Source organism: Lissotriton helveticus, chromosome 8 (assembly GCF_964261635.1).
Source record: "Lissotriton helveticus chromosome 8, aLisHel1.1, whole genome shotgun sequence".
In the NCBI taxonomy this organism is placed as follows: domain Eukaryota; kingdom Metazoa; phylum Chordata; class Amphibia; order Caudata; family Salamandridae; genus Lissotriton; species Lissotriton helveticus.
Window position 1 is genome coordinate 1,194,202,041 of NC_136069.1, and position 144,179 is coordinate 1,194,346,219.

The 144,179-nt window shown below is 43.3% G+C and overlaps 1 protein-coding gene across 1 annotated transcript; it reads left to right on the top strand.

Annotated features, from left to right (window-relative positions):
* The first annotated feature begins 9,312 nt into the window (after positions 1-9,312).
* LOC144771919 (otospiralin-like) lies at positions 9,313-109,060 on the top strand. The gene is made up of 3 exons (XM_078656155.1): positions 9,313-9,424; positions 60,068-60,094; positions 108,670-109,060. Exons 1-3 carry the CDS (start codon positions 9,364-9,366, stop codon positions 108,852-108,854), a joined length of 273 nt encoding a protein of 90 aa, XP_078512281.1. The 5' UTR covers positions 9,313-9,363; the 3' UTR covers positions 108,855-109,060.
* The last annotated feature ends 35,119 nt before the right edge of the window (positions 109,061-144,179 follow it).

The window sequence follows — 144,179 nt, forward strand, 5'->3', positions numbered from 1 at the left end:
TATGGGCCAATCATTCCGATGCCGCCACGGAAAGACATGCTGTCTTCACTCTGGGGGGCCCCTGCGGGCCCCCAGAGTGAAGGAGGGGTAGGAATTGCACATGGGGGGGGGTACCTGTGGTAACCCCCCTTCATTTGCATTAACAAAGCGGCAGGCACCGCGCGGTGCCTGCCGCTTTGTTTATGCAAATGCTGAAAAGCATTTCTAGCATTGTGGCGGGCGGTGCAGAGAGCACTGCCCGCCACAATGCTAGAAATGCAGGATGTGCCTGCCACAGTGGCGGGCACATCCTAGTGCCACCCTATGCCACATCCTAGTGCCACCACTTATGGCGGGCGGTCCCAAACCCCGCTAGGATGACGGGCGGACAAAGTCCACCCGTCATCCTAATGACCCCCTTTGTTTGGCTTCAAGGTGCCGATTTCGTGGCAAACCACAAAATAGCGAACTCCGGGAGAGTTTGACTGAGATGTAGCATTGGTACTACTGATCGCAACGCATAAAGTGTTTGAAGGAAGTCCTAAAGTTCCTATGAAAGTAACTCCTCTCTTGCTCTTTCTCTCTCTCTCTCTCGCTTTTCCTCCCCCCCCTCCCTCCCACCCCCCAGCCTTCTGCCTCAGGTTGAGGGCCTTCTGGTGCTGACATAATTTTCTTGGTCCTCAAGTCAACAAATATTTATGTGTCCAACTGGGGGTGGAGTCTGTGTTTCCTATTACGTTGCAGGTATATATCAGTGGCTCAAAGTGCTAGCGTTCAGTCAGGTATAGTTGCATTGTTGTCCATTTTCAAAACGCATTTGGCACCAGTCTGTGTAAGCAGCATTTCATGCACCGATTTTTAAATACACGTAAGAAACACACTGTGAGGTAGTAGTATTCAGGGGGCCGGCATTTAAAGCATATCTTTACTTGGCAGCATGCAGGATTAACATTTGTTATCAGGGCTGGCTTTAGGGTAGTGCGGCCAGTGCCAACGCACTTGGGGCCCGATGGAGGTTGCCAATTACCGGTCGGTAACGGCCGATTTCGGCCGTTACAGACCGGTATTTGGGAATTGACATGTAGGTTGCATTTTATTTACAGAATCGGTAATTTTACAGATTCTGTAATTTTATCGAATCGGTAAAATACCGAATTGGTAAAATTACCGATTCTGTCATTTTAGATGTAGGTAGCACTGTTTTCAGTGCTACAAGGGTTTCAGAATTCGTTATTTACCACCAACTAGAAGTTGGTGGTAAATAATGAAAACCCTTTAAAAAGCATTTTTTTTGCTTATTAACCGCATGCGTGCGGCGGCTTTTTTCGCGCTGCGCTGTTTTTTTAAAAAGCCGCGTTACATGACGAGCTGAGCTCGTCATCAGTGTGCGAGCGGCACAACTCATGACGAGCTGAGCTCGTCATGAGCAGGGAAGGGGTTAAACAGTGCCATGTTGCAGACATACATGCCCTACGGGTATGTATGTCTGCAACATGTGCACCCATGCACAATTGAGGGGTGCAACAGAGTGTCAAAGTGACACCCTGCCACCCTTCAATGTTTCCCCCAATTACCGAATCGGTATTTACCGATTCGGTAATTGCCATTCATTCCTATGGGCCTACAGGCCCATAGGAATGAATGGCAATTACCGAATTGGTAAATATCGATTCGGTAATTACCGAATTTTACCGATTCTGTAATGAAATCGGTCAAATTACCTAAATCCTGATTGCCAGTTCTTAAATACCGAATCGGTATGATTCGGTATTTAAGAATCGATAATCTGGGATTACCTACATTGGGCCCTTGGTGAGAAGCTCAGGCGGTGCACTGACTTGAAATATTTTATGTTGTGTATTAAAGGCTGGGATTCATTCGCATATCATTTTGTGAGTTGGTATGTGGACTCAGATAGCACACCATACATTTTAGGCCACACACACACTGCACCGGTACAGATAATGATCTTTAGGAGTCAGACAGAATAAAACACCTCTCGTTCCCTGCTGGCATACTGAATTTAGTTCTGAGGCTAAATGCCTTTCAGTAGAAATAGCACCTGGTTTCTCTATCTGAGCCCGAAGGTCCATCTTTTTGCTCTTTAATGCTCATAGGCATGCCAAAATTACACAGTGGGATTATAAAGTCATGTGCCTGAGACACGTTTTTAGCTAAATGGTTTTTAAAAGATTTTATTTTTGCTCATTTGGTGCTCTTTTTAGATCTAGCCTTGACACAGCTGTAGCTAATAAGACTCATGTTTAAATAAAAAAAAAATCGTAATAGAAATAAATACATATATACCCAAAGAGTTACTTTCAGGCCGTCTCCATCTAGTGATCTTTTCAAATGTCATTCACCTTTCGCCCCCGCCCACCTATAGAATATGGCATGACACACTGCCCTTTTAACCATTGCCTAACTGCGTTATCAGTGATGGCATTTTGCTCCAACACTAGCAACAACAAAACACTTATCTGCCACATTATTTACCACCCCCCAGGCAACAACACCACATTCATTGAACACCTGTCCGACCTGATTGCCCACTGCTCCCTCCGAGACACGAACAACCTTATTTTGGGCGACCTCAATCTACACTGGAATGACGAAAACAACCTGCAAATCCAGAACCTGAAGGAGCTGCTTCACAGCAACAACCTTACCCAACACTGCTTAGAGGAAACCCACAACAAAGGAGCATTCATAGACGCCATCATCGCCCAGCACAACACTGTCACAATAGACCGCACCCTACCCGTGGACCTCACTCAGCCGATCACACTTAAGTCCCCCACCCTAGACCCTCCGAAATGGATTGGAAACTTCACTCAGATTAACATGACTGACCTAGAGGGAACTCTCTCCTTATGGCCTCCATGGATGACATATCCACAACAGAACTCAACTCCAACTACAACACAAACATGACATCCATTCTAGATCAAGTAGCTCCCTTGAAACTAAAAGAAACCCAGAAACATCCCATCCAGATCTTGGTTCAACACGGACATTAACAACGAAAGAAGACAGTTAAAAGCTACAGAAAGACTATGGAGGAGCAACCTATCCTAAAGCCTACTCGAACAACTCAAAGCAGTCCAAAGGAAATACAAAAAACAGCATCAACAGCAAAAAATCCTCCTTCTTCTGCATCGCCCTGGACAACGCAAAAAACAGGTCCAACGAACTGTTCAAAATCATAAGGCAACAAACCTCCAAGCCCCTGGAATCCTCCCTACAGGCCTCCAAGGACTTGTGTGAAAACTTTGCCAACTCCTTTGAAGAAAAAAATCACCAAGTTTGAGCTCTCACTGGACGTCAACCCAGTCTGCAAAAGCCTGCCCTCAGTGACAGTAGACAGCACGCCCTGGCACCCAAAAAAATCCTGGAAGTCCTTCAACCCCATCCTGGAAACCGAGATCCTCAAACTGATCTCCTCCTCTAAACCAGCCTCTAACGTCCCGATACCCACCCAGTTGACCACAAAACTGAAACTCTCCTTGGCACCATTCTGTGGAAAGATCATAAACAGCTCCCTGAGAACCGGCAGCATACCTGAATGCCTCAAAGTTGACCAAGTCATGCCACTAATAAAAAAAACAGGCGTTGACTCCAAGGAACTGAATAACTTCTGACCCGTCTCCAATCTCCCCCTCCTATCCAAAATCCTCGAAAAATGCGTCCTCCAACAACTGACTCAGCACATGGATAGCATCAACCTTCTTGACCCCCACCAATCGGGTTGCAGAAAAGGCTATAGCACCGAGACTGAGATCCTTAACATCACTGATGACAGCCACAAATCCCTTGATTCCAACCAAGGTTGCCTCCTCATTCTCCTAGACCTATTAGCAGCCTTTGACATGGTTGATCACCAACTTCTCATCAAGGCTTTGGAAGAAAGGGTAGGTTCTGAGGAAGTGGTCCTACGCTGGTTCTCCTCCTTCTTACACAGCAGCTCACGAAGGATAACAATAAAAAACTTCACCTCCGACCTACACCCCGTCAACAGAGGCGTCCCCCAAGGTTCAGTGCTCTGACCTCAACTGTTCAACATGTACATGGAACCCCTCCGCAGCCTACTCAAAAAATGCTAACATCCCTTTCCACCTTTATGCAGATGACACCCAGATCTATCTAGAAACCTCCTCCATAGATGACATTCACAAACTAAATATCACTCTAAAAGAAATTCAACATTGGCTATCGCGTAACCACCTAAAACTCAACCAAGATAAAACTGAAATTCTCCTCGTTCCCAACAAAGAAGAGAACCTTCATATTTCGGAATGGCTAAAAGCTCTGGATGCTCTTAACAGCAATCACACCCTGACCCACTCCGCTGAATCATTAGGAATCACCCTAGACTCAAAACTCAACATGGCCAAACACATCAAGAACCCCGCAATGAGTGCCTTCATCAACTTGAAGCTACTTAACAAAATAAAACCATTCATCCCGACCAACGACCTCAAACAAGCCGTACAATCACTGGTGCTATCCAGACTCAACTATGGAAGTGCCACCCTCACTGGTACAACTAAATCTCACCTAGCTCCCCTCAAAACAACTCTCAAAGCAGCAGCTAGAATGGTCACTGGAATCAGGAAATATGACCACATTTCACCAGCACTCAGAGAACTAAAATGGCTCCCAGTTGAATTGCGTGCCAATTTCAGAACTGCCTGCCTCACACACAAAGCCCTGCACACAGGAAAACCTGAGTATTTGGCTGCTAAGCTCAAGAGGGCTGGTCAGACAAGGAACCTCAGGAGCTCCAGCACCCTACTATTTATCCCTATGAAAACAGGCAAACAAAAAACAGCCACACGGTCCTTCGCTGGAAATGTGCCCAAAATCTGGAACGCTATCCCAGTCGGTATCAGGACTATCTCATCCTTCCCAAAATTCAAAAACCTCCTAAAAGTCCTTTTCCTCAACCGCTCTCTCCAGAATGGATAGCTGCCATCCAAACGCAAATCCCTGCTTGTTGCCTCTCCCAGACATTGCTGCTATAAGACTTACCTCCTCCTTGCTATTGGACCCCTACCTGCGCCCCCCCCCCACCTAAGTGGTTGAACCCCAAGTTAACATGCTCTCTATGAGGTTATCTCAGAACTCATGGACTATCTCAATGCTGCTCAGCACACTTGGATTTCCGAACCTATATGTAGAATACTGTTTTATTGTATTCACCCCAAGACAACGTCCACTCAATGAGGTTATCTCAGGACTCAAATACTACCTCAACGCTGCTCAGCACACGTGGACTTTCCGAACCTATGTATGTAGAATACGGCTTTATTGTATGAATCTTACTCAAAAACTGCTGTGAAGCATACTCTAAAACTGCTGTGAAGCGCTCCGATACCCTCAGGTCAGGCTAGCGCTATATAAAACTCCTTAATAAATAAATGAATCCAGTACTTAGTGATCAAGCTGCACAGTTCATGGGTGAATTTTTCTTAACACGAAAGACAATAGATATAGCAGAAGCACATAAGAATAACTTAACTTGCTCATTCAAAGAAGAAGAAAAAATAATTTTGAATTTAGTAGAAGAAAGGAGACAGGACTTTCAGAAGATAGCTACTGAACAGAAAAGCCATATTCCATTATGGGCTGAGAAGGAAGGAATTTATACACCTGGCAAGACTCATGCTGCAATGTCTCTAGATTTCAAAAAGAAAGGGAAGTTCTGTCTCCATAGATTAAAGACTGACTATAACAACGTATTTATTGGTTCCAGTGAAGGTAAACATAAAATTTTGATTCTCAAGGGTTGGGAACTAAAAGGGCTAACTGATCTAGTATTTCCTGGAGTTTATCATGTATGTGGGAATAAAGCTTATTTTAAGCTACCTGCACAATGGTACGGGAGTTGCTATTTTAGAATAGTATTCCCTAAAGTTTACCATGTGAAAAGAATCACTGGAAGCAATAAAAACGATAAAGAACGAATCCGTAATAAAAGAGCTTGTTTTTCAGAAATAGTAGGTGTCATATTTAGTGCATTGATACCCTCAGTGGGAATAATTCTGAATTCACGTAGAATTTGTCAATTATCCACAGTAGTTGATCGCTTATCGACTGATACTGCTGGAGGTTTCTTAATGATCAATACAGAAATGCTTGCAATCAGATTAATGGTTTTACAAAATCGACTTGCTCTTGATATATTAGCAAAAGAGGGAGGAGTCTGTAAAATGCTGAAAGCGCAGCATTGTTGCACTTATATTCCGGATAACAGTGTTGAAATTGGAGGGTACATTAAAAATATCTCAAAATTGCAAGAAGATTTGAAACCACTGAAAGTTGATAATGTATGGAAGAAATTAACAAATAGCATAACATCAATAGGGTCTTGGTTTGCTGATATAGGTAAAAGTGTGTAGGCCAAATATTACTACCTATACTTGGAATAACAATGATATCTTTAGTAATATTGACATGGTGCAAATGTTGTAAAAAGAGAAGATATGAAATAAATAAAAAGGGAACCAAAAGGAAACATGAAGAGATTCAGCTAGAAGACATGAAAAATTTGAAAGATAAAAATGTAGAGGGAAATGAAAAGAAAGGAGAGGAAATTGAGATGTGTTAAAGTTGGCATCTAGTTAGGTATGGGTTGTTTTGTGATGGCACAAATGCTTGCATATGTGTTTTACTAACATGTAACCCGAGTAGAACTTAAAATGGCTGCTAACGTGGGAAACTGTTCTGCGCATGCGTCAACTGCATCTATGCAGAATGACGTCTTTACGCTTGGAAGGAAAATTCTGCTTCTACGCAAATGCATCCAAAAGGGCCGTTTGGAAGCTCACATGCTAAGCATCTGCTTTGCTGAAATTAAAATAAGCTCTTTACTAAATGCTAATGCGGGGTGAGTCTTTATAAGTAAATGGGATTAGAGTAGAGATAGGTGGTATATAGTGAAATCATTTTAGTTTGAAATTAATACGTTTTCTTTTGACCTCTCTATTAGTTCGTATTTGGGCCTCTAAACGATGTTAAAGTCTACACTACAAGTGAGTCCCCCCGCAGGCACAGTGATGTCAAGCCGGACTCCATGATGTCAAATCTTGAAACCCGTCCAAGGCCGTCCTGGGTATATGTCCTGGGAACCTGCTGGACATCCTGCAAACTCAATTTACAACAGTAATATGTATACATTGTTGTTGATAAAAATGTGAATACAGGTGGGAAATAAAGCTTGGGAAAACAAATTGATGGGCGGGAACATAAAACAAAGAACTAAAGAAAATTATTAAAAATTAGCATGGTGTGATGATCATTCCCCTCAGCTTGTCCAATCAGAAGTAGGAGTTTTATAAAGGTGAAACATTTAGGGGTGGTACATGCCATTATAAAGGTATAATTGAGGTAGGATAGTTAGAGCAAAAAGGCATTGCTGCAAGACTAGACTGCTGAGAGACCGGGATGCTGTCCGAGTTCTAATCGAATATTGAAGAAGCAGACTTAGAATTTTTAAGCCTAATAGTTAGAAGAAGATCGCTGAAGAATCGAGGAGGAAGTTGGTGTCAGAGAGGCGTTGAATCCAGAAGAGGTCACCTATCCTGTCCTGAATCCTGGGCTGAAGTCTTAGTCACCTGATCTATCCCAGGGGACCCATCAATTTCTTGGCCAATGGGCTGATTTCCACACGATCCTAGGTAAATATAATTCTGTGTAGTATGTCAATGTGCTGCTTTCTCCATCATCTTTTTCCTGAGGTACTGTTATTGTGATAATCTCATTTAAATAGATAACTAAATATTGAGTAGAGATGGAGTTCGTACTGTATTTTGTTTGGCTCATATGATTTTAAATATATAAAACATTTAAACTTTTACCGAGTCTGTGGTTATTTAATGGAATAGAAGATAAAATAAATCTATGTCATTGCACCATCAACTAGTTCCAACTAATGGATCCATTGACCAGAGAAAAGAACTTTTTGATCAGTGAGAAGATTAATTAATGAAACAGGTAACTGATCTTATTAAAGCACTTATAAAAATGGACCGCCGGCGGTGATAACTAGCCTATGTGAGTGAGTGTGTGTTTATGGGCCCAGGTGAATATATGGTGATAGAGTTCCTGAGGTTGGTAACCCGCTGTATCAATAGTACACCACTTTCCTCACACCCACTCAATGGCTTTTCTAGCCGGCTTCAAGGAGGCTGCTCACACAGCGCAACCAGCAGCTTTTCTTCCTTGCTGCCCAGATGCAGTTCATCATAAGCTTTCCTTCTGCAAGTGGGCCACTGCTGCTGGGAAGTATACCTGCGAACTTCCACAGGCTGCACACCCAGTGGGAAAGCCAATGGGTGCTACTTTAAATCAGAATGTGAGCCAGGTTTTGCTTATGCTTGTGTAGATTGGTGGACAAAACAAATATGGGTCCTAACTTCAGACCATTCAGTCATGCCAAATAGTCTGGAGGAACAATTATGTTCTTTTTGGCCTTTATCTCTCTCTCTCTCGGTCAATATCTGATGGTGAAAAATAAGTCCTGGTCTGCAAAAGTATTTACTGGCGCCTTCCCCCTGCAACCATTAGCACCAATTAAGCACTTAATTGACCTCTTTAAATTAGGGGTGAGAAATCTAGGGCCGAAAGGGGCCGCTCCCAGGTAAATTTTCAGAATAGCCATTAACCATTTAGATGAATACAACCACAAAGATTAATTTCAAGTAAATGTATCTAGTGCATCATTAAGAGTTTCGGACCGTGAACTGTGTAATCAAATGGTAATAGCACGTTTTGCTCCATTCCTTTGTATGCAAACTTGGAACGTGTACAGTTTGCACGATTTTCATGAAGTTTTATTTAGTGAAAATCATGATTCGGATGCAAATTTCAATTTATGCTCAATCAATGTTTGCATCGGTCCTGAAATGAGTCCCTGCATACGATCATTGATCAAGAAATTCCCTTAGCATCTTACAATTGTACACTGTTTCCAAAAGTAAGGAAAACATGGAAAAACTAACAACAGCAAGACAGTGCGAGATTGTGATTTTTCCTACAATTCTTTCGTGGATCACAGGCATCTGTGCTGCTGCATTTTTGCCACGGTTCGGTCATGTCTCACTTCCTGTCCACATGCCTCACGTCCATGCACAGTGTAAACACAGCAGGGCCCATCTACTATTATTTATCACCTCTGCAAACCTGAGAGTCAAGCAGGACACCCGGGAAACTGACAGAGGAGTCCGACTGCTTTTATGGCCGTGCATACAGTATGGGAAGAAAGTCTCCCTTGTTCCTGGACGGTTGTTAAATTACTCTATGGTATAAAGGTGCTTGAGAACTTCGAGGTCCCATACGCCTAGCTGAGGAGACGGTTGTTTGGAAGAAGACCCCGGAGTCATCATGTGTCGGCCACAAGTCCTTCTGCTCGCGTGCTTGTGGGTGGTCTGCCTGACATACTTTGGTTCGTATTTTCTTTAAACTCTATTTTAAAATGCATGTCTTCCGTATCCGTGAGCATTCAGAAAAGTCCTACTCACTGCACGCCGCCACGTGGCCTTCTATTGTCAAAACTAGTCACTCGAAATCCATGTGACAAAATGGAGTCAGTGCCTTGTGGGTGGAGCTGGAATCTAACTTTTAACAAGTCTTCCCATCAACTTTCGGCAAATTGATGACTAGAGTTAACGAGTAACCTATACACCATTTAGTGAGTGACTAGTTATACGGCAGGTAAATTGAAATTCTATATAGCTGTTAAAATGCCTACTCATCTAGTTAAGGATATGTAACAGGTATCGATCGCAATGAAGGCCACTGAAGACAGCTGTGGCTAAGATTTCCTGATCGCTCCTAATGGTGCAAAACAAGCGTGCTTGTATCAAATGTTCATTTGATGAAGCAATTTTAATGAATAACTCTTGGGAAATGGCATGTTTAATATGTTAAATTCCTCGGAGTTTTTGGGGGGATTTTTTCAGCCCGTTAGCACTTATCCATGCTGATGTATTTGCCTTCTGCTGTGTGCAGTGTCTCTTGAAGTGAAATGTAAGGAGTCACGCATTGGACCCCAGATGAAAGTGACGAGACCACTTATAAAGGTCTCTCTCACTCACACACTCTCCCTCTCTCTCTGTCTCTCTCTTAGACACCCTCTTAATCTGACTGTTTACGTGTTAATAGCAATATTACATGCATATAAATATATATATATATATATATATATATATATATATATATATATATATATATATATATATATATACACACACACACACACACACACACACACACACACACACACATGCAGACAGATTTAAATTTTTTAGCAAACAATACTGCTTTGTGGTGAAGGTATTTAGATAAATGAATGTGTGTGTGGCAAAGTGCAGTGTGTGATGTTCTGTGGTGCCTCCATGCACATTCATTAGCTGTGGTGGAGCTGCCTTACACATGAGTCGCACTTTCCTTCATTGTGTCAGACGCACCTTTAAAAAGATGTGACTGGTGGAATGAAGGAAAATGTGCCTCATTATGATGAATGCGCTGCCCCCAGGGCAGCGGCGAACTCACGCTGCCCTGCGGGCAGCGCATTCACTTGAAACAGGGAGCTGCTATTGACAGCCGCTCTGTGTTTCACAGTGCAGCCAGCAACCCTCCTGTACTTTTAAAGGGGATTAGAGATCCACTTGCAGGCAGGTGCAGTAACTGACTGCACTGGCCTGCAAGTGGGATGTCTGGGGAAGTCCTTAGGACCCCCTTCCCCCTGCCAGAGGGCTGCCATCAGGGGGTGCACTGATAGTGCGCCACGTTTTATGTGGCGCACTGTCAGTGCGCTCCCGAGGGCTTCTTTGCCTCTGCGCCCGCATCGGTAATACTGCGTGAGCACAGAGACAAAGGGATTCCCTCATTTGCATGGGGCAAACCCCCATGCAAACCAGGGAATGTCCCCTTGAAGATAGCTCTGGCACTTTATGTGCACCAGCGCTATCGGTATTAAAGAAGGGGGAGCACAAGCATCTGCGGCCCCCTTCCGTAATACCAAAGTGCCCCGGGGGCACGCGAAGGGGGCGCGAATGCCGGTTGCGCCCCAGGGCACTTTATGTAATACGGCCTCTAATTCGTGAAAGGGAGCCACCTTTAATTTGGTGCCCGAGCCTATTTTCTTGCCCAGCCCGACCCTGTTCATCACGTAGAGTAACTCAAAAATTCATCAAGTAAGTGCATGGACGGCAAGCAGCAGACCTCGGAAGCACTGGGCAGTAATTGCCCCTAAGTGTTTCCGAGCTGTGCTGTCAGCAGCACATGCACTAAATTGGAGATTTTCAAAGTTGCTCTATAAGTTGTGGACAGGAAACAAATTTACAGGCCCCCTCGACAACAGTTCAGCTCAAAGACTGGTATCATGCTACAGCACCCATTGTTCTGTGTTTGTACTGTCTAAAGTGCATACATTGACTAGGAATGTTACAAAGTTACACAGGCTCGGACTGGGAGAGAAAACAGACCCCGGTAACAAAACAAAAGGGGCTCCTATTAGTGAATTAGATAGCTAAAAATGTCGCTCACATTTGCAAACTGGGGGAGTTTTAAACTTGTAAAGACATGCTATACAAGTGTTTTTCAAAGTATGGGAAGACTGCATTAATGTGAGCTGGCTGCAGGCAAAGTTTGTGTTGATATCAGTCAAATAAACAGTAACTAGTATTGGTAAATGCTTTAGGTTTTGCCAATGGGAATAATAATAAGCTGTTTTTTGTAGTACATTGTAGGTTGCTGTGTAGTTGTACAATATAAGTAACAGAAAGTCTGTTAAAGTGTTATGACTTGTTTATGTACAAAAAGTCAATATATTGTGCTGTTACTAGTGGTATAGTGCGGGTAAGTAATAGCAACATTTTGAAAAATGAAATGAAAGAGGGAAATACTAGAATTAATTGATGTAACAGCAATGTTATGTGTTTAGAGGAGTTCTGACAACTTTTGGGCCCAGTGCCACTGCACCTGCTACACCATTCAAATCATGCTCCTAGTGCCTGCAAGATAACTACATGTGTGACTGCCTGTTTAGTAGTAAAATATAGCAATATTTGATGCTTCAAGGAGTTAAGTCAACTTTTGGCCCCGGTGCCACTGCACCTGCTGCACCATTCAAAACATGACCCTATTGCCTGTAAGTTAACTGCACTTGTGACTGCCTGTTTAGAAGTAAAATATTAGAATATAGTTTGTGCTTAGTGGGGTGCCTAGAGCTTTTGGTCCTGGTGCCACTGCACCTGCTGTGCTATTCAAATCATGACCCTATTGCCTGCTAGATAACTGCACTAGTGGCTGCTTATTGAGTAGTTAAATATAGCAATATTCGGTGTTTAGAGGAGTTCTGACAACATTTAGCCCTGGTACCACAGCATCTGCAGCACCATTGAAATCATGGCCTTATGCCTGTTAGATTACTGGACTTGTGACTGCCTGTTTAAAAGTAAAATATAGCAGTATTAGGCGTTTAGTGTGGTGGCTAGATCTTTTGGCCCTGGTGCTACTGCACCTGCTGCACTATTCGAATCATGAACGTATTGCCTTCTAGAAAAATGCACTTGTTTAGTTGTAACATTTTGAAATAATGTGGGTTTAGAGGGATCCCTAGAGCTTTTAGCCCCAGTGCCACTGCACCTACTGCACCATTCAAATCAACTCCATTTTAACTGCAAGGTAACCATAATTGTGACTGTATGTTTAGTAGTAAAATATAGCAATATGGTCAGTTTAGAGGAGTTCCAACATATTTGGGCACTGTGCTCTTGCCCCTGCTGCAATAGTCAAATCATTACCCTGTTGTCTGCAAGGTAACTGCACTTGTGATTGCCTATTTAGGAATACAATATAGCAATATTTGATGTTTACTGGGATGCCTGGAGCTTACAGTCCTGGTGTAACTGCACCAGCTTCTATTGAAATCATGACTCTAGTGCTTGCTAGATAACTGTGCTTATGACTGCCTGTTTAGTTTAAAAGTAAAATATAGCACTATTGAGTGCTTAGTGTGGTGCCTAGAGCTTTTGGCCCTGGTGCTATTGCACCTGCTGCACCATTCAAATCATGAACCTATTGCCTTGTAGAAAAATTCACTTGTTTAGTAGTAACATTTTGAAATAATGTGGGTTTAGTGGGATCCCTGGAGTTTTTTGCCCCAGTGTCACTGCACCTACTGCACCATTCAAATCAAGTCCATTTTATCTGCAAGATAACCACAATTGTGACTGCCTGTTTAGTAGTGAAATATAGCAATATGGTGTGTTTAGAGGAGTTCTGACATATTTGGGCACTGTGCTACTGCTCCTGCTGCAATAGTCAAATCATTCCCCTGTTGTCTGCAAGGTAACTGCACTTGTGATTGCCTGTTTAGGAATACAATATAGCAATATTTGATGTTTAGTGGGATGCCTGGAGCTTACAGTCCTGGTGCCACTGCACCTGCTGCACCATTGAAATCATGACTCTAGTGCTTGCTAGATAACTGTGCTTTTGACTGCCTGTTTAGTTGTAAAATATAGCAATATTAGGTGTTTAGAGGAGTTCTGACAACTGTTGGGCCCGGTGCCACTGCGCCTGTGCACCATTCAAATAATGACCCTGTTGCCTGCAAGATAACTGCACTTGTGATTGCCTATTTAGTAGTAAAATATAGCAATATCTGGTGTTTAGCGGAGCTATGAGAACTGTTGGCCCCATTGCCACTGCACCTGCTGCACCAATTAAATCAAGCCCCTTTCAACTGCAAGGTAACTGCAATTGTGACTGCCTGTTTATTAGTAAAATATAGCTATATTAGGTGTTTAGAGGAGTTCTGACAAATAATGTGGCCGGTGCTACTGCACCTGCTGAACCATTCAAACCATAACCCTAGTGCCTGAAAGATAACTTGCTACATAACTGCACTTGAGACTGCCTGTTTAGTTGTAAAATATAGCCATATTAGGTGTTTAGAGGAGTTCTGATAACTTTTGGTCTTGGTGCCACTGGACCTTCTGCACCATTCAAAAAATGACCCTGCTGCCTGAAAGATAGCTGCACTTGTGACTGCCTAATTAGTAGTAAAATATAGCAATATTTGGTGTTTAGTGGAGTTATGAGAACTGTTGGCCCAGGTTGCACTGCACCTGATGCACCATTCAAATCATGACCCTGTTGTCTGCACGATATTTGCACTAGTGACTGCCTGTTTAGTAGTAAAACATAGCAATTTTAGGTGTTTAGTGGGGTGCCTAAAGCTTTTGGTCCTGGTGGTACTGCACCTGCTTCTCTATTGAAATCCCAACCCTAGTGCCTTCAAGATAACTGCACTTGTGACTGCTTGTTTACTATAAAATGTCAGCAATAATCTGGGTTTAGTGGTATCCCTAGAGACTTTGGCCCCGGTGCCACTGCACCTGCTGCACCATTTGAAGCAATTGTTACTGCCTGTTTACTAGTCAAATATAACAATAGTATATGTTTAGAAGAGCTCTGACAACTTTTGGGCCCAGTGCTACTGCACCTAATGCACCGTTCAAATTATGACCCTTTTTCTGCAAGGTAACTGCACTTTTTGCTGCCTGTTTAGTAGGAAAATATAGCATAGCTCTTCTATATTAACTTTACTTTTAACATGGAATGTTTATTACAACATTTAGAATTTGATCATAATGACCAAATACAATATGTTGAAAAAATCTAACTAATAATGCCTACAAAGTGCAAAGAAAGGTACTGAGGGATGAATAGGAAATGCCACAAACGTTCAAAAGCTCAAGCGTCTGCTTTACACAACTATGTAATAAAAAGCAAGCATTCCAGCATATTTTTAGAAGCAGTTTTCCGTTTCCATGGGAAGAGATCTTATCTTAAAAGTGAATTGGGCTTAAACAGTGTGAACAGACTTAGTAGAAGTATCATAAATGCTTGCAGCAAGGGGAAGTTAACAAAAAAAAAGTTCCACAGAAAAGAGTATGAACACAGTAGTTCAACCAAGGAAACTGATAAGAGACCCCTTTTAAGTTATATTAAATACAAGAGCTTTCTCTGTGCAGGTGAAACCTAACACCAGTCCCATATATGCCCCGAAAACCGCAACATCTTATTCTTATAGCAAAGGACCCTTCAACAGTAAATAACGCTAAATTTACTCGGACTCTGGTGGCAGATTGAGTCCTTCTGCAAAAGAGGCGTGGCTGCATGTTTCATAATCTCCTATTTCAAACCCACCTGCTACTCATTTTCTACAATGTTTGCAAATGACTCTCAACTGAGGGTAAGGTCCCTCACATAACGTGTGACACTGGCCGCCAACCATGTAGATATTTAACATACTGGCCGTACCAAATGAACTTCCAGAAAGCACATACCTCTCTATTGTTGTATGAAGTGCAGCTTGGCTTCTGAGTTGTTTGGGTACCCAAGACACTTCCGATTAAAAACAAATATTAGGTCTGGCTATTTTAAAAATTAACATTTTTCATAGATTGGCACGTTTATTTGTGTATTGAAAAGTGCCTGGAAAGGTGATAGGGTGAGTGTGAGATTGAGTCAATGGTTTGATGCATAAACAAGTGAATTGATAGTTTGAGTGAGTGCATTGATAATTATGTGAATGAGTGTAACGAAAGATGATCCTAATTTAGAGAAGTAGATTTCCCGAGTAGTGCGGGCTGGATTTTGTGTAAGTGATGAGTCCTTTAATCTACACTTGTCTCTTTAAAGTCACAGGATAGTAGGATAGCCATCTTGTAAGCATGAGCACTAGAGATACCCTTATGCTGGAATACTATCCTATGGTTCAGGCGCTGGGGAATTTTATCATCCACAAAGGTCACCCTTGTAAATTCTTTCTGTAGACCCAAACTAGATGGGACACATTTGATGTCATCTATTTGTTTAGAGGTAATATGTGGCAGACTCTGGATACCGGAGAACATTTTTAGGGACTTTGTTTGAAGAGTTAAAATGACCCTGTAGGACAAATAAAGGAGCAAATTCAAGAGTTGCATAAGTGTCTGCCGCTAAAGTAACAATAGAGATGAAATCAATATTGCCCCAATCTGTACTATATTTTATCCATTATCCAGCCTTATAAGGGCAGTTTATGGAAATAAATGAAGTAAACAAAACATGTGAATTAATTACAGCGGGACACAAGCCTGTATCCATGAACTCACATAACAAGGGAAAACGAAAAAAGGCTCAGGCAGCATGCAGTTGTCTGTACCAGGTAATCACAATAAAACAAAAAACAATTGCAGAAGGGTCACCTTTACACATAATATAACACACAAATCACTCTGTATAAGGTTGACAACTTTGTCGACGGCGTTTCGATCCTTAACCAAGAGATATAGGATCATCATCAGGACTTTCAAGATATAGTGCCTGAAAACAATTGCCTGTAGTTACTAAATCTAGAGAAGGGACAATACAGAATTTGGAAAAAGAAGAGGGAGAAAAATAAAAGGTAGGACAGTGAGTAGGGCTATAATCTGTAGCATTGCATAGTAAAAAGAAATCTAAGAAGGGGCCAGTTAGATTTTACGCAGGGATTCAATGCCATTTATCCAGGTAGATATATCATACCGCGAATAAACGAGGCTCTGCTATTGGTGAGTGCACAGAAATAAACCACAGTAATGTGGGTGCGAGGCAATGTCTATCAAAAGTGAGTGAAAAAAGGTTTCCGGACATGATTAAAGTATGAGTAATTGCCTTTTGTAGCTAGCAAGTGAAGGTAGGGACAGTTAGATTGAAAACATTTTCAATACCTTGGGGTCCATTAGGATGGCGGGCGGACTTTGCCCGCCCGCCATCCCATCGGTAAACGGGACCGCCCTCCATAAGGTCCCGTGGGGGGAATTAGGATGTGCCCGCCACAGTGGCGGGCCCATCCTGTATTTTCTGTATTGTGGCGGGCGGAGCCCTCTGCACCGCCCGCCACAATACAAAAATTGCTTTGCAGCATTTACGTAAACAAAGCGGCAGGCACCGCGCGGTGCCTGCCGCTTTGTATATGCAAATGTGGGGGGTATCACAGGTACCCCCCCGTGTGCATGCCCCTACCCACCTTCACTCTGGGGGCCCACAGGGGGCCCCCAGAGTGAAGACCGCCTGCCTTTCCGTGGCGGCATTGCCGCCAGGGAAAGGCTTGCCAAAATGCCTATCATAATATGGTTGGCGGTGTCTGCTTGACACCGCCACCATATTAATCATTTTCCGCCCCGGCCGCAATGCGACCGGGCGGAAAAGTGGCGGGCGGTGTTTTGCTCCGCCGTGGTCCCCCCGCCATTCTAATATGGAGGGGGAGAATACAGGGAAGGATGGCGGGCGGATTGCCCCCGCCAGGCTGGCGGTGGCTACCGTCAGCCTGGCAGGGGCAATCCTCCCGCCATCCTAATGGACCCCCTTGTGTCAAGCCAGGGGAAAGAAGCAGTGCTGGATGGAGTGGTACAATGAGCACCAGAGGCAGTTGTCTGACCTAATGGTAAAGGAGGGAGTTAAGGAGGAAGCTGATAAAAAGTAGCAGCCACAAAGCGGTGCAAGTAGGAGGGCTTACCTATTTGGATATCATAATTGCAATAAAGTAGAAGATTGTGCCCTAGGCGATAATGGACAGCCTGCTGCGAGGGTGACCTGACCACGGGGAGTCCAGTGGGGTTGTAGAGGTCCGTGTGGCGGGTTACTGCGTGGGCTGCATCCAACAGTGGATTTGGTATCATAAAAGCCGAGGCAAAGGGAATCTCTAAGCTTAATGGGTGTGGAGAAAGCGGTACTAAAATAGAGTCGGCGATCGAGATATGGGCTTACCGGTCAATAGGTGGCTTGCGGATACTGGCGTCTGCTTCCCCCAGAAGTAGGGAAGCCGGGCTGGGTCAATGCTAAGTAATGTGTCATGCGGTTATGTGACCGGGGTAACGTGGTGGCCATATTGAAGTGGGAAAGGCGCCTGTGTTGCGCTGTGCGTCAAGAAGTGAGTGTGTATTTAGAAAAAAGAGAATAAACTGGTGATAGAGAATAGAATACAAATAAAAATGAAAGTAATAAATTCAGAAGCGACGTAATAATATCAGTATTACGGAGAGCATCGACGGGTCAGATTACAAAATGACATTTCAAAATGGGAGCATGGTGATTGAGCCTCTATGAAATGAAGAGCTGCACAATCAGAGGATTAAAAGCATTAGAAAGCATTAGTGGCAAGATCAACGGATACAGAATTATGAATGACCATTTACCAACAGAATTTTAAGCAGATGTGTTGTGGCACAGAAAGAGTGAAATAGTATATATACAGAGGCAAGCTCTCACATTAGTGGGGAGGATGCCAAACTGATGTAAATGCTTCAATTGTCTTAGTGAGGACTTGTAGGGGCCAGAAAGAGCCTGAAGTAACAGTAGCCCATTATAATAATGTTGTCCAATCCTCCAGGTGGTTCAAGCCTGTGTGGATACGGCCAGTGCGCAGGATCCATTTGAGTTCCTCTTTGTTCAGCAATTGTGAGAGATTAGCTCCGTGTGGTGGCAGTTTGATGATGCTTATTATTGTCCACCATATATCGTCCTCGGTATGGCCCATGGTTTGGAAATGTTCAACCAGAGGGGCATTTGGTGTGCTGCATCATAGCCTGCTCCTGTGTTTACAAATCCTGATCCTGACTTTTTGTGTTGTCTGGCTGATGTAGATCTTGTTGCAAGGGCATAGGATGGCATAGCTCACGTTGCAGGTGTTGCAATTGGAAAATTCTTTCAGTACAAATGTAATATTTCCAAATACAAATTCTTTACACCCAGTTGTGAATTTCCAAACTGTACAAATTCCACATTTGGCATGCCTTGTCAGCAGTGGTAGCCCCCAATGATCATGACGTGTAACTGGGCAAGTGGCGCTTGGTAGCAGGGCCCTGATAAGATGGTCCTTAATGAGGGCGATCCAAGTTTAGGATGCCAGCGTTGATGACATTCCAATGCTTGAGTATCCTCTTGCGTAACTTGTATGATGCTTGGGAGAAAGTGGTTACGCATACTATGCGGTTTTGTGGCTTTTTGGTTTTGGGTTCAAGGAGGCAATCTCTAGGACAATACCATGCTCTCTTTAGAGCATTCAGTACTAATCTACTGGGGTATCCCCTGGCGGTGAGTTTAGTGCTGAGGATCTTTGGTTCAGAGAATTAGTCATCCTTTAATGTGCAATTCTGTCTGATACAGAGACATTTGGAGTAGGGGAGTGAATCCCTAAGTGCTTGTGGATGACTACTGTCGTATTTCAGCAGTGTGTTGCGCACTGTGGGCTTCCTAAAGAGACTAACAATCAGGGCACCCTCTCACTCAGCAACATCTTAGCCCATTGTCTAGAATACTCCTAAAATAAATATAATTGGATTCACAAGCTGCTAAAGATACAGTACAGATCAGCTATTGTGGTTCTGCCTTTGAGCACCTCAAAGTCGCTAGAGCGCCTGTAAGGCAATTTCAAAGTAAAAACACTAGGATGTGGGTGGGGAATTCCATTGAAGTCCAGCTACTACCTAGTTACAAAACGTGTTGCCAAAAGAGTGGAGTAAATACTCACCAGAAGTAAGGTGCAATGTGCTTTATTGTGCAACCGCTATACATTTCACTGCACTGTCTCCTCTACTAAATCTCTCTTTTTGACTGGATGTTTTGTTTTCTCATGGCATCTTAGCATTCCACATTTTACTGTCTGCTACTGTATAACCCACCCACATTACTAATACTAGACTGTATCTCCAGTGAAGAAATAAACATTTCATCTTTGGTGAAATCTTAAATTTTGGCAGCTGTCACCTATCTTGTACTTGTGGTATTTGTGGGTACAGTTACACAGGCGTCATTTTATGCACCAGTGTCATCAATAGAAGTATTTTGAGGGGAAGTAAAATTAATGCAACTGCTAAAATTGATTGGGCTATCTATAACGGGAAAGAGTGTGTGTCTGCATGTGCATATATATATTACACAATGGATAACCATGTTATATGGACCTAAATTGCCATTGGAGGTGCAAGTGCAGGTTGAAGGCAGAGGGCTTTGTAAATATCAGCAGAATGACAAGATTTAGGACCAAATCACACAGGTCGCTGGCTGTTAGAAATTGGGTTTCTGGTTGGCAGAGTTATGCACCCTGTCCAAGCGGAACTACAATCCTAGTCAGGATACGTTGTAGTGTAGTTCCTATTATCCCAATAGGCTCTGCGCATTGGAATAATACCTTCAATAGTATAGACCTAGGACGGAGGTTAACTAGGTCTTCTACTGACTTAAAGTTTTGTGTTTGCCAGCTAGCTCAGAGTTCACTAGAGAATTTCTCGAATAGGCAAGGAGGATTTTAACCTCCCTGGATAGACAAGAAGGGATTTAGTTTCTGACAACCATAGAACATGACAACTTTGCTCTCCCCTAATCAAGAGTGTATCTCTAGAGTCGTGTGAAAACAAAAGACAACTTATTTTACTCAGTCAGTTCAGTGCATTCTTAGTTTCACCAGATTGTAGAGAAAAGGAAGAGACGGGCGTGTTCAATAAAAGATGTTATTTATTGATCAGTCTCTTTTCTCGTACAAGAGAAATGAATCGATATTATTGCAATACTTATGGTTAAGTAAAGTGCATACAATAAAAACAGAAGTATAAAATAATACTGTAAAAGCATTGATATGGTTTTTTAAGCCATAAGATATTTAAAATGGATAAAATAGATACATACATATATACATTTGACTAATCGTACTCAACTGGTGCTTCTAACTACGCCTACCCCGGTGTACCTGACCTAAGCCTAATACGTGGGCGGGAGTAGATAAGTAGCAGTTTAAGTTAAGTTTGTTTTGCCAAGTGACTGACTCAAGAATTCTCTGTAAGGGGTTATTCAGTTCTGTACCTGAGATCTAGAATGGTTGAGGGCTGGTATCTCTCGTCTTTGGTCTTGATATTCCAGCTGCCTGCAAGGGCTGCTTGGAAGCGCCGGAGCTGGATTTCTCGGCAGGAGAAAGGCAGCGTTTCCTTCTCAGCGCGTCAGGAAGGTGGGGCAGCGCCAGTGGGCTTCGCTCTCTGCTGGGCTCCTCGGCAAGTCTCGCTGCTCCGATCTCGTCACCACCGCGTGTGTTTGCTTAAGGCAATGTCGGTAATATTTATACCTGTGAGGTGCCGAGATTGACGTAAGGATGGACATATATACGTCAATAAGGATGTCATACGAACTGGTCGTTAGCACATTCTTTACTGAAGTTCTCGGTGAAATCAAAACAATGGCTGTAGGGATTTTCCCAGGTGGTCATAGGTTTGATTTGTTTTGAGAACTCCGTATGCCTTATCAGGGGCTGGAGGAATAGTGCTTGCCTAATTAGATGGCAAGCGTTATGACCTAATCAGATAATGCGTTCCTGTGCCGTGGTGTGACTTAATCAGATAACGGTTTTTGCACCGTGGGATGGCTGCTAGTTAATTATTAACCAGACCAGGGTCAGGAATAGGGGGATCGATACAGAACCTATAGGAATACATCACACCCACTCCACGCAGACTATGTCCATAATTACAAATCTAGGCATAATAAATATACTAGTAGAGCACATGTATACCGTACCACCCCAAAATACATTCATATGCATTTTGAAATCATAAAATATACGAAAAGATAATTATATGCACCATATGCAATCAAGCAGTATAGTAATGCTAAATCAATTACGCATATTCATACATCATTATTAATAAGATATGAAAATAACACATGAAATGGCTCTTAATACAGAAGAAAAGGTGCGAGTCCATTTCATCACAAAAAATAAAATATTTATGAACATGCCAGAGGGCAGCTAATGTCTCTAAAATACCTAAAATAGAATTTTAGTTCTCTCAGAATAGTTTCTACTTTAAGCAGAAGATAAGTGTCCCGAAAAATTGCAAATTATTTTGGGGCCGCTGAAAAAATTATGTTTCGCTGTCCGTAAACTGGAGAAAAAATTGTTCATGATACTTTATTATCAAAGCTGAAGGCCAAATTCAGGGTGTTGGGAACGCCGTGTGCTAGCTTGCTCAAAAGTCATTATTTCTGCTCTGGTGAGAACATCATATCATTTAGACTGTCGAAAAAACTGTCAACAGCTTCCTGTGAAAGTTCCACTAACTCGGAAAAGGTGGTTACCATGCATTCATGAGCATGATTGCCTTCATTGATGTTTTGATCAGCATAGCTGACAGAAGGTCGTACCTGATCGATGCTGCTTTCATCTCGTACTTCACTACCCCTCAATCGTAGTGGTGAAGTCTCCACAAATGCCGTCATCAGGATTGGTAGCCGCTGGGGACAGCACAATGCATGAGCCGTTACCGGACCCAACAAAGTTTCTGCGTCCATTGGCACATCCGATTGTAGTGTCAGACAGGTGTCCAACACGCATTCTTCTCCGCATAGCAAGCACCTTAATACAGGTAAAACACATCGTTGCCACATCGGTCTCTAAGCCGGGATAGTCCAAGGATTTTAGATATCCGGTCCCGGTATCCAATGGCTAGGATTGTTTCTTCCCTTGTCGCAGGTGTTTTGTCTGTGACACGGTTTGCCATAGCGAAATAACAGGATCAAAAATAGGATTCCTGCCACTAGTCCCAAAAGGAGAGGAAGTCCGCCAAAGATGGAATGGACGAAGTCTGGAAAAATACCCAGAATGGCTTTGAATGGTGTTAAAGCCCCCGAAAACACTGTCTTAAATACATTTGAGACTTCACTGGTATCAGAAATATTTAAGATTTCGTTCAGGATTTCTGCGAAATGTATGGGGGAATTAGTTGATAACAATGAATGAATCTTTGCCGTTGTCCTTGCAACTTGGAGATCATACGTTTCTTTTGATGACGTGAGCCTGGTCGGCATCTGAAGGAGCACTGTCTTCATTCTGCTTAAAGTATCAATTCGAATAGAAGTAATATTCAATTTGGGCCATAACCTTGCCTCCCTGTCTGGTGAGGCGCTGGGGAACAATACCCGTTCACAGCACAAGACCTTCGCAGTCGTAGTTATGAGATAAGGTATTCCGGGCAGCAAACTACAACATCTGCGGTCTACAATCAGAATGTAACTCCCGTTCGATAGTCTCCTAAAGAATGGTTCTATTTGTGCTGCAGGTGTGCCTAGCTGGTGACATGAAAGGTTATTTGAGGACCCTTCACAGGCTCCATGTAAACTAATACCATTACACAGAAGTGTACCGCTTAGTGACATCGCACAATTATTGCCACTAAGAAACACTTTCTGGCCTGTATTACTGACACATGCATGTGAATAGGGCAAGTTCCATGTTGACTTAATGTACCCTTTTCCCAATTTCTCATACATGCCAGCCTGTATATATTTTTGGCAGTATTGAAACCTGAAAGTAGATATTGGAATATTAATTATCCCATGTATTATCCATTCAATGACAGGTCGTTCTGACATTGTCAATGGTAATCTCTCTTGTTTCTCAATGCTCAGGATTGTATAATCAGCACCCTTCTGTGCCATACTGATTTGTTTATCAGTAAGGTTAAAGATATTGAACAGTGACGTTGTGTTGATTAAACGCCAAGGCACATAGCCTGAACGCAGATTTTGTAACGTCCAGCCAAGCTGTACAATAGAACGCAATTGGGACTGACCGTGTTGTAACAACAGTAAGTCTTGCGATATTATGTCGATTGCTGAAGACACAATGCTGTCCAAAGAATATATTCTGGAGGACAGAGTCATTAACCCATTGTCTACTACAGAAAGTAATTTTTCCAAATTAATACGGTCAATTTCCCGTATTCTCTCTGCTGTCTCAATTTGAGTTATTTTCCAGGCTTCGTTATAAGCTGCATATACAGAGGCTGCTATGAAGCGTTTTTGACGCTGTTTGCGCGGTCCCATAATGAAATCACGCAAGTCAGCACCATCAGTAAGTAAAGTTAGGTGTTGCTTAATTTCTGCCAGTGTGGATGTTTGTAGCCATTGAAGGCAGAGCTTGCCCACACTGTACGTGGTAATTATCCCTAGGTGTTGTCTTTGGGAATATCTAGTGTCTGGCCTGGTCAATGTGAACCCCTGTATTTTGTTCAGGAATCTGTCTTGACAGTTATTAGTATCTGTGGGCCAGATCAACCATTCTTTCCAATCAGGATGTGTTCTGTTTTGGCTTAATATATGGTTTACGTCTATCTCAACATCTTTAGAGCTGTTATTGTACACTGTTGGTTTTGGAATAGACGGTTTGTTTAAATCTTTGATTTTGGCTAAGCCAAGACAGGTAGTTTGTTGAATAGTGTCATTCAAAAATATAATTTGTTCTGGGATCATGCAGGCTCTAAACAATGATTCCATACCTTGTACTTGCCATTCTTTTGTACCCCAAACACTTTTTACTTCAACATTTTTGTCCCAGTAATCAAAACCAAATGTATTCATTTGCTCAAAAAATGAATCTGAATATATCAATTTTGTGTTTGTAAGCATGGTCTTCATACCTGTCTTATTTGATAATTTGAAATAAAATGTTTCTGCATTACTTGTGTTGAACCCTGAAAAATATGAATATTTGTCATAAAAAGTTCTTGAGCTACCTTTTGGAGGGGTTGCACAGTGTTCCCATTGATTATAATTTAAAACATTTCTAGGTTGTGCAGATTTATGCAGATAATGGTTACCAAAGTGATTATAGCAGAACATCTTATCATAATTAGACGAACCCTGCAAATAATCATGTTTTGTGAATTTAGCAGACATCACTAGGTCAGACATCATATCATTAATACTTTCAAAGTCCCAATCATCAGCAAATGAGCTTGGTTTTACAAAGTCACTCAATGAGATCTTAATTTGATGTGGATACTTCAGGATTTCAACCGGACCATAGATTTCATAATCAGTATTGTCCCATGCTACCCCACCGGGTATAGGATTGGCTGTGAAGTTGACTGAAGAAAGTTCTCTTTTCTCGACGTGTGAAGATGTGTGTGGTTTGAGGACCAAGTTGATTTTCTGGCTTGCTGTGTCCATTTTAGCATATTTTCCTTCAATGAAATGTCCCAAGCATAGTACCATGATGAGCCAAAGTATGAGGATAAATGCACCTAAGGCCACCCAAAATTCAATCCATGGAGAAATTAGATAGGTTTCTTTCAGATTTTGAAAAAGTTCCTTAGCTTTATCTTTAAAAGTTTTTGTTGATGTCTGTTTCTTTGATTCACTCAGATCTTCAGATGAATCATTGAAGTTGATGAAGTAGCCGGATGCTGTTCTGTCTATTGTTCCAATTGCTTCTGGATTATTTTTTGTTCTAGAAGTTTCCTTTGTTTCATCAGCATAGTCATATGTTACTTCATTGTAGGTTGGTGTGTCTCGACTAAATGTTTTTATTTGGGTTTTTAGAGGTTTAAGTTCAATTGCTTTGTTGCATAGTCCTTGTTGATGTTCTGTAGGCATTTCGAATGTGATTAGCCTCTTAGTTTGAACCTCTGTATTTGTAGCAAACCTTGGTGTTCTACTACTTATCGGGAGTCCACTTGGCCTACTGTTTGTTATCGGCCACATGATTGTGGTTTTATCAGGTCGATGGTTACAACTCTGTTCTCCTTTTTACCAGCAAGAGGCGGTAGTACTACTGATCTTGTCCCGTTGATAGACAAGACAGGAACTGCTTTTCTGTAAGAAGGCCCAAATTCCTTCTTTACCGCGATCTTTTCTCTGACTAGATCCCCGACTTTTGGAATCCAGACAGGTCTTGCTGGGACAGGTGGTTTTTCTTCAGTGGTTGTTGGCTGTTGTTTCAACTTTATGTTGCTCAGGTCTTTCCTTGTTTCGTTTAAGTCCTGCAAAATAGCCAAACGATCTTTGATATCAAAGCTTTTTCCTTTAACCACTGAAGTCTGACTGTCAAGATCTAAGATCATCATTCTAGTCCCAAACAATAATTCGTACGGACTGAATCCTTTCAGAGAATTTCTTGGCAGGTTGTTTAGACTACGTTGGACACTTATTAGATGTTTGACCCACCCAGCTCCCGAACCTAATACCTTCGCTGTTATAGATTGCTCTATGCCTTTGGTTTTTTCTTTACACCATCCCGTATCCCTCAGGTAGGAAGTGAGAAGAGTCCCGCTATGCTATGCTCATTTGGCCATGTTTTTCCACACGCTTTAGGGCAAGAGGAAAAACATTAGCCAAACGTAGCATGCTTCTAGCGTATATGCCATTATAGACTCGCAAATCTTTTTATAACAGTCCAGACGTCAGCCGAGTGCTGGGGTCTACATTACAAGTGGAAACTAGTCTTTATATGTTAATTGGACGCATCATTTTTTATTGTTGATCCATTCTGGAGTGAAACGCCATGGTAATATACCGTTTCTCTCGCCACTGCGATCTCTATTGCAGTCTGGGCAGTTCTTTACAAAGATGTGATGATGCAGGCTCATGCCTGGCCACCAGTACACTGATTGTAATTCTTCCAGGGAATCTTTTAGTTTGAGGTGTCTGAGACCCTCACCCATATGTGCGTCTGCTATTAACAAGCCTCTCCTGTCCGTGTTTGGAATTACTCTATCCCCCACTCCAGGGATTCGAGCAAAAGGAACGGAGTTTGCATCGATTATGTATGTATAATTGAGTGGATAGTTGATCGGTAGCGCTGAGCAGTCGCCTTTTGATGACGTTTTCACCGCCAGCACTGTTTCACCGTCAATGTGTTTTACTGCACGCTTTTTTCTAACTACGGAAGCCGATTCAGTTGCTACCGTTGTGGCTTTCTCAGCCAATGAATTCCCTGCAACGTGAACGCCATCACGCTGATGACTCAGTGAGTGTATCACGTGAGTTTTTGGTAGTTCTTTCTGCCAAAGAACTAATTGTTTCCAAAGCACTTTTTGCTTTATTGTTGCACCTGTGTCATCTTTGTAACCGTTTTGAATCCATTTCTGCAAATCGTTGTTATATGATTTGACGCAGTAATATGAATCGGACACTATAAGTGTCGGGAATTCGCGATCTGCATTATCTAGCGCCATTTTCAATGCTATTATTTCAGTTTGTTCTTCTGAATTAGTTTCTACTGAGTGTGTTTTTATTAGCAGAGGTCTCAGTTTCCCTCCGTGCCACACTTCTTTTGTAATTTCACATGTGGGGTTGTACGCTTGTTCTCCCCACCCTGGTGGTTGAGCATGGCCGTCTGTATAGATTACACAGGCGTACTGTCGTAAGGGCAGAATGTCGATTGGCAGAGGGTATATCATTTTATATTCTAGATATTTTAATTCCTTTAATTCTGGATCAAAGTATTATTTTACTCTGTCCGTTGTAATTGAATTCACCCATTGTATCCATTCTGGATTCAACGCTGTTGTTGGAAAATTACGTGGGGTTGTTAATGCCTCAAAGGCTGATTCTGCTGTTCTGACTGTGATACGTCTACCGTCAGCTTTGTCTTTTTCTCTTGCTATAGCCGTTTGAACTGCATGAACAATGTTTTCTTTAATACTGAACTTCTTTTCAGCTTCTGTGTACAAGTGTGATTTGTATGCAATTGGTACCTTTTCTCCCTCATTAGAGGTCAGGTATGTGAATCCGCATCTTCCTGGGATGACTCGAATCACAAGATTGCGTGTGTTATCACGTGTTTCTAATTTTGTATTAATTAACATGTCTGTTTGTAAAGATCTCAAAATTTCTGTGTGTTTTTGAGTCCAATTGATTCTTTTAAAATCTGGTTGTATTAGATCATAAAGGGGTTTGACCCTTTCTGCGTAATTTATAATGTAAGTTCTTCCGAAATTTAGGAAGCCTAGAATTGATTGTAGGTTTTTTAGTGTTCTAGGTGCTTGGAGTACAGCACATTTCTCTAGGAAATTGTCAGCCAGGCTTTTGCCTTCACTTGATAATTCATATCCTAAAAACAGGACTGTTAGATGGGCAATTCTAGACTTTTTAAAGTTGAATTTGTAACCCTCTGCTGCGAACCCAAGTATTATGGTGTTCACTCTCTTCAAGTGAGTATCCAAGTCATCATCTGTTAGGTAAATGTCGTCGACATAAGATAATGCCTCGTCATCACATGTTTATAGTAACTCTGTTACTCTCGCTGAGAATAACCCTGGGCTGTTCTTGTGCCCCTGGGGTAAGCGGCAGAAACTTTTTTGCGAGCCATTTACCGAGAACGCAGTCAAATATCTGCTCTCCGGTGCTATGTTCTGACAAAAGAATCCATTAGAGATGTCTAATGTTGTTTTATATTTTTTCCGCACTATGTTATTCATTAGCGCAGCACTATGCGAGTTTTGCACTGCAAAAGTTTTGCAACATGAGTTAAGGTGTCTGTAGTCCAAAACAAGACGATATGAATTGTCTGGTTTGGAGACAGCAAACAAAGGATTGTTCATTTGTGAGGTGCAAGTTTCAATCACCCCCTGGTATTCAAGTTGATCTAGGATCTCTTTTACCAGTTTTTTAGCTTCTTGCTTAATTGGATACTGCCTCTGTGCAGTAGGTTGTGATTTTAACTGGATTTTGTGAGGAGGAGAGTCCTCATCCCATCCTACATGATTTTTATATAAAGCAGGAGCTTGAGCTACTGCCCACTTTCTAGCAAGTGTATATTTTTTATGAATTGGAATATGATTTGAGAAGGCAGGCATAATTATTTCTTCGCCATGAGGGCACTCCCTGACAAACTCGGGTGGCCAGTCTCGTTCAGCTAGAAGGATGTCATAGCCCTCGGAGAGATTATCCCAAAATAGACCCCTTATTTTTCTAGTCTTATCCCCCTCTATACGTAATGTTATTTCATATATTTTATGAGGTTTGCTAACTCTGGTATCGGCAGTTTCCACCTGAATGTATTCATTCGTGTCCACTGTCTCCAGATGATTCATAAGGACTTTGCGAGCTATGCTCACTTCTGCTGCGCTGTCTAGCATTGTCTGAGCCCATTCTCCGTTTTTCAGCTGTGTCCTCAGTATTCTCGGCATCTTTGATTACTTTAATACTGGCTACCTTCTTTTTTGGAAATTGCAACTTTTTATTTGGATGAGCAGGTTCCTTGTCTTTGGACTTGACGTGCTCTACCCTGTGTTCTGATCGTCCTCTTCTTTCCGATTTCTGCGAGGAAGTCTGAAAAGATTGAGAGGGACGTGTATCATTATCTTGATATCTATCAGGTTTCTTTATATTATCCCTATTTCTAAGGTTGTATTTTTTCACAGAGGGCTCCCTTTGGGGAGACTTGCGTCCTTGGTCAGGAGATCTTTCTCTCCGCCGAGGAGACCTTCCTCTGGACTGGAATCTTTTTTCTTTTGGATTGGATTGTTTGTTTCCATCCCAGCTCTTTTTTTGAGTGTTTAAATTATTTTTAATAAATACTTTTTCTGGATTTTCAATTAGTTGGGGTTTTACCGGTATTCCACCCAAACTATCTCTACCTAGTTCTTCATAGGATTTCTCTATAATTCTGGCAATTTCAGCTGGTTGGTCTGCTATATTTGTCTCTTTTAACCTCTGGCGGATCGCCACATTCGCTGCTTCTCCCTTTATGTTGGCTATTAATATTGCCGAGACCTGCTTGAAGTCTTTCAGTAGTTTCATACCAAGAGTTAAAGCGGGTTCTGGACCGTATTCATCTTGAATTTGTTTTAGCACATCTGGCATTACAGACATGGATGGTACACCATGTGTTTTTGTGTAAATGGAAGCAAAGACTGTTCCCCCAGTGTCACAGTCCTCCACGTGTGGTGCGATTCCCAATGGAAGACAGATAGTCAGAATCCTGTGTTTCTCAAGAGGAGTGGTTTCTGGAAATACCGCCTCTATTTGAGTGATTTTTTGTGCTAACCAGAATGGAATTTGTTCCCGTTTAGCTGGTACTTTACCTAGGCAGGACTGTATGTTCTGTGGTGTAATTTTATTTGTGTTCCCCTGATGAGGGGTCAGCTGTGGAATTTTAATTGCTGGTTGGACTGTTGAAGTCCGCATTACATATTGGACTAATTGTCTATGTATTTTGATTAGTTGTTTTAGCTGTATTAAAAGCTCTGGTGCAGGCATTTCTTCAATGTCTGGATGTGGTGTGTATCCGGCTAGGACCGGCCACGTTGCTCCTGGTCTACCTAGTGGACCGAGCCTGGTGATGTGATTATTATGTTTTAGGGCGCCATTAAACAAGAGCAGGTGCTCTTGGAATTTAAGTGGTACTTCCACCTCCTCAAAAGGAGTGTACTCATTAGGAGGTTCCTCTGTTTTGTAATAGTGGAAGTCCTTAGTTACAGCGTTTGCTGCTGGAAAGTTTATACATGAATAGAATACCTCTGTCTGCCGATATTCGTGTGCCTCAATTACGAATATGATTGTACCACCTCTCGATGTCAGTCCATTTTCTATAAGTTTTAAAGTTATAGATTTTCTTATGTTGACCGGGATGAGTATTATATTCGGGTCATTTTCCTGCAGAGTAGTATCAGCTGCTATGAGTTCAGCTGTTAATCTAGCTGTCTCTCTTTCTTCTTCACTGTCTACCATTTTACCGACAGGAAGGTTATTCCATTTGTTTGCAGATCAGGTTTCTTATGGAAACAAAGATTAGATGCACAATATTTTGGAACAGTGTATCCTTCAACGTTGAATAAACCAAGAACCATACATAGGAGTCTCCTCCTGCGAGGTTTGGCGGATATGACCTTTCACCCACTCCAGATGTCTTTGGAGTATTATGGGAAAAAAGGGGTTCTGTGTGAAAAAGCACAACTGAGTTACTCTAATGTCTTGCGTTAGTTTTATCGCCTATCCAAACGTTTGGGCGCCATGTAGTGTAGTTCCTATTATCCCAATAGGCTCTGCGCATTGGAATAATACCTTCAATAGTATAGACCTAGGACGGAGGTTAACTAGGTCTTCTACTGACGATATTAGACTTAAAGTTTTGTGTTTGCCAGCTAGCTCAGAGTTCACTAGAAACTTTCTCGAATAGGCAAGGAGGATTTTAACCTCCCTGGATAGACAAGAAGGGATTTAGTTTCTGACAACCATAGAACATGACAACTTTGCTCTCCCCTAATCAAGAGTGTATCTCTAGAGTCGTGTGAAAACAAAAGACAACTTATTTTACTCAGTCAGTTCAGTGCATTCTTAGTTTCACCAGATTGTAGAGAAAAGGAAGAGACGGGCGTGTTCAATAAAAGATGTTATTTATTGATCAGTCTCTTTTCTCGTACAAGAGAAATGAATCGATATTATTGCAATACTTATGGTTAAGTAAAGTGCATACAATAAAAACAGAAGTATAAAATAATACTGTAAAAGCATTGATATGGTTTCTAAGCCATAAGATATTTAAAATGGATAAAATAGATACATACATATATACATTTGACTAATCGTACTCAACTGGTGCTTCTAACTACGCCTACCCCGGTGTACCTGACCTAAGCCTAATACGTGGGCGGGAGTAGATAAGTAGCAGTTTAAGTTAAGTTTGTTTTGCCAAGTGACTGACTCAAGAATTCTCTGTAAGGGGTTATTCAGTTCTGTACCTGAGATCTAGAATGGTTGAGGGCTGATATCTCTCGTCTTTGGTCTTGATATTCCAGCTGCCTGCAAGGGCTGCTTGGAAGCGCCGGAGCTGGATTTCTCGGCAGGAGAAAGGCAGCGTTTCCTTCTCAGCGCGTCAGGAAGGCGGGGCAGCGCCAGTGGGCTTCGCTCTCTGCTGGGCTCCTCGGCAAGTCTCGCTGCTCCGATCTCGTCACCACCGCGTGTGTTTGCTTAAGGCAATGTCGGTAATATTTATACCTGTGAGGTGCCGAGATTGACGTAAGGATGGACATATATACGTCAATAAGGATGTCATACAAACTGGTCGTTAGCACATTCTTTACTGAAGTTCTCGGTGAAATCAAAACAATGGCTGTAGGGATTTTCCCAGGTAGTCATAGGTTTGATTTGTTTTGAGAACTCCGTATGCCTTATCAGGGGCTGGAGGAATAGTGCTTGCCTAATTAGATGGCAAGCGTTATGACCTAATCAGATAACGCGTTCCTGTGCCGTGGTGTGACTTAATCAGATAACGGTTTTTGCACCGTGGGATGGCTGCTAGTTAATTATTAACCAGACCAGGGTCAGGAATAGGGGGATCGATACAGAACCTATAGGAATACATCACAACGTCAGATACACACCCAAATTTAACCTGTGCTTACCCTCAGGTAGCTTGGCACAGAGCAGGCAGGCTTAACTTAAGAGGCAATGTGTAAAGTATTTGTGCAACACTTAAACTAGTAAAACAGTGAAAACACCACATAAAAATAATCCACACTAGGTTGGCAATATAGAGCATAATTTAGTGAACAAAACAAGACCAAAACAACAAAAGTGCAATAAGTAGAACAGGAGGTATGCATTTTTAAAGAATATCTTTAAATATGGTGCTTAGAAACATAAAGCGTCAACGAGGGCTATCTGTTCATGTTTGACCGAGTCAAATCTGAAAGTTCAGGTCAACCGTGATGAAGCACAGGTTGGATACTGAGACCAACTTTGTCCCGCTGAAAAAGTACCTTGGATGGAGGATGCTTTGACATCGAGGGCGAGATGCGAGGTGCAGAGGGGCGATGCGTAGGTTCAGATCCTTATGATTCATAGGTGATGAGTCGTCCTGGAGCCATGCACTCAGAGATGCGTTGTTGTCAAGCAGCACTGGATGCAGGTGATGCGTCATCATCTAGTCATGCAGCCGGTGGTGCGATGTCCCTGAAGTAGGTGATGCATTGGCGCAGAAGGAGGTGCATCGGTTCGGAACAGCACATTGAGCGCGATGGGTGAATTTTGAAGATTCTGCATAGAAAACCCACTTTCAAATAATTATGACTGGATTGGCACCACCTGGCAGAGTAGGACGCACAGATAACAAAGTCCTTGTGCTGTTGCAGGGTTGCAGGAAGTCTTTGATATCCCTGAGACATCAGAACAGGAAGCAAGCAGACAAGCCCCTGGAGTCACTTTGGGTTGAAGTGGTGTACGTCCAGTCCTTCTCACACAGGAGGAGAGGACAGCAGGTAGGAGGCAGGTCAGCAGAGCAGGAAAGCAGTTCTTCCAGAGCAGCAGTCCAGTAGAGTGGCAGTCCTTCAGCAGTCCAGCAGTCCTTCTTCTTTGCAGAGTATCCATAGGTCCAGAAGTGTACTGAGTTGGTAGGGTCAGAAGTCCAATTAGTATACCCAGCGGTGCATTTGAAGTGGGTGGGACTACAAAGAGGGGCTTTGAAGCACACAGAGATCCTCCCTTCCTGCCCTAGCTGCAGACTCACTACAGGGGGTTAAGCAGTCCTTTGTGTGGGGACAGGACACGGCCTTTGTAGGTGTAAGTGAGGCAGTGCTCAGCTCTGCCCTCCATCATTAACTAACAGCCCAGTAAGGCCCATCAAGTCACACCTAAGTTTCCATTGTGTGTGGCTGTCTAGAGGGAATGCACAAGGCCCATCTGCCACCCACCCCAGAGGTGTATTTGAGACATGCAGCAGGCACACAGGGATAAGAGCAGAAAAATTCCAACATGCTAAAAGTGGCATTTTTGAAATTGAAATGTCCTGCCTTTTAATTACCTAGTACCCTGCCCTGTGGACTACCTAGGGGCTACGTTAAGAATGACATATATGTAATAAAAAGGAATTTGAAGGCGTGGCAAGAAGTTTTAAATGTCAAGTTGACATGGCAGTGTAGTGTAAACTGCACTCACAGGCTCTGCAGTGGCAGGCCTGAGACATGTTTTAAAGGGCTACGTAAGTGGGTGGCATAATCAGTGATGAAGGCTTGCCAGCACCATTTAATTTGCAGGCCCTAGGCACATACAGCACAATTTACAAGGGACATATAAGTAAATTAAATAGGTCAATTGGGTGTAAGCCAACTGTATCATGTTGTCGGGAGAGAGCACATGCACTTTAGCACTGGTTAGCAGTGATAAAGTGCGCAGAGTCCTAAAGCCAACAAAGACAAATACAGCAAACATGGGAGGAGGAAGAAAAAAGCTTTGGGGATGACCCAGAAGGAAGGGCCATTTCCAACACTGGTGTTATATTTTACATGCTAAATGTGTGGTCTTTAGCTTGCAAAATGTGTTTTCTCAAACAGGGAAATGTTTATTGAAAACAGTAAGTGAATTATTGGACTATCACTTTTGGTAGTCCACAGAAAAAGAGGAGAAAAATAGTTAAATATGTAGTTAAGAGTGATTGATCAAACAATGGAAATGCTAAAGCTAAAAAGAGTAGGTAATGGCTGCCATTATAATGATGAAAGCAATATTTCACAAGGGCCTATCCATGAAATTCATAAAGTGTGTTTCCACATTTCATGGGTTCCCCTGACAGAGGAGGTTTTTTACAAAACAAAAGGTTAATCTATCTATCTATCTATCTATCTATCTATCTATCTATCTATCTATCTATCTATCTATCTATCTATCTATCTATCTATCTATCTATCTATCTATCTATCTATGTATCTATTTATCTATCTATCTATCTATCTATCTATCTAACTAACTATCTATCTATCTATCTTTCTACCAATTGCTTTTCCTATGTCCCAACTATAAATACCCAGTGGTCAGTCTGTCTATCTATCTATCTATCTATCTATCTATCTATCTATCTATCTATCTATCTATCTATCTATCTATCTATCTATCTATCTATCTATCTATCTATCTATCTATCTATCTATCTATCTATCATTTATCTATTGATGTTATATAGTATGTCTCTATATAATCCAATCATCATTATGTGAGTAAAGACAGAAGGGAAGGCCAATAGTCTGTTGAGCTGGGTATGGGTACTTAAAGTAAATCTTCCCACGCCTATGAAAATAATTCAATATGAAATGAATCTGCATAGATTTTGTCAAACTCTTACCATGTTAAGGCCTGTACTGGAATCTCAGGTTTCATGTAGCGGGAGTCAAACTTAAATGGGGGGGGGGGCAAAACTCATTTTCTTTGCTGATAACATTGCTGATGTTTTACAGATTGGCGGGCATTTACTCGCTTACCTGTGGATTTTTTGAGTTTCATGCAAAGCCTTGAAGAAAGGGTACACTGAAAGGGGTGGAATTGAAAAGCAGCATCTCCCATAATAACTCCCACCGGAATATTTGCTCTCCACTACAGAAAGAAACCCTAAAGGAAATTATATCAAACATGGTATGAAACAAATACTCAGGGAAATGCCATTGCTTGATTTGGAGTAAATTAATTCAGTAGTTTTTAAGAAGCCAGCCCTCTACTGCACATGTCCGAAGGCTGTGCACCTCAGAAACGTTGGCCCTCTGCGGACGCCAAGCCCTGCAGCTAATCCCTTGGCTTGATTCAGAGTGCTGGGCACAGTGCCTGCCCTGTTGAGAGGTAGCCCTGCTGTAGAGGGGTTGGTGCTGCAAGGCCTGGACTAAGGCCTTGCACAGTAGAGATATTCACTGCATGCAGAGGGGTGTGGCCAGGGCCTGTTGTCAACCATTTGATGGCAGTAGCTAAATTCTGTGTGCTGTGGAGAGTTTGGCTGCATGTGGAGGGCTGACTAGAATTGGTGATATAGGGAAATGTTACCAACAATTAGCGATATTTATCGCTAACTAGGATTAGCAACACATTTTTTATCGCTAAGCATCGCCGGAAATTATCGCTGAGATAACTTGATATTAGCAAGGTTTATCTCTAAAGCGATACATTTTCCGGCGATAGCGTGAATATCGCTGAGAATACAGCGATATTCACGCATTAGCGACAAAATGTTCTTAGCCATGTTATCCACCTCCCATTGGATAACATGGCTAAGAACTGGTCTGAGCAGGCGTTAGTTTTTGGAGATATTTTCGCGCTTAGCGCGAATATGTCCAACGCTTGTAAATAGGCGATAGCGACGTTATCGACTGCTTTCAGTCGCTAACTGGTTGGGTACGCCCACTTTGCATGTCATTAGCGATAAACATCGCTGACATGCAACGTGGGCCCCAAACTGCTTGCTATCGCCTAAAAGCTGTCTTGCTAATGGGGCGATAGAATTATCGCCGCTTAGCGGCCGAAAACGGCCGCTAAATCTGCGATAAATGTCTATCGCCCCCCTTGGTAATATGCCCCATTGTTTTTTTTAAATCATTTTTTGTGTGTAATATAAGATCTGTGCTTCCTCCACGGATCCGGTAAGGTAGCTACTCCAAAAACTATGGGCAGAATGAGTATACAAAAAAGGCTATGTGGGGAAAGATAATCATCAACGCTCTTAAAGTTTCTTTCATTGCCATTGATAAAGCTATCCATGTGATTGTGCTCAAATGATTTCCATGCCCAATGCAGTATCCTCACATCAGGGTGCTCACAATTTGAAATGCATTCAACAAAAGGTAGATGTTGATGCCATTTCATCCGACTTGTTCCAATCCATGGAAATGTCTACATCGGGAAAATCTAGATCCTTGTCAATGCTGCAACCTTTGCCATATGGACGATATTAATGGACAAAGGAGTGGACAATAATCCACTCAAAAACCATGATGCTGGTATCCTGGTGCATGGAGCAGTAGCAGGGTGAGAACTGTTCAGGAAGAGTGAGCGATCTGAAGAGAAAAATAAAATGTAATGTAACTTCCTACCTTTCTGATTGCTTTTTTCAGTGAGATAGTACAATAAGTTTGGTAGCAGGTAACCGCTATTTCTTTTGATACTTATAACTGAAAACCATGTACTGCTGACTATGGACTTTGCTGTTACCGATTTAAAGTGATTCGCAGAAAATAGGGGCAAACAATCAATACAATACTAAAAGTGTGTTGTGGAGCACCCTATGCTTTGTGACCTTTTGACCTGGAGAGAAGCTGCCAACATGATCTTATTTGTTACCTTGGAAACTGTTGTACAGTAGGGGTGAAAGATTTACTGGTTGGTTCAAGATGAAATATCTACTGTAATTTAAAGAGTGCTTCTCTATTCAAGTAAAATGTGAATTCAAAGTTTTCTTGAAATACAAATAGTTTCTTTGAGTACATTTAAACCTGTAGAGTCATATGAGATTATTATTTTAAAGTGATATGTATGTAAGAACTCTAAGCAGTGGGGGCCGGAGACCTTTAAAAGTGGTGGGGAGTAATCTTTGGCTCGAATTCCAGTGACTCTCTCTGACGTATTGGTGGTTTTGAGAGGAGCTTACTCTCTTAGTCCCACTCTGTCTCACTCGTTCTCATTTTCACTCTGATTTACTCACTTAGTCCCACTCATTTTCATTCAGCCTAACTTTAGTCTCACTCAATCTCCCACATTCCCGCTCAGCCACACTCATTCTCACTAAATAAATCTCACTTATTACCCTAGTCTCAACCAGTCTCACTTGTTTCCACTTAGTCCCAATCACTTCGACTCACTCAGTCTCACTCATTCTCTGACTGACTCAGATTGTGAATCACTCAGACTCACTCACTATGACCATGACCACACACCATGACCGCCCTGACTACGCCAGACCCCACCCCCCCTGGGATCACCACCAGCGCCAACCGCCTGACTTCCTGGTCCAAAGTCAATGATGACGTGACACGCAAGGTCATGAACTCCATCCACTCAGGATCTCCGTCAGACCCGTGCCCACACCACATATTCAACAAAGCAGACGCTGCCATCGCACCCCAACTGCAGAAGGTCATCAACATCTACTTCGAAACAGCAACATTCCCGGAAAGCTGGAAACACGCCGAAATCAACACCCTCCTCGAGAAGCCCAAGGCGGATCCCAAGGACCTCAAGAACTTCCGGCCCATCTTCCTGCTCCCGTTCCCGGCGAAGGTCTTCGAGAACATTGTCAACATGCAACTGGCCCGCCACCTGGAAGACAACAACATCTTGGACCTGTCCCAGTCCGGGTTCAGATGAAACCAGAGCACCGAGACAGCCCAAATCGCTGCCACAGATGACATCAGGCGCCAACTAGACAACGGCAAAACATCAGCCCTCATCCTCCTGGACCTGTCAGCCGCCTTCGACACGGTCTGCCATCGCACTCTAAAGACACGCCTCCTAGAAGCCAGAATCCAAGAGAAGGCCCATGACTGGACCACGTCCTTCCTCTCCGGCAGAACCCAGAGCGTCCGCCTCCCGCCCTTCCGATCCGAGGCCACCGACATCATCTGCGGTGTCCCCCAGGGCTCATCCCTCAGCCCGATGCTGTTCAAAGTCTACATGGCCCCCCTCGCACGAGTGGCCCACCAGCACGACCTCAACATCATCTCATACGCCGACGACACCCAGCTCAACCTCTCCCTCACCAAGGACCCGCACACTGCCAAAACCAACCTCCACAAGGGAATAAAGGCCGTCACCGACTGGATGACGAACAGCCGTCTGAAGCTGAACTCGGACAAGACGGAGGTACTCATCATCGGACCCACCCCCTCAGCCTGGGACGACTCCTGGTGGCCGACCACACTTGGAACAGCACCGACACCCACCGACCATGCACGCAACCTAGGATTCATCCTCGACTCCTCCCTCTCCATGTCTAAACAGGTCAACGCCGTCTCCTCCTCCTGCTACAATACCCTCCGCATGCTCCGCAGGATCTACAAATGGATCCCGACTGAAACAAGAAGAACAGTGACACAGGCCCTCGTCAGCAGCAGAGTGGACTACGGCAACACACTCTAGGCAGGAATCCCAGCCAAACACCTACGACGACTACAACGCATCCAAAACACCTCCGCCAGACTGATCGTCAACGTCCCCCGCCGCAGCCACATCACCCCCCACCTGAGAGACCTACACTGGCTCCCCGTCGACAAGAGGATCACCTTCAAGCTCCTCACCCATGCACACAACGCACTCCACAAAGCCGGACCAGCCTACCTGAACAGCAGACTCAACTTCTACACCCCAACTCACCAGCTCCGATCGACCAGCCTCGCCCTCGCAAATGTCCCCAGCATCCAACAAACAACCTCCGGTGGCAGATCCTTCTCCTAACTCGCCGCCAAGACCTGGAACACCCTCCCTACCCACCTACGGCAGACCCAAGACCTACTCGCCTTCAGAAGACTCCTCAAGACCTGGCTCTTCCAGCAGTAGCAGCACCCCCTCCCCTTAGCGCCTTTAGACCCTCACGGGTAAGTAGCGCCCTTTACAAGTACTCTGATTGATTGATTGATTGACTAACTCAGTCTCACTCATTCTTAGTCAGTCTCACTCGGTCCCGCTCATTTTCTCTCATTCTCATTCAATCAATCTCACTCTGATTTGTTCAATATCACTGACTTACCTAGTCTCAATCATGCTCACTCATTCCTACTCAGTCCCACTAATTCAGGCTCACCGACAAAATCAGTCACAGTTACAGTCACTTTAATTTTCACTCACTATCATTTATTCTCTCTCATACTCACTCTTCTTATCACTCATTCTCCTCGCTGCCTCCCTCGACTGATTCTCTCTGACTTTCACTCTGGCACACAGACACATGCACACACACAGACATGCTCGAGCTCTCTCTCACAGATACATTTTTACTCAAAGCCACACTCATGCCCGGCCATACATAGCTTTTTCATCAATAATTTGATTGCAAATGTTGAAGTGATATTATCAATGATTTCATAGAAGGTGTCATGAATGGTGTAATATGAGGGGTTATTAGCAGTGCATGGTGAGGGTGTGAGTTATAGTTACCTTAGGGCATGAGTTATAGTTACCATAACAAACTATAATAGGTGATTTTCAGTGGTTTTGTACGTTTAAAACAGCATGTTTTAACTGACATTTTCACCTAACCATAACACCCCTTCAACCTCTGATTTTTCAAGTGAATTTCTAAGGTTTTTTTATACTGCGAAGTAAAATATAATTATCACATTCCTTTAACATTTGTTTTTTCTGTGAATTTCTGGTGTTTTATAACATAAAGTAATAGTTCATTACCATATGTAAGACCAACCCCTGCCACTGTGCACAGCCAGGGCCGTGTGTGGCAGGAGTTTGACTGCAGGCCATGCAGACAAAACCCCACCTTCTCCTCTCCCCTCTCCCCACTGCCCTTACCTCCATGGAACCCAACCGCCCATCTATACAGCAGATATATCATCTTTCTCCACGGGCCCCCCCCTCCTAAGGCTGTTGAAGCCACGGGGCCACCACCTACCTGGGCTTTCTTTATCAAAATGGAAGGGGGCGCACTGACGCCCTTCCTGTATTTTGCAAAACTCCAGGGATGACCACCTCCCAAAACTTTATGTTTAATAATGGAGGAGGCTGCCCACTAACAAATTTGCACGCACACTCACAGGCTAATTCAGACATTCTTGCACTCACTCACAAACTGACTCACACACTCATAGAGGCACTTGCAAAGCCACTAGACACTCTCTGACCCACACACAGACCTACTAAGACACTTACTTGTGCACCCACTCAGACACTTATGCACCCACTCACAGACCCATACAGCCACTCACACCCACAAAACCACACACACACCCAGTCACAAACCCATACAGCCACTCACCGACCTATGCAACCACTCTCACACATACTCTCAAAGATTACAGGATACAGTTAGGAAATACAACTTATAAAAAACCTTCAAAATTCACAAAAAAACACAAAGGTTACAGGGATGTAATAGCTAGGAATTAACATTATAAAACTTTAGAAATTCACTGAAAAAAACTAAGGTTACAGGCCTATTATCGTTAGGAAATTGCATTAAAAAAGTGAGAAATTCACTGAAAAAACAAAGGTTACAGGGACGTTATAGTTCAGCTCAGATTTCCCTTATAGACAACCATAAAAATTCTAGAGTTATAGTTACCTGAGCTAACTAAAACTCACATCCCCAGTGCACTGCTTATGACCTCATATAGTACTTCACTCATGACATGGTCAGAAACATCACTCTCGACATCACTCATGACATCTCAAATTACATCATTGTTTACATCATCCACAGAACCACTCACACACCCACTCAAACCCCATACAGTCACTCATACACTCACTCAAACACCCACAGAACTATTCACATACCTAGTCACATATCTATACAACTTTTTATACACCCTCTCACTCATCCATGCAAGCACTCATATACCCAATCATTCTTCGATACATCCACTCCTTCAACCACTGACTCATACAGCTACTCATCCAACCACTTAGTCATACAGCAAATTACACAGCCATACATTCACCCATACAGATACTCACACACCCACTTAATCAATCATACAATCACTCAGACAGCCAGTCACTCACACACACAGCATCTCAACAGACATAGTAACAACTCTCACAAACACTAACATATCAATCACTCATTCCTACAAGAACTCAGATGATCACTCACTCATCCATACAGCCACTCACACGCCCACTCAGTTAAACAAACACCCACTCTAACAGCCACTCACTCATCAATACAGCCACTCATACTGTCACTCACTCACCCATACAGCCACTCATTCACACACCCAGTCACTCATCAATATAGCCACTCACTAACCCACATAACTGCTTACACACCCATTTATTCACCCATATAGATACTTACGCTCCCACATATTCACCCACACAGTCACTCACACACCCACACACACACAGCCACTCACACACTGATACAGACAGTCATAATGAAATATGTTAGAAACAGTATCACTCATTATTAGTACAGAAAAAATAGTAATGCAACTTATGGTATAGGTTAGTATATATCATTTAGTCTCAGAAACATTTACAAAACACTTACACTTACTGGATGATGTGATCAGTGATGTCATTTGAGATGTCATCAGTGATGACACTGACCATGTCATGAGTGATGTAATATGTGAAGTCATAAGCAGTGCATTGCAGGGGTGTAGGTTATAGTTCCCATTTTTTCAATGAATTTCTAAGGTTTATTTTATTCTATTTCAAAACTATAAGTGAGTGGGTGTGTGAGTAGCTATATTGGACAGTGAATATCTGTATGAACAGCTGTAGTGGTTATATGGATGTGTGAGTGGCTCTGTTGAGATGCTATGGGTGAGTGAGTGTGTGAGTGACTCCATGGGTAAATAAGTGGGTGTGTGAGTAGTTGTATGGGTGAGTGTGTGGCTTTGTGAGTGCCTGTATGGGTGAGTGACTGCTTGTATGAGTAGCTGTATTGCTGAGTGAGTGGTTGTGTGAGTGGGCCTATTAATGAGTGAGTGGATATGTGAGTGGCTCTATGGATGAGTGAGTGGGTGTGTGAGTGGTTGTATGGGTGTGTGAGTGGATATGTGAGTAGCTGTATGGGTGTGTGAGTGAGTATAAGAGAGGTTGTCGGAGTGTGTGAGTTGATTTGTGAGTGATTCTGTCGAAGATATAATCAGTGATGTCATGCGTGGTCATTTAAGATATCATCAGTGATGTCACGAGTGATGTCACTGACCATGTCATGAGGAGTAATATAATATGTGAGGTCATAAGCAGTGCATTGCGGGGGTGTATGTTATAGTTTGCTCAGGTAACTATAACTGGTGAGTTTCAACAGTAATGTATGAGTTAAATGTGAGCCTAAATATATTATCACTGTAACCTTTATTTTTTTTGTGAATTTCTAAGGTTTTCTCAATTCTATTTCCTAACTATAATGACCCTGTAACCTTTTTTTTTTCGAGCGAGTTTCTATGTTTTTTAGTGCTCTATTTACTAATTAAAATGTACCTGCAACCTTTGGGGTTTTTTCAGTGAATTTCTTAGGTTTTAAAAAAAAAAATTCCTAACCTGTAACTTTTGAGAGTAAGTGTGTGAGTGAGTACATGAGTGTCTCAGAGGGTGTGCGAGTGAGTGTATGAATGGGTGTGTGAATGGGTGCATGAGTGTCTCAGTAGGTTTGTGAGTGGGTGTGGGAGTATCAGAGTGGGTTTGCGAGTGCCACCATGAGTGTGTCAGTCAGTCCGTGAGTGAGTGCATGAATGTCTGGGTGGGTCTGTGAATGGGTGTGTGAGTGAGTGGGTCTGTAAGTGGCTGTGCGAGCCTTTGAGTGGGTTTTTGAGTCAGTGCATAAGTCTCCGAGTAGGTCTGTGAGTGGGTGAGAGAGAGTATGAGTGATTATGCAATTGGGTACATGAGTGTCTGACTAGGTCTGCGAGTAGGTGTATGTGACTGAGTTTATCTGTGAGTGGGTGCATGGGTGTTTGAATGGGTCTGTGAGTGGCTGTGATAGTGTCTGAATTGTTCTTTGACTGGGTACATGAGTGCCTGAGTGGGTTCTGCTAATTTTTTGCCAAGTATCTTTGAGGATTTTTTCTTCCCACTCCTGACCTTTATTTTGCCACTTTCTGCTGATTTCTGATTTCTATTTTGCCTCTCTCTGCTCGCTGCTGGCCTTTATTTTGCCTCTTTCTGCTCATTTATGTCTGCTATTTCTCTTTTAGCTAATTACTGACCTCTATTTTACCCTTTTCTGCTCGTTTCTGACCTCTATTATGCCTCTTTCTGATCTCTATTTTGCCTCTGTCTGCTCGCTGCAGGCCTTTATTTTGATGCTTTCTGCTCGTTTCTGACTACTATTTTCCCTCTTTCAGCTCATTTCTGACCTTTATTTTACCTTTTTCTGCTAGTTTCTGACCTCTATTCTGCCTCTTTCTCCTCAGTTTTGACCTCTGTTTTAACACTTTCTGCTCATTTCTGACCTTTATTTTGTCTCTTTCTGCTCGTTTCGCACCTTTATTTTGCCTCTTGCCGCTCATTTCTGACCATTATTTTTCCTTTTGCTGCTTATTTTTGACCGTTATTCTGTCTCTTTCAGCTTGTTTCTCAACTTTATTTTGACTCTTTCAGCTCATTGCTGACCTTTATTTTTTCTCTTTCTGCTCAGTTCACATCTTTATTGTGCGTCTATCTGCTTGTTTCTGACCTTTATTCTGCATGTTTCTGCTTGTTTCTGACGTTTATTTTGCCTCTTGCTGGTGAGTTTTAATGGTTATGTATGGGTGAAATGTGAGCCTAACTATATTATTCCTATAACCGTTGTTTTTTTCAGTGAATTTCTAAGTTTTTTTAAATTCTATTTTGTAACTATGATGTCCCTGTAACCTTTATTTTTTCAGAGAATTTCTATGGCTTTTTTGCTCTATTTCCTAAATAAAACATCTCTGCAACCTTTGGGTTTTTTCAGTAAATTTCTTAGGTTTTATTCAAATTTCATTTCCTAACCTGTGACTTTTGAGAGTAAGTGTGTGAGTGAGTGCATGCGTGTCTCAGTGGGTGTGTGAGTGAGTGTATCACTGGGTGTGTGAATAGGTACATGAGTATCTCAGTGGGTCTGTGAGTGGGTGTGAGAGTATCTGAGTGGGTTTGCGAGTGCCTCCATGAGTGTGTCAGTCAGTCCATGAGTGAGTGCATGAATGTCTGAGTGGGTCTGTGAATGGATGTGTGAGTCTCTGAGTGGGTCTGTAAGTGGCTGTGTGAGTCTCTGAGTGGCTCTTTGAGTTGGGGCATAAGTCTCTGAGTAGGTGCGTGAGTGGGTGAGATAGAGTATGAGCGATTCTGTAATTGGGTGCATGAGTTTCTGACTAGGTCTGTGAGCTAGTTTTTGTGACTGAGATAATCTGTGAGGGGGTGCATGAGTGTCTGGATGGATCAGTGAGTGGCTGTGAGAGTGTCTGAATTGTTCTTTGACTGGTTACATGAGTAAAACCAAAGGGGATGATAGACGGAGTGCTTAACATTGCAAGCACCCACCCCCAGTCAACTGATCTGGGTTTTTATCCATCATCATTCTTTAGCTCTCTCCGCCACAACAGCTCAGACATGGCCATATGCAAATCAGTCTGACCCTGTGCCTCATGGGAACAGTCCAGCCCGAACTGCCAAGCCATGTATTCCCTTGACCGGAAACAAGCATCCTAGGATCGGTTTCTGGCTAATCAGCCATCATCAGCCAGGCTAATGAATGAATCCAGTGGCAAAGTTAGCAAGGGACCCATGTCTGGGCAGATCCTGCCAACTTAGGGCGAACAAAGCAAAACCAAAGGGGATGATGGACAGAGTGTTGAACATTGCAAGCACTCACCCCCGGACAACTGATCTGGGTTTAATCTATCATCATTCTTTAGCTCACTCCGCAACCCCAGTTCAGACATAGCCATATGTAAATCAATTTGACCCTGTGCCTCATGGGAACAGTCCAGCCCGAAGTGCCAAGCCATGTCTTCCCTGGACTGGAAACAAGCATCCTGGGACCAGTTTCTGGCTAATCAGCCGTCATCAGCCAGGCTAATGAATGAATCCAGTGGCAAAGTTAGCAAGGGACCCATGTCTGGGCAGATCCTGCCAACTTAGGGCGAACAAAGCAAAACCAAAGGGGATAATGGACAGAGTGTTGAACATTGCAAGCACTCACCCCCGGACAACTGATCTGGGTTTAATGTATCATCATTCTTTAGCTCACTCCGCCACCCCAGTTCAGACATGGTCATAAGCAAATCAGTCTGACCCTGTGCCTCATGGGAACATTCCAGTCCGAACTGCCAAGCCATGTCTTCCCTGGACCGGAAACAAGCATCCTGGGACTGGTTTCTGGCTAATCAGCTGTCATCAGTCAGGCTAGCTTGAATCCAGTGGCAAAGTGAGCAAGGGACTCACGTCTGGGCATACCCTGCCAATTTAGGGCGAACAAAGCAAAACCAAGTCAACTGATCTGGGTTTAATCAATCATCATTCTTCAGCTCACTCCGCCACCCCAGTACATTAGTGCCTGCATGGGTTCTGCTTATTTTTTGCCAAATATCTTTGAGGGTTTTTTTCTTCTCACTTCTGACCTTTATTTTGCCACTTTCTGCTCATTTCTGATCTCTATGTTGCCTCTGTCTGCTCGCTGCTGGCCTTTATTTTGTCTCTTTCTGCTCATTTATGACCTCTATTTTGCCTCTTCCTGCTCGTTTCTGACAGCTATTTTCCCTCTTTCAGCTCATGTTTGACCTTTATAATACCTTTTCTTTTTCTGCTCGTTTCCGACCTCTATTTTGCCTCTTTCTCCTCAGTTTTGACCTCATTTTAACACTTCCTGCTCATTTATGACCTTTATTTTGCCTCTTTCTACTTGTTTCTCACCTTTATTTTTCCTCTTGCTGCTCGTTTCTGACCTTTATTCTACCTATTTTTGCTTGTTGCTGACATTTATTTTGCCTCTTTCTACTTGTTTGTCACCTTCATCCCACCTTCATCTTGCCTCTTTCTGCTCATTGCTGAACTTGGTTATGCCTCTTTTTGCTCGTTTGCTTTATCTTGCCTCTTTCTACTTTTTGCTGACCTTTATTTTGCCTCTTGCTGCTGTTTTCTGACCTCTATATTTCCCCTTTCTGCTCATTTCTAACCTTTATTTGGCTAATCTCTGCTCATTTGTCAACTTTATTTTGCCTCTTGTTGCTTGTTTCTAACCTTTATTCTGCTCTTTCTGCTAATTTCTCATCCTAATATTGCCTCTTTCTGCTTTTTTCTCACCTTGATCTTGCCTCATTCTGCTAATTTCTGAGCTTTATTTCGCTTCAATTTCCTCGTTTCACCGGGACTGCGGGGGGAGGCTCAAGGCCCTTGCTGTCCCAGCCGCTCCACACCTCCTGCAGGAGCCAGTATTGCTGCTGCACTGAGGGAGCTGCTGAAAAGGCAGCTGCCTCCGAGCAGAAGTAATTGTTTCATTTCTTTCCCGTCCGCATGCCATCAGGCAGGGAAAAAGATGAAACCTCTGCTTCCAAACTGCGGGAGCACTTTGACAGCCCCAGCCAACTGGAACCAGAGTGTTTGCTCTTGCTTAGCGGGAGCTGTCAAATCTCCCACCAAATGAAAGCAAACAGCTGTGTCCCTGGGGTAGACTCCCTGGGACATAGCAGGAGCCACCCTTAGAGTGGCTCCTGCTATATATGGCTCCTGGAGAGGGGTCTCATGGCCCCTCCTTCTGTTTGCATGGGCCACTCCGGGGAGGTGGTAGTCCCCGGGGCTGAGAATGTCCCAGGAGTGGGTCCGCGCAGCCACCCTTCTTCTTAAAAACAAAAGAAAGTCCTGGGGGGTATACAGCCTTTACAACGAAACTTTTACAACGAACTACCATTACAACGCAACTTTTACAACGCAAACTATTACAACGCATAGCGCTAGGGGGGCGCACTAGGACAGGGAATAGGTTTAATGTACTATCCAACACCTTCCCTACTATCCACTGGGACTGGAGTTGGAATAGTAAATTAAACTATTCACTATCCAGCGCCCAAAAGCATTATGCGTTGTAATGGTATGCGTTGTAAAACTTGCGATGTAAAGGTAGGCGTTGTAAAAGTATGCGTTGTAACGTCATACATCCGTCCCCGTGGTGAACCCCAGGTTGGATGAACAGATTTAGAAAAGTAAAAACTGGGTCTGGCCAAACATAAGAGTAGGACTAATGCATTTAGCCTTATATTCATGTTTGGCCTTTCCTGATTTTTGCGTGGGGGCAGGAGTCGGTGTGTGTCTTTGTGCATGTGTCTGTGTGTGCTTGTGCTTATATGTCATCCTCATGAATATTATTGACTGTCCTTAAGTAACTTCTCTGTTTCTTTCAGGCAGTGCAGATGGAAGTCGGCTGCATACTCCCAGCAGAGGGGAGACAGAGTGGGGAGGAGGAAAGGGGGTCTCAGGGTACAGGTCCTGTAATAGTTAATGTTATGTAAATCCCTGCCCTCCTCCCCACTCTGTCTCCCCTTTGCTGGGAGCATGCGTTCGGCTTCCTGTGCGCTGCCTGAACGACAGAGTGAAATTACTTATTCATAGTATACCTTTTCAATTGTCCTTTGCAGGCTGACTTGAACTTTGTCCCAAAAACGGGACATGTATTTGAAATGAAGGAAAGTGTCGGGACACTGAGACAGTCCTCTTATAGCAGGGACTGTTTAGGGAAGTCAGGGACGTCTGGTCACCCTAACCCTTGGGCACGGGGGACAATGCAGCCACTGCCAACTGTTTTAATTAATCCGGGGAGATGATTGTCCCCGGGGCTTCTAGAAGCCCAGGTGGAGGATCTGTGCGGCCTCCCTCCTTTATTACAAAGCCCCAGGGAGGTGGTGGTCCCGGGGCTTTTAGAAGTCCAAAAGGGGGGTCCATGAGGCGCCCCTCCATTATTTTTTTTTAAAAAGCTCGTGGGAGGTGGTGATACCAGGTGCTCCCAAATTCGCTGCAATTTTCAAAAAACGCTTTTTTGCCCGGCCAGGGCCCTCTGTGACCCCAAGACCAAGGCTTGGGGGACAGTGTTTTCCTATCCTGCCCATATATATATATGTAAACCCAGACGAAGGCCTCTGGCCGAAACGTGTAGGTCTATTTTCCCAAATGCATGTACACTTTGCTGAATCAGAAAATGCGATGAAAAAATAATAAAATCACAAAAAGAAGCTACGAACCCTGGAGTGCCTTCTTACGGCGTGGTGCTGTCTTCCTGTGCCTTTCCGTACAGTGGAGGTGACTGTGAAGGGAAAACACGGGTTATGAGTATTTAAGGCTAGTAATAGCCAAAATGCATTTGCTGTTTGGTCGAAATTAAAAGTGAAAATAAATTTCAAATCCACCTGTGTGTATCGCTGTCGTCCTTGGAGACTTTTGAGGAGGAAGGGAAAATATATATATATAAATAAATAAATAAATAAATAAATGAATATATATATATTCGTCTGGAAGGAGGTTTTCTGCATTTGTTAAACACGTTTACCAGAAGCGCGTCGCAGAGGCCCCCCTTCCCAAGTTGGCCTGGAGGCTTTGGCCCCTGCTTCGGCAAGTTTTTCCTTCAAGCAATTGAAAGTTCCAGGCCTGCCTACAGCACGAGTGGAATTGCAGCGGTACAGCGAGGTTATTAACCTCAGCCTGGGTGGGATGCATGGCCATTCCTACCCCCGTTCACTGGAAACCTGTGCCTAAGGCTGAAGTGGTAAAAGGGGACCCGAGGGGGCATCTCAAGTTTCTTTTACCAGGGCTTCTGGAGCGTTGTGTTGAGTACCCGGCCATCCGCTGGAAACTTGGATAACTCCGAGCACGACCCTGGCATCACTTACCTGGGAGCCATTTGGTGCATCCTGGGAGCCTGAGTCCTGGAACCATCACAGACCTTTGCAAGTACAGTGATTTCACCTGCTGAGGGGCGAAGCGGACATTGCACCTATCCCAGTGCGGCAAGGTACATTAACATGCACAGCGCAAGTAATCCCCTGACACACCACGACGCTGACGAAGGCCGGAGAAGGCCGAAATGCATTTGCCATACAAATTAAATAAAAGGTGTTGCCTCTGTTCCCCGATGTGGCCTCTGCTCTTTTAGTCTGGAAGGAGGTTTTCTGCATTTGTTAAACGCGTTTTATATATATACACATAAAAATATTTTTTTCACTAAAAAAAACAAAGGTCACAGTTATAGTGATGTTAAAATTTGATATTTTGATAGCAAATTTGCTAAAAAAATCAAACATTAAAGTGACGATAAAGTTAGGTGAAAATGTCAGTTAAAAGGTAACCACTCACTCACCATTCACTAGTTATCGATGACAGAAGAAACTCTAACTTGTGCCCCCACTATGCACAGTGTTGTCATCAGAGATGTCATTTCAGATGCCATTAGTGATGTTATTAATCATATCATAAAACATTTCATGAATCATGTAATATATGCGATCATATGTAGTGCATGACAAGGGCACCGGTTATAGTTTAGTTAGCTTCCTATAACTGGTGAATTTCTGTGGTTTTCTTTTGTTTAAAACATTGTGTTTTAACAGACATTTTCGCCTAACAATAATGTCACTCTAACCTTTGTTATTTCAGTGAATTTCTAGGGCTCTTTAATGTAAAGTAATATTTTATGACTATACCATACCTGAGTACAACCCCCGGGAGTGGCTAACACAGCGCCATGCATGACCTTCAGCTGTGTGTGGGGTTGGGCACAGTGCCTGGCTTGCGGGCAGGTGATGCACCCGGTTACCAATGTGTGCCCCACCCTTTATGGGCACTCCATTCACATTGTTTGCCAATCCCCATGGTGGTGCAACACCCCAATGCCCCATTATTCTTTTCATGGGATTGTGGTACCACAGTACTTCCACAAGTTTCACGGGCCAGGCTGGGTATCACAAAAGAATGGTGTAGCCTCAAAAAAAATATTTTTCATTTCACCCAAGGAAATGAGAGGGGGGTTAGGGGGGGGTTTAGGGGACTCCTATCCCTTATTTACTTTTATTTACTACAACACGGGGGTTAGGGGACTCCTATCCCTTATTTATTTTTGTTTACTACAACACGGGGACCTAGTCTCCGAGTCTTACAATGGTGGATGCAACATTTTCCTCAGGTTGTGGCTAGACAATCAGATCTTGTGTTTTGAATATGCGGTACTGAAGGACTCTGTGGTAGGTCTGTGATGGTATGTCGTCCCTGTATAGACATAACATTTTAACCTTAATTGCTCAAAAACTACTGAGCATATTTACACCAAATCACAAAAAGCACGGTTTCAAGATCAAGATCTAGCTTTCATCCAAGTGTGGTATAATTCTGGTCAGCTGTTTTAGCTGTAGCTCTGTTTAATTTTCATATGAAAAATCACTTGGGGGAAAAGCGTTATGGGACCCACTTTTTTCTCTGTCCCTGCTTGGCGGACCACCCCAAATCTTTCAAAAAAGAAGCTGAGGTGGGCGAGACTTTCTTTTGGAAAGTTTCGTGAAGATTTGATTAAAGGTGCCAAAGTTATTAGCAAACAAATAAATCCATTTCTTTTAGAATCCCGGTCCTAACTATAACAACACAGTGGCAACCACCACTGTGTAATATACATACATACAGGGAGCTTTTTAAAACCTTGCCCTTACCTCAAACCTTATTGGGACATCATAACAAAACCCCTTGACCACAAGCTTTATTTTCCATTTAGAGTGGGTACGCGGCTGTTAAAAGCCTTTACAGCCAAGTGGTCATCACCACTGGGTGATAACAAATGTCCATTCTGCATTGTGCATGCAGAAACTTACCTCTATATTCTGTGTGTCTGCCCTGCTTATGCTACCCCCGCAAGCTTTGGCTAGTCCAGACTTGTAAGAATCTGGGCACCAGACAAAGTAGTGTTGCTTTGAGAATATTGATTACAGACCCTTTGTCTCGCTATGCAATCCCTCTATCCAAATTTCTAAGGTGGATGTGGTCCATAACTTCTAAACTTGTTGCAAACGATACAAATCAAGCATGAAAAGTTAATAGTTCATCCATACAACTGACAGCAATTTTGGCATTGTATGTGCCTGTCTGGGTGGCTAGTAGACTGTCTTTTGAGCCAAGGTCATGTGCATTTCCTGCAATCTGCACATTAACTCATTTTTGTTGTCTGCTTCTATACCAATGAATGGATGTGTTTTCTTTTCTTCTTTTGTAGTCTATGGATGTGCTGATACTTTACGACCTATGCCCTTAATTTTGTTTTACTGGGTGTTACTGTTGCAGCTCTTCTTTCTTCGAGCGCTGGCGCTGTCCATTATGGAATTGTTTACATTATGTATTACATTATGTATATCAGTAGGCGTTTTTAAGTGATTTGATTTTATTCAATTTGTGGCTTCGCTCATTTTATTCCAATGTCTTAATTATCTTCACTAGCCGATTTTGAGTGTTTTAACTACAACTCATGAACTGTTTTAATAATCTTATAAAATGTATTGCTATGATCACTGAAAAACTTTTTATTGTTAATATTGTATTTTATGTTGCAATGCTTTTTATGACAAACATTGCCGAAATAAAGCTAATTAAAATGGTAAATATACATACACACATTGAGCTCTAAAAATAAAAGTCTTTTAACATGATTTTTGTTTGCAAAATTCATATGCTTATAGAGAATTTCAAAAACATGTTTATAATACTTTATAAAGTACATCCTTTTTGATAGATATAAATTAATTTCAATTAAAAATAACTTTATTTAGTTCCAAGGACCATAAACGTTTAACAAACAAACATCACAGTTTTAAGATTTCATAACATATTTTTGAACAGTGTAGTTAAAATTAATATTAATAAAAAAAAGTTCATAGGAATCTGACAGGCAAAAACATATAATCCATAATACAAATGACCTAGCACGGCAAGATATATTACTGATCATAAAATTCCATGGATCTAAAAGTTATACATTAAAAGATTACAACATTCCTGGTCAGCTGCTATAGCTCATAAAGATTTATAATGGCCACTGCAACTTTAATATAGTTAGAGACTGCAATACAAATAGCAGAAGTGGCCAAAGAGAACAGCAGATTAAAAACTTCAATGTATGTGCAAGGCCGGATTTCCCTTAAAAGCGGAGCTAAAAATGTTCCCCTTGGCTCTTTATAAAGGGGGCAGAATGAAATAAAGTGCAAAGTGCTCTGAGCTGCCAAATTGTCACACGGGCGTGGCATAAGTTTGTTGGCCCACCCTGATTGTCACGGGAATGCCACAAAAAAGTGTGAGGTGCGTAAATGACGTTTAGTTAAAAGGAATCGTGTCTGTACATTGGTGGTAAAAGTTAAGTAAAATTGCTGTTGGGCAGGGAACAAGCATAAGAGACCAGTCACCTCAGATTGTGTATGGGCCGCATATTTGCCCCAGAATAATGTGCTTCTTTTATGATGGCTTTTGCATTTGTGAGGACACTATCAGGATTGTTGGAAAAACGACCTAAGCCTATCTCGTGAAATTTAACTCAAGCCAAGGGTTCGATAGGGCACTATCCAGTTTAGTACGATCTTTAATCACATCCCTTGAGAACGTTAATTCTTCGGACAGCCACATTTTTGCCCATAGTAGCAAAGGGGCAATGCCTATACAGTCCTCCAAGAACTCCAACCCCAGCTCTTGATGACAAAGGAGTGTGGGGGCGCTATTCAGGGTCATCAATAGCCGTTTTATGTACTTATTTTCAAAAACCTGTAGTCGGCGGCTTATATGGTGGCCCCACACTCCTGCACCATAAGGTGCCACAGACAAACATTTAGCTTTATAAAGGGTGACTAACTCTGTTACCAGCTTGTGTCCTAGCTTGCAAGCAAAATAAAATAACCCCTCCACAACACTATTTGTGTGTTGCACCCTTTCTGTTATGAGTGGTTCCCAATTAATTGTTTTATTAAATACGTTTCCTAGGTAGGTAAAATTATTTAATGTATCAATGCGCTTACCCCTTACAGCAAAGTTTCTAATTTTGGTCAATTTGGGGCCACACACCATAATATATGATTTAATAAAGTTAACTTTCAAATCAAGCGCGATATAAAATCGGTAAAAGCGTTTAGCGATTTTTGAAGGCTATTTGCTGTCAAAACCCTTAGCACTGTGTCATCCGCATATGATAGTAGCAGGATAGGATTGCCACAAATTTTTCTAATAAAAAATGCCATTAGGCCATTAGCTTAAATTAAAAAGAGAAAAGGAGCTAAAATACACCCCTGCCGGGCACCTTCTGTGGAAACAATCAGCGTAGTCTTTTCCCCTTGGGGGCCATATCTTATGGCAATAGTGGTATTAGCATGTAACCTATGTAACCTATGTAAGAGCGAAATGAGTGCTTCCTCAACACCAATTTTCCCCATTAGTGCCCACAATTTCTCCCAAATAATGGTGTCAAAGGTGCTAGACAAGTCCATGAAGGCCAGCTGGATAGAACTCTTTCTGGCCCTCACGTACCTGTACCTGCTAATAATCAGGGACAGAATGAGGCACTGCTCTGTAGTACCCAGCCCCCTCCTAAAACCATATTGAGTTTTGGACATGACCTCTGTGGTGGTCGGCAAGGCTTCAGTCAGTCAAGGACGACCCTCCCCAAGACTTTTGCTGTGGCATTGATAAGGGAAATCGGCCTAAAACAAGCCAGGCCATTCCTATTACCTTTTTAAAGACAGGAACCACAGTGGCTTCCTTCCAGGTTGCTGGGATGGGGCCAATCACCACTGCTTTAAAGACGTTAGTCAATAGGGGTGCCCAAAGGTTGGGATTCCTTTTAAACAAATCAAGTGGAACCCCGTCAGGGCCTGGGGCTTTCATGCATGTTTCCTTCGCTAGAGCCTCCTCAACCTCGGATACTGAGATGGATGAACTTAATTGGTAGGCTGCGCCTAAATCTAGGGGCAGGTCCCTACTATTCTCCTCTAACTGCAGGCAGTTCGGGTTAAATATAGCCCAGAAGTTTGATTCCCAGGCATTCCCTAAAATCAGTGAATCCATCTGCCTCACATCGTCCAAAAATAAAGGGCGATTAATAATGTCCCAAAAGCTTTTAGTGTCTTTAAGGGAACTAGCTGTCTCCAGATCTTCCCATGACAATCTCCTCAGTTCTTCTTTTCTTCGGCTGATAGTAGTTTTGTATGTTTGCCTCACACTTTTGATCTGATTTCTGTCTTGAGGGCTAGCATAAAACCATTTTAAGGTTCTTTTGAGCCCTTGAGAATTCGGTGTTAAACCACAGTACCTCCTGGAATTCCCTTTGCTGGACTGGTCTAGTTAATCTCTTAGCTACATTTGCACGAATAAACTCAAATTGCCAAACAACCTCCTCTGGGGAAGAAATTTGTTGTAGACAACTATTAATCGGATGATAATTTGCTATGACACTTTCTTCCTCAAATTGTGGAGGGTTTATTTTACCCCAGTTTAATCTTACCCCTTTATTAAGATTATAATGAATCAGGAAACCATCACCTTTCCCTACCTGGGCTGTTATACTGAGAGAAACTGTGAGGGGGTTATGATCACTAGCATTATTGGGTTCCAACGCGAAGTCGCTGACAAGCAACAAAAACTTCTGTGAAATATGCATATCATCAATAAAACTTTCTCTGTCACCTCCAACATATGTGGAACACTGGGGTGAAGAACTATAGGCCAAGTGAATAATAAGGCCTAAGTCATTCTCAATGATGATGGATTTAAGGCCTCGCCCTGCTGCTTGTGGGCTGACCATCTATGTCTAACAGCCCACAGGCTCGTTGGGCACTTAACCCCTAGGTAATGCAGTTAAAATTCTCCACCCAAAAGATACATAATGGCTGACACTTCCCGGAAATTTTAGTAATTTCATCCTGCATGGCTTCAATACCATAACGGGAATTTTGGTCAAAGATGTTATAATACCAATTCACCACTAGTATCTTAACCTGCGTCAGATTGGCAATCATAATTAATTGTACCAGGGAGAAGAGCCTATGCCAAGGGCTTTTATGGACCCATATTTTACCGAGATTTTCAACACCAGACCTACTTTAGCCCACTCTGTCAGAGAAGGTATTGCAGTGACAGTGAAAGAGTGATTACCGTCCAACACAATGTCATCCGTATACTAAGTTTCCTGGAGATAGATGATGTCTAAACCCCTGATGTACTGTAGCCATACCTCATTGGTCAGCTTGGGGTGAATTCCTATAATGTTCCAGGAAATAATTTTGAGGGGAAGAGTGGTATGTCCCTGATTCACCAAGCCCACTGGTGTCCTGTTAATAGGAATCCAAACACAAGGTGATGATGGAATCTTTTCAGACACCCCCCCCCCAGTAACAGATCTGGGTTGAATCCATAATCGTTCTTTAGTTCACTTTGCAACCCCAGTTCAGACCCAGCCATATGCAAATCAGTCTTGACCTTGTGCCTCATGGGAACAGTCCAGCCCGAACTGCCAAGCCAGGTCCTCACTGGACCGGGAACAAGCATCCTGGGACCCCTGGCACCCCTCATCAGCCAGGCCAACTTGAAACCATTGGCAAAGTGAGCAAGGAACCACGTCCGGCTTGGCAGTTCGTGCTGGACTGTTCCCATGAGGCACAGGGTCAAGACTGGTTTGCATATAGCTTTTTCTGAACTGGGGTGGCAAAGTGAGCTAAAGAATGATGATGGATTCAACCCAGATCTGTGACTGGGAGTGTAGCCTGGCTGATGAAGGGTGTTACCCCAAAACTGGTCCCAGGATGCTTCATTCCAGTCCAGGGAAGACATGGGTTGGCTGTTTGGGCTGGACTGTTCCCATGAGGCACAGGGTCAAGAATGATTTGCATATAGCTTTGCGGGAACTGGGGTGGTGAAGTTAGATAAAGAATGATGATGGATTCAACCCAGATATGTGACTGGGGGTGAGTGTCTGAACAGTTTTAGCACTCCATCCATCATCTCCTTGTGTTTGTTTTGTACTGTTGATAGCAAACATAGTAGCAAAAGATACTAGGCCAGGCCCCTCCTCTACGGGATTACCTTCAGGGATTGATTTGGGTGGGAGGGAAGGGTGTTCAGGGCGGTCTAAATTCTTATTAGGGATGATGGATATCTATGGAATGGTGCCAGCTGGATATACAAGCCCTATTGTCTCAAGATGGTCCCCTGATGGCGGGGATAGAAAAAGCCAAATGGGTGAGTCTTTATCAGTTCACCAGGCATGTCTCTAAGATGCTTCAAGGCAAAATGCACACACCTGGTGTCGCTAAAATTAAGCACCACACAATCACCATCCACAGATTTGGCCATGTAACCCAACCAGCTCACCCGCCTTGCCATGATGATGTATTCAAACCAATTTATCTGGGACAGCATTTTCTTAAAGCACCAATGAGCTAAATTATTAATGAGGCTTTAACAGCTTTCTTGGTGACCAGGGGGAAGATGGGGAACCCCCGTCAGGATCAATGTATATGATGTACTGTCAGGGGGTAGATTTAATATGTTTTTTACACCCCCGACTTAGGGAAGCATGCAGTAGGCCATTAACATTTGTCTTTCCTCGTGGAGAACTACCCCCATACAATGGGCCTTGTCTTGATCGATTTGTAACCCCATGTCCCACCTTTCGGTTATTCCTGTGTGAATTCCCATGGGGCACAGGTTCCCATGATGTTTGAACTGGAGGGTTATTATGGGGGGCTCTTGGGAAGAGACCCTCTTACTTAGAGTACTTGAAGTAAATGTTACACTTATAGGGGCCATCCTATCCAGAGGGGCACAAGAAAGAACATCATTTACACTTTGATTTGTGTTACTAACTTAGGTGGCCCTTTCATTCTGTTTGTTGGTTGCCAAATTCTTTCTTTAGCCCTGCTGTGCTCAAACAAGTCACTCTTCTATACAGACTAAACAAGATAAAATGGGTGCCAGAGCCTCTTGTACTATTTTACTGAACTTGTCAATAGAGGTGTTCATTCCTTCATGTGTGGTGCTTCTTCCTCCTCCTATGCGAGAGCTACATGCATTACCTGTTATGTGGGTTTGCTTAGTTCTCTTAACCCTCAGTGAGTGGCCCTTTATCTGTAATCACCCCTGGCAAATCAGTGCATTTTCTCTTCCCCCTTGTTGCGGGCTGAGGACCAATCTTCTCTGAGGATGGGTTGGACGTAGGCTCAACTCCATCATATGTAGCACATAGGTCCCCCTGGTTCAGAATTACGACAGTAAGCGAAAGTGGGGCTTGTGGCCTATGATCAATGTCTGTTTCAGCCCTGGCTGTATGAGAGTCAGAATAGAATGAATAGAAACAAATGAATCATGGAGTGTAGCTAATGAAATCCTTTGTTCTGCCATTTCTATTTCCTTGCTAATCGTCTCTACTGCCTTTTGAAGGAAGCCATGCAGGAGAGTGTCAGTGGTTTTTAAAACAGGCATAGGTTTCCATTTCCCCATACTGAAATTTCTCTTAAACATATATATTCATAAATAGAAGGATACACTGAGTTAGACATAGAAAGGCAAATATATACAGGTATAGGTAGATATATTCAAATACTCTCTGTATGAGTATGTTGGAATGGGAATGCCCCATGTCAAGGTGTACAGTTGTGTTCACCTACACTGAGTGCTTCACTTCATGTATATGGCACTCTGGAGTTTCATTTTGGCACTAGCCTCACAGTCATCTAGAGTGTTCAGGGAGATCTTAGCCTTTCCCTTGACATGAGCGAGGTCCTGGACCTGCCCTGTGATCTCGAGAGAGGCAACAAGACTCCCTCATGGAGCAGATTGTGGACCACTGTCCGTGTCATAGTTGTGCCACATAGAGCATTGGTGGCAGTGTAACTTGTTTTGTAAATCCAGTTGTGACCAGAACTTTTTATCTGTGTCATTGGAGTGGCAGCCTACTGGCCCACTTCTGTAAAGTACAGCTTGTATGTGCCTACCCAGATCCTTGCGCTAACATCCTAAGTGTCAGTATGTGTGTTTTGTGAATGTGGTCTGTGTGGTAAATGCATGGTGTGTGTAGGTGAGCCCAAGGAATGGAAGGCTGTGCAATCTATTATGGATGCCAATGGATAGACTTCGGACAGGATTGAGTTGAGGCTGCTTTCCCAGACAGTGGAAGTTTGTTGCAAACAGTCCTGAAGCTAGTGAGAGAAGATCCAGACACTGGAACGAGGAAACAAGCTCTTTCAGAAATTCAGTCAGACGTTTTGCTGAGCAGGATAGATGCTGATTGGCTTTCTTGAAACATTACCATTTGGTAGATGGTGGGGGTGATTGGTGAGACTGCAGTCTCTGTTGTGCAAAGTGAAGGGGGAGCCCTTAGGTGTGGCCAGCTCTTTGTCTTCCCTTCATTATTCTTTCATTGTGGCTGATGACATCCAGGTGCAGGAAGCTCTGTTGTGTTTGCTCCAAGTTGGAGACAACCCTGCTGTGAGGAAAATCACACTACACAAAGCGTACATCGCTTCATAGTAAAGAAGTCAGGCCCACTACCCCTCTTGTTGTTCCAGGTCAAATTTTACTATGACCAAGAAAGTGAGTGTTCCACAGAGTACGTAGAGGATAGCTCGACAACTAGAGCTTATGTCTGCTTGGCTGCCAATTTCTAGTAATATGGGGACATCGCCTGAGTCTACCCTTTACTGAAGAGCTGTTCACCTATACTGAAGAATCACAAAGCCTTCCTGCCTGCTGAGAGAGGGAAGGAGGCTGCCTACCTGCATGAGTGAATGTACATGACAAGCTATGCACAGCGAGTCTCAGGTGTGTTATGCACCCATATAGAAATGAGATCTATGAACTCTAGTTTCATTGGTACTAAAACGCCCCTGTGCATAAAACAAAATAATTGTGTCCACAATTGAAAAGGGCAATTCAACTCTTAATTGTGTTTATGACTTTCTTTCCTGTGCATGTCCTGAGCTACACAGAGTGTTTTTCATGTACATAGGATGCAAGTGGGGGCATGTGTAGGGCTACATCTTACTACATCAAGTTAGTTTTTTTAAAATAAATAATTATAGTAAAATATATTATTGGATAAATCTATGTATATGTGTAGGTAGAATGTAAAAATCATGATAGAGAAGGGAATATAGATGCAATATATTTTGTATTTTTTGTTAATTTTAGTCTTATTATTGTGAAACAAAATACATCAAAATGTTACCACAATAAACAAATTTAAGGAGGAAACATATTCTCAGAGAGCCCATGAAACCTTACAAAGTTTTTCTGCACAAAGTTGGGAAAAAGATTTCTTAGTGGGTTTCGCAGTGGTTCAAAATCTGCTGAAAGGTTTGGTGCGAAATGTGCATTTTCGAAGTTTAAATACAAGCAGGTACTGCTAAGTATGTCGTGCTTCTTCTAATGGCAGCGGGTGTTTACAACACTTACATGCCAAGCACAGTGGAGCTGGGTTCTAAGTATGCCACCATGCTGGAAATCAAAATTGGAAATTTAGTGTATAGTCGTTGCTTATACCATGATGACCCGAAAGAAGAAGTAAACATTTGGAAATGAAGATGAGATGCCTGCTTACATAAAACGCTATCAAATAAAAGGAACTCAACTTTATTTTTTATTGAAGTACAACACAGAGTTGGCTTTATTTTTATTGATAGCTCCATAATACATACATCAGATACGAGCAAATTCTTATCAGCTGTGCTTTATTTGTCGGTAATGTATGGTTTGTGCCTGTTGAAAATCTACTATTAAGGTAATTCTTCATTTACAGAGTGCAAATTATTCACTGATGTCTGTTTCACGTCTTATATGTTTAATTCAACCTTAGTATATATGTAAACTAATTGCCATCATTCGTGTTTCATTGTAGGATCAGCTGCACCCATCAAAGAAAGAGGTTTGTCTTTTTCTACAATTTTGCATGTTAACAACAGTTATTGAAAAAAAACAGCTGGCTGTGGTCCTATATGTGAAGTCAATTTTGCCCCCAATGAATTAAATCAAAGTTAACTGTAGATGCTTTTGACAAAGGCCAATCCTACAAGTAATAAAGGTGTCAAAAAAGCCTTGGTGTAACAGAATTGTATTGGACAGTCTAAGTAGAAGATGAGATACAATATATGATTTAGACATTATTTTTATATTGCTTCAAGATCTGGTGCAGTTCTCTCACTTACATGAACGGAAAGGCAGGATTTTTAATCTAATGGCAATGACTTCTCCCAAAGCACTGGCCGGATGGTTTAGAAATACATATAAAAAAAAGAGGCTTTATAGTCGCTCAGGTGACACATTGATAGGACAACTGAAATAAGGGACTGGAGTTGGTTTCCAACAAAGATGCAACATATCTTGAGACAGCAGAATCCAAAATAACCATTTCCCAACTCTCCAAACAGTTGTCCCCACATTCCTAAGAACTGCAGTTGTACAAATATCTGTAGTCTACTTTTTAACTACTTGGGAGTTCTAATATTATAATTCCCCTTTTTTAGTAGAAGGCAAATTAATTCTGAATTTTTAAGACAAGTAATGGCTCGTCTGTTCATATTTAAGTCTCCGCGTTTTAGATTTTAACTGGTTTTAACAGATAACGACAGAGAGAAAACATTGTTTTCTCCATATATATTTATTATTAAAAGTTCAAAAATACAGAATAATAATGGGATTTTTTTAAGTTACTCTCTGTGCTGTCTTTCATTAATTCTAGGCCAACTGCTGAGCAGATTTACAAGATTGGGGGCTAAAAAAACAGGATGACATGTCCTTTAAGAATGGCATTTGTTAACATATGTTTGTAGTATAATTCTAATATTCATCCATGGGTGTATTGTTATGTTACAATTTGCTGCTTAATTTGTGAAAACGCAACATACATAAAAGTATAAGCGTGCATTTATCAGTTAAATACATTTGGAAATATTTGATTTTACAACTTTATTCACATAAAACACAAAATAAGCATGGATAAATCATGATAGGATGTCGAGTAAATACATATTGATAAATACGGATGGAAATGTTACAAAAAATAAACACCATAAAACTAAAAGCCCTATCATAACTAACCTGTCATGAGCCAGGGGAAATTCAATGTGCCTGAATATGCTTCACCTTTTCTGAACCTAAAATGTGACCATCTGAACAGCCCCTTTGAGCTTCTTTGCTATTGAATTGATCACCATCTTTTCTGTACACAAAATAAATAATGAACATTAAGAAACATAATGTCAGCCTTGTCACGTGTAATCATTTCAAATCTGCTTTCTAAACTTTAAGAATTTGTTCACATCATTTCCTTGTTGCTAAAGTGCGATGTAAACATTTTATTTTACATTGATTTTCAAATAAAAGATGTAGAAAATTGGGTATTAAGCAGTGAAGCTGCAAACTATGTTAAGTTTGGGCTCATTAAGGGGCTTCTCCCAGGCTTCCCTCACTAAACCTAGGGGACCCTTCCAGGACGGCCAAACAGAAGCTCAAGGGGGCTAAAAGAAACCCCCTTCTGAGGCACTTCTCTGTATGCAAATGAGAGAGCGCAAACTGATTTAAATGTATGAGTACATCACACTTACCTGTAGTAAGCACAAATCATGAAGAGAAATGCCATGAGTGCTAATAGTATCTGCAAATATATCCTAAATGTATAGCTAATGTAGAGATTTAAGTAGAAGTGGAACTAATACAGAAATGTGTGACATTATATGACTTTATTAGACGTGATTATTTTTGAATCCATGTCGTGAAGCTGCTAAAACATAAGATGGTATGTGGTTAAAAGCAGAACGTGGTAGGCCTCAGGGCCAGAGCTGGAGGGAAAGGGAAGGTGGTTCTTTTCACGACACAGATTGCATTAATATTTTGGTCATTGCATTAAATAGGCCATGATTTATTGAAATGTTTACTTAATAATAGAATAAGAGTATTAACATGCTTTAATTAAATGAAGAAGTTGAATGTTATAATCATAATGAGAAATATTGTAGGCCTGAAATGTTTTAGTATTGATTTACACGTACATGTCTGGGCTGAGAAATGTTGCAAGCCTTTTTCTTTTTTAGAAGTATATGAGAGTTGGGTTCTTGGCTACAGATATCTGTCTGCAACAGGAAAGGGGGGATCCAATTATAAATGAATGAATAGAGGTCTGTTCAGTGGACGGCCCAGACATGGAGGAGGGTTTTGGAATGTTTAAGGGGTATCAGCGGGCCGGAGAAGAGTCTGAGAAGCAAGGTCAACTCTAACGTCTGAGGCCCAATACAAAGCATCATGGAAAAAGCCTGAAGCTACACCACGTGAGAGGCGTTCCGCAAGGGGCGTCTCAAATGTTGTTGACTGTTTTGTATTAGGGACAGCACCCCTGGGTGGAGTTAGAGCAGATACCTGAGGACCCTTTAGAGAGCGGATGGGTAGGCAGTGAGGGGTCATGACTGGAGAACTATAGGTTTTCACCAAGAGACTTAGAGTGAGTGACTTCCCTTGGGGGTCATTCACTGCTGACACCTTTGTTAGGTTGGGATTTGGTTAAGTAGGGATACCATCTAGAACAGGGTAGGGACGCCTAACCTGTGTGTTTTTTCCTCCAACCTAAATGAAGGAGAGATATGCGTCTATGCTGATAGCTTTATTATTCTTAGAACTTGTGTTAGTGATTTCTGTTGCTCGTTTGAGGGCTTTTCGAGAGCACATGTATGTAATTGGACCTGTGTATCTCGTGAATCTCATTCTGAGATGCCTGTATTTGCAGCTCATTATATCTTTACAATAAACTTTTGAAAACTAGAAGTTGTCCGTGATCTTTGGGAGTAGAGTCCTTTCTTGGGTGAACTAGCTTGGAAATAGGTGCACTTTCTTTCCTTACAGACAGGCAACAAAGGTTCAGTCGACCAGATCGAGGTTTGGATCAATAGATATAAGGTATCGATCAAAATCTCGCCCTTTCAGTTGGTAGCTATAGAGGATGGTTGCCTTCTTGAGGACGGTGACCTAGGCCAGGTTAGCTTACCCCAAGGCCCCTAGAGATCGATGATTGGAAGAACAGCCCGCTGGAGAAGATCCGGATGACGTGAGACAGAAAAAGCAGCAGTATCGGTTGAGAGTGAGTATAAAGGGTTATGCGTGTTAGATTGCGGTGTTTTGTATTGTATCTATGTTGTAATGTCTGGCGGAGTTGAATGTCTGTAGAGTGACTGTGGAACAGGTTGTGAGCGCGCGCAACCGGTGGAAATCTTAAGTTCAAGGAGAGCTTAAGTGGTTCGGGTGTATCGGACACCCAGAGTAATTGTCAACTAGTGTGAAGGGGGTCATGAGGTACCATTGATCACCCGAGAGACCGAGATAGGGGGAACGTAAGAGTGAGTGCGTGAGTAACGGACGCTGGTCGGAAGTTACTGTGTGTGTAAGCAACCTATCAGAGAGACGATAGACATCTCGTCAGTTGTGTTGACAATTACAGATAGACTGTGGACGTACAGTCGAGAGAAGTGACCGCTTGGTCGGAAGTAGTCATTTTTCGGTGTATGAATGGGACGCATGCATAACCGGGAGACGAGTTGAGAAAGGAGGGGTGCTGCTGCGAAGCGGAGAAAAGTGACGTCAGGTGGTGTCGCGCAGTAATTGGCCGACCGGAGAAAGACCGCGCTGTGATAGGCCAGCTAGCGAAGACGTCAGAACAGGGTCGCGACGTGATTGGCCGACAGGAGAAAGACCGCGCTGTGATAGGCCAAGCTAGCAAAGCCGCGACAGGATTGGTGGATTGTCATCAGGAAGTAAACAGAGTAGCGAGGCTGGATTTTGTGCGCATAATTATGAAGTGTTTTAAGTGGCTGAAAGCGGTGTTTAAGAAAGAGAAGCGGGGATCGTATGAAGGGGAAGAAGCCCCGCCGGAGGGTACGCCAGCTCGTTACATGGCAGTAAATGTTGGGTTGCATACGATCCTTTGGATATCAGAGTGGAGTAAGATTACTGAAGGAAATGAGGAACTGACGTTCCCGAAGTACGGGACGTTCAGATTAGAGGTGTTACATCGATTAAAATCAGTCATGACCTCAATTAGACCCTTGCCTAGACCGACCCAGTTTGAAGCCCTTGAAGCATGGATTAGAGCAGCGCATGAAAAGAATATGAACAGACGACAAGAAAGGGTGAAACGATCGGTAAGGGCAGTACAGGATGCCAGGTGGGATGCGGATGCTAAAAGATGGAGAGTGCATAATTTGGAAATAAATAAACTGTACCCAGTGTTAGAGGCGCCAGTAAATAAAAGCCCCATAGAAGAAGATGATGAGAGCGAAACAGAGGACAGCCTGATAAACAGATTATTGACAGACAGGCCACCCCCGTATAATAGAGCAGGGGGAGAGGTCGAGAATACTGAAGGAGAAAAGGGGGGCAATGCAGGAGAGCATAGACCGCTTCCCAGTTCAGAGTGGGATCCTGAGCCAAAGAAAGAGCTGTCCCAGCCTAGTCATGTGCAACAGGTAGTCGGTAGGTTTGTGGTACAAAGAGCGCCGGAAACGGAAAGCGCCACATCCTACCCATTACCAGATGCACTACAGGTACCTGTTACCATAGGTCCTATAATATCGATATATGACCAGGAGAGAGCAAGAGGGGAAGAACGGGTACGGAAAGACAGAGAAAGAGCAGAGAAGGCAAGGAGGAACGATACCACTAATTCCCCAAGTCAGATGCCGATACCCAGAGAGTGGAGTACACCGATGCACACAGCAGGGGACCCAGGAGGAGATCCTGGGGGCCCTAGATGGCCAATGGATCTGAGGGGATCTGGACGAAAATCCTTTCAAGAGCTAAATGAGTACATGAAGCAGTGGGATGAGGCAGTGAAGGCTCAAAAGAGCATCAATGCTGCAGAAGCAGAAAGGGAAAGTCAGGACAGCAGAGCACGGACTCACTGCGGGGCTGGGGAGAGTAGCCCGGAGTGGGACTGTAGAGGGAGTAGGGGAGTCACCCATTGGGCCCGGAAAGGAGGTAGAACAGACCTGGAAAACGGGGGCCCCGGGAGTGAAGGGGTGGCGCGCCCAATACTCAGTGAAGGGGAGAGGAGAGCACAAGAGTACAGAAACAGCTTTAAATGTCCACACTGTGTGCCCGGCACCAGAGAACTGAATGGGAGTTGTGAGAGGTCGCACCATAGTCCCTGTGATGACGGCAATGAGCGCAGCCCAGGGAATATGGGGAACCAGGAAGGATCGTATCGGATACTGAGCGATACGAGGCAAAGGGAGTGTAGCGACCAGAGGGAAAATAACAGAGAGATGTGCGGTGAGAGGAGAGAAGAAGAAGAGAGTGGGCAGAGAGAGAGTGGGGGTAACAGGCCCGTGTTCCATCACCTTCCTAGATCGGATGGCCGAGCATGGGACCTGGAGAGATGGGAGCGAGGGAGACCACCCATTAACTCTCCCGAGCCCAAACGTAGAGCTCGAAGTTGGGATGGGAGGGAGACCAGTGAGCCCCCTTCGAAAGACATATTGCGAGCTGAGATAAAAGCCAAGAGACTCGATGTCTCCAGTTTAAGGTCAGACCTGGATGACATGGTAGATGGTACCCTGCCTTTAGAAAGAATGGAAATGTATGAACAGGATGAAATACTGTATATGGCAAAGGACATCACTCGAAAGGCGAGAGCAGTCCATGAGAAGTTAGTCGAACTAGCAGGCAAATATATGGTGGACTTGTCAAGAACCAAAGCATTACAGGGTAACCACAGGCTACATTACTCAGATCGAGACCTAGATGAGAGGAGAACGATTGGGCTGAAAACACACATAAGGGAACTGATTACTGGAATAAGGACATGGAGGGCACTAGATAAGTGGGAAGAGAGGTGGTCCAAGAAAGGGACCGGCAGGAGAAGCATGATTGGTATGACACCAGGACAGCAGGGAATAGAAGCTTACCCTTTGCGTGAAGTCGCAAATGGGAACTATGTACATGTCCCTTGGAGTAGGGGAGATTTAGCTGCTTTTACCACCTCTTTCCCCAAATTACGTGAAAGCCCAGTGGAGTGGTACAAGCAAGTAGAGAGATTTGTAAAAATCTCAAAGGTCCTTTGGATAGATCTGAACACGCTGTTTGACATTGTAGTACCAGGCGATCTGTGGACAGCATGCAAGGTTAGCGCTGAGTGGCCCATAACGGAGCCAGAAAGAGATGCCAAGACTAATGGGCCGTCCGAGATTGTGATGGCAAAATACGAGAGAGTGATGACTTGGCTGAAAGAGAAGGTGCCAATGCAAGACATAGATTGGGTCAGAATAGACCGAACAAGACAGGAACCCAAAGAGACAGTTCATGAATATTATGAGAGATTGCTGAAGGCGTTTAAACAGTATAGCGGCTTGGATGTAATGGATCCAAAAGACATAGGGCAATTTGTGTCCAAGTTCGTCCTGGGACTGAGACCGGATATTAGTTTAATGATTCAGCAACACTCGATTTGTTGGCAAACTAAACCCCTAGATGAAATACTGAGATATGCCAGGTACTGCTGTGATGAGATAGATTCCAAGGCTAAGAAACTAAAAGAAAAGTTGATGGTGGTACAGATGCAGGCAGCAGGGAAGGGGGGACAACAGCAACAGCAGCAAGGAACAGGTACAGGAGGAAAGAAGCAGTACAGTCAGAACAAGGGCAATGAGGAGAGTTCCACCTTTAGACCCAGAATAGACATAGCTGCCTTGAAGAAAACGACTAGGTGCCACCAGTGCAACGAGGTGGGGCATTGGAAACGCGAGTGCCCTTACAATGTAGAGATAGGAGAGCAAGAGATAGAGGAGGAAGAGGTCCAGAGCGCGTCTACAAGAGGGGTAACGCCATACCAAGGAAAGGTGCTCAAAGGGGGGGGGGCTCCTCCCCGAGCCCAGTTCCCGCAACCTCCTCGAGTAGGGAGTATGGGTAAGACCTATAGACAAATGCCCCTGTTTGTGGAAGGGGAAGAGTGCTATTATGTGGACCCATTAACCGGACAGAGAGTGGAAAGAGAAGACTGCACCCTCGGGGCAGCCTTGGAGGTAGATCAGAGGGGACCCTATGTGGAAGCAGAAGTAGCAGGGTGCCCTACGACATTTCTGGTGGACACAGGAGCCACTAGATCCACGATCAGATCAGCTGCAGTTCCAGACCTGCCCATGTCTGGAGAGACCATACAGGTGGTAGGGGTCGCAAACAGGAGAATAACCAGCCAATTGACAGAACCGGTGCAGGTGAAAATAGGGAAGTACAGTGATGAGCACCAGTTTGTGGTTTGCGATTCAAGTCCTGTGTGTCTGCTAGGAAGAGATCTGTTGTGTAAATTGAATTGTACTATATACTGTACACCTCAGGGAGTGGAGGTATTGACCAATGATGATGACGCAGATTTCAAAGTTGCAAACTCTAGAATATGCGTGGAACTGTACCCTACTTTAACAGTAGAGGAGCTCCCCTGGGACTTGAGAGAGACAGTGGCACCAGAAGTATGGGATTTCACTGGGGAAGAGATTGGATTGGTCAAAGGGGTGGACCCAGTGAAAATTGTAGTGAAACCGCATGCTGAGTTCCCAAGAACACCCCAATACAAATTGACTCCAGAAACGATTGCAGGCATAAAACCCGTGATCGAGTCCATGATTAAACAGGGAATACTGAAAGAAATCGTGGGCAGTCCATGTAACTCCCCGATTATGGGTCTGCAGAAACCAAATGGGAAATTTCGGATAGTACAGGACCTTCGAAAGATTAATAACATAGTCGTTTCATGTTGTCCAGTGGTACCGAATCCATCAGTGATACTGTTTCAGATTCCATTCCAAGCTGAGTGGTTCACTGTGATCGATCTTTGTCAGGCTTTCTTTTCGATCCCTCTGGACGAAGAAAGCCATTTTCTTTTCGCATTTAAGCTGGAAAATCGCGTCCTAACATGGTGTCGTATCCCTCAGGGGTATACAGAGAGCCCATCGATCTTTAATCAGCTTTTGAAGAAAAATCTTGAAAGTCTAGTGCTGCCCCAGAAGTCAGTTCTGGTCCAGTACATAGACGACCTCCTTGTGGCGTCAGAAACAGAAGAAGCTTGCAGGGAAGACTCCATTGCTTTGTTAAATCACCTAGCTGCCAATGGGCATAAGGTGTCCCCGGGAAAATTGCAGTACTGCCTGACAGAAGTGCAGTACTTGGGACACAGGATTGAGAAAGGCAAACGAAAAGTGTCACCAGACAGGATAGAGGCGATCATGAAAATGAATGCGCCTAAAACACAGAGAGAGGTCAGGATGTTCCTAGGGATGGTGGGTTATTGCCGACAGTGGATCGTGAACTTTTCACTGAAAGCAAAGCCCTTGCAAAAACTGACGCACAAAGAGGTGAGTGATCCGGTACCATGGGACAAAGACTGTTTGATGGCGTTCCTACAGCTGAGAGAGGACCTGTGTCGTGCTCCGGCATTGGGAATGCCTGATTACAATAAACAATTTTTTCTTTACTGTTGTGAGAGAGAAGGTTGCGCGTTGTCTGTGTTGGTCCAAATCCATGGGAATGCCCGTAGACCAGTTGCTTATTTCTCGGCTACTTTAGACCCAGTAGCCGCAGCGTTGCCCGGATGTCTGAAATCCGTTGCTGCAACGGGTGTCAGCATTGAGAGATGTGAAAATATTGTCATGGGGCACCCGTTAGAGGTGTGCGTGCCACATTCTGTTGAACTGTTAATGACCAGGACCAAAACACAGCATCTGACCAACAGCAGGCTCACACGCTATGAGCAAGTTATTCTTGCTGCAGAGAACGTGACCCTCAAGAGATGCTCTGTTTTGAACCCTGCTACATTGATGCCACTTCCAAATGATATTGAGGATGATGATGAATATACAGACCATGACTGTCTCGATGTGACTGAACTATGCACCAAACCCAGACCCGACATTGTGGATGAGCCACTGACTGACCCAGACGAAGTTTTCTTTGTCAATGGCTCATGTGTAAGAGACGAAGTTGGGCAATTGAGAGCAGCTTATGCTGTTTGTACAATTGAAGGAGTTGTGGAAGCAGGGTGCCTGGAAGGAGTACACTCCGCTCAGGTAGCCGAGATTATTGCCCTGACACGTGCTTGCTTGGCAAGCAATCAAATTCGAGTCACCATCTACACCGACAGCCAGTATGGGTATGGGGTAGTTCATGATTACGGGCAGTTATGGTCTCAAAGAGGGTTCATGACTTCTTCAGGCTCTCCCATTCGCAATGGAGAGTTTGTGCGCCTGTTGTTAGAGGCATTGCAATGTCCAGCAAGTATCGCAGTTGTAAAGTGCACCGCACATACCAGAAATGAGGACTTTGTTTCGAAAGGCAATAGATATGCTGATGAAGTTGCGCGGTATTGCGCGGAACAAGGTTACTCTTTCACAGAGGTGGAAGTGGGTGGAATAAATGTAAGAACTGAATTAGCCATGATACTGGAAACTGTTGATACTTGGGATGAACTGTCAACCATGCAAGAAAATGCTCCTGATTCTGAAAAAGAAACATGGGAAAAGGCAGGATGTGTAATGGGTGAGACCCATTTTTGGGTCTCAGCAGACGGCAGAGCAGTGTTGCCCAATGAGATGGTGAGTCCAATGGCTAGACTCATACATGGTCCAGTACACTTAGGGAGAGATGCTATGCTGAGAGTGTTTAGACAGACTTGGTACAATCCTAAGTTTAGAATAGCAGCAGAAGCAGTGTGCCAGCGTTGTGTGACCTGCCAGCAGCTGAACGTAGGGAAAAGAACACCAGTTGCACTAAGTCACATAGGAAGGTCTGGAGGTCCATTCAATAGAATGCAGATAGATTTCATTGAAATGCCAAGGTGCAACCGCCTCCGCTATGTCTTGGTGGTTGTTTGTGTGTTCTCCAGATGGGTTGAGGCATACCCTACACGTAGGTGCGACACCCTCACAGTGGCCAAGTTACTGCTTAGAGAACTCATTCCTCGCTTCGGGGTGCCGGCCTTTTTGGAATCAGATAGGGGAACACATTTTAACAGCGAGCTTGTGAAGATGATCTGTGTAGCACTAAATATTGACCAAAAGCTGCATTGCAGTTACCGACCAGAAGCCTCAGGAATTGTGGAACAGATCAATGGCACGATCAAGTCCAGAATAGCTAAAGTCTGTTCCTCAACGACCCTGAGTTGGCCTGATGCCCTGCCATTGGTCCTCATGAGCCTTCGTAGTACCCCAGACAGAAGAACAGGGTTGTCACCACATGAGGTGTTAATGGGGAGAGCAATGAGGCTGCCATCTATTCCAGCTACTGCACTGTTAAATATCACAGATGATATGATCCTGGACTATTGTAAGGGGCTGTCTGACGCCATGCGTTCTGTGTCTCTTCAGGTACAGGCTGCCGAGGTTCCAGCGTGCCAGGGCCCTTGCCATGACCTGTATCCTGGGGACTGGGTCCTGGTGAAGAAACATGTGAGAAGAAGCTGCTTGGATATTCGTTGGCGTGGGCCCTTCCAGGTCATCCTGATCACAAACACAGCTGTAAAGGTGGGAGGCCTGCCCAATTGGATCCACGCGTCACATACGAAAAGGGTTCCAGCACCTCTGGAAACAGCTCCTCTCTCGGATAGACGTCCAGCAGAGGACCGAGAAGCCATAGAGGGGGCTAGCCAAGCTGTAGAGGTGCCAGCGGAAGCAGGGAACGAGTCTGACCAAGCTGAGGACGGTCAGTACAACAGCGAAACAGACGACGCTACAGAAGGAGAAAGCAGCTGGGAGTACGAGTCTGACCCTGACAGGTCTGAAAGAGAGCGAGAACAGACCAGAAGGAGAAGGAGTAGAAGGGCACGTGGAGAAGCTAATTGGCCGCAAAGAAGGAGCTCTAGCCTGAGGTCAACTCCAGAAGCAACCCTTCCTCCGATATCAGAAGACTCAGACCCAGAAGAAGGTGCTCAGGGCGCTGAAGCACCGGACCGAAGAAGGTCAAGAAGAGTGCGTGTGCCTAACAGAAGATACTCCACACCTGAGTGGACATATCTGGCGACAAATGTCTGTGAAACCGGAGACAGGGAGGATCCGAGCGGTGGTGGTGTCCAGTTCTGAGCCCATTATCACCGTGGAAATACGACTGTTGGTACCCGGTGTCGAACAAGAAGGGTCACTAACATTCATGCTCCCCAGACCTCCCCGCCTCAGCAAGTTAAAACACATGTTCCTTACCGAATTGCAATTCCCCGACTTTGGTACAACGATAACAGCACATGAAGAGCACAATCTTCGCTTGGAAATACTGAACTATGCTATTGAAGCAGCAACCACAAATCTGATAGTAGACTGTTAAAGGACTTTGTAAATAAAGCAAGCAGAAAAAAGAAGATTACCTAGCGCCCAGGAAGCAGAGAATTTTAGGGAACTTCCCTTGAGTTGATGGAGAAGGGCTAGGGTTGTCTTTTTGAACTGTTAAAGGACTTTTTGCGAAGAAAGGTTGTCAGCCTCCAGGTGTGTGGTTTCTAAAGACAAAAGGATTGAAAAGAGACTGTAAAGGAACGAGAGGAAAAGAACTTTTTGCTAAAGATAAGAGAGAGCTAGATTGTCTGACGAAATGGAGGCCGGCACCCCGAACCGCAGAGCTAAATGTATAATAGGTACACTAATAGTAGGAGTGATAATATTAATAGCTTTAGTGGTAACAATTTCTTATGTAAAGGGACATGAGGAAGAGGTAAAGGTAACTGATGTGAGTTCTGTAGTAACACTTACACCCACTGTTGCTGGTGAGAAAAGGGAAAACACTCAAGAGAAAGCGTTATTGGCTGCAGAAGCCCGCAGGTTACATGTAGACGAGTCCCAAGGAGACTTTAGGTCGAATGCTTATGCTAAACTCTTGTATGAATACGTGGATGCCATGGAGGTTAAGGATTGTTATGTCTGCATGCAGTTGCCGGCATCTGTAGACGAGGGTATTAGATACCATCACCTCCCTCTGACATATGGCATTACATGTAGCTTATTGCTTAGTATATTTTATGAGAGAGATAGTTTTGAATACTATTTCTCTAATTATGATTCAGTGTTGCCAGAAGTCCCAAATTATAAGCAGATGAACAAATGGGACTACTGGAAGAGTGAAGACAGATTGGCCAAATTCTTCATTCCTTGGATTACCTTAGATACTTCACATGCCCGTAGAAATAACCTGACATGCAAGGTGTCAGAAGTCGAGAAGAAGTTCATAGGGCAGGTGGATGATCGTTACAGGAGACAAAAGATTTTGAAAAAATCAGGACAAGGGAAAATAGATTGGACCGAGGAAGAGAAGTCACATAAGAGAAAGGGTAGTAGTGGTCCAATAGCTTTAGATAAAGCGAAGAGAGGAAAGCTATGTCTTCACCGAGCCAAAACGTATTATGAAAATGTATACGTGGGTGAAGTTGACTGTGAGCATGCTTTTAATTTAGAGTACTACACTAAGGATTTCTTGAAAGGAATGCAAGTGATTCCAAATGTGTATTTTGTATGTGGAAGAAATGCTTACGTGAGACTACCTGACAACTGGTATGGATCATGTTATTTGGCAATTGTCTTCCCCAAAATATATCATGCACAAGACTTAGTGATCATTGAGGGTCAGACATCATCGAGGGGAAGGAGAGATGTAGGTGATGCCGAAATGGTTGGAGATGTCTTTGGAGCTATGTTCCCTCTTTTGGGAATAATCCTTAATGATGTTAAAATTAGACGACTGGCAACAGTTGTCGACAGGTTGTCTGCCAGCACTGCTCAGTCCTTAATGCTGGTAGAAGGAGAGATGCAATCGATAAGGGCTATGGTTCTTCAAAATCGTCTTGCATTAGATGTCCTACTAGCAAAAGAGGGCGGAGTCTGTAAGGCTTTGAAGGTCCAGGAATGTTGCACTTACATTCCAGACAATTCGAAGCCCCTTGAGAAAGTTATTAAGAACATAACTAGTATTCACAAGGAGATCGAAGACTTGAGTAGAGAAAATGTCTGGGAAAAGGTGGGCCACGGAATGAGTACAGTTGGAGGGTGGGTTTCCACCTTAGGCAAAAGCTTTGTATGGTATATCCTAAAGCCTATCATCATAATATTGATCTGTGGGATAATATTGTGGGGATTGGTGAGGGTATTCAAATGGTACAGAGCAAGAAGGTCAGAAAGGGCCCAAAGAGAGCAGCTGCAGAGATTGGCTGCCATACAAGATAATCAGTACAGGAGCCTGAGAGCTCTGGAAGCGCAGAGAATGCTACCCATAACTTCAGTTTAAATGTTAGTGATGACCCCGAGAGGTCATCAAAGGGGGGAACTGAGAGAGCGCAAACTGATTTAAATGTATGAGTACATCACACTTACCTGTAGTAAGCACAAATCATGAAGAGAAATGCCATGAGTGCTAATAGTATCTGCAAATATATCCTAAATGTATAGCTAATGTAGAGATTTAAGTAGAAGTGGAACTAATACAGAAATGTGTGACATTATATGACTTTATTAGACGTGATTATTTTTGAATCCATGTCGTGAAGCTGCTAAAACATAAGATGGTATGTGGTTAAAAGCAGAACGTGGTAGGCCTCAGGGCCAGAGCTGGAGGGAAAGGGAAGGTGGTTCTTTTCACGACACAGATTGCATTAATATTTTGGTCATTGCATTAAATAGGCCATGATTTATTGAAATGTTTACTTAATAATAGAATAAGAGTATTAACATGCTTTAATTAAATGAAGAAGTTGAATGTTATAATCATAATGAGAAATATTGTAGGCCTGAAATGTTTTAGTATTGATTTACACGTACATGTCTGGGCTGAGAAATGTTGCAAGCCTTTTTCTTTTTTAGAAGTATATGAGAGTTGGGTTCTTGGCTACAGATATCTGTCTGCAACAGGAAAGGGGGGATCCAATTATAAATGAATGAATAGAGGTCTGTTCAGTGGACGGCCCAGACATGGAGGAGGGTTTTGGAATGTTTAAGGGGTATCAGCGGGCCGGAGAAGAGTCTGAGAAGCAAGGTCAACTCTAACGTCTGAGGCCCAATACAAAGCATCATGGAAAAAGCCTGAAGCTACACCACGTGAGAGGCGTTCCGCAAGGGGCGTCTCAAATGTTGTTGACTGTTTTGTATTAGGGACAGCACCCCTGGGTGGAGTTAGAGCAGATACCTGAGGACCCTTTAGAGAGCGGATGGGTAGGCAGTGAGGGGTCATGACTGGAGAACTATAGGTTTTCACCAAGAGACTTAGAGTGAGTGACTTCCCTTGGGGGTCATTCACTGCTGACACCTTTGTTAGGTTGGGATTTGGTTAAGTAGGGATACCATCTAGAACAGGGTAGGGACGCCTAACCTGTGTGTTTTTTCCTCCAACCTAAATGAAGGAGAGATATGCGTCTATGCTGATAGCTTTATTATTCTTAGAACTTGTGTTAGTGATTTCTGTTGCTCGTTTGAGGGCTTTTCGAGAGCACATGTATGTAATTGGACCTGTGTATCTCGTGAATCTCATTCTGAGATGCCTGTATTTGCAGCTCATTATATCTTTACAATAAACTTTTGAAAACTAGAAGTTGTCCGTGATCTTTGGGAGTAGAGTCCTTTCTTGGGTGAACTAGCTTGGAAATAGGTGCACTTTCTTTCCTTACAGACAGGCAACAAAGGTTCAGTCGACCAGATCGAGGTTTGGATCAATAGATATAAGGTATCGATCAAAATCTCGCCCTTTCACAAACAAGAGTCAATGTAGAAGTATATCCCATCTCCGTCTGAGTTTTCAGGGAGGCCCATTATCATGCCTTTCAAGGTTTTGTTGAATCTCTCAATAAATCATTTGTCTGGGGGTAATAGAGGGTAGTCAACCTGTAAATTACTCTACATTCATTACACATACCTTTTAGGTATGCAGACATGAAATTGGTCCGCTATCAGAAACCACTTTCTTAGAAAACCCCACATTGGTAAACATGTCAAGGAGAGCCTTTGCTACTGCTGGGGCAATGACAGTCCTAGGGGGATTGCTTCTGGGTACTATTGGCATGTTCCACTACAACTAGAATATCTTTGGGGCATATTATCAAGAACAAATTATCGCCGGTTTAGCAGCAGAAAACTGCCACTAAAGCGGCAATAATGGGCTTCATAATATGCCCTTGAGAATTCCAATAGAAGTCCATGTTCTGGTGTGAACATGGGCTTCTATTGGAATTCTTGAGGGCATATTATCAAGCCCATTATCGCCGCTTTAGCGGCAGTTTTCTGCCTCTAAACCGGCGATAATTGTAACACCGTTCTTGATAATATGCCCCTCTGTTCCCTGATGCAGTTTGAGGGTCAAGGGAACCAACCATGTCAATCCCTACCCTCTCAAAGGGAATCCCAACCACTGGAAGTGGAACTTAGGGAGACTTAGGTTGTCCACCTGTCTTGCCACTAGATTGACAGATAACACAGGAGCTACAAAACTCCTTCACTTTTTCAGACATCTGGGGCCAATAAAATGGGCATCCAATCTGTCCCAAGTTTTGGTTTGTCCCAGATGTCCAGCTAGGGGGATGTCATCGGCTATGGTCAAAATTAACTCTCTTTACACTTGAAGGTCCACCACTCTTCTGGTTGCTCTGGTTTTTGGGCCCTGGCCTCGGTGTGGTGGAGCCCATCTTCCCAGTAGACGATGTGGGTATCACTGACATCTCCCTCATCTTGCCTTGCAGCTTGCTGCCAACAACCTTTAAGAGTAGGGCATGACTCTTAGCCTTGGCATTCATCCTGTCTGGAGGTCCCCCCGTACTAAGGAGTTCTGCCAGGTTAGGCCAGACTCCTTCAGATGCAGTTCCCTCCTCAAACACCAGGGCATCTCTCCCAGGAGAACTCTCTCCCGTCCTGTGATCTCTTTGAAGCTGGCTGCTCACAATTCCTGCCCTTACTCTTTTGCTGGGAGGTTTGGGACATTATTTCAGGCTCAAAGCTTCCATGACTTTCCTGTTGTGCTGTCTGCGCTCATGTTGCCACACACTCCCACTCAGGGAAACCCAGCATTTATGCACAAACCATCCTTTCCACTTCTGGCAAAGCAGACGTTTACAAATCACTTTTCAACAAACACTCCACTGGGATGACAGGGGACACAACCACCTTCTTTGAGCCAGTAACCCCTCCCAACTCTAGGTTTACCAAGGCCATTGGATGGAGCTTAGTCTCATTGTCAGCATTGGTTACATGGTGACTGACACCACCAGATATCATTTGGTCTGGGGAAAACAGTCTAGCTGCCACCATACTGGCACGGGCACCTGCATCCCTCAGAGTCCCTACCTCAGTCCCATTGATTTTAGGCCTTTTATGTGCTTTTTTATGCATGTAGGTATGACTGCTGGGGCTTCAATTTCTACCCCACCCATGGCCACTAATGTAGCCTCTGTGTAAACTTTGATCTCTCCAGAGCCCACCTTCATCATCCACTCCTTTGGTTCCCACTCCCTTAAACTGCCCACCACTGGGGGATTTTTTAGGGCATGCTGAATCCACTCTCTTATGCTCAGACTGGTGACAGTCATAGCATACCCCAGGTGTCTTTGTAGCATCCCAGTTCCTACCCTGGTGATTCTTTGCTCATTGTCATCAATAAGCAAAGTTTTGAGGTGACCCGTTTTGAAAAATTCATGCCAAATCATAGGATTAGGTGGTTGGGAAAACAGACAATGGCGGGCCAAGATTAATTGTGCTAATACAATTGCGAAGAAATATATCCCACCCAAGTGGCCTGGAATATATGGTGAAAGACTTAAGAAATTAACTTAGGGTCCCAGACAAAATTAATCTGACAGAACCCACAAAGTTTCTGAAAAACTCTCTGCCAGTGATAAGTAGTAGCAGGGTAAGTGGTAAATATATGACAACATTTGCCTCATCTGCCAAACATCGAAAACATTTAGCGTCCATCCTAAAGTTCAGAATATGTATACGTGAGAGGTGTAATAAAGATCATAAATTAATTTAAATTGATGGGATTTAATGCACAAAACATTTAAAACAATATGTGCAAAGAGATTGGTGCATCTTATATTGTCATGGGCTATTTCTATGCCAAGATGGTGGCTGCACTTATCAGCAACAAGTTGAGGCGTGTCGGCCCGCCAGCCGACCACAGATGATAAAATCACTTTGTATGCCAAAGTGATGTTCCTCTTTGGCGGGCCGTGCCATGGGAGGTCTAGGAAAGTATTTGAAGAACAATTAAGCTCTTCTCTCTTTAATCTCCTAAGGACATGCCAGATATGAAGATAACAGAAGAATCCGGACAGAGGAAGAGAAAATCTTTGACTAAGCATTTCATGTAGGAGAAGAGTGTGACCGTGATAAAAATGACCCAACATAGGAAGCTGTGAGGGCTGCTAGCAGTCCATGAAACTGCTATGAACTTGCCTAGGAAAATTAGGGATATCGCCTAAATATGAATATGAATTGAAATGCGTGATGCCCAGTCCTCTTGTTTTAACGAGAGCCCAGATGGAGTGAAAGAACCACAGGGTCTTAAATCAGGTCCTTTTGAAATATACAGTATTGATAATGCCACAATGTTGGACACTATCTGCCCCCCCAAGGAAGATGTTCGGGGAACATGGATCCTAGCTCCCATGATTCGCTACCCAAAACCATGACCATGCTTGTCATGAAAGCAGCTATATAGTAAGTCCATAGGACTGGTAAAGAAAGACCACCTTTCTACAGAGGCATCTGAAGGAGTTGTATTTTAGCTCTAGGTTTTTTATACTCCCAAATAAACTTTTGTCACTAGGCTTCAATCTGACAAAAAACAACTTTAGATAGGTAAAGAGGAATGTATCACAATAGAAACAAATACCGCGGCAGTATAAGCATCTTTATGAGATTGTACCTTCCAATTAGGCGAATATGAAGTCTATTCCACTTGCCAAATATCTCTGCTGTCTTGATGGAAAGTAGTCCAAAATTGGAATCAATTACCTCTTCCTTCTTTAAAGATATTTCCTTCCAGCATTGATCTTGTCCAAGAGGAGATGTATTAGCCAAGACCAGCCTTTTGTCAAGGTTGAGTTTATACCCTGATATACCCACAGAATCATTGGCCATAGCTTCGATTGCTAGTAATGAGGCCACAGGAATGGAGGTCAAAATAGCTGTATCATGTGCAAACACTAAAACTTTGAGCTCAAGTTGATGAATTTGCTATGGGAGAATATTCTGCGATCGCTTAAGGGCTTGAATGTAAGGCTCTATAGAGAGTGCAAAAATCTGGGGTGACAGTGGGCACCCCTGCCGGGGTGTCCCGCTTGATCAGAATAGAGTCTGAAGGACCACCCCAGCATAGCAATCTGGTGATAAGGTTCTGATATAGTTGCTGAACCCGGGTAGTAAATGAGGGCCGAAACCTGCGCCTTCATGATTGCCCAAAGAAATGGCTAAGAAACCCAGTCGAAGGCTTTTTCTGCATTGAGCTTTATCATTCTGACTGGTTTTCTATCAACTGAGCCTGCCTCCAGGGCCGTAATTACTGTATTGACATGTGCAGTGGTGTCCTGCCCAGGGATAAAGCCATGCTGGTTCTCGTCTACCAAGTTGGATATTACAGAGGATAATCTGTTGGCCTGGACCCATGTATAGATCTTGGAATCTGCATTATTCAAAGATACAGGTCAGTATGAACCACACAAGAGAGGATCTTTCCCTTTCTTGGGGAAGATAAGAATGTTCGTCTCCACCCATGGACCCAGGAGCCTGGCAAAATGACTCAAAAACATTGAAAAAAATCACAGAAGCATTTCGTAGAACTCAAGAGGAATTTGGTCAGGGCTGTAGACCTTCCCTTTTGATAGCTGATGTATCGCTACATCAAATTCAAGAGGAGAAATTAGATCTTCCAACCTGGACCATTGTGAATCGGAGAGCTTACAATGATGATATGTCCAGATACATTTATTGATGAGGCCTGCAGAAGCAACCCCCTCCTCACAATAGAGCTTCTGATAAAATCTATGAAATTCCTCTTAGATAAGTTTGTGATCCGGCACTTGCTTCACCTTATTGTGCAAGATTGAATGGATTTTTCCCAGGTTGGCCCTGTCCCAGAGACTAAAAGAAAACTTTTGACCCATTTCTTCATTGTTTTCAAAAATAGCTAATTGCTTGGTCCAGCACTTCTTAATCGCGATATCAAGGAATCGTTCACTAAGGCAAGCTTGAGCGATTGCTAGTTGATCCAACATAGATGTAAACATCCCCTGATCTTGAGAGATTACGCTATGCACCAAAAGCAGTTCTGTGTGATTAAAAAAAGACCATATGCATGCTTCAACCAGGCAAAGCTCCTTTTGCCGGGTTGTGGAATATTTTTTGCCATGACCTCTGCAAAATCCTTTAAGGACATGATAGCAGACAGGATAGCAAAACAGGATAGCAGTTGAGCTGAAGTTTTGTACCAGGAACATCAAAACCGCCTTATCCATAGACTGTATGAAAGCTTCATCCAGAAGGAGCTTTCTATCGAAGGTCCTTGAATGGGGCTTGGGAATTAGATGGGAACCTTCTATGCGATGAAAGAGAGAGAGTGCATTATGGTCAGAGATCACCCTCGAATTCAGGGAAATACTAAGATGCAATAGCAAAGAATGTCTAGCAAGGAAGATATCTATTAAAAGTAAACCCAGGCTTGAGAGTGTTGCCAGACATCTGCCAGTGTATAAGAAACCATACATTGATGCAAAGCTGCCCTAGTGCGTTTTTCCCCACTAAAGAGAGTTCCCCTGAGAGCGGTTGACCTCCTCATAAGATAAGAGGAGTCCAATCATGGATGAAGAGTGACATTATAACCGCCACATATTATCAAAGGTTCTCTCCACCGATGCAGCTCAGACAGAAGACTGTTAGAAATGATAGGCTTGTCCCTGTTAAAACCAGAAAGTGTGTGTAGCGTAAGCCAAATGTTTCCTCTTCTGACTACTGCAATATTCCTGGATCGGAACGGTGACCAACCAGAGCCCAGCTCTTGTCCCGGGCCGAGAAAGCAGTTCCTCTCTGGGCAGAAGTATGACAAGTTGTGATTAGACCGTGGTACCCGAGATGGCCCAAGAGATGAACCTGGCTATTAGAGAGATAGGTCACTCAAAGACAGATTACATTTGAACGAAGGTGCAATAACTCTTCCCTAATAAATGTGTGCTTGAGAGGGGACTTCATATTGTTAACGTTCTAAGAAAGAATATGGGGCTGCTGATTATGATTGCACCCCAAGCTAGCCATTGTCATACTCAATCCAACATCCAGCACACCCTGCAGAAAAACAAAGAAATTAAATCCCATTCTGGACATGATTCTCATTATTTGAGCAGTGATTCATTCAAATTTCTGTTTTTTGCTTTGTCTTTACCAACCCACCATTTACTCCTTGTTCTAAGGATGAGCCTGGTAGCCCGCCATGTCCCCACACCACCCAAAAAAGCCTGTCCCACCCCATCCACACCCATCTCCCTCCCCTACCAACCAGCGCTCAAGTGAAAAGCTACCCATAACCCCCAGTAAGAGAGATCTTTGACCCTGCATAAGTTGTGAAACAACCCCCCCCCACCCAGTGACCAAAGCCAGAAATATATAAAAGGAATAGAGAGTGAGCCAAGACAGGACAGGGATCCATAGCCCAACGGGTCCAAAGAATGCAGAGTAAGGAAAAACAAGAAGTCAAACGACAAGGTGGAGAGAATAAAAGGACAGAGGCCAAAAGAGTGTCCATAGCTAGTCGCTGATAGCATAACAATCCCTCTGTCCTCAGACTGGCCTCCTTTCCCTGACAGGGGAAAAAAGGATTACATTTCAGTGACACTGAGCCATCACTTCACTTACCGCTATTTTGCCAGTAGCTCCTCCACCTTCCGAACATCAAAACAGGAATGCATGTCCCCTTTGTACTTGATACACAGAGTAACGGGTTCCAGTAATGAGATGTTGTCCCCAAGTTTTCAAAGTGCAGGTATATGCTCCCTCAGCTGCATCGTCTGACTACAATTTCATGGCAGAAGTATGAGCGTGCAAAGAACTCAACTTCTGTGGCTTTGATCAGGGACCTTGGGCGGGCAGACTTAAAGATCTCTTGGCACAGCAAGAAGTTGCCAACATATAGCAGGATTTCCTCCAGCTAACGAGGTGATGATCCCTCCAAGGGTAGACAAAATGGGAATCGGTGTGCTCGCTAAATCATGCTATCCATATCCCAATCCTCAATGCGGGAAAACACTCCCATTAAAGGAGAACTATGTAGCCCAGGGGATGGTCACCTTCAGTCCCCATAGGATGCCAAGAACCCTGAGATTGTTCCGCCAAGACCGATTCTTGAGGTCCAAGACAAGAGGGTAAACAGCTGAGCCTCATGTTGCAAAGATTGCGTTTTAACATCCCTACAGTAGCCTCGAGAGACTCCTGTGCCTTTTCCACTTTACCAAGTCGTGAATTGAGAATACCAAGATTCCTAGACAATTTCCTGAAGATCAGTTACATTTTCTAATGAGCTATTTTAAGAATGAACAAGTCCTTACGATACTCCTCCCTATGTTGTTGCAAAAGCTCATAGATGGGGAATGCGGGAGAACAGATGAATGTGGCTTAGCACTAGTTGTGTGCGAAGCTCTCTTTTCGATGGCTCCGGCCAGGGTTTGTTGATGGCGAGGACACCGTTCGGAGAGTGCTGGAGACCAAGGGGAATAATCCTGGCTTTCACATACCTGAGCTGGCAAAGTGGGGGTCTCCTTTTCCTCCCCTGAGTTGTGTTGATCTACCCGCGGCTGGCTGGTGGTATTAGAGGAGAGGCAGACGGGAAGATATTTGATTTCCCCGCTAATGGTTCCCCAGAGCTGTGTTCCGGAGGTAGAACTGCTGTCATGGTGTGCGGTCAGACACTGGAGGTCACTGGAGAGAGTTGACGGCTACTCTCTTCCCTACCAAGAGGGGGTACCACCTGGAAATGTAGGCGGTCTGCCCTTTTTTCATTATATTGACTGAGCAAGGACTTGATCGCCCCAGGTAGACTGCCCTTCTGCCCAAGAGTTGTTCTTGACCTTCTTTCAGTCTGGGCTCCGGCCCCAATGCAAAGCTGCTACTAATTTGCTGCTAGGAGAGGTGTCTTGGAAGGATATTCAGGTGCCAGCAATCTAGTTGCAATTGTTTTCTTGCCTTCTATATACCATTGAAAGGCTGAGGTGTAACTGGGAGGGAAAGCTCACAAAAGTTTGACTGAATTTTGGGATCAGAGTGCGTAGTGAGCCACCTTTCTGCTTTGTGTGATTGAGGATGCCTCTCAAGTCAATATTTAGGGGAGGGGTTGCCTCTGCTCACCTGAGTCCTAAAAGCCCACAGATCTTGCCGAAAAAGAGTGTGCAGCGAGGCAAGCTAAACTCCAGTTTCCAGGGATATTTTAGGGTATGTTGAATCCTCTCTGCTAAGGCTATGCTACTGCTGACAGTCATAGAATACTCAGGGTGCCTTTGTAGCGTCGCAGTTCTTACCCTAGAAACTGCTACCTTTGGACTGGGAAGAGTCTTTGAAGAGTCTTGGTGCCTGCTCTCCTTAGAAGGACTTTGAGTGGATTTAGAGAACTCTCACTTTTTTGGTTTAAAGTTATTTTTCTTAGTTTTCAACATCGAAAAAGAGCAAATGAGCCAGCGTGCTCTGCGGTCATCGGGGTACAACCCGGCAATCAGAGTGCTATGTTCGGCAATCAAAAATAGAATAAAAAAAGGAAGAAACATCCTCCCGCCCCCCCTCCTCCTCCCTGAAAATCGACCCACCACCATTAGATGGGAAAACAAGAAACAAGCTAGGAAAGGATAGCCTGGAGCATACTAAATGGTGGAAGTGTTGGGGGAAGTTTGTTTGGGAGGGTCTGCAAGCTTCAGTAACGTAGGTATTTGGGGCAGGTGAGCTCCGTGAACTCAGATGTCAATAGCGTAAGAAAAGGAACCCACAGTTCAGGAAATGGGGCCCCTGGGTGAGTCAAAGAGAGAGAAATCTTTTCCACCCCCGAAATGGCCCACACCAATGAAGCCATCCTAGGCGTGTAGGGACTGTCTTGGTACCCCAGTGAGTCAGAACATTTTGGACTGCTGCTCCCAGCGCTAAAGCCATCTGCTTACCCCACCGAGATTTAAGGGGAAAGGTGATGGCATTGGTAAGGCACAGGAAAACATTGGCTGGGAATCTAGGAATTTGGGTGTCGAAATGGGAATCTACGTAAATGAGGATTTGCTGACAATATGTCCCCAAGGAGGGACACTCCCACAGCAGGTGGGTAAGAGAGCCCAGCGCGCCACAGGTTCGCCAGCACTGTGGGCTCCGGGAAGGGTTACCCCTATGGAGTCTCACAGGGGTGAGGTACCAGTAGGTAGCCACTTTAGTGGCAGTCTTAATAGAGGTAACGTTGCGTGCTGTGCGTCTTGCCCTATAATAGATATCAGTCCACTCCTTCTGTGTAAGAACCCTACCCAATTCCCCTTCCCAGCGCATTTGGCCGGAGGACTTCCCAATGTCAGAAGAGCATTGTGCGAATTTGTATAAGTCCGATGTCAAGCGTGCGTCACTATGTTGTGTGAGTAACCACTTCTCAAATGGGGTGAGATGCTGCTCCGCCCCACCTCTCACATCACTATGGAGAACCCCGTGCCGGACCTGCAACTATCGATACCTCTCTGTTTCCGGAATGCCAAGTTCAGAGAGCGGTAAAGAAGCGTGGTCCAGACAGATCAAAGGGATGACCTATGGAGCGGCAGGTCTCTTTAGTCCAGTGGTGAAACTCTCTGGGATCAAGGCCTGGGGTGAAATCAGGGTTTTTGTGCTATAGGCATAATCGGGGACAGGAAGATTGTGAGCACCCTGGAAACCGCAGTCTTATCCCAGGCTAACAAAGTAGGACGAATCACCCCCGAGAGGTCACCCCGTGTGTGTGAGAAAGGAAACCAGCAAGGGACCTATCCATAAACAACCGAACTCTCACTTTTTAACTTTGTTGGTGGTCACCTCTTTTCCCTGTTGGAAAGTCTAAGCATGAACCTTCTTGGACACCCTGGTTCTGACCCACTTGTCAGCTCTTCCACAGCTCTCTAGGAGAAGACCACTCTGAATCCACCAAATGTTGATCCAAATTCTCTGTGGTATAATTAATTAGAATGTGCTCTTTCATAATTAAATTATACAGTTTATCATAAGTGCCCACCTCATTGCTTTTACCCAGCCTTCTAGTGCTTTGACTGAGGAGTCTACAAAATCCACCCAGGTTTGGTTTTGACCCTTATGGGTAGGCCTAAACTTTACTCTGTTCCCTTCTGTGGTGAGTCCAAATCCTTTATTTGTTGATAGGACTCAGCCACATCTTCTTTAAGGGTCAGAAGTCTATTTTGAATAGACCTTGAATGAGAACAACTCCCACAGTAGAGAGCCCCAGTGCTGGTGACCTATCCCTCTAATTTTGCAGGTCCTCTCAAAGGTTGCAAACCATTTGTCAATTTCATCACTAAACTTGGAGACAATCTCTTTGGGGATCTTAGGGCTAAACGTTCCTTAATTTTCACTATTAACATTGCTGCCACCATTATCTTTGCGATTCAAGCCGGTTTTGACCCTTCTTTCTTCAAGGGCTAGTCTCTTTTCCTCGAGTCCAATCTTTTTCTCCTCTAGTGAGAGGACATCAAGCTCTTCCTTAAGGCATACTACCACCTTACCAGTAGTAGAGTTTGCTAGAGTGACTTCTGTAACTTACTGCTGGTGTAGATGTTCTGGGGTGGAGAGCTGTGGTCTTCACCTTCTTCCCCATCATCTTCTATTTGGAATATTGCATCATCCTCAACCTCTTCAGAGTTTTCTTCTGAGGAATAGTCTCCCCTCTCTAACTTCTCTTTCTCATAGGAGCTAAGGGCCTTTTTAAGGTCCTCTCTTTTGGCTGTTGCTCTAAAGCCAATGCTCCAAACTTTGCAAAAAGTTCTCAGATCCCTCATATTCAGAGCTTGGAGGACAGATAGGTCGAAGTTCTTGTCTGCCACTATAATGGACTACTATTGATTTGAAAGTCGGGACCTTTTTTAAAGTTTACAAAATCTTTAAAAACTTTTTCATACATTTCTAACTATTTAAATACTTTGGAATGGGGGTTGACTTTTTAATACATTTCTAACTATTTAAATACTTTGGAATGGGGGTCGACAAAGGGCCCAAACAATTCCAATCAAAACATTTTCTTAGAAAGTATCATAAAAACGAATTTGCCTCTGATGTCAATAGTGGATTTCTTGTGCGTAAATCACTTATGACCAAGTGGTACTGCAAAACACACGTTCGGGATCCCACCGCTGTAACACCAATGTAGAAAAGTGGGGTATTATGCACTGAAGCTGGGTAGGCTGCAGTATGTAATACCTTTACTTTACCCCAAATAGGTCCTTTTGATTCACATAAATTAATTCCTAGCTCAGTTCTGGTAGTGCGGCACAGAGCAGTGAGGCTTTACTATGGGAATATGTGTTAAGTATTTCACAGTACCAACATGGACGATAATTGATTGCCACAACTCAAAGAATTCCAACACTAATTTATAAAAATAGAGCAGATTGTTATATAATTTTAGACACCAAAATGTAGACAATTGGATAAGCATGACTGGAGTTATGGATTTTAAAAGGAAAAATAAATCAGTGTATTTAACTCTTGCAAAATGATAGCATTGCTGCCAACAGGAAAACACATAAGTGACACTCAGTCACTTGCAGTTCAAGTATAGTGGAAACCACTTGGGGTGGTGGAGGGGGGTGTGGTAAGGCGATGAGAATTATAGGATCAGTTGAATTTTACTTGGCTTACTTAGCTTCTAGGGCACGGGTGCAGAGTTGTCCTGGGTGTCCCTGATGCTGAATGTGGGAGCCGCGGGTGCTGGTTTTGTTGCTTGGATTGTGCGGGTGAGGAAAGGGATGCTAAACCTCGACAACAGGGTCACTGAGGTGGCTGGTTGAAAATGCTGTGGGATTCCCTTGAGGAACAGCGCCAAACATAGTGGTTGCCAGACTGTCCACCAACAAGCATTGGCAGTAGCAAACACAGCTTACAGTTACTTTGATGTCCTAGAGTCACAGGTTGTAAACAGTAGCCGCCTGAAACTTGTTGAAGATCAGGACTATTTATAACACAATGCACTAGACCATTTACTTTTGGGCAATCCGTCAGCAAGCCCGATGGCCACGGATTCTTTGAGGGTGCATTACCTGCGGACCGCAGGGGACTGGTACCTCTAGTCCAAATGAGTTCTGGAGTTGCCTTTGGCATGCAGAGTGGTTCTTTCTTTCAAAATTAGTCTCTGATCCGGGACAAGTCACTGTTGTGCAGTTGAAGGGCGATTGCCACAGGTGCAGGTTACTGCGCCTTTGCTTTGTGCAGGTCTTGGTTCTTTACTTTGTCCTTGGTTGCAATTCAAGCAGATCTAGGTTCTGGTGCCAAGGGGGGGGGTCTTAAATCCTAGATTTAGGGGTGTTAGGTTGCCTTCTGAGGGTGATTGCCTCCTGACTGCCTAATTTTTCCACATGTCCAAATGTGCCTTGGGGCAGGGTGTTGGCTGTTTCCTTTGGGAGAAAGCCTGGGAGCATATCAGAGGCGGTGGAAGCTTTGAAGCTCACCACTTTGATGTGCCACTTCAACAACCTTCTTGTCAGGGAGGGAGGTGACATCTCCTTCCCAGGCAGGCCTTTGTTTCTGACTCCAGGGAGTGTTCACACCTCCTGGAAGAGGGTCCAATACCTGTCTTGGTGGCAGAAGATGCAGGTTGTCAGCCAGGGCACTGGAAATGCTGTGGCAATCAGGTGAGCAACCTTTACAATATCCACCTGTGTGCTTTTCACATTAAATCTGGCTTTGGGAAAAAGTCAACTTTTATAAGGCAAGTTGTTTAATATCAAATATGACATTTTCAAGTGGGATCATAATAGAGCTGGAAACCTCGAGGTGCCCAGGTGCCAGCCCATTTTATCCAATGGCCCACTGAAGACTTAAATTAGCCCTTAATCTAAAAAGGCTACAATTGCACTTTTATATCCAACTTTTTAATACAATGCACCCTGCCTTCTGGGATCAGTAGGCCTACCTTAGGGGTAACTGATTATATTCAAAATTGTCCTTTGACCTAGCCACTTATGGTGAAGACAAAGCAGAGTTGGAGCAGTTTGCAGTTCTTCTGCAGTCTGCAATTGCAGGCCTGCTGTCATTGCTTTTCTTGGGTCACTCAGAGTGGCAAAATCAGTGCTGCAGTCCCATGATTATCTGGGGTGCCACTGGTACCACTTGACAAGGACTTGTACGGGGGTCAAAGTCCTTGCCAATTAGGTTTAACAATTCACATACATCATATTTAGGGAGAGAGCCCTAGCACTGGGACATGGATAGGAGGGTTCAGTGCACTTTCAGAGTCATAACCATCAGCATTGGGGAAAACAAAAAGTGTGGGGCTGACAATACAAAAAGTGCACTTTCCTACAAAATACATCTCCAACCCCAATGTAGTGGTGTTGTGCTACAAGGGACACTAGTCACGTCAGGAGTTTAGACACAGGCATGTGTAAGACTGCTGAGTCATCCCCGTATTGTGGTTGATTTTCTTCCCTTTGTCTCCCCCCTTTAGCCAACCTCACTTTCACACCTGTTCCCAGAAAGATTCCTGTTTCCGCTATGGTGTTCAATGGTCAGCTGGACCGCTGACCTGCGAAAATGAGTCTTTCTATTGACTCCATTACTTCTCCCCTCTCGCTGGAAAAGAAATTAGGTTTGACATGTGGTCGATGTGCAGCACTGGTTTGAGACATAGAGATTCAACCCAGACACATCTTCTTTGTTGTGGATCACATCTCTGCACTGTCTTTTGGGTCTTCAGAGTGTCCTCCACAATGGCTGTGGCAGGAATGTGCTGCCTTCTGAGGTGGAATGGTTGTTACTGTGAGTTTTGGCTTCCACATCTTGAAATTCAGATTTAGTTAGAATTTTTAAGGTGTTTCTTGATATATTGAGGTGGGAGATGTTACAGGTTGTATTTTGGCCACTTGCTTTTGTTGTTATCATCGAGCACTTGCAGGCCATGGCTTACATTGGCTCTGGGTTGTACCTTGGGTTGGTTTTCAGAGTTGCCTTTGCTTATAAGTAGCTAAACGCCCTCAATTAAGTAAGATGGACTTGCACATCTGTTATTGTTTTTTCCTTACCATTTCAGTCCTTTTGGCAAACGTGACTGCCAACTGGTTGATCTGTGGTATCCATCTGAGTAAGTGGGTTCAAATATCTCACCCTATCATCAGTGTCACCAGGCGTTATCTGCTGGAGCGATGCAGGGAGTTCCAATATGCTTTTTAGATGGTATTGATGGTCTATTAAACAGGGATGGGGTTTGATTCAGCTTGATGATGCATCTTATACTCTCAAGGGTGTGATATGGCAGCATTTGAAATTCAGGTGTATTGCAAGTTGAGTAAATTTTTGACCGTTGAACAGGGGTTCATTGTCAGTTTTAATAGTTTGAAGGATTCCCTTGGCTGCAAACATCTCATTTGGGTGGGTGTGGCTGCTCATGTTCTGGTTGACGTAAATGATTTGGCTAGAGGAAAGCATGAATACTCTTCCATAAAGTCAAGTATGTGGGCTAAAGAAGTCAGCTGCAAAGTTGCCATACTCCTTCAGGGAGTACTAACAAGTGCAGCGAAGAAGGTGTGACTTCCCGTTGACTGCTTCACAGATTCACCGTTTTTCGTTCCCTAGGGCAAAAAATTGGGGAATCAGATTCTTTCTTGTAGTGCTTTCTTGGTTGCCTCCATTCTATGGTGTTGTTCATGTGCCACTCAGTGACGTAGCTCTGTTGGGATTATGATGCATTTGTTTGTGAGAAGAAGGCGACACTCAGTGATGGGGAGTTAATTTTTTATATTTCAAAATGTGTTTAGCTCTTTCTTGTCAACCTCTGTGGCCATGTCCTAGAAGTTTTGCCACCTGTCCTGTTTTGTTTGCTTTTTTACCTCTTTTAAGGTTTGGTGATTGTGAGTGTGTTCTCCTGTGGCTTGAATTGTTATAGATAGGATGTAGCTTGCTTGATGAAAGTGTATGTATTCTTTGGTGCAGATCTCTGTTCCTCTGGATCGGGAGTGTATGTCAGGACATGCAGTTGGTAGGGTTGCTTTCCATTCCTGGTTTGTTGATTATGGAGTATGTGTACTCTTGCTGGAGGATTACTAATCTCTGAATTCACAGAGGCATTTTTGCTTTTGGATTACTAAAGATGGTTATAAGTGTGCGGTTTTTATGGTGAAGTGATTCCCGCACACATAGACGGTATAGTGTTTCCAGGCCCACATGGCAGATCATCTCTGCTTTTTGGATTGTGAATATGCTCTTTGCGTGTCTGCGAGCCTTCAAGTGGCATATGCTGCATGCATTAATTCAGATCCATTCTTGTGTGGGCTAGTGTAGAACCTAGTCTCACTGAGCTGGTGTCAACCATACATTTAGTGAATAGTGCAGGGTCAAAGTATGACAGGTTGCTGACGTTACTGACCTCTAATTTGATCGTTTGAAAGGCTTGTTCACACTCTTGTGCCCAAACTAATCAGTATTTTCGTTTTTTGAGATCTTATAGTATGCTGCTGATGGCGGCATAGTTTTTGATAAATCTGGAGCAGTGGCTCGTCATTCCTAAGAAGCATCACATGTCACTGATGTATTTGATTCGGATTTATCTCTGAAGGCTTTTCTTTTTTCAGGGTCAAGGTGTGTCTTTCATCTGGGGGTTTATTTTTCTCAGGGTCGGGTGCATGCGTTTATGTGAGAAGATATGGCAAAAGAATTTTTGTGAAAGTCACATTTCCCACATTCAAAGTTAAGTTAGCTTGTCATAATGTCTGGCAGACTGGAGGTGTGACGGAGCTGGGGGAGGTGGACTTGAGTGACCCCTACATATCATACGTTCACAGACGTGGCGCCTCTGTCGGGTTATAGCAGAGGAGCGCTAACCCTAATGCTGGAAGCTCTACTCTCTCTACAATATAGTCAAGACATGGATGCTCCACATGTTGTTGCCCCCCCCCCGGCTTCCCATGCAGACCCTGCCGATGCGACGGCTACATGCCCTCTGGCCTCACATACTACATGTCACATGAGCGATGACCTGCACTGGCAATAATACATGATTGGATTTTTTCTGCACGTCGACCCACCTTTTTTTTTTTTGTATTTCAATTTGTTTTTTATATATTTGGTTTGTGTCCCACTGTTGTATAGTTGAGAGGATGGTTATATTGTTATGAATATCGAAATGTGCGTATTTCCTTTAGTCAAGCCTTTTTTTGATTGCAACTGATGCCCATTGCCAAGGATCTGGCCTGTCTTTGTTCATGAACATGGATTACTGGGGAAACATACCCAGGGTCATTCCTACGATTTTGTATTGCCCAATGCTCTGATGGATAGAGTGACCAGCTGCATTGTCATAGGATTGTTGTCGTTATTACTGTTTCATGAAGTTCCTTGATTGTTTTCTGCCCAGGGACTAGTTGCTCATACGGATCCTAGAAATGTCAACTACCTTCTCATCCCCCTCCCAGAAGAGGTAGCCCTCTTGGGCAATGAGGGATACACTGGAGGCTGTGCCCTACGTCCCATGTTGAACTGATACAGTGGGTAACATGTGCATATGTGCTGTGACGGGCAGCTGTTTTCAATGAATATTATTATACGGTCATGCAATGTAATGTAACAATTTCATTTTGAAGTTATATTATGCACTGTGAGCATCATACAAAAAAGCAATTAAAGATATTCAAACAAAAAAATAGTGTCTGGCAGACTAGGCATAATGCCTTGCTATGAACCTCTGGGGATGTCCCGAATTACAGGCTTTTGCCTCTGTAGTTGATACTCTTAGTCTGATCACTCAGTTGGTCTGATTTCACTTCTGATTGTTTCTTGGAAGATCTCAGCCTCTGAGGATATTCTGAAATTCAGTCTTTTATCTCAGAACAGCCAGAGGTGAGTGGTGAATGTGGTGATTTACCACAGGTCTTTGGTATATCAGTACCTTTCGATGTAAAGGTATGAACTGTTAACTGTCCAAGTATGTCAGCTCTAAAGTCAAAAATATATTTGATCCCATGTGCCTAGACTATTAAAGAAGTAACAATGAAATGGGGATGTTGGGACGGAAAAGTCCTCTGCATGGTAAAGACGTGTACCCATGCCCTGAGTGCCCAACTGTACTGTTATCTGGATCCCTAATACTGATTATTGGTCTTAGGCAAACACAGATCATGGGTGTGCACCATCACATAGGCCGGTCTCACTAACTGTGGTCTTGCAGGACGGGCAGGGGCGCCGAAAACGCTACCCTCATAGGGGTGAATGCTACTGCCTTCAACAGGAGTTAAGCAGCATGAGTGAGGTCGTGGCAACATACCATGTAGTGATCCGTAATAGTGAACAGGACCTTTTTTACCCTGTGTCACTAGAGGGAAGCCTACAAGTTCACTCAACTATTCAAAAACTTCCTCTGCTGTGTGCTTAACTCACCATTGTCCTACATCAGGTAGATGTGGAGTTTAACATAGCGCAGGAGTAGTAACTCTGCATGAGAGATGTAGTGCTATGCAGTGCATACACAGGGACCTCATGTGCTGGGTGTATATGTGCTTACGTAAAGTATAATATGAGCAGGGAGAAGAGTTGTGCAGCACGCACATAGTGAGTATACATGCTGGCAGTGTGTGTGTTTTAAAACAAGCACACTCAGGAAAGATTCAGTACAGAACATTATGCACAGATTGAGCATGAATAATGAATGCATGTGTACGTGTAAACGTACAATACATAGCTGTATCAGTGCTGGATAGTAAGTGTGCTGAGAGTGTAAACTGAGTAAATAAATGTGCCTGCACTGGTGCATAGGATGGAGAACCATAGGCTCCATTTTGGGAAGCCCAGGTCTGCATGGTAGAGACATTAGGAAGAGAGGAATCCCCCAGACAGATCTGTATATTGCCACGTTCCTGTGAACTCTATGCTCTTTGATTCAGTGACGGATCAGAAGGAAGAAGCCTGGACACATTTCAGGAAGGGAGATCGGGCTGAAAAGAGTATCCTAAAGAGTTGGGCTGGGGCTCGGGATTAAACTTTTGATGCACATGTCACTGTGGCTGACATTCAGGTGTGAGCTCTGGTCTCTTCCATGAGTGCATTGTAGACAATCAGCTTCTGAGTCGTGCCTGCTGTGGCAGTCCTCTTTCATGAAGGAAGATGAAAAGGAGACATATCCACTTCAAAAGATGCAGAACCCCAACATAGACCTTCAAAGACCCAGACCCTAAATCACATTTGGTGTCTGGAAAAAAACTATAAGAAGGGGCGGTTGAGTGTCCAAAAATGTGCTATCTTCCAGGCAGCTGGATGGGCTGTGTGAGATGGGGTAGCTCTGAAAGACATTTTCTGTGACTGGGCAGGGGTCCCTGCTAGTCTCCCTGCTGGCAGAGGAGACATTACCCAGGGAAACAAAGACCCCCTGTCCTGGAGCCTGGAGCACCAGTGCCTGTCTGCTTGCCAAGACCAGTGTGCCCTGTGAGGAAAAGGGGAGCATTGGAGGGAGTAAGGTGCAGTGGGAAGCCCTACCATGAGAACCCCCTGCAAAAAGTGTGAGGATTCTGCTGAGCACCTATTGAGCCATCACCTGTGTGCAGGATTGTTTTTGGCATCGTTTTTTTGTCAGAAAACCTAAGTGCTGACCACTTTAAAATATTAATACGATGAAATTCTGAATCAACACATTCTGAATATCAATATACGTCCAGTACAGATTACAATACTAATAACAGATCTCCTTTTTTAAAATTATTTATTTAAACTTATAATGCGCAACAGCTACCCGCAGTGGGATTCTCGGCGCCAGGGACAGACTCAAGAAGAAAAAAAGGACAGGTACACTAACTAGTTTATATGAGCCCTCACAACCTACTGAAAAAGCCAGGTTTTGAGACCCTTACGGAATCGAAACAAGTTTGTCTCCGTCTTTAGGGTCATAGGTAGAGCATTCCAGGATTTGGGACCTAAGTGGGAGAAGGACCGACCGCCCATCTTTACTAGTCTAAATCGCGGTATAATGAAATCACCATTCTCTGAGGATCTTAAGGTACGACTTGGCTTGTATGGTTGGACTAGGCTCTGCAAATATTTTGGAGCCGAGCCTTGTCTAATTTTAAAGAGATAGCACATAGCTTTGAATTTAATACGGCTCGGGATCCTGAGCCAGTGTAGATCGCAGAGTGCATGGGAGGCAGATGTTCTCCTCGGAACATTGCGAAGAAGTCGGGCAGCCGCGTTTTGTACAACTTGAAGTTTATTAATAGTTGTCGAGTCTGCTCCGAGATAAAGAACATTGCCATAGTCCAGGCGGGAAACAACTAAAGCCTGGACTACAGTTCTCTGGGTGGAAGGGGGAAACATCCATAACATTTTTTGTAACCATCTCAGAGTAGCAAAACAAATGGACGCCACTTTAGTGGCCTACTGCCTCATTGAGAGCTTTTCATCATTGAGAAAACCGAGATTGCGTACTACGGCAACAGGCTGGGGAGTAGACCCCATATCACTGGGCCAGTGCTGGGGGCCCCAGAGATCTTTGTTCTTGCCCAGTACCACAACCTCGGTCTTGTCCCCGTTTAGTTTGAGGAAATGACTCTGCATCCCCTCGGCAACTCGTGTCAAGCCTAGCTTCAAGGCTGAAGTTTTGTTGCAGTCACTACTAGAGAGGGAAAAAACAATTTGGGTATCATCGGCGTAGGAGAATAAAGTGAGCCCAGCGTCCTCCACAATGATGGCCAGGGGTCTAACGTAGATGTTGAATAATAGAGGACTAAGTATAGACCCCTGGGGCACGCCATACACCGATGGACAAATTGCAGATGCAGCTTTTTCAGAAAAGACCTGGAAGGTACGCCCACTTAAGAAGGAGGCAATCCAGTCCAGCGCAGGACCATCCACTCCCAGGGACCAAAGAGATGCAAGAAGAATGGAATGGGACACGGTATCGAACGCAGCACTCAAATCCAAAAGGATGAGTGCAGATGTTTCACCGCAATCGATACCGTGTCGCAAACTCTCGGTGACTCCTAGGAGTGTGGTTTCGATGGAGTAGTGTGCTCGGAAACCGGACTGGGAAGAATGTAAAAACCCCAAACTCTCAACAAGATGACTTAACTGAGTATTAACATGCCTTTCCAGGACTTTGGAAAAGAGAGGCAACAAGGAGATAGGTCTAAAGTTGGACAAGTTGGACACATCCGCTCCTGCCTTCTTGAGGAGAGGAACAACCATCGCATTTTTCCATTCCTGCGGAACGTAGGACTCAGATAGGGATGAGTTAAGAAGTTTCATCAGTACACGACGAGAGCTAAGATCCAGAAGTTTCAATACTTTAGCAGGTAAAGGATCATGTGATGAGCCAGATCTGATGCTGTTCAGACAAGAGGAAAAGGAGGCATCGTCAAACAATTGCCATTCCGTGAGCTTCACAGCTAAAAATTGTGATTTCTCTAAAGTCAGTACAGATCCTGACAATGATTCATCAACCATAGTAGAGGGGCTTAGGGAATCATAAATACGTTCTACCTTGGCAATAAAAAATTCAGCTATGGAATTACATTGAGCTTCATCCAATGCAGGGGGGACCGGGGTCGTATCTGCTCCTGTTAGTTTCTTTACCACAGAAAAAAGTGTACAGGGACAGTTCTGGGCATGCGTCACCGTGTTAACAGTGTGGGCTGCTCTCGCCATTTTGCTTTGTTTATGGTACTCTTTTAGAGCTTCCTTGTAAGCTACTTTACGGGAGCTGGAGTAAGAACATCTCCATTTCCTTTCGAGGGCCTATAGCGATTTCATTGCATTAACTAATGAGCAGATATACCATTTTTTTTTAAATAACATAAAATAACCATCTCAACAAGATGTAGTGATTAGATAGATACATAGTAAAAGGCAACCAGAACAAATCATTACTATTTTTAGTTTTACTTTCTAAAGCAAAAACCATTTCCATCCAGTGATTGTCACATACATGATTCCACCAAGACTGATAAGTCATTTAAAAAAGAAATCTTTCCAACAGAAGGTAATTTGATAGTATGTAATATACATGTCTAAAACAAGGCATTAATGGGATAAATGGATGTAGTCTTCAGCCTGGAAAATAATTTGTGAAAAACACTATAGTCACATAAAATGAAAGGGTAAAACTATTTTCATATGGCTAACACCACAAACATTCAAGGAAAGATAAAATAATCCAAATACCTCTATCCTAAAGTGTCACTCAGGACTCATTCCTAAGAAGCACAGAATAAAAGCTCTATTGGTTCCAGTTCAATCACACTACTGCCACACCTTATTGTAAACCCGGAAGGGAGACCCACCATTAACAGGCCTGGAACCTTGTAGCCCAGCAGATGCAAAAAGAACAATTGATGGGCAGAATGTTGAACAATGTCCAACATTCACCCCAGTACAGAGATCGGGGCCTAAATCCAAAGTTGTTTTGATCCCCATGTCATTCCAGTTTAAACCCAGCCATATGCAAATCAGTCTTGATCCTGCGCCCAATGAGAACAGTCCAGCCCGAACTGCCGGCCAGGTCCTTCCTAGATTGGAAACAAGCCTCCTACGACCGGTTTTGGGGTTTTACCCCTCATCAGCCAGGCTAACTTGACTCCAGTGGCATGGAGAACATGGGACCCACGTCTAGACATACCCATCCCACTCTTGGTGATAAATACAAAAAGAACAATTGATGGGCAAAATGTTGAACAATAACAAACATTCACCCCGGTACAGAGATCTGGGCCTAAATATATCGTTTGTTTTTTTTGCTTCCCATGCCATTCCAGTTTCGACCCAGCCAAATGCAAATCAGTCTTGGCCCAGTTCACCATGGGAACAGTCTGGCCCAAACTGCCAGGCCAGGTTCTCCCTGGACTGGAAAACAAGGAATCTAAGACCGGTTTCGGGGTTTCACCCCTCACCAGCCAGGCAAGCTTGGCTTCAGTGGCATGGAGACCACAGGACGCATGTCTGAGCATACCCGTTCCACTCGGGGTGACAAATGCAAAAAGAACAATTGATGGACAGAATGTTGCACAATGTGAAACACTCAGCCCAGTACAGAGATTAAGACCTAAATCCATAATTTTTTGATCCCCATGCCATTCAAGTTTAAACCCAGCCATTTGCAAATCAGTCTTGACCCTGTTCCCCATGGGAACAGTCCAGCCCGAACTGGCAGACCAGGTCTCCCTGGACAGGAAACAAGCATCCTAGGACTGGTTTCAGGGTTTCATCCCTCATCAGCCAGGCTAGCTTGATTCCAGTGGCAAGGAGAGCACAGGACCCACATCTGGGCATATCCGTTCCACTCGGGTTGACAAATGCAAAAAGAACAATTGATGGACAGAATGTTGAACAATGTCAAACATCCACCCCAGTACAGAGATCTGGGCATAAATCCATAGTTTGTTTGCTACCCATGCCATTCCAGTTTAGACCCAGCCATATGCAATTCTTTTTTTTTTTTTTTACTTTATTGCGGTTAGTTATAACCATAAAAGCACATAGGAATACATATACAATTTTGAAACAATTCATTGGTGTTTTTGTATTTTAAAAATGCATCATTTATAAAATCAGAGGGTAGAAGACAATTTTTTTTAAACTTTAAAACTTTAAATAGTCATCATATGTTAACAAAAAAAGTATTTTAAGAGTAGCATGTAATGATCCACTTAGTTCCCTGGTCTCTACAGAAATATACATATATATATACCATCTTTAGCTAAGCAGTTTCCTTCGGGTAGTCCACATAGAAAACACAAACTTAGTTATGGCGGAAACTATCACTGGATTTGTGTAGGACTTCAGAATTCTGAGGAAAGCTAGATAGTTCCTGATGCCCAGGTTGTTACACAACTGTATTATCCATTTTCTCCGTATAGTTGAGTAAGCCGGACAGAAGAGAGTAACATGGAGAATCGTTTCATCTTCTGATTTGCAGCCTGGGCATAAATGTGCAGGACCTCCCGTCCACCTGTCGGTTATGGAATAAAGGGGCAGTGTTCCATATCTAAACTGAAGATACAGCTTCTTCGCTAATGTGGGCTTGATTTTATCAATTTCCTGTTCAAAGCTGTAAAATGACTTATGATTCAGGAAGGCATCAGTCATGCTTGATGGTGTTGCAGAACAGAATGTCTTCCTGAGATTAAAGTCCTTTATGGTATTAGACAGTGTTTTCTTAGAGATTGCAGAACAGGATAACTCGGGGTTTGCCCATAGATTTTCATGACCATTCGAGGAAAAGGACTGCCTTACAAAAGAAAGCCATGGAATCCTGCCTGCCCCTAAGGAGGCCAACACCACCTTTAATTCCTCCTTATAGCATTCCAGCTCGGGAGTGCTCCACAGCCTCCTCCAATAAAGGAGTGGGCGTGAGGCAATAGCATCAGCAATGGGGCTAATATTCAAATCCAACCTGAGTGGAACAAGTGGGGTATTTCTAGGCAGAGTTAAGATTTGCCTAATAAAATTGTTTTCTGTGGTGGTTTACTCTGGTGGGGGGACATGTCCCCAAAGTTCCGCCCCATAAAGGCATGATGACCTTGCTTGAGTTTTAAAAATGTCAAGAGGGGCGCTAATTATTTTATGGGCACAGTTTTTTTGGACTTTTAAAATCCCCCCTATAGTCTGAGTTAATTTTAAATTAGCCTTAGCCATTTGTGCGCCCCAACCCATTTTGTCGTTTAGGGTTAAGCCTAAATAGTCAAAAGTTGGAACTCTTTCCAGTGGTCTACCCTCCATCATAGGATTGGGCAGTTAGTAGTATTGGCGTTGAAAACCATGTACTTGGTCTTATCAATGTTAATTACCAGATTTCTTTGATTACAGAATTTGGTGAACTGGTTTAAGACCCTCTGCATACCCATGGGGGATTTTGAGAGCCGCAGGGTATCGTCCACGAACATTAGTGCAGGAAATCTCTGTGAGGCCAATTTCAGGGAGTCGATATCTTTGGTGGATAGTAGATCTTCTATGAGTCCATTAAGGAAGTGGGAAAAGAGGGTTGGTGCGAGCGCGCAACCCTGCCTGACCCCCTTCTCAACCGGAAAGGGCCCCGTTAATTGGCCATACTTTCCATAATGAACTCTAGCAAAGGTACTGTCGTGGAGGAGTTTGAATTGGAAGCATAGATATGGTGGGACCCCCATGGATAGTAGGATAGACCAAAGTTGGTTTCGGTCCACCAAGTCAAATGCTGACTTTAGGTCCACGAACGTCAGATATAGACTTCCCCGGTCCAAGACTACATGCTTCCAGTAAAGAACCTGGAGCCGAAATAGTTGATCAGTTTTGGACGTTTTGGCCCTGAAACCTGTCTGAAGTGGGGTCAAAATATTGTTATCATTAAGCCAGTCCAATAGGCGTTGTAAAAGCAGCCTTGCATACATTTTCTGGCTTACATCGATAAGGCTGATTGGCCTGTAATTTGAGGGTTCGAGCGGAGAGCCCTTCTTGTAAATGGGTATTATCTCCGCCCCCAGCCAAGTACCTGGAAGAGGTAGGCCCTGCAAGATTGCGTTATATAATAGTAGTAGATATGGGGCCCAAACTATTGGTTCCTCTTTAAAAAGGTTGCCTGGAATCCTATCCAGCCCTGGGGCTTTATCGGATTGCAGCCTGTGTACAGCAACAAGTACCTCATCCAAATTAAAGAGCGGTGTAGACCACATAGGGTCCGCGACCAGTAGGGTTGGGGGGGCTGCACTTTTTGATAATAGGGAGATGGAATAGAGCTCTTTAAAATGCAGAGACTAAGATTCTTCGGGAATATTTGGATCAATCGAGGTCCTGCCTTCTGGTCTCCCAGTATGGACGAGATTCCAGAAGGTCCGAGTATCTTTGGCCTCGAGTGCAGATCTGATGGCGAGCCATTGTTCTTCCTCCCACTCTTTTTTAGCCTTAAAAATCATTGGCTTGTAAGCACGCCTAGCTTCTGGCACTGCAACCGGCGTACCTTGTTTCAGTGACCTGAGCAGTGCGTGCTTCAATTCTCTGCACCCCTTATTAAACCAAGGGTGTTTTACACCCTGTATCTTGGGTTTAATGGATGCTGTTTTATAAAAGGAATTCGCTAATAATGCGGTAAGTTCCTCGTGTAATCCTGACAGGAGCCTTTGCGCATTATTTTCAAATGGGAGAGCCATAATTATATTTGCCCTTTCTAACAGGGGGATTAAACTCTGATACAGATTACCCATATCTTCAATGGACTTCTTCATATTTTCCCAACGGATTCTCCTCCCACCTTGAATTATTCTGAGGTCGCTATTTTCGTACATTTCATTACCCTTAGTAGTCAAATTAAAATTCATCTCAGTTGTCAGAGGATTGTGGTCGCTTTCCGTGCGACTCGAGATGTGGAAGCTAAGGATCTTGGGCCAAAGGGACATAAAGTAGTCAATTACAGAGGTATGCCCCATTCCGCTATAGGTTGGGTTCCCTGGACTATCCCCCTGGAATCGCCCGTTAGACGCTCTAATTGAAAAAGTATAAGTAATGGAGGTTAACTGAAGAACCAGGGCTGACCAATGCTTTACTGGATATATGTTCGGGTGGGGGACTAGCCATGCTTCATCTTCTTCAGTCGAGAACTGAGGAACACCAATGAGTGGTTCGTAGTGGCAGTTAAAGTCACCACCAATCATCAGTGCAACATCTCCCGGAAGAGAGTGAAGAAGAGTGGTCAAAGAGTGTAGCGTCTGGGAGGTGCCTCCCGGGCCAACTGGCCTCGACTAAATATTAATAAGTGCCAGTTTGGGTGTTTTATTATGTGACAGTAAAATACAAGTCAGATCAGGGCTGTTAGTATCTTTTCTTTTTGAGTTGAACCCAAGATGAGCACCTACCCATATACACAATCCCCCCGATGGTCTACCTCTGGGTCCCTTTGAGGCTGGCTCCATGTAGGTAACATAACCCAGTCTATGTATGGGATTAAGAGCCCATGTTTCCTGGAACAGACATATCCCATGGAGGTCTACAAAAGCACACCAATTGGGAATATCTAGATTGCCAGCAAGACCCGCTACGTTCCAGGATAAGATTTTTAGGGTCTCATTTTGATTGGATTTCCTAGGTGCCAGGTTACCATGGATGGCCTAGCTAATCGAACCCCCTGAGGCTTTATAAAACCCGTATTGTGTTGGGGCGGGCTGCAGAAGCGAACTTTGGGCGGGTGGTGCAATAATGGATACAGTATTGCAAGGGGTTATTGGGGTGGCCATTATTGCCCTCACCGGTACTCCCCCGTCTAAGGGAAGATCTTCATTGGGTAGTACTAGATTAATAGGACCTTCTACCCCTTTTGGGCCTACCCTCCCAACATCCACTGGGGGTAGCTGGCTAGTAGCTTGGCCTACCCACCTTTCCATATCCACCCCTTTACCTAGGGCTATACTGTTCTGGACTGTGCTTTGAGACGCATACCGTCAGTCACAGCCCCCTAGACCTGACAAAGCGTCAAATCTGTTAAACAGCCTGATGTTTCCCAAGAGACATGGGTTCGGTGCTTCTCCCAATGGGAAGGTTTCTCTTGACATGGAGTGCGGGGGTCCATAAAAGTAGGATAGGGGCTGTGTATGAATTCCAGGCAGGAAGTCATTTTTTGGCCAATTGCAGATATATTTAAAGCACCTCCTGTCTCTAAAATTGATTATGACACAGTCCCCCTCCACGGATTTTGTACTCCTACCTCGCCAATTCACTCTCCTGACAAACAAAATTTCTGCTCGTATATTAGTTGGTAATGCTCGGTACTCATTAAGCCAGAAGGTGCACTTATTTTTAAGGTCTATAAATGTCTCCTTTTTCCCCTGGGCCAGTGGGGGAACCCCCGTCAAAACTACTACGTAGGGTGCTGATTCGGGTGGGAGGTCGATAGTTGGTAGGGTAACTGCACTACACACTTCAGGCATCTCAGATGGTTTTTGGTGTGTAGCTGCGGATCTGCTAGTGTCTACTTGGTGTGGCCTGTCCCTCAGAACTATATTTCCCCCCCTGGCAGATTAGGAATCAAAGAGATATCAGTAGGCAATGTGGGAGCTTTTTGGGTAGGGCCAGTACACCCATTAGTTGCTTCAACATCATTCGGGTTAGACGGAATTTGTCCTTTGGTTTTGGTTTGCTCACTTATTGGGTCAGATTTCCGAGTTCCCACCTGCTTCTGGACTGATGCCAGTGAAAGTTCAAGACAGACCAGTCTATTCTCAATTGAGTCCAGCCGGGCGGAGATTGGGTTGCATAGTTTCTTGAAGGTGCTTTCCAGTCTCCTCCAAAACGAAGGGCCCAAGACCGGTTGAGTGTCTCCTCCCACAGTAGGATTATGGCCGTTTTGCCCCTCTGTAGAGATTACTATAGAGTGTGCAGGACTGAGAGGGGGCCTGGTGGGTGGATCATCGTTTAGCACAACCGTTTTACCAGTTTTGGCCTTTTTCCCCCCCTGCAAATGATTGAGCCCCGGTGCATTTTCTTTTCGCTACTGTTCCCGCCTCCCACTGGATAGGGCCAGTTTTTGCGTGGGAGGCTGAGCGGGTTTTCATATTAGGAGAGGGAACTCTCTTTACGGCATTATGTGAGTCCAACCCATTAAGGGAGTTTAGACTTGTATCAACGGTAATGGCTGACTGCGACAAGAGGCTTCTCTCCTCAACTCCCGAAGGGGGCAGCGTGTCCTGGGAATCAACCTGCCGATAAATTGGTGATCTAACCCTCGCCAGGCTTCCCAAGGAAGATCTTTTGTCAAATGGGGTTTCCAAGGATAATCTCTGCTCAGTAAGTTCTATATCCTTGGCCAGTGCTGATGTTACCCTTTTCAAAAAATTGTCCAGGGTGCCCATAAGTAATCCTCCGGTGGACTTCCTAGCGTTTACTCCTTTAGTTACAGCAGTAGACATACTTAGTATGTGGGGTCAGTCTCTTGTATTCCTCTATAGCGAGTTATAGCACGGTCTAATATGCAGAAAGTATCACTGACCTTTTTAACGCTGTTGAAGATATTAGGGGGGTGGCCCGTCCCGTCCTTGGCTGGTCTTGAATGGGCTTAAACGGGCCCGCCCTTGGCCCAAGCTTCGCCCGGCTCGTCCCGCGCGTGCAGCAGTGGCGTCGGGTGTGCACCTGGGCGCCGGGGCACCTAGGATATGTGGTCCCAGCCCTCGCAGCGCAGCCGTTCCCCTCACGGCGTTTGTAGGAGACTCTGGCGCAGCCGTTCCCCTCACGGCGAAAACAAGGGCAGGAAAGTGCCGGGTATGGGTCCAGGTCCAAGTCAATTATGTAAGCTTCCCAGTGAGCGCTTGGCGCTCCTCGCTTTTCAAGCACCTCCGGGCGCAGCAGTGGCGTCAGGTGTGCGCTTGGGCACCGGGGCACCTGGGATATGTGGTCCCAGCCCTCGCGGCGCAGCCGTTCCCCTCACGGCGTTTGTAGGAGACTCCGGTGCAGCCGTTCCCCTCACGGCGAAAACAAGGGCAGGAAAGTGCCGGGTATGGGTCCAGGTCCAAGTCAATTATGTAAGCTTCCCAGTGACCGCTCGGTGCTCCTCGCTTTTCAAGCGCCTCCGGGCGCTGCAGTGGTGTCAGGTGTGCGCCTGGGCGCCGGGGCACCTGGGATATGTGGTCCCACCTCTCGCGGCGCAGCCGTTCCCCTCACGGCATTTGTAGGAGACTCCGGCGCAGCCGTTCACCTCACGTGGAAAACAAGGGCAGGAAAGTGCCGGGTATGGGTCCAGGTCCAAGTCAAATATGCAATTCAGTCTTGACCCTGTTCCCCATGGGAACAGTCCAGACGGAACTGCGAGGCCAGGTTCTCCCTGGACTGGGAAACAAGAATCCTAGGACTGATTTTGGGGCTTTACCCCTCATCAGCTAGGCTAGCTTGACTCCTGTGGCATGAAGAGCCCAATTCAAATATGACAGGTTGCGTAACGCTACTGTTGCAGGTAAGGCTCAGCCTTTATTTAATTGATTTATTTTGAAGGTTTTATATAGCGCAAACAAGACCCTTGCGGGTATCAAAGCGATTTACAAGGGTAGAAATCAGAAACAAAAGAATACAGAGAGTTACAAATTGAGTCTTGATAAACTGAACATCCGTAGTGGGAAATAGATAAAATGTTCATGTGAATTTCCTTAGGAGTTGAGACTTAACTTCTTTCTTAAAGAAGGTAGAAGAGGGATTCCTTCTGGTTTCCAGGGGCAGTGTGTCACAAACCCTTGGAGCGATTCCAGAGTAGGCACGGTTGTATGACTTCTTTTTGTCAAATTGCTGTGGTTTCAGAAGAAGACTGCTGGAACTTCTAGAGGATCTTTTGCCACAAGAGAGCACAAGTTTCTGGGCCAGATAGCTCGGAGTACTGTGACGTAAGGCTTTGTACGTCATGCAGGCTATTTTTTGTTGAATTCTAGCTTCAAAAGGAAGCCAGTTAAGAGCTCTAAGGCCGGGGGTAATGTGACAATTTCTTTTTGAGCCCATAATAAGCCTATCTGCTGAATTGAGTGAGGCTGTTAGAGGGGCCGATGTCGAACACAGAGCGTTGCACTTCCATAGTCAAGTCTTGGGATTACTAGTGCTTGAACTGCCAGTTTGAAGTCACTTGCAGGAAGGAAAGGTTTTTATTGTCTCAGGGTGTTCATCTGAATGTTTGCACCTTTTGTTGCGGCACTGATATGTTTCTACATGTTTAGATTTCTGTCTAGTGTTATTCACAGAGACTTTGCTGAGACATTGATATGGGGTTGACAGTTGAGCGCTGTTAGTTGTTTAAGTCATTCTGCGATGATGGATGTTTGGTTGGGTGGAGCGATTAGGAGGAATTCCGTCTTGAGGGTATTTAGTTTCAGGTGATTTTCCACCAGCCAAGTTGGGGTTGAGTTGAGAGATTTTATGTCCTCCAGAGAGGCGATTTTTAAGTATAGTTGTTTGTTTTGTGTGTTGTCTGCTTACCTATGATATTAGATTTTTGAGGAGCTGAGAATAATGTTGAGTGGTCCCACAGGTTCAAGAGTATAGGTGACAGGGATTAGCCCTGTGGTACACCTAATGTGACTGGAACGGCCAGAGATAGGGATTGATTGACCTTGAATCTTTGGAATCTATTTTGGAGGAAGGAGGTGAACCAGTTTAGAACAGACCCTGATAAGCCCATTCTATATTTCAAAAGGTCCAGAAGCTTGTCATGTTTGACGGTGTCGAAGGCCGTAGATAGTTTAAGCAGGATTAGCAGACAGGCTTCGTTTTGGTCTAAGATTTTTAGTGTGTCATCTACTATGTGGGTCATGGCCGACTCCGTACTGTGCCAGATTGCTATTGGTTGAGCAGGTTGAAATGGTTGATGTGGTTTCCTAGCTGTATCTGTACGCATTATTCTAGGAGTTTGGCTAGAGTTGGGATGTTGGAGATTGGTCGGTAATTGTTTAATCCATGTGATCTGCTGTTGGCTTCTTTAGGATGGGGGAACCCTGCCAAGACTTAAGGTTTTCTGGAATGAGTCTTTGAAGTAGAGGCATCGATAATCTTGGTCCACGGTGGTAATAACAGCGGATCGGTGAAGTGGTTAGAGGGGTTCAATGATGTGAGAATTTCAAAATTTCCTCTTCTGTATAAGTATTGAAGGAGGACCATTCAGCATTATTTTTTAGGGCAAACGTTGGTGTGCATAAGCTAGGCATGCTGGAGAGGAAGGTGGGGAGCTCCTGTGAGTGTCAGAGTGAGTTACCAAGGCCTTAAGTAGGTCCGTCTTTATGTTATCTGTCTTCTCAGTGAAGAAGGAGGCTAATTGTTCACAACTGGGTAGTGCGCTTGGGCCAACGTGGGGGAGTAGGGTAAGTCCTTAGATTGTGCTTTAACTAGTTCAAATTTGTTTTTTAAGTCTATTTTTGGCTTGATCTAATTGGTTCCTGAAAAAGATGGCTTTGGATTTTCTGATATTTCTATAGTAGGAGTTTCTGGTAGCTCTTAATAGTTTAAGGTGGTCAGGGGATCGTGATGATCTCCATTGGCGTTCAATTAGTCTTAGGGAGCGTCTGTCATTATTGAGACTTTCATCATACCATGGTTTGGAGTCTTTTGAGGAGAGCCTCTTCAGCTGCAGGGAGGCAACTGTGTCTATGACTGTGGTTATAGAGGTGAAGTAGTGGTTTGTTAGCGCTTGAACATCACTAGGCCTTCGGAGGAAGCAAAAGGTTGGTGCTAGAGGATGTCAGTAAATCTGTGCTGGCATTTTCTAAGATTCGTTTCCATATTTTAGGTTTCATGGGTTGGGTTGAATATAGTTTTACTGGTTCATTAATGAAGGATGTGATGGTATGGTGGTCCGACCAATCACATGGGAGGATAGTATTCAATTGAATAGAGTCAGCTTTGGAAATGACCAGGTCTAGGATGGAGCCCTTTTCATGTGTGGGACTGTCACATATTTGGAAGAGGTCGAGGTCTGTGAGGAATGCTTTGAGAATATTCACTACAGAGTTGTTAAGGTCATTCCAGTGCAGATTGAGATCTCTGAGGAAGATTTGGGTGCATTGTTGTCCAGTTTTTGTGATCACGATATCCATGAATTGTTTGACAAAGGTGAGGTTGTCACCAGGAGGGTGGTAGAATGTATTCAGTGAACAGCTTAGTTTGTTGTTGCTAGTGACATCAATACATAGGTATTCACAAGAGGATAGTATTGGTGAATGTGGCCGGGTCACTATGAGACTATTCCGATGAATGCAGGCAATACCGCCCCATGGTCTATCAGTTCTTTCTAGTCTGGTGATATCATGATTAGGGGGGACCAAAATAACTAAGATAGGTGCAGACGATGCATTTAACCAGGTTTCTGTAAGAATTAAGAGGTCTGGTTCATGAGTGAGTATGAGATCAGCAATCTCAGTTGCATGTCTTGAGGCTGATCTACAATTAAGTAGAATACATTTGAGATGTGGTTTGATGAGAGCTATAAGTTCTTATGTGAGGGGGACTTGCATAAGATTGTCTTTGGATATTCCTCTAGGGTTATGTTTTGAAGCTCTGTGTGGATTAGAGGGGATGTTTGTATTATGGTATGATTATTTACGTTGTTTGCGTACTCTGTGTTCTGGGTGGGATGGGAGATCGTAAGAGCAGAGTAGGGAGTATGTATCATTGGAAGATAAAAGGTCCTTCATTCGGATAGGGTGGGTTGTGGCATTGGGGTATGGAACTGCTTTCCATCGTGATGGCATGTGCTTTGTGGATAGAGAGTGCATTTGGTGTGGGTACGTGGGGTAGTTACTGTGGTCATTCCTGCAAGAATCATGATCATGTCTTCCAATCTTAAGCGGGTGGAGAATTAGGTCCCATAGGAACTGGAGGTCATCTTTGACTTGTTGCAGTGACAGTAAAATTTCATCCAGTCTAGGTTCCAGTGTGGGATGGGTGTATAGTGTTTGGTATGGGGGTTGGGGAGGGGTGGGTAGGCTTGAGAAGTTAGAATAGCCTGTGTCGCTGTATTGAGGTCCGCATGGATGAGTAAACAGAAATGGTAGGGGGGAGTGGAGGGAGGTGGAGAGGTAAGCATTGAGTGGGTGTGCAGAGGTGATAGGGTTGTAGTAGTGTTTGGGGTGATTGGAGACAGATTGGGAAGGATGCTACTTTTTCGGATATTAGGTGAAGGCTGGGTGCTGTTGTGACTAGGGGTGTGGTTATCCTATCTTAGGGTAACTGCTGGAGCCGGACTGAGTGGATGTATCCATTGGGACATAAGAGGTGTCTGCCTTGTAGGGGGTTCAGAAGGGAAGTTTGGCAGCGATATGGTATTGGGGGAGCTTGGGGAGGGGGGCTGGGGTCTCGTGGCTTTTTCCTTGATGAGAGGAAAGATATTGTCAAAAAGGAGTACGTTGCGCTCTGATGATTGTATCAGGATGATTTCATTATGATTTCATTATGGTAAATAGTGATTGTGGCTGCCGCTATGTAGAATGGTGAATGAGTGATCGAGATCTTGAGAGCCTGAGCTGTTTTCTTAGAGGAGGAGATCGAAAATAGGGTAAAAAATGCTTTTGTCCATTAGGCTCTTTTCTTTGTCTAAAAAATGAGGTCATTAGTTATGTATCCTTTGTTAGTTGAGAAGTAGGGGTCAGAGATAGGGGTCTCGGTCTGACTGTACAATCATTTTTCTCTCTATCTTAAAACTGGATTGATATTATGGATGAATATTTTCTTTAATGTTAAAGGCGTATAAAAAGTCCATATTTTTAAGTTTTTTAAGTTGAAACCCAAATGCAGACAACCTTGTGAACTTCAAATAGTGATCATAGCATGTGCAATATTACTATGTGTTACAGGAGCAATGTCAATTTAAAATGTCTATGCACAAATTGATTGCTGAGACTGATATATTCTACAGAGCAACACTTCCTTTTCCTCAAACAATTAATTCATTCAAAGATTGTACTTAAAGGAGTGTCTCACGGTTTAGAACTTCTGTTCAATCATTCTACTAATAAAATATATACGGGGAAGTAGTGAGCAGCTAACTGGGAGTTGGGCAGTGAAGCCATAAATGTAAATGTAAATGTCAAGGTATTTGTAGAGCGCACTGCCACCAAGCGGTTTCCTGGCGCTATTACTCATACCGCTGTGGAACCCTTCCTGGCTTTTCCTTGTGAAGTGTCCACTCCTGGGCACCCCCAGGGTGAAGCCAGGCATCCTAGCGCTGTTGGGGCCGGTGTGGAGGTTAAGCAAGCTATTGCCCAGAATTGCAGCGTGGGGTCTATGATTAGAATAGGCACCAAGGCGAGCATTGTCAGGTCCGAGGAAATTGAGCGCAAGACCCGCCGAGGCGGGAATTGAACCCTGGTCCCGGGCCAGAACTCTGCATCAGGGTCTGCCGCTCTAACCATTGAGCCACACTCCTCCAAGCCTGAAGCCATATGACCTATATACTTTACACATTTGTCAAGAAGGTATTCAGGACCTTTATCAGGTACTGTATGTCTGTCCAATATTACCCACCCCAGGAAGATGGTATTTATGCCTAATGTTTTTTAGTATAGTATAAAAACGTTTATTGAACGTGTTAATTTGATGATGTCTCCTTCTGAATGAGCAAGTGTGTAATGGCGTGTTTACATTTTTTGAAGTCTTTTGAAAATATTTTTATTAGATGTATGCACTGATAGCGATCTTTTTTTTGTATCTTCCTTTATATGAATGTGTATTCATGTACTGTTGATCTTAATTGAGGTGCAAATCAATTAGTTAATAAACGTGCAACACAGAATAGATCACATCTACTAAGGTCCTGAAGGATCTTGAAGGATGACTCCTATTTTACTTGCCTGTTTTTTTGCATGTTTTGCAGCTGAAGCACGAGAGAAGAGGGCTATGCCTAACTGGAGCATGTCTTCTGAGGATTTCTTTGGCTGGGTGGAGGAGCTTCGAGGTCTGGCTGGTTACGAACACATCGACGAACTGGCTAAAGTCTTCTGGGCTCACTTCCCATCTGCATCTCGACTAGGATATGAAGAACCCGACCCTGAAGAATAAGCTCACAGAGCTGAGGAGCCAGTGTACTGACAAGCAAAACAACGATGCAGCTTAATATTATCGCCAGCAATCCTAGCACTTATCTAGTTACTGATCAATCTTAGAACTAGTGGTTGTGAAACCAGGTCTTATATTAAAAAGACAGCTCAACAGCTTACGTGTTGATTTGAGAAGAGAACCTTATTGTATTTTATACCTTTCTGTGCAGTGGCAAAATTCTGTCCATGCAACAATAAAATGTACAGTTGTATCCAGATGCTGTGATTTCTTTTTGTTTGCACCATTTATTGTGCTTTCATGTGAGTTTGAACTTTGGTGTAGCCTACACCCTCCAGTATTATTATTTGCAATAAGAGTTCAATGTTTCATTAAAAGTAGATTGGATGTTCATATTTTCATCTCACCCAACTCTACAAAACCAGCCTATTTAAACAGCCAGCAACCAGCTATCTTTGTTGTGCAACAACATGCCCACCACAGTGGGCTCTATAGGATCAGTTATAGACTGAGATTCTGCTGCCCGGTTTTCCTGCTTCCATTTACCAGGATTGAGACTAAACACTTTACAGAGCTTTCCCTCTTACGATTCATGATAGCACTTTGGAGATATTACTGCAGATTGGTTGAAGTATTTCGTTAATCAGCTTTAAGGGTTTTGAATACTTTGAATTTTTTGCCTCACCTGATCCTAGTATCTTCGATTTCTCATTCAGAATCAAATACATTTTGGACAAAACGTTAAAGCCTATAACACTGTCTTACCATGTCGGTGTACACATTCATTTTTAGGTTTCAGATACACAGGTTTCAAACCTGTATGTGGTTAAATGTGGAATATGCTGGTGGCTGTGGGAGAGGAAATGCATTCAGAAAAAGAAAGATTTAGATGATATGGAATTAATGAGGAAGTTGAAGGAACTGAGTGATTACCTGTTTCTCCCCTTGCCTTCTCTCCCTCAGTAGCCCTTCTTCCTTCCTTCCCACCTGTCTTCCAACCCCTTGCCTTCTCTCCCTTAGTTGCCTTTGCTGTAGCGTCACTGGGCCCAAATTACCTTGGCTCCTATTTATTTTTCTTCAATTAATTTTACCACCCTCTTGGTCCTTTGATGGACCTTGTTTTGTGCTGAGAGGGGTTGGATATAAGGGTCTCAACAGTCATCCAAGGAGGACCAGGAATTGGATAACTGATGTGCAAACCAGAAATCAGATTCAAGTAAATTACTCTCAGAACAATGTTATAAAGATATAGGATTACCACTGCAAGCCCAAATCTCCTAAAGCCTAACTTACATGTGCACTTCTAATTGCCCACCATTACACCCCCTTAGTGGCCCGGCCCCGCCCTACACAGGCATGCCAGATAGTCACAAAAAAATAAAATGATATTATTTTATTGTAATTTTATTTTTCTGTGACTGGCGATAGGGGCAATGCTCCTCCGCCATCACAGAGGAGCCGCACTTGCATCTAGAATTGGTAAATATACCGAAAAAATTCCCACTTTATGTGCTTGAATCTGTGTTGACTCGCAGTTACAAAATGCAGTGACAGCCCCATCATATCTATTTTTTTCCCATTTTCTTCAGTCGTGCTGCACAACAGGCACACTGCTTTACAGTCCAAAGCCAATAGGTGTCATAGACATGAACCTATTAACTTTGCCAATGGTTTGGGTGAGAGGACTGAAGTGGAGGTTGCTAAATATACAAAATTTTCCCTGCAGCTTCGCTTCATGTGTTACCGTGTAATATATTGGTCCAAAATCTCACTCAATTTAAGTAGATCACACACAAAACTCTGGAAACTTGTGCAACCAATTCTTCATCTTTACTGAAACACCACTATGAACTTACAACAGATTGAAAAACGTCTTCTGCCCGAGCAGGTCCATCATGCCACTGACTATATTTTACACTCAGTGAACAAAAGGATCAAGTTCAGAAGCCATGTTGATAAATAATTATTTAATAATGTCACTGTTAAAAACCACCACATATTAGGAACATCAGCGTATTTTTGTTCAAAATGTTTGTCATGGAACTGTTGACTTCTCTGTAGGGTAATTTATATTACCTTATTTTTTTAATTTCTGTGGTGACAGTTATATAATCGATTAATTAAACAATATCTATGGTTACCAAACCAACAAATGCATTCGAATAATATACACTGCTAATATGCATAAACAATGAAGGTAGAGGTTGCATTGCATTACAAAAATCTGAATAATCTTTTTAGGTCTACCTTGGCAGTACAATGGTAGCCGACCTAATGTGATCAACTCAAATAGACCATTAGGAAGTAATACCACAATTCACAATTCCAAATCTTTATTTAGATCACATGATCATAAAAGATGTACAAAATTTACCACATCAATTAAAAATCCGGAAGTAATACCAAGAGAAGGCTCAGCCCACACCTTGTTTACTTTGTGTACAACATTTGTTTGGGGAGGTCTTAGGCACTTCTGCCAAAAGAGTTCTTGCTTTGAGGTCACAATGACTCCTCAGGTGTTTTCGTTCACCTACAGTGTCCTCCAAGTTGAAATGCAATGATGCCAGGGTGTCCACAGTAGAGGGAAAATGTTTGTACCTTGTTATAATGTGTCAGTGTGAGCAGCACCTTGGTGGTTCGCTGGCTGCAGTCAGTCACCATAACCAATGCGGATGTCACCCTCAAGGCTTGCATGAGTACAAGACCGTAGCTAATTGCGTGACACTTCATGGGCCAAGGGCAGGTTGGTGTTAAAGACATGGCTAGAACTGGAGGGGCGGGGCCGGTGTAGAGAAAAATCATAAAACAAAATATCAAAACTTGAATCACACATTATAGAAGGTAAAAGCTGAACAGCAGAACTGAACCAATCACATCAATGACATAAATCAACCTTCATCTCATTTATTTAACCCCTTGTGGGCTCTTGGTGTCTTAAGCGAAATTATACTACGATTCCCGTAGGTGCAGTTTCAATTCCTTGTCACTTCCTCTTGCATGCATTTCCACCATGTCAATGCCAGAGTAAGTCACAATGACTATTATATGCATCCTGGAAGTACCCTGCCACTGGTTCGTTTTGACTTGTATTTGTAATGACCATGCGTTCTTCTAAAAATATGCTTCTTCACTGAGAATGTAGTACTCCCAACCACAGCCACAATCAAGCATATACTAAAGGCACAAAAAATAGTAATCCTTCTTTTTTCCTTAGTGATGGGAATACAAAAAATCGGTACTATACCTACAAACCTAACATTTACAAAATCTGTTTTCCCTTGCAAGTACCAATCACACTTACAAATAATTTCTTACCCTAATGATGCCTAACCTGGGGCTCTCCTTAAGTGATTTGGCTCAACTAACTGCAACTGAAAGAGAGAAACCAATTTTGCCTTTCTGTCTCAGGCGCTTCTCACTGCGTAGGTTGACGGTACTGAGAAAGCTAAAGTGCCTGGTAAATTCTTTCCTTGAAGCAGGAGTTTGATTAGCCCAACAGGAATTGGTAATTTCATTGTGTCCCCCTTCATCACCCGGCTATTTACTTACTTGAGTCTATGGTTATATTTGTTTGACTGTTTGACACCACCCCTCTCCCTACAACTTCATTTCGAAACGCTCCCACCTTTTTAAACATCCAATTACTTGGACTTCCAGAAATCAATTACTATAGCTGAGCTCAAACTTTTTCAGTCATAAGTCCCCAGTGCTGAATTGTGCCCCATCAGTCATGGAAGGCTCAATGAATGGATCGGGGACTTAGACATACAAACAGATAAGCATCTTCTGATTTTTTTTCTTTTTTTTAAAACATGGTTGTAACTCCTCACGAAAGCGGAAAGAGATAAAGGGCCAGTGGTGTCATTTTGTTGTGGCATCTCCTCCTTTGCCTCGATGTGGTTCATGAAGTCAAAACAACCAACAAATCTTTTAAGCCTAGCCTAGTGTATGTCTGCAATGGCTGCAGAGGCAGCGTGGGCATAAGCACACTAGACTGGTTTGGTGAACTGTGGTGGGAGCTGAAAGGACACTATCTAAACAGCATCTGAGCAGCCAAAGAGGACTGACAAAAGTAGAATAATGCTGAGTCCAACCTTCCAGGAGCCACACCATAGAGAGGCCCAGAAAGCTGACAGCAAAAAGCCAACCAATGCAATAGGGCATAGGTTGCAAAAGAAGACAACAATCATCCAACAGCAGCACCAAGAATCAGTGAAGAGGTGAGGTAAGCAGGGTGGGTGATAAATGGGAAGCTGTCTCTGAGAGTTCGTCCAACACCAACTTCTCTAGGCAGAGACCTGCCAAATGCGAAACAGTCTTGGTCCTGCTCCAGTAGGAACAGTCAAGCCCAAAGTGTAAGGCCTGGTCTCATCCAAAGGGAAACAGAAGTAATTCTGGACCAGTATTGACCTAATTAGTTCTTGTGAGTGAGGAATGGCTTGAGTCCTGTGGTACAGTGAGCACAGGATACACACTTCTTTGCATACACATCTCTCTTAAGGTATCTTATGCAACAAGATGATGGAAGAAATGCTTGAATTGATCTCAACCACTGGCAATTGCTTGGAATTGCATTCCAGCCCATAATTTTTCACCCAATATGATACCCTAGATAAGATCCTGCAAAGTGCAGATCAGTCTTGCTTCCTATGGAACTGTCCAGCCTGAACTGTCGGGCCAGGTCCTCCCCTCATGGGGACACAATCAATCCAGAAGAGTTTCAATCTATCTATGTCTCCTCAGTGAGGTATGGCTTGAGTCCTGTGGCACTGTGCGTGTAGGACACATGTCTGAGCATACAGTTCGCATTCAGGGTATCTACTGTAACAAACAGCAAGATTTAAACAATGATCAAATTAATCTCAGTCACTGGCAATTGCTCAGGTAACATTCCATTTTTCACTCACTATACTACTTTAGGTAGAGATCTACCTTATCCAAACCAGTTTTGGTCCTACTCCAATAGGAACAGTTGAGTCCAAAGTGCCAAAGTGTCAGACCAATTCCTGTCCAAAGGAAACAGAGGGATTCCAGACCAGTTTTGGCCTACTTAGGGGCATGTTTATGAAGAAATCATGCAACGCAGCAAGTCACCTTGCTGCGCTGCTGTAGGGAAAGGACAGGAATGTGGCGAAATTAGCATAATACAACAAATTCCTGTATGTTCCCAGTGCTGGCGCACAATGTGCTCCCTAGCACCAATGCAGGCACCCGTGCACCATGGTACAAGGGTGTGTTCATTGTAAGCAGGATTGTTTTTGTGCAGATAGAGATACCTCCCTGCACAAAAACAATACTGAGAAGCATTTTCCTCTTTTTCTGTGTGCTGCAGAATGCAGCACACAGAGAAAGAGGAAGTAATGAGGAGAAATAAAGATATTTATTCTTGTTACGCCTCACCTGGAGAGACACAGCAATTTTACACATTCCCAGGTATACCAGAGTGCACAAAAATAGATCAGTTCATGCATAGGAACCCCCACGCCCCACCGATGTTCTTTATGTAGGTAAGGTATTCGAGGACTGAAATATCAAAGCTGATATTTATTATGTATTGATTTAGTTATTTATATACTTTGTACGGCCCCAGCAAAATTACAGGATGCCTCAAAGCCCTCAAAGGTAAGGGGAGGAATAGATATAGGAATATATGTTAAAAAATCAAACTAATTTAAGTCCATGCACTGCAAAATTAAGTGGCATTTACTGAAGCCTGTGTGTTTTTTGATGATGGAAAGACAAAAGATAAAAATTCTACAGCATGGGTACTCCAAACATTTTCCCAGGGGCCGCAAAGTACTGTCTGTGGCATGCCCCAGGGCCGCACCGATGCCAGCAATGCGAGGGTCGGGTGATGAAAGGTGGACGTAGGAGGGACGTGTGGCAGATGCATGGTTCGGACAACAAACTGAGCCTTCACGTGACATCTGTTCACCGCCAACGCTCTATTCTAATGCACCAAGAATTAAAGCAAAGCATTAACTTCTAATGTAAAACGTGAGAGGGAAAGAGATTTGGTGGCTGAATTGCAAAATGTGAAACCAGAAACCTGACATCAGTCCAGGCTTCCCCTCTTAACCAATTGCCTAGGATCACACAATTTGGTCAATTTCACTTTGTCTCCTATTTCCTTTATTACCACATATGAGAGCCCTTTAAAAATATGCGAGTTCAGGATGTATGCTGTACAAAACCTTCATTTGTATTTTATTTAATAAACTATAATGTTGTTCTGATTATATAATACCCAAGGCTACACACAGGTGCACCTGACAAATGACTTGCCTCGTGGCCTAATAGCATTGTTTAAATAATGAGGGTGGCATGAATGTTTTCAAGTTAATGGTTGAAAACTATCACTGTTAAGAAATGCCTCCCAATGCAGTGATATAATATGATCTATTGAGGTAAAATACTCATGCATGTTTATAAAATACTTTTTGTTTTTTAAAGTTTGCAGAGTTTACCATGTTTGTACATGTTTAGTTAAAGATGTCTTTAAAACTAAAGGTTTTTCAACATATAAATAAAGTATGCCCGTTGCTTCACAGCTTTCTTAATGGCCCTGCTCTGTCAGCCCAGTGCTGCGGCTCATCAGGGGCCGCAATTAAAGGTCAGGAGGGACACCTGCAGCCCCCGGTCTGTACTTTGAGTAATCGTGTTCTAGAGCCTTTAGAGTACATAATACATGTGGTAACAGACACAAGCAATGTTGAGTGGCCGACCTTCGGTGTCTTCTCGGCTAGTATGGGCAAGCAGTTGGGAATTCCTATGTAAGACCGTAAGGCCTGTATATCAGGCAGAAACAAACTTTATGTTTATCCTTGTCTGACTGACAACCATTTCAGTGAGATGAAGATAGGTGAGCTGTTGTCCAATCTATTTAGACTAAGAAAGAATAAAGCAGTTGCGTTTTGAGATTTCTCGTGTATATTCATTTTAGTTTAATGTCTCTATATGATGTTATAATATTATAATAGTCAATGTGCAAAAGAGCCTCTGCAAACATGAAGGTGATACAGTGATAAGCCAGCAGTTGAAATAAGATCCCATTAAAGTGGCAGAATGGATACATGGAAGATTTTGTGAAACACTCTCTTAAGGATTTGAAGGGCAGCGCTTCTAATGGTTTTTGATGTGATCTGTTAAGATATTTTGAATGCTGTAAAAAGAGACCAGGTGTGAGTTGTCCAAGGCTGCAAGTTTTTATCTGCTCAGAAATTCAATTTATGAGATATTATCCATAAAGCATGATCCTTGGAATGGATGGTAAAGTGGGCTGATAACAAGCTACTCACATTGTTGAAGATTTCGAATTTAGACGTGGAGAAATATATTTTAATGTCTCCAATGACTATCACCCACAGACTTAGACTCACTCTCATTCTAGTGAGTAAGTGATAGAGCAATTTGCATGTAAACACCCAGGGCCTGATTCACAAAGGGCTTCCACGCTTGTTGCAGAGGCCCCACAGTCATGGCGGAGTCTCCACACTTGTGGTGGAATATCAGCAATGATAATTCTTACGGTACCTCTGGCATGAGTGAGGAGGCCGTTTGAGAATCAGACTTAGTTATCTTTGCACTAGGGCAGACTCAAAGAAAGGGAACTGTCTAAGACAACAGAAGCTAACTAAATGAGATGTAACGGCCTCTGGGAAATTTCCATGATCAGCAATCTAACCAAGACTCAATTGAAGACCTTTCTAAAGCTGGGTGGGGGGGGGGGGATGTTGGGGCACAAAAAGCCTTTCCACCAAGCTGCAAATGTGAAACAGAGAACAGGAGAAGGCAGTTTGGCAGGAGGGGTCAGGACTGTGATGAAGATGTCTACCAAGTTAATCAAAGATAGTGAGTCTTGAGAGCTACAGAAGCATTTCTTAAAGCATGCATGCCAGCACATTTTAGGAATAAACTACATGAAGGAAAGACATTCCTGTGAAAGCAGTTATCATAACAGGCATCACTGTGCAAGTTTGATTTAATGGCATTACGTAAATATGGAATTACATTACCAGTATAGTGCGCGTCTACTCCCAGTACCAAGCTATATCTCCTATTTCAAGGTTGACTGTACACTTCCCTTCGACCCTGTACAGCTCTCCACTGTCTTTTGGCTAGGTTTGCATGGCATTAATACTATACACATACAATAGAAGGCACGTAAATAAACGGAATCCTTTCAAAATGTTACATTGGAGTAAACTTTGTATAATAGTTTAATATATGCAATAAATGTACAGTAATTCTTTATTGAACATCAGTTCTACAATGTAGATATTTAATTATTTAGATGCTGTTTTAGAGCATCTTTTGGGACCTAAAGTAACAAAAATATTTATCATATATATTTTACTGTTTATCTGGCCTACATTATCTTAAAATGAATTTGTAGAAATTAGGAGGGTCGTGTGTAGTAGTGCAATATTACAATGTTGTCTTAAGTTTTGGAAAAAATACATAATATATTTGTTTTAGAAACTATAGAACGTAAACTCTATTGTTTGTAACAGTTACATGGAATCGCAAAACACAGATTTCTAAAATGCTTTGATAAGTCAAGCACAAGACAATCATAGCAACAGATGCTTGCCAGATTTCTATTAGGTTGACTTTTTTTGCCTTTGAAAAAAGTGTCTTCTTTAGTGAGGTCTGGAATAAGTTAGCTTCAAAACATTTTATTGAAGTTTAGCATTTATGACAATAATAAACATACAGAAAATAGTACAGTAACTGAAAGAGGTAGTCCATGGGGGTAATGAAAGAGCATAATAGCTATAACTTGCATATCTATACCAGAAAGTATTGGTAACAAATACTATAAAAATATATAAAAACAGAAAAAGGGCTACTATATGAAATAAAGAAAAAAATATTTAAAAGTTATAATACATTTGAGTTATGTACACAAAAGTCAAGAGTAAGCCACATGTTGACATTAAAAGTAGTATACAATGAAAAATAAATTCCTAGGCAATATAATTATATGATACTCCTCATTCTATATATACTAAAAAATGAACTCAGTATAATGACTTAATTACAAAAATGCAAAATGTGTTTTAATCACAAGTATTTAATGCTGTAGTTACATTATTACATTGGTAGGTTTAAAAACAGAATTTTATTCACAGAATTATTTTTGTTCCAAAACTTATTGTAAGCATAAAATCTCACTGACATAAAAGTACAGTATAAAAACACAATAAGGTGGCAAAATAATAAGTCTTCAACGCGGGTTTCAGAGTAAAGCACGCCTTCATCAGGAAAAGCCACAAAAACCTGAAAGTAATAAAGAAGTACACTAGATAGCAGTTCACATTTTGATTATTTTGCATTCAGTTTAACACATATTGTAAATTACACTATAAGAAACATAATTTCACATTTTCACTTCACAATCTAATATTGCCTTCATTGACAACCTAATGTATTATACGAATGGGGAAGAAAAAGATAATTGGATATACAGAAAATGAGTTAAGAGCAAGGAATATGATGAAAGCCAGAAAGTCCCACTTTTATTTCTTTTCCATCAAAAGTGATGAGATATTCCTAAATAGTTGTGAATATCATAAGGTAAAAACTATGCAAAACACACTATCAATTATTTGGCCATCTTGGTGCTTGATTGCCTGTCTCGAAGGAGAGGTTTTTCGGAGATGGGGTGCGATGGTGCTACTAAAAAGGCTGAAATGAAATTCTATATTAGATAATTTAGCAAATGGTAGTAAATTATTATAAGCATTTAAAATCTTATTACATAACAATTCACCTTTAGAAAAATCTGATTGTGGGAGATGGTATTTGGTTCTCAGTTCTGAAAAATAGTAAAACATATCTCACTGACAATGGTCACGAATGTAAAAAATGCCAGCTGTAATCCACAGCTTCTAAAATGATATAGATATATTGGTCTTTAGGTTGGTATTGTGCCAAACGAAAGTAAGCCAATTTAGTGACATGTAATATGTGAGAAGTTTTACCAACCTTGGTATTGGCCATGGTTAAGAAGGCAGGTAAATGAAAGGGCTGTAAGAGATTATGCCTTAATATCATCCATCTAGGAGCATAGACAGGGTCTATAGGTTGAAACCATAATGAGCTTTGGGGCAATGAGGAAAGACATATGGTATTTCTTGAGGTCAGGTAATCCAACACCACCTTCGTTCTTAGCAATTTGTAAATGTTTGATAGCAATATGGACAACAACGCACACAACAGCAAGGAACTCTTCAATATCGTGAAAGAGCTCTCCAACCCCAACGCCGGAAACAACGACATCACCCCATCGCAAGATCTCTGCAACTCCCTCGCCTCCTACTTCCACAACAAGATCGCGGACATACACAACAGCTTCAGCACTCAACCGACGCACGCCACGACCGAACCACCGCCCCCCACCACCACCCTCCGCACCTGGACTCCGATCAGCACCGAAGACACCATCCAAATGATGAACTCCATCCACTCCGGATCTCCTACCGACCCCTGCCCTCACCACATCTTCAACAAGGCCGACGCAGTCATCGCACCCCACCTGCGGGACATCATCAACACCTCCTTCGACACCGCCACCTTCCCGGAGAGCTGGAAACACGCCGAACTCAGCGCTCTACTAAAGAAACCTACGGCGGACCCCACCGAACTCAAGAATTACCGCCCCATCTCGCTCCTCCCGTTCCCAGCCAAAGTCATCGAGAAGACCGTCAACAAGCAGCTGGCCACCTTCCTCGAGACGAATGGATCCCTGGACCCTTCACAGTCGGGCTTCCGAGCCAATCACAGCACCGAGACCGCCCTCATCGCTGCCACCGATGACATCCGAACCCTGATGGACAACGGAGAAACAGCGGCCCTCATCCTCCTAGACCTCTCCGCGGCTTTCGACACTGTCTGCCACCGCACCCTAGTGCAGCGCCTCAGCAACGTCGGAATCCAGGAGAGAGCACTGGAATGGATCATCTCCTTCCTCGACGGAAGAACACAGAGAGTCCGCCTACCACCGTACAAGTCAGAGGCCACCGAAGTCATCTGCGGCGTCCCTCAAGGATCATCGCTGAGCCCCACCCTCTTCAACGTCTACATGAGCCCCCTCGCAGCCATCGCACGCCAACACAACCTCAACATCATCTCCTACGCCGACGACACCGAGCTGATCCTCTCCCTGACCAACGACCCCGCCGCCGCCAGAGCCAACCTTCACGAAGGGATGAAAGACGTAGCCGAGTGGATGTCGACCAGCCGCCTGAAACTGAACTCAGACAAGACGGAAGTCCTCATCCTGGGCTCCTCGCCCTCCGCCTGGGACGACTCCTGGTGGCCCCCCGCCCTGGGCAGCGCACCCAAACTGACAGATCACGCACGCAACCTGGGATTCATCCTGGACTCCTCCCTCACCATGACCAGACAAGTCAACGCCGTCTCCTCGTCATGCTTCAACATCCTGCGCATGCTACGGAAGATCTTCCGGTGGATCCCCACCGAGACAAGGAAGACGGTCACCCAGGCACTCGTCACCAGCCGACTGGACTACGGCAACGCCCTCTACGCCGGAACCACGCCAAGCTCCAGAAGAGACTCCAGCGGATCCAGAACGCCTCAGCCAGACTCATCCTCGACATCCCACGACACAGCCACATCTCCGGACATCTGAGAGACCTGCACTGGCTCCCCGTCAACAAAAGAATCACCTTCCGCCTCCTCACCCACGCACACAAAGCCCTACACGATCAAGGCCCCAGCTACCTCAACAACCGCATCAACTTCCACGTTCACAAACGACATCTCCGATCAGCCAGCCATGCCCTCGCCGCCGTCCCCCGCATCCGGAGAACGACAGCGGGAGGAAGGTCCTTCTCCCACCTGGCCGCCAAGACCTGGAACTCCCTTCCGACTGACCTGCGCCTGACCCAAGACCACCTCTCCTTCAGGAAGAAGCTCAAGACCTGGCTGTTCGAGCAGTAGCAGCTCTCCCCCCCCCCCCTAGCGCCTTGAGACCCTCCGGGTAAGTAGTGCGCTATATAAATGTCTGTGATTGATTGATTGATTGAGTTTATTATTTCATATGAATGTGTTAAATTATTTGTATATTTTAGTGAAGAGAATGTAGGGGAAAATATGTACCTGCCAAATCAAGTGAAGAGTTCACCATTTATCTAGTTTTTCTTTCATATGCATAAGGATTTTAGAAAAATTGTGATCTATTGCAGCTTTAATAGTATGGGAGAACATAATACCTAGGTATTTTAGAGACTATGGGGTCCATTAGGATGACGGGCGGACTTTGTCTGCCCGTCATCCTACCGGTGAATGGGACCACCCGCCATAAGGGCGGGGGTTCCGTTGTACATATTAAGATGCGCCCGCCACAGTGGCGGGCGCTTCCCGCATTTTCAACATTGCGGCGGGCGGTGCTGAAAGCACAGCACGCCGCAATGCTAAAAATGCACGTTGTGCTTTTCAATGCACAACATGACAGGCACCAGGAGGTGCCTGTCATGTTGTGCATTGAAATGCAGGGGGGTACCATAGGTACCCCCCATGTGCACCCCCCACCCCCACGGAGTCCCTGGGGGCCCGCAACGGGCCCCTGCAGGGGGACTCCGCATGCCTTTCCGTGGCGGCATTGCCGCCATAGAAAGGCATTCCCAAATGCATATGCTAATATGGCTGGCGGTGTCTAATAGACACCGCCACCATATAAACCCTTTTCCGCCCCGGCCGCAAGGCGACCGGGCGGAAAAGTGGCGGGCAGTCTTTCCGTCCGCCACGGCCAACCATGCCATGATAATATGGCGGGGGTGATTTTAGTCAGGATGGCGGGCGGATTGCCCCCGCCAGGCCGGCGGTGGCTACCGCCTGCCTGGCGGGGGCAATCCGCCCGCCATCCTAATGGACCCCATAGCGTTCCACAAGATATGTGTACCAGCTATCATATCTGAAGTACATAATATATCTTATGGAAAAAACAGTTTTGGTAATATTAAGAGAATAACCAGAAATATTAGCATACTGTTTGATAACATGCAATATAATAGGTAATGTTGCAGCAAGATTATTGACATACATAGCACATCATCAGCATAGGCTGAAACTTTGATAACAGTATTTTTGAAGATGATTACACTAAAATCTTTATTATTGCACGGGAGAACATAGAAGGGGTTCAAAAGCAATTAAAAACAAAAGTGAGGTTAATGGACAACCTTGTCTAGTACCGCTATACAGATTAAATGAAGAGGATAATAAGCTTTTAATATGTATTGTGGCAGAAGGGGAGGTACACAATGTTTTAACCATGTGTATATATGTAGGACCAAAATTAAAAGCTTCTAATGTTCGCAGAGTGAATTGCCAATTTTCAGTGTCTAATGCTAACAGACCAACTGGACATTGGAGCTTATCAGCCGAAGACAACACATGACACAGGAGTTTGTTGTTATGTGCAGCTAGTCAATTTTCATAAAAACTCTTTGATCGGGCTGTATAATAGAATTGAATCGAGGTGTTATTCTTTTTGCTAGAATGTTGGCGTAAATCTTACAATCTTGGTTAATAAGAGCTATAGGTCGATAACTGAAAACTAAAGTGGGAACTTTGTGAGGCTTCAGGAGGACAATAGTAGTTTCTACTTTGAAGGAGTCTTCAATTTTAGAAGTGGTCTGAAAGTCAATACACAAAGAAAGCAGAATGTCGGGAGAGTTGCAATTGAAAGCATTTATGAAATTCTGCAGGGATGCAATCTGGTCCAGGAGCATTATCAGAATTTAATTCCTTCAATGCTAAATGAATTTTTTGGATATGAAGTGGTTCGTCAAGTTTGATTCAATCACTGGCAGAAATCTGGGGTAAGTGGCAGTCTTGTAGAAAACTATCAGTAACATAACTGGGATTGTCTGTAGTTTTAAAATAATGCAAAGAATAAAAAGATACAAATTCAGACATTATTTCTTCTGTTTTAAAGAGCAAAGTATCATCAGATTTTTTAAAAGCTAGTATATCATTCTTATTATTTTGAATAACTAAGTAATTGGCTAAGAGCCATCCAGCTTTATTAAGGTTACATTTGTAATTTGATTTGTCTTTAGATACAAGATCTTTTAGTGAGTAGAGTATTATATTGATATCTTAGTTTTTGAAGTTGAGTTTTATATTTATCATCACATGAGGATATAAAACGTTTCTCTAAATCAACTAATTGTTTTTCTAATATAGAGAGGGTAGCATGGAATGATTTATGTTTATGGGCCATGAAGATTATAGTGACTCCTTTTATATAGGTTTTGAATGAATCCCAATTACTAATTTTAGAGGTCTCATCACGATTATTATGCAAAAATAGCCCTTTATGGCTGCTAATAGTTTAGTGGAGTTCATTGGATTTAGAACAATGTCTTAGGGGAATTGATCTCAACCATAAGATAGAAAAGGAGATTAATGCATGGTCAGAAATTGTAATAGGTTCAATTGATGAATTGGTTATCTTATCACATAAGTGTTCATATGCTAAAAGGCAGTCAATCTTAGAAAAAGTAGAATATGTGTTTGAATAAAAGGTAAAATCTTTAGTGGTGTGCAAGTCTTCAAAGTTCTACCAATTTAGTGGTAGAGAAAAAGGATTTGAACATGTGAAAATATTTAGTGGGTCTACATTTGAAAACAGAAGAACGATCTAGTACGGGATCACAAATCAAATTAAAGACTCCTCCCATTATCAAAGGGGTATTGTCAAGTTTAACACGTTCTGTACTGATATTTTTCCAGAGAAAAAGTTTGTCTAGTGTGAGAGCATAAATGCTTTTCAAGTTAAGGAAACATTCATCTGTTTTAATTTGTGCAGACACAAATCTACTATAGGAGTCCTTATTGTGGAGTAATATTTGCACTAGCGGTTTGTATGGGAAAAAAATTCCCACACCATTATTACACCCCTCAGCCAGTGATGAAACAATATTTCCAATCCATCCCTTTGACATATACTGCAAAAAGTTATCATTTAGATGCGTTTCTTGAAGAAAACAAATATCAGCACTGGATGTCAAGACCATTTTATATTCAAAGAGACATTATTTAACTTTATTAGGTGGGCCAAGGATGTAAATAGAGAGATACAAAAGAAAAAAGATACTTAAAGGAAAACAGATGAAGTAGATGAACAAGACAACCAAAACAAAGAAAGCCCATACCAGAGGACTACGTATTAAATAGAGCAATTGAGTCAAAGGTGTGAAACAAGATATAGCCTACTGCATGGACCTGCTATACTGAACAAATAGAATATTTTTTGTGAGTACATCTATAGTATCCAGCTGAGTCTAAGAGCTGCGATTCCATAGAGATGGGATTGTGTTTATCAATATATGTTGTCAATTCTAAGATAGAAGAGAAGGATTTAGAAACATACTTTTTCCAAATATGCATGGTAGATGGATCAGAGAGACCATATTTATAGCCTGCATCCATTAGTCGTGGCCTGAGTTTAGAGAATTGATGACACATTTTTACAGTCTCTTTCACAAAATCCTGTTGAATATATTGTCTATTTTCAATAAGTAGCTCTGGAATTTCTCTAATTGCCTTTCTGATAAGGAGGAGATGTTGATGTTGTAGAACTTTAAATTTAATTTGTCTTTGCTTGATTTGATGTGGTTTGCAATGAGAAGGAATACAATAAGCCTTAGCAATTTTAAGTCATTCTGAACATTTAGGATTAAGCAGTTGAGGTAAAAGAGATTCTAAATAAAGGGGCCTATTACGATGGAAGATTTTCTGCATCCTCCGGGCCGGCGGAAGCCACCGCCGGCCCAGAGGATGCGGAAAATCCTCTACGGACCCACCAAAGACCCACCGCCACATTAGGATGGCTGGTGGGTCCTGGTTTCTGTCCGCCGCTTTTCCGCCGCGGTTGGCTTACAACCGCGGCGGAAAAGCTCTAATATGGTGACGGTGTCTCTCAGACACCGTCAGCCATATTAGGATGGCCTGTGAAAAATGCTTTTTCGCGGCGGGTTTTCCGCCGTGGAAAAGCATGTGTAACTTCACTGCGGGGGCCCGTTGCGGGCCCCCTGGGTGAAGGGGGGTTGGGGGGTGCACATGGGGGTTACCTATGGTACCCCCTGCATTTGTATGCAGAAATCGGCAGGCACCGCACGGTGCCTGCCGCTTTCTGTATACAAATGCAATGTATGCATTTTTACCATTGCGGCGGATGCAGCTTGAAGCCGCACCCACCGCAATGGTAAAAATAGAGGATGTGACCGCCAGGGTGGCGGTCACATCCTAATTGCACAGGAGGGAACTCCGCAGGCCATGCGGAGGTTCCCTCCTACTCTATGGTGGCGGACGGACTCAGGTCCGTCCGCCATCATAATCGGCCCCAATGTCTGCTGCTTTGTCATTCAACATTTTCAGGGAAATTGAAAATGTGTAGGTTGTATTGGCGATTCCTTTTTTCCAAGTCTATAATGGAAGCTTGCTTAGGAGAAATCTGTTGGATTAAAGGAGTCATAGCAGAGGTTTGCTTTTGAATGATCTCTTATTGTTATTTTGTTGTCCGAGATCTTCATAGAAAAGAGAGGCAAGGTCTCTGTGGATATGTTTAATGTCTGAACAAATGGTGTCGTACTTAGGTGAATCGCTTGGATTTCATATAGAATGTTCATCAAAGATACTTATTGATATTCTACCACTTTAGATTTGGCCAGTGATTGGGAGGCAATTTGATTCCTTTTATTGGTATGAACTGATGATGTTTTAGTTACCACATTGCTTGCGAAGGAAAATAATGTCTATAGGTAATATCAGACAGAACAATGTGGGTGCACTGGGGAAAAAGCAGATGCTGTTGAGTCACAAGATGTAAATTTACACAGGTGAATTTATTTTAATAAAGTTAGATTAATCGTAATTGAGGGGAATATCATCAAGCGGCAGCGATAATTATCGCTTGCCGCATGTAGCGTGAACATTTCTATCGCTGTATATCGCTGGATTCTATCGCCCGGTTAGCGCACTATTAACAACGCGCATCGCCGAGGCAATAGAAATCCCGGCAATAGCGGCGAAAAGCGGCAATATTGCTGGATTTCCAGCGATAAAGAACAGAGATAGGGAAAACATTGTTGATTGGGAGATGTGGACTTAGCTTCGCAATCCGACTCCCATGATACATATAGGTAAGTCAGAAAATTAGCAGGTTTTAGAAACCGGCGACATACGTGGTTAGCGCAACTTTTTATATCACTAGGTGGGTTAGCGATATCCTTGTTTATACTGAAAAGCTGTGTTAGCGACTATTTTCGCTGAATAGTGGTCGGGAACGCCTACCTTGCATCTCATTAGCGATGAGATGCAAGGTGTTAGTGAAATGGGTGATAATACAAGGAAACACACACTACAGTCTGTTAGCATGTCCTTGTTAATACCGTGCTACAATTATCGCTGCTTTCCATCCGAAAATGGCGATAATTGTCTTGATGATATGCCCCATAGTTATTTACTCTGATAATGAGGTTGCATATGAGTGGAAGCAGAAATCTCTATGAGGAGAAAGAGTTTGTACTGAGCCCAAAATAAATTAAACGGGAAACATCCTTTACAACGCAACTTTTACCACGCAGTGCCTTTACGATGCAACTTTTACAACGCAAACCATTACAACGCATTGCGCTGGGGGGCACTCTAGGATAAGGAATAGATTTAATTTACTATCCAACACCTTCCCTACTATCCACGGGGACTGGAGTTGGAATAGTAAATTAAACTATTCACTATCCAGCATCCCAAAGCGCTATGCGTTGTAAAGGCATGCGTTGTAAATACCGCGTTGTAAAGGCATGCGTGTTAAAAGCATGCGTTGTAATATCATACATCCAAATTAAACTGACTGCCAAAAGGAAAATCCATTTTAGGTTTATGAGAGGTATTCTCTTTAAGGAGTAGAAAAAAGGTGGACAGGACTGAAGTAATTGGAGCTGTAAACCCCTCTCTTCGGAGAAGGCAGGTTGCTGTGTGAGGAAAGTCAAGGGACACCTGAAAGGAGCCTCTATGCTTCAGTTGTGAGCCAAACCCAAGTAAAACCTCACAGCTCAGCTCCCGCTATCTTCCAAAACAATCAGCATAACACAGAAGTGGCAAAAATCTCCTTAGGACTGTTGGAGTCATTGGCAGTAAGAATGTAAAATGACGGAGCGTGCGTGTACTACCATCACTGGAACAAGATAACATTATCAAGATAAAAAAAGAGTCACGTCGGAGAAAGAGCATGTGCACTGTTACGTGTGTGACATGATGGGAAGAAGAAAAAGTGTCTACATGTGAGACTGGCTGAAGTCAGTAGGGGCTCACCAAGAGAGCCGTGGCTTGCTAGTCCAAAGCAAGAAAAAGCAGAGGAAGGTGGTCACCCGTTGGAATAAATGTAGTGGCTGTTAGAGATTGTCAGTGGTGTTGCTGTTGCCTACTTTCCTCCTCCCCTTTCACATCCTAAATAAAGTTTCCATATTGCTCCTTTTTCTCCTTGTAATTGTCTAGTGTACTTATGGTGTGCCATACTTGCACTTTGTGATTCCATACCGCACAGTCTAACTTGACAGCCTCTGTTTTACTCACTTTAATCATTCGAGTATGTGTATGCAGCAAAGTGCACACAAAGAATCCTGGGTTGTGATGCTTAAAATGCTGCCCAATTGACCTCCTCCAGGCTCCCGAGATGTGGTGCCTGTGTATCTTTACTCTCACTGCCTGTGCACAGAGTGCACAGGTGCTGAGCAGTGGCCAGGGAAACAACCCCCAGATGCATCAAAGTTATGTTTTGCGAGTCCTTAATAGCGAATTTTAAGGAATCGCTATTAAAGACTCGCAAAACGGGATGCATGTAGAAATCGCAATGTTATTTGCGATTCCTACTGATTCCTTATTTGCGATTCGCTGAATCGCAAATGTGCCGCAATTTCAAGGGTTCCAGGGTGTCCAAAGGACACCCTGTTGCACCCCTGAAATGGTAATGCGCACACTCATGTCCCTAGGACATGTGTGTGTGTAACATACAACTTAGAAAAATGCACTAAAGTGCATATTTCTAAGTTTTTGCTTTTTACCACGTAGTTTGGATTTGCGGTAAATAGCGATCCCAGATTGCGAATTCGCAATCTTGGAATGGTTCATGCATTGCATTTAAGGAATCGCAAATTGCGATTCCTTAAATGCAATCGCAATTTGAGAACTCGCAATTATTTGCGAATTCTTACATTGTGAGTGCATGAACCCTTGATGCATCTCAAATGCTATTTTTGCGGGCGCAAACGTCCGAATTTTTGCGATTCGCATCGTTTTCGCTCGCAAAAATGCTTGATGCATCTACCTGCAAGACAGCCATTATGGAGGGCAAGCCCCCTTCAGCGTTTTTAGGAGAGGGTTGTAAATGTATTTGCCCCCTGAACAATTAGCGCCCCTGCAACCGGGCTCCAAGACAGTAGCTTTACGTTCATGAAAGCTGTTGCATGCCACACAAATGACCTGTGGAGGCACACTATAATTTAGTTTTTCTGATGTTACGTGCTGGCATTTCCCCTTACATCTGCAAGCCGGCCACAGGTGCCATTAATATTACTAGTATTTTAATTAGAATTGTTTTACATACTGCAGCAAAGCAAGGAGGAAACAACAATACAAGTAGGTGTTCAAGGCAAAGTGGGCTGTCGTAAGTAGGGATAGAATTAACAAAATGAATTGACAGCTATATGATGAAACAGTTGATATGGGGCAAAAGGAGTATAATGTTGACCGTCATATAGGGGAAACATCCTTTACAACGCAACTTTTACCACGCAGTGCGTTTACGACGCAACTTTTACAACTCAAACCATTACAACGCATTGCACTGGGGGGCGCTCTAGGATAGGGAATACGTTTAATTTACTGTCCAACACATTCCCTAGTGTCCACGGGGACTGGAGTTGGAATAGTAAATTAAACTATTCACTATCCAGCACCCCAAAGCACTATGCGTTGTAAAGGTATGCGATGTAAAAACCGCGTTGTAAAGGCATTCGATGTAAAAGTATGCGTTGTAGGTCATACATCCTCATATAGTCATGTAACAGGCAAGGTCCTTGACAACAACCCGACCCTCAAAGAATGTGCAGTGCTTCTCCAAAATTTGGAGGGACAGAGTTCCAGGTGGAAGTGGTGGAAACGGAAAAGGATAATTTAGAGCTTGAAATGTTCAAAATGTAGGAGTTTCCAGAGGAAGGAGCTCTTGCTTCTGGAAAGTCTCGAGCTTCCAGAAATGTTCAGGAAATTGCCATCATGCACCAAAGTACTCTCCAGGCATCTACAATTCAGCTCCGGGGGCTTTTCTAATAGGGAAGAAGGGGGAAATGTCACCAGCCCTCCCACGAATCAGAAGCCTGATTCAAAAAGTGGGCTGAAAATAATACTATACAACAAAATATATACCAGGATAAACACATCACAATACAAAGGGCTATCAGCTAGATTCATCAAAGACCCGTTTTGCGAGTCTTCTATAGCGATTCATAAGGAATCGCTATTAAGGACTCGCAAAACAGGATTCATGTAGGAATTGCAAAAAATATTGCGATTCCTACATCTTCCTTATTTGCGATTAGCAAATTGCTAATCGCAAATAAGGAATAACTCCCCATTTATTCCTTATTTGCGATTAGCAATTTGCTAATCGCAAATAAGAATGCGATTTCAAGGGTGCCATGGGTGTCCATAGGACACCCTGTAGCACCCCTGAAATGCAACATTACACAGGTGTTGCGCACACACATGTCTAAAGGACATGTGTGTGTGTAACATGCAACAGAGAATAATGCACTAAAGTGCTTTTTTTCTATTTTTTTCGCTATTTACCACGAAGTCTGACTTCGTGGTAAATAGCGGCCAAATATTGCGAATTCGCAATCTAATATTGGTCAATGAATTGCATTTAAGGAATCTCAAATAGAGATTCCTTAAATGCAATTCCTCGCTAAAATGCGAATTCTGTAATAGCGATTTTTGCATTTGGGATGATGAATCCCAAATGCAAAAATTGCGCTGGCAAAGGGCCAGATTCTGAGAATCTGGCCCTTTGCGAGCCGATTTTCCTTTCATGAATCTAGCTGTTTCTCTCCACCTACAAAGTACTGACTGCTGACAAATGCAAATATATTCTATTTGCTCTAAGTCCGTTTTCAGAATCTCATTTGCAAAATATTGAAATATTTTCAATGTTGTGTTCAATAGTTACTGGACTGTATCACAACACAGTCACTTAAGATTCCTGCACGGCCATAAAAATATATATTTACACATGATCTCTCGGGTTATTTATTTACCTACCAATACTACAGCTCTGTGCTGCTGCTGCTCATTTACGACATTCCACCAATGTCAAATATTATATCAAATTATCCTGAACCAACACATTTCCTATTGCTATTCCAAAGTATTTGCCCATGAATAAGTGCATTTATGTTCTTCACGAAAAAAAAACAGTTAATGCTCATTAGGACTAGTGAAAGTAAAAGCAATGTATACCCAGCTCCAGGTAGAGACAGTGGATGATTTGTGAATGAAGCTTAATTCAGATCACTAGCTCAAGAGTTGTTACTGAACACTTCAATTGAAAATATATGTGAACGGAGATGTGATTTAAACAATTTGATTTATTTGGCTTGATTGTCTGCATAGTTTTTGAGCAAAAATTAATTAGCCAAACTATATTTTGCCACCCACCATCATCATCTTCATAAAGCTTTATTCGGCACAAATTATCTGAGCTATAAAAGCACAACATTTTACAATAAATTATTACAATATGATTAAAACATCGATCTCTTAAAACCAAAAATTCACACAGTGTCAGAGCAGTTAAAATAAAACATGAATCATGTGCAAACATCATGCATAAATACAACAGGCCAATTTTGCCACACATTCACTGAAGTATGTGGGTTTGCTTGTGCAATGCAACACAGTTTCCCACTAGCCACATGGGCCTTTTAAATGGTAATTAAATTATGCTACATTTCATGTCACATTGCGTTGTGCTAGCCTTTGTGCGCATTTTACTAAAGTGGGTCCTAGTTGGGATAAGCATTTTGACCAGTTGTTCATTGCAATGTTATCAACCTAGCTCTAGAAAAAATGCACCTGGGTAGCCTTCCTAGGCAGATGTGGGAGAGAGTGAGGGCCATTATTTGTTGCAAGAGCAGAACTATTAGAGCAATTATTGAATTTTGCGGGAAAGGGTTAAGGCCAAGTTTGTTGCAAACCATAACTATATGGAACAAATAAAAGCCACCTCCAATTAAGGCCTTTGCTTCCAAATCCTACTTTACTGTGTTAAGAAAAAGGCATTTAATAGCAACAAAAGGATGCCAAAATATAAATAGTAGCTGAAGAGCCCCTCGATAATCATTATAATGCGTATGTTCCTGAAATGTGTGTAATCCAAGAAGCTAGCTTGAATGTGTGAGTATTCACAACCATTAATGAGCAGGAAGGGACACCTTCCTGCACATAAAAAATCTTTAAAGACGATGTGCTGTTTTTATGTGTGCTGCAGAATGCATATTTACAAGGTGGCGGTAGGCCATGTTAAGTGACTTGACGCCACCTTGTAAATATGGGATAAAGAGCATCCTCACCGGAGCGTCAGAAAAAGTGACACTCAGGTTGTGTTAGAGGCTTTCAAATATGCCCCCAAGTTTCTCCTAACACCAGGGAAGATAAAGAAAGAGTCAGACAAGAAGAACCCATAAGAAACCCAGCAGAATCTCCAGATACAAAAGATAAGACAGCAGGCACACAGAAAGCAACAAATGAGCGATGAACACAATGAAAAGTAAGGAAATTATTGCATTGAGAAGAAAAATTCTTATTCATGATTTAAAAAGGAAATGACATCATAGTAAAACACTTCTTCCATTCTGGATTAGGATTCCATGAATACATCTCCAAGGGCAAATTATAAGTTTTGTCCACACCTCCTTCATGAATCTCATGGCGTTAAGTAGATATACGAAGACGGAGACAGATTTGACAGCCATCATTCCACATTGTACTGCGCTGCTCCGCTGCCACCCTTGCTCCACAACACTTGATATACAGCTCGTGTAACACCACTACAATTGACCACATGAATAGAAATATCAGTGCAGTCTGTGCGTTGGCAGCACCTGAGTAAACATTGAGTGCAGCATTCAGCCGCAAGCCTCCAAAATGCGGAAGGAACCCAAGGTCTGTAACTTCTGCTAACACTCTCAGGGCCATACGTACAAGGACTGGCAAAAACTACAGCTAACGCTAGTTAGTGGCAGTTTTCTTACCGCTGTGTACCGCTGAAAACTATCACCTTGTTAGCGACGTATGTACAAGACATTGCTATATGGCGATAGCTTCAGAGATCAGCGGTGAAAACTGCCGCTAACATTATTGTGTTGGCGATTGGAATTCTGGCGTTAGTGGCTGAAAACCAACGAAAGGCCCATCAGTCTGGAGCCTCGAGTGGGATGCAGAGGAGCTGTGGAGTCAATGAGCCATGGCGGTAGACATTGAGGCACAGTGATCGCCCGTATCTAGTGGTGAAGTCTGACAGGTTGCATGGAGACACGTTGCTGACCTGTGTGAGAAGACCTCCTTGAGCCCCTTGGAGCTGTGAATGGTAGAGATGCTCCTGTGCACCAACGTAGGGATGTCTGCATCGCATACTACGATCCACCACTACACAGGGGGGCATGGAGGGGATTAACAATGATGGGTGGAGCCTCTCTGCATCACAGGCTGGATGATGTTGCGCTGGCCGGATGCTGTGGAGGGTGAGGCCCCTGAACTGCACCGAACTTGTGTGGTAGGAGGGCTGCAACTTCATGCCTAAGGAGGCCGTGTTGCATCAACTGTATTGGGAGGTTCATCACCGGACTTGTCGGGACTACTGTACCCATGCTTGTGAAATCCCACCTGGCTGAGGCTCCTGCTGGCTGATTCATAGATTTGGAGAGAGTGCAGCAGATTGTGCCACGGTGTCAATGTCCAGGTAAGGAGAAGGTGAGACCCGTAGCGGAGGAGGCCCAGGGGTCTAGTCGCCCAGGCCTAGCACCTGTAGATGACACACCCCCAGTGGCGGCTCATCCGCTACGGCGGAAGAGCATTGCACCACTGCTCACATGATGATAACTTCAGGATGTGATCCGGCTATGTTTCCTTTGTGGGCAGCAGGGTGAGTAGGGCTGCTCCACTCATGGAGCAGGGCAGGGACAGGGTGGCATGCCCACTCAAGTGTGCAATGACTATTTGGTCGGCCTACTCAGGCCACCCAAGCAGTCATGCGCACTGTCCTGTTCGCAATGAAGGCTGCGTTACAGCCTGCATGAACAACATGCCCACCCCTTCATCCCCTGGATGAACGCCTTGTCCCAGCACCAATGACCAATCCCAATGCAATATTGCAGCGTTGTGATTGGCTTAGGGGAGGGAGCCTGGCTTCCTACTTCCTGTTCCTGGAAGCAGATTCAGGAGAGCAGGAGCAACAAAGACACAGGACCTGGCCTGGAGGTAAGATTTCTCTCATTTAAATATTTACAACACCCTCTCACACACACACCCATGTCCATGCCCCATCTAGTGTTCTATCTTGTGGTTCCCACCTCCCAGCTGTCCAGTCCCCCCCCCCGCAGCACTTCCCAATGGCAGCCACTGTACGGCCATGTGCAGCGGGCAAACCACTGCTGTGCCAAAGGTACGTATGAAGTTATGACGCATACTATTATATCGCATTCCATTACAATGCATACTAATACTAGGCATATTGCAACAGTAGGGAAGGTGTTGCATAGCGGAGATGTAAATATTACTATTCCCACTGCAGTGAGTGCAATCCTAAACCTAACCTTTGCACCACAAAGCAAACCCTGAACTATAAAATGTATCTTTGAGCCCCCAAAGCACACCCTAAACATCATATTTGACCCAAATGCAAACCCCAATTTTCATTTTTGAATCCAAATCAGCCGCATTTTTATGACTGACCCCAAAACATACCCCATATTTTACCCCATGAGACACCCCAAATTTAATCTCCGACACCCTAAACCCATACCCACCCTAAAACGTAAAAATACTCCATTACTGACCTCACAATGCGCTGTAATGGAATGCGATGTAAAGGCACCTGCATTGTTGGAGGTGTATTGTAAAGGTATTTCGATGCCTGCATTGTATTGGATGTCTCCCGTGCCACAGGCAAGCTGTGGGCAAACCCGCCTACGTCCGTATGCCCCTGGACCGCGCTCAGCACCTAGGATCCTTCCCCTCGGCCACTCCACCACTTCGGCACCAGCACCCTCCTCACCATCAACTCAGGAGAACAAGGACCAACATCTGCTCCGGACTGGACATCGCCATCACTGACGGCTACTAAATCACCTGCAAGAACCACCCCAACCATCCAGGAGGAGGCATTGCCACCACCTACTGGAGCACACTCTGCTTGACCACGCACTCTAATGACCCAACAGTGACCATAGAACACCTCAACTCCCAGATCCGGACAAACCCCAACCCCATCCTCTGCGGCACTCTCATCTGCAGGCCCCCCGGGCCATGGACACCCATTCTTCGATACCATTGTTGACCTCATTGCACACCAGGCTCTCCCATCCACCGACAACATCCTACTCTGCAAACTCAAGTTCCACCTGGACATTCCAGTGACCAGAACACCAGCCCCTCCTGGGGAAACTCCCCAACATCAGGCTCAAGCAGTGAGTCACCCCAACAAGTCACATAGCAGGACACACAGTTAATTGAGCAAGTTGCATCCGCCAGCGGCAACTTCAATTACAACCACACCACCGGACTCTCCTGGACTGACCATCATTGAATACATCACATCTTCACTAGGCCCACTGTACACCATCCCCATCATCGCCCTCCCTCGCAGCTGGATCAAGGCCACCGAAGAACATCTCATCACCTTCCTCAGCACCACCAATCCCCCAACGGTTACAGACACTGACACCACAGCGCACAACCACCACCGATGGATCTCCAACTGTGCCGACACCCTGCCACCCCTCAAAAAATGGACCATGCAAAACTAGCACCACGTTGCGCGGTATTTGCAAAGTGACGCATGTAGGCATAAGCGTGACCTTGTGAAGCCCGGTACCACATCATACCTGCATCAGGTATGATGCTTGTTCCACAAACCATAAGTGAGATTTATGAATCCAAGCAAGGTCATTTTGCGTGGTCCTTAGTGGTTTCATAAATCTGCAATAAAGCAACACAGCACAAATCACTGTGTTACTTCACTCTGCTCTGGGAAGGTATTTCATGGACACTGCCTGGGTGTTTCCACACAACTCCCATGGATTTTGACGTATTTCCAGATTTACCAGAATTGGTAAACCTGGGAATGTACCAAAAAGATGTACCTTCCCAGGAGAGGCTTAATGGGGAGAAATATCTTTCTTTCTCCTCATTAATTCCTCTTTCTATGTGTGATGCATTCTGCAGCATACATAGAATTAGCAATATGCCTCCCAGGATTGTTTTGTGCAGGAAGGTGCCCCTTCCTGCATAAAAACAATCCTGCTTGCAAGAGAGGCACCTTTGCACCATGGTGCAAGGATGACTGCATTGGTGCTAGATTGCCAAAAGGACGTCTGCGCAGGGGAAAAGGCAGGTATGTGCCGCATTGACTCAAATATGGCACATTCCTGCCCCTCTTTCCCTGTCATGCAGTGCAGAGAGGTGAGTTGCTGCACTGCACTGCATCACAAGTTAGTAATTCTACCCTTTCGTTTATAAACCAGGCTTTGGGAGTGGGAGAAAGTTAATCCTGATGTTAATTCTAAAAATGTAGTATATGTAAAAATGAAGGGAAGAAATGTAACGGAAATTCAAAAAAACTACAGTCCCAATTACAAGAAGACATAAGGTTTGTCTGGGCTTTGCTGGATACCAAGTAATATCTGTTGGTTCCACAACAGGTTGTAGAAGAGGTATTTTGCACCTCGTAGACTCTTTCTGTGAGAAGCCCAGCACTGTTAGAGAGGTTTTGCATCAGAGAACTATCATATTGCATAAATATTGTGTCCTAAATATCATTCACAATTTTTTTTTTCCCTTGAGTGTAGATTTTCCATCACTAACTTCAATGAGGTGATATTTAGGTAGACGATATTTAGGACACAATATTCATGTCATACGATATTCTGACAACGGTGTTAAGGTAACACAGCATTAGAGTTGGATGTAGTTAAATAATTAATACTCACACTTGCGTTCACATAAAAATGCTATGGTGACAGAATGGCTGGAGCAGAACCGTGATGTCCTAAAAAGTCCTATGATTAACCTCAAGAGAGCAGTTTATATCTGGACAGTGGGTGTCTGCCAGGTTCAATAGTATTTTGAAAGGGGTGGGTGCACCGCGCACCTGGCCCACCTCCTGCACAGTTTGCTTAGTGAATCCTGAGACTATGGGGTGAGGTGGTTGTGCAGAAACCCTATCAAAACACTTCCCTAAAATGTCTTACAGTAGTGGTTTTGAACCTGGGGTCCATGGACCCCTGGGGCCATAGAGCCTACTCATGGGGTCCACGGCTGTTTAGAAAATTCAATATTATTAGCAGATTAATAAAGTATTTATACATACAAAATGTGAAAGTGGAATGTTTGACACACACTGTAGATATAAAGGATTTTGAAATTTAAGGCTAAAACTTAAGTTGGTATTATTAGCTTAATTTGTGGGAGCTGTAAAATTACATCGAACAGAATCTATAATTGACAATTGGTGGCCTCAATTGAAGCGTTTGTATGCGCCACCAAATGAGAGCATGCATTAGTACCAACTGAGACAAAATTATATGTTTGAGTCTAGCATATTGCTTAATCTTTTAGAAATAAAATCAAACGTATGAAAACTCTAACCTTTCCATTAAAATTCAAACTTATTTTTGTGCCTGTTTTGTTTACGAATAAAATATTTCAAAATACATGTAATTGTTTCATGTATACTTGTTTACTGTATTTGCTGTGTTTTGTTATGGTGTTCATCTAGCTAAAGCTTCTCCAGCTTTCAGTAGTGGTACAGTGGGGGTTCATAGTATTGAAGCGTTTAAGAATTGCTACTCTACGACATTTGGGGTTTTCTAATACCCACACCACAAGCAAGGGTTAAAAGTCATGATATGTTTACTATTCCAGACCTGGGAAAAGTGAAAATGTGTTAGGGATATTGGTGCCTAGATCTTTAGGAAACATGTGGGATACTAATTCTGTTATTCCCATTACTATCAACTATTCATTCTGAAAGTTCGCCCTGCTCACAAAATAGCAAAGTGTGAAGGTCCTTCTCGGCACGACTTCTTTTTCGTACACCCTGTGGCCTGCTCTCTTGCAATTGTATGAACTAGCTAAGCGGCTTCCCCACGAATGAAAACGGTAAATAGATTTTTGGGGGGAAGCCCACAAGAGAAAATTTCACTATTGCAAAACATTTATGGTGGTTGTGTTACTAGTCCCCCTACTGGAGTGTACAGCAGAGTGTTTGTGGAGCTAAATATCTCTTCAAAGTCATCCACAAATTCCACTTTTTAAATTAGAAGTTTGTTAAGTCATCTTCCGTTCACAATTCCTTTTCGTCCCCCTGTGAGTTTTTTGACACTGTCTAATATTTTACCAAAGATGAAAAGCGCCATGAACAATATGTAAATATATGAAGCCATGTCACGTTTTTCCCTGAACTGGAGACTGATTTGTGACAACATATATCCAGAGTATCTACTTACCGCAGCACTAACAAATGTGTGGGCTTATACATGTCATCACTCTCTCTAATGACAGCATGGACAAAGCCAGTACTTGACTGAGAGGAACATAGATACAGTATCGCGAGGATAAGCTACATAATTGCTTCTAATATATATACATTACATCAATCATAACTCACAGAATACCGTTTGCTACTCATTAGTGGTATGGATGTTTTGTTTTATGTGCACACATACATGTGCAGCAACACATTTTATTTTTTCCAAAACCAACTAAAGAGTGAACAAATGCAGTTTTCTCTCTAATGGCCTACTTCCATATTGTATCACCCTTTTCATTTTAAAAATACCAAATAATCTGAGACAAATGTTCTTCCTTCAGGGGGAAAAAAAATAACAACAACAAAAAAAGGACCGCTAAATCCTCATATTTTCCAACTGGGAAATTCCTAATCTAATGCAGGTTCAGATACAGCTGGGACTAATTCACGAAAGTAAATGAGAGGAGATTGGCACCTGCACTACTACACCCTTTTACACTTTTTTGCAGTTCACAAAACAGTCCCACTACTAAGCCTGGGAAGTTGAGCAACGTGCAAGGTTGGAGGCGCACGCCTGGGAAAGCCATGTAAACGTATTCCCTGGGTACTCTCTTCTACAATGCTTAATTATACAATTGCATTTTGTATTGTAGAAACTTCTTCCGTTATATTCTCTCCACGTTTGGAGGTGATCTGTTTTCCTTCTCGCCTTTGTTTGAGTTCACTTCAGCCCTTTGTAAAACTCCCAAAACTTCCAGGATGGGAAAGGGTTGGAACAGAGTTTGTGAACGCCAACACAACGCACAGGTTTGTAGTGGTTTGAAAAGTGCTAGGCAAACCACACCTCATTCCACCCACACGCCTCCACGTGCGTGGGGTTTATTACTGTATATGTCTACACCCTCGTGGCAACGAATTGTACTCCAGTACAAAAATTAATGCCTTCACACTCCTGACGTGCTTAAATCAAGACATTTACATCCGTAATTGTACATTTATGACCAAAACACCGTTTTAACCGGGCCAGTGATTTTAAATTTTAAACAAAAATTAAACAAGCCAGTAGGTTTGTCTTAAGTCCATTTCAATATAGGGTACATAAATAAAGGCACAGAGCAACATACCCTTAGGCACAACCTTTACACAGACCAGTAGGCATGCCGTCACCAGTTAACAAAGACACACAGCCATGCTCATAGATTTCATACGTAACGCGTAGTTGCAGGTGGCAAAGGGGCATATCAGCAACAGCCAGCGATAATTATCGCTAAGCACGCTTAGCGCGAGGATAATTATCGCCGGCTATCGCTGGATTATATCGCCAAGATAGCGTGCTATCAGCAGCGCTTATCTCCAATGCGATATATAATCCAGCGATAGTTGCAAAACGTGCGATTATCACTGGAAATCCAGCGATAATCGTACACCGATAGGCGATCTGTTGATGATAGGGAAGGGTGGATTCATACGCACAATCCAGCACACATTGGCTATCATGGCGAAGTCAAAAAGAAAGCAGGTGTAAGAAAAGGAGCGATAAGCACGGTTAGCGCTACTTTTTTTTATCGCTACGCAGGTTAGCGATCAGCTTGTTGATAGGCGACATTTCTCACGTTATTTTGGTGAGGAACGCCCACTTTGCATAACATTACAGATGCAAAGCTGGGCGTTAAGGAAAAGGGCACAGAGGCATGGAAACACGCGCTTGCGTGTCCATGCTGATAGTGCGATACAATTAGCACCGCTTTTCACCCGAAAACGGACGCTAAACCGGCGATAATTGTATCGCGGACCCTTGATGATATGCCCCAAAGTGTTTTATGCCCCAAGGGTTGACTTCATGCTATGCACCATGGAGTATATATTGTTTTGGAGGGGGATACCACTCCGTGAGTGAAGGGCAAAAGAGTGGAATGCAAGATGGCGGCTGTAGATCACATCAAGATGCAGCTAGCTGCCAGAGACCGATGTCAGCAAGCACTGAACCCTCAAATGCTACATTTTCAATTTAGGGGTAAACCTAATATCAATCAAGATATGAAGCAACCAAGACCACAATACCAAGAAATTACATTTGTATGAAATGTAACTTGCCCAGAGGACAGAATTGTAATGTTTTGCCCTAATTGGGGAAAAAGTGGATTTGCAGCTCTCACTTTTACCTTCTCCACCTGCTTATAGTGTATAGTGGCCTCCAACACTGATATTATGAGCACCAACGCTGGCTATGTTGCAGGTGCTAGTAGCAACAGTGACTAAAACTGGATCAAAACTGGAGACCGCGTCATGCTATGAGTGAGAGGTGGTGAGCAAGTTTTTATGCATACATCAAAAGTGTGCTGAACAAAATATCTACACTCTGATTCGTATGAGTACACTGATTTGCCTGTGCAACAAATGTAATATGACCTATTAAAGTATATTTTCCTAGCCTTAGCTAGGCCTCGATGCCATTGTGTTAAAAATGAATATCACAATCACAATATGTATTTCTGCTGCACGTAATCAAGCAAGTCATGTTTGTTTATTTTTAAATGACACACTTCTCGAAGAAGAATCTCTAGCACCGGCTCATTAATATAGTACTTTTCCTAGGGTCTTCCACCAACACACAGTATTACATTCACTCACAATGGTTCACAGTTTTTTTTTGTAACTAGTTTGCTCTGACACCTCTGGATGACATTAGGTCAGAAGGGGCTGTAACCAATATTCATGTAGTGGGTTAATGCTTAGATGCAGGACTACATAACAATTTTTAAATGCGTATTCTGATTTGTTAAAAATGTATTTCTTTGCTCACACCACAATGATTTTGCACTTGCCATGATGTTCTATGGGGAGATTTCCTGCATTAACACTTGAATTTGGCAGTGAGCCTATACTACTAAGCGATTGTGATTTTACTGCACATTTGGGACTTCACCTATTTCAGATTTTTTTCTATTATTCTAGATGGTTCTATTACTGAGAGTATTCATGGCAATGATTTTATACATTTAACTGAGAATTGCTGCATCAGCACTTTACTAATCCTGTATTGTGCCAATCTAATTTTATTTTACCCGTTGACCGCGGCGCGAATTCCGCCGCGGTACGGGTGATTTATGACTGGCCGTGGTCAGGACGGCCCCCGGCCGTCTTCTGCACACACCCACCGTGTCTTCATAGATTTTCTAATTTCAACCTAGAACTCACTGATTGAGCGAGTCCTTTCTTGTCTGAGTGTATTTTTGATATGACGATTTTGAACCTTATCTTTAGACACATAACCTCATGAAATTGAGGTTAACATCGTCCCCGATCCATCCAGCAATAGGGTGTGCTTTTGATGTGTGAGATTCTAGTGGTACAGCACTCCCACGGTGGATGGATTGAGTGTCAGTCGGAGGCGGACCTAGTGCAATAAAGAAACAACAGGAGAATACGTTGAAATTAGTTCCAGAGCAGGGGCAGGAGAGCAGTGTCACCTTTCAGTGCAGAATCCCCAGATAATAAAAACACTAAAAGTTGTAACTGCACTCACTCTGCTGCAAAGGCCCCAGTAGATTGCTGGGTGAATGAGGAGTCTGATACTAAATTCGATGGCCCACTAGGAAGTGTCAGAATGTAGAAACAGCCCATGACAATTTGGAACATGACTGGGCCACTGGTTTAGCAGTGGGGGGATATGCAGGAGCTTTGAAGCCACTCAGCTAGCCCAATCCCTAAAACTGTAGGAGGTGACAGCTAGATAGAGGTAAAACAAGCTTGGAGGAGAGATTAATACATTTTCAAAAATGAAAAGGCTTGAAAAGAACATTTTGCCTCAGGTCTAGTACCCCACCCTCTCAAGAACGTGGAAGTACTACTTAAAAGGTACAGGGAATAAACACACCATTTGTGATGAGTTAAAGCTATAATACTGCAGTCTGACCCATGTTTTCCCTAAAACACCTGGTCACTTAGTTGTACATTTTTATATCTAGTCATTGCTCTCAAAGATGATTAGAGATAATCTTATCACTTTAATAAACCATAATTCAGGTCAAATAATTCCAGTTCTTTCCAGGAAAGGGCTGATTTTAGCCCTCAAGTGACGTGTAAAAGTAACAGCTTAGAAGAGAACCAACGTTGAGGTCCTCAATGAAGTGAATAAAAAAAGCCTAAATGAAGGGTAAAAGAAAGTTATCTGCAAAAGGGGAGGGGGACCTGGCAATTCCTGATGGTACAAAATATACCCTGACAAAATGAGCTTCACTTAAATTTGAGGCAATTAGAAAAGTCTGGCAAGGATTTATTTAATGATTCCTGCATTACTAGCATGCAATGACATCTGTGGGTTTAATATTTCAAGGGTGGGATCAAAGGGAACTTACTAGTCGTTATTCAACACAGCTTTTGAGGAAAACAAGAAAATTAGAAAGGTGTTAGTTGGAAAAATTAACACATAAAGCCAAATTAGAAGAATAAATGACAATGGGACAGGACGATTGAAAGAAAGGACAGATGCTATCTATTGTGGAAATCTTCGTAAAATATTGGGAAAGACGGTTGAATTAGTAGGGAGGACTAGACAAGCTTCTGCTGAATGAACAACTGACATTAGGTAAACTAACTACAGAAGAAGAAATTATATATTAAATTAATATCATATGCAAAAGCAACCGGGTACGTTAAACTTTCAGTAGAAATATAGAGGATGTTTAGGGAAATACTTGTTTCAAATCTAAAATCAATATTCAATGTTGTTATTGCCAGAGGGGGACTTTCACCATCAATTAGCAGAGGACATTTGGTATTTTTTTTTTTATTGTGGGTCTGCATATGTAGATTACAATATCTTTTTAACTGTGTTTTTGTTGTTTTCTCAACTTATAAACAGTGTGTGATCACAACTTAAAAATCCAGATACAGCTGAAGTACAAGAATACAAGTAAATTTCATCTGGGTGAATTTAGGAAAGCCAAACTTGCAACACCATTCCAGTGTGATGATAGGACCACAAAGGGGTTGTATGACGGAACCACGCTGTCATTACAATGCATGCATCTTTACCACACATGCTTTTACCATGCATGTGTTTGCCACGAATATGCCTTTACCACGCATGCCTTTACAACAAAGTTTTTCAATGTAAAGGCATGTAAGGTAAAGGCATATACGTGGTAAAAGTATAACAGTATCTATATATATATATTGAGGGCTACCCTTTTTTGTTGGATATATATATATACATGGAAGAAAGAGTTGCCCCTGGGTGGGATGCACTTACAGGTAGGAATTAATGCCAATGCAAGGGCGCGAGCCGCGAACAAAGTCCTTTTCCTGCCAGATGCGTTTCGGACCAACGCCCTCTTCAGTGGCAGACCATGTGACATGACGGCAAGCGGCATGCACCAGTAAATACCCACAGTAATTATACGCAGGTGTAACACCTGAAGCAATGCTTTCTGGGACTGGTGGTTTAGTAGAACCCAAGTGGGTCGCCGCCGCCATTCACATGCAAAAAAGTATTAAAAGGATTGCCAATGTCCCCGCAGGCACCCCGCAAGTAAAACCGCGGGAGCGTACCGGGGAGCGTACCATGAGGAAAACCCAGTGAAACAGTAAAATAATAATTTAAAGTGCTTAGAGGTAGGGTATCTCTGAATAGAGTTGTTGTGTTGTGTGGGTGATTTAAGTACCAACATGTAGGTACCAATGCAGAGTCTTAAATTCAATGTACACCGTCTCCTCTGTAGATAATTTGCATGTTGTTACCGAAGTTATTGTGGTATATGGAATCTATACCATAGTCTGTCAGGAAATCAGAAACAACATGGAGGCAGGAGATGAAAAAGAGATGTCAAATACACATTGGCGATAATATAGTGGGAGAAAGGAAGTAACTATGAGCAAAATTACTATAAGTCTCACTTTATATTATAATCATTTTGGTACTATTTCATGAATTATATATAAAAATGAATAATGTCTCGAACAATTTTTAATTATTAAATATAAATTTATTGTTGTGAATTTTCAAAATGTAATAAAACTTCCAACATTAGATCATCTGGAATCTCCTCATAATTTTATTCCATGATTCTATGCTTTCTACACAGTCTATTAATTCCTAGTCCAGAGACTGGTCCATTAATTCCAAGTCAACAATATCTTCTTCAGGATTATTCTCAACCACAATTTTAAAAGAAATATTAATTGTGTCTTCTTTTCCTTCCATTTTCTTGCTGTAAATTGCATAAAAAATAACTATATCAGTAGAGTTAGGGCACTGTTGGGTTTAAGTTCAGACAGGTACTTCTGAGTTTTTAACAGTGAAGTTATCTTTGGGCAGTGTATGGTATCAGGCAGGAAGTAGAAATATAAAAAAGTGCATGTGATGAAGCCTAAGTAAATTCATAATTATACCAGAGAAGCCTAACTCAATCCATAACTATAACAGAGAAGCCTATCTCAATCTATAACTATAACAGAGGGACAGTAAATAACTATCAGAAAACGTTTTT

Bases quoted from the DNA above. Each gene is read 5' to 3' on its own strand.
- LOC144771919 (XM_078656155.1), top strand. From the start codon at position 9,364: ATGTGTCGGCCACAAGTCCTTCTGCTCGCGTGCTTGTGGGTGGTCTGC. The intron at 9,425-60,067 runs GTTCGTATTTTC...GTTTCATTGTAG, and splicing joins GGTCTGCCTGACATACTTTG to GATCAGCTGCACCCATCAAA. The intron at 60,095-108,669 runs GTTTGTCTTTTT...CATGTTTTGCAG, and splicing joins TGCACCCATCAAAGAAAGAG to CTGAAGCACGAGAGAAGAGG.